The following is a 144,179-nucleotide window of genomic DNA, read 5'->3' on the forward strand; positions in this document are numbered from 1 at the left end:
AAGGCATCCCTGATGCCCCGACCTATCTTGCCACACCTGCCCCCAGGTGCTCAATGCCCTCACATTTTAATCCTCTTCTTTTTCTCCACATCAATCAATTCCCAAGAGAGAGAAAAATTAGCAATTTATTCTTCCAAGGTGATATGGTTTAGCTCTGTGTTCCCACCCAATCTCATCTCAAATTGTAATCCCCACATGTCGAGGAAGGGACCTGGTGGGAGGTGATTGGATCTTGGGGGCAGTCTTCCCCATGCTGTTCTCATGATAGTGAGGGAGTTCGCATAAGAGCTGATGGTTTTAAAAGTTTTTGGCAGTTTCCCCTTTGCACTCTCTCTTTCTTTCTTGCTGCCATATAAGATATGCCTTGCTCCCCCTTTGCCTTCCACCATGACTGTAAGTTTCCTGAGGCCTCCCTAGCCATGTGGAACTGTGAGCCAATTAAACTTCCTTCCTTTATAAATTACCCCGTCTCAGGTAGTATCTTTATAACAGTGTGAGAATGGACTAATATACAAGGGCTTTCACCCTTAGCTTAATTTTTAATAGTAGGATGAAAATCCTTGTCCTCTGAAGAAGGGATTGCCAGCATCAGAGATTGACTGGGAGCTTCCTACTGTTCATGTAGACAGCCAGTTTGGCCCTTTTAGCTTTTTTCTCGCCAAGGAAATACTCAGCGTCAAGCCAGAAATTTCCATCCCTAAAAATGCATTTCTTTTGCAGGCATCTTCAGCTGAGTAAAGATTTTTCTGAAGACATGTCTTCTCTCCTCCATCTTTTATTTATTTATCTGAGACCGAGTCTCACTCTATTGCCCGGGCTGGAGTTCAGTGTTGCGATATCGGCTCACTGCAAGCTCCAACTCCTGTGTTCACCCCATTCTCCTGCCTCAGCCTCCCAAGTAGCTGGGACTACAGGCTCCCACCACCATGTCTGGCTAATTTTTTGCATTTTTAGTAGAGACAGGGTTTCACCATGTTAACCAGGATGGTCTTGATCTCCTGACGTCGTGATCCACCTGCCTTGGCCTCCCAAAGTGCTGGGATTACAGTTTTCTCCTCCATCTTTATTGCTAGCAATACCTGCTATGTTTGTTTAACAGATTTTTGGCCTGCATGCTGGCCTCATCACCAACCATGGCAGGAGAAGCCAACAGCCAAAGCAAGCCCAGTCCCCTGCCACTTCCAAGCACTCATCCTTCTCCAAATGGCTGTCAACTCATCTCTTACCGGGTTTGATAGATCATGAAGAATGTTGAGAAATGTAAAAACACTTAAAACTCAAAGGAAATAAGAACTATTGGTGACATTCAGGGCATCATAACAGGCAAGAAAGAAAGGTATTTGGGGATAGGAAAGTCTCCCAGGTGGCCTCCAAATCATACCATATAAGCAGTGATACACTTTCCTTACACATGCTCTACTGGGCAAGAATATTGTACTTTGAGCTTTGTCTGGTTCCTACTGAAGGACAATTTGAGGGATTCACTTCTATAAAAGTTCCAAGATGCATTGCTTCTGGCCATCACCCTAGGCTGCTGCTCCTCCAGCCATAGTGTTCTCTGTGCCCTTGAGCTCTTTAAGAGTCGGATCTAATTAAGTGTAGCTTTGCATGACCCCAACACCCACGATGGGACCTGGTCCTTATGGACAAGGATTCTGAAAAGCAGCTTGGGTTTTCGAACCCCACAGTCAACTCCACAGAGCTCAGCCAGCACTAACTTAGAAACTTGAACAGTTTACTTAATCTTCCTGAGCCTTACTCTTCCCCCTGTGGAAAATGGAAATAATGCCTCCCGGGGTTGTTGGGAAAAAAATTAGGTACATATGTAAAATGCATAGCACAGTGACTACTATATATTAGGCACTCAATAAATGCACTTATTATTAATGTTATTCCTAATAATAATATTAATACAAAGTCATACTGCTAGTGTACAGGTTATAACCTAAAATCATAATCTATAGCTATCTAAGAACAAGAGTAATGACCCACGGAGCTCTCTCTTTTTATGTTTAGCTATTAAACATCTCTCAGCCCTTTGAATATGAAGCAGTATGTTTTACTTTGCTCTTCAACATCCATAAATATCTACTGAGTGCTTTTTGTGTGCAGGAACACAACAAACTCAAGAAATGAAGTTTGTCCTAAAGGGAATTACCACCTTAATCACGAGTCAAGAAACAACAGGTACAGAAAAATGTGGGTCACAGTGCTGTTTCTCAGAGCCCATTTGGTCAGAGTGCTTCCAGGATTCAGAGAAGGTTTTGGTTTTAGGAGCAGGGGACACACAAAAGTCCTCTTTGGGAAATTAACGTTAAAGGAAAGGTAGGATATGAACATATGGAGAAGAGTAGAGATGCATCCTACACCAAGAGCTTGCGAGCAAAGAGTGCTGGGGAAGGAGTGATGGGAATTTAGGTTGAGGATCCTTCCTGTATTTGTCTCCAGCTGCCTTTATGATGGGTACCAAGATAGTGCACAGGGGCCGGAAAGCTTAGTGAGCTCTGCAGTTCTGTGAATCAGCACAGTAGTGAGCTGTGTAGGAAGTTCAGCCTGCAAGCCAATTTGCCAGTTTGTGCAGAACCTGCCCCTATCAACAAGTTGGGCCCTTCTTGGCTGGCTGAGAGAAAGAATGGTCTTGGAATTTTGCTTTCTGAAATAGATTTTCTCAATTCAAATTAACTACAGTTGTGTTGTTAATCCCCTTATTATGGGATGAGAATATACTGCATTGAGATTAGAGCCTGAGAGATATGTTGAAGAACTTTGGATTCAACTCAAAGTTCCAAACAATGCGGTCTTCCCAGTAGGCTCTGTGGGCTTTGGCTGGAACAATGGCACCACCCGGTGGCCATAACAGTCTCTATTTGGAAGAATTTTCTTTGGGGCACATTTCACCAACTCCTAAAGCCCCATGTGTGCTGGGGCTGGAGATACAATGCTGAATAAAGTAGGCTAACTCCCTCAGGGGCTTGCAGGCTGATGGGCCTCACCAGTCCAGGTCCTGTGGGCTCAGTCAGCTCTGGTCCCCAGGGATTGCCCAGTGGGGAGCAGAGACAGCCCTTTTTTAACCCAGAGCTGACCTTGAGGTAGATGTCTACAGAGTGGGATTCCAGGGATTACAAAACGGCCTCTTGGATCCACCTAACCCCTAATGCCTTAAATCTCTTTCACAGTTGACAAAACCTGTTCCTGTGCTTATTCATTTATTTAGCATGTATTTATCATTTGCCTCTATGACCCAGATACTATGCTTAGGGCTGAAGACAAAAATATGTCTAAGAATTAGCCCTTACTTTCCATGCATGGCCCAAAGCTAAAGACAAGTCCTTCCATTATCCCCTGCGCAGACCATGGAGCCCCTCCAGACTAGCAGGGCCCTGTGGCATCTACCATCTCGCGTCCCTCAACATAACAGGTCCCTCAGCCCCAGTCCCCACTGTTGCTTGCACACCCCTCAGTCAGTTCTGCCACCACACTTTTTCTTGGCTGCTCCTCCTAGAAGAAATGCCTTCTCTCTCTCCTCAAGGATGGCTGTTCTGGAGGCCCCAAGCAGGGAGGGCCAAGCCAATGCTGTCAGAGAAAAATGATCTCCAACAGCAGATACTGATGTGAGTGGCTGCAAACTGCAGCAGCAACTACAGGTAGACAAGCAAGGCTGGACCTGGGGAAAAGAGAGACAGCAGCTCACAGGGCAGAGAAGAACGAGGCTTTTCATGAACAGAAGCTCTTGTTCCACCCAGGAGTTCTAAGAGAGGCTGAAAATAGCAAGAAGATTTAGATCTAGCAGCTCTTAGGCATGAGAAAATATGTTTTACCCTGAAACTCAAGAAAAAGTAGAAAATAGAGGTGAATTCTGGGGATAGTGAGAAGCAACAGGACTCTGTGGAGTACAGAGTGAGTGGAAATGTTGCTGAATGTGGTGACCAAAAGATAAAGTGTGGGAGTGACTAATTCAAACATAGACTGTCTGCATCATCAGAAGGAAACTTCTAAATCCTCAGGAAGGCTGCTACACTCACATTGACAAAACCTTAGGGTCAGAGAATTACCTAATAAAAGGAAGGTGTCTGCATGTCTGGGTCAATGCTATGCCATATGGAAAAAGCACCCACAGGCCCAAGAACCTGACCCATGACAGAACAGTGGGCACATAAGCCCCTGAGAAATTAACAATATCTACTGGAGGTCTGTGAGCTTCCACGAGGCATAGAACGGGATTCTAAGCCAGCGTGAGGTCCTAGCAGCTGGAAATCCCAGCAGATACCTGGTCCATCCATGCATGTCTACATCCTTTCTCACGATAGGCCTATTTTCTATCCATTGTCCCTGGGAACAGTGTGGTATTATGGAATAAACATAGGCCTTAGATATAAGAATATGTGAATGCCAATCCCAGTCCCTTCTTCCTCTCTGTGGGACCTTAGCAAATTGCCTTTCTCAGTCCCAATACCGCATCTAGAAGATGTACAGAAGCCATGTTTTTGAGGGTCAGCAACTTTATCAGTGAGGCTGGAGGCTCCTGGTCTGTGGCAAATATCCCCTAGTGAGGATCCAGTCTGAGGGAGAGAAAGGAAACGGCTTGGGAGGAGTGGCGACATCTCCCCCTGCCCCTCTGCCAAGACAAATCAACTGCACAAGCCCTAAGAATGTGATGGCAAGCATCTGGGATTTACATGTGGTCACAGCTCCACATAGAATCAGAAATACATGTTCTCTGTCCTGTGTAACCCCTTGTCCACCAGTAGGTCTTTATGGGCTTCATTGTCAGAATGTGAATTCCAGCATGGTAGGCATCACTAAGCTTGTTCTCTGTTGTAGAGTGGATCTGGGTCCTTGTTAGCAACGTAATGGGTGCAGCCTGGATTACATTCTTCCTACTGCTTTCCTAGGAAATGACCCTCCCTCACCCAATCTCAGGGTTGTAGCAGAAGCTCCATCGGATAATGTGACCCATGTGTGGCTATTAGAGACTGGTCCAAGGAGGGGCACTGCATTTAAGACTGAGAAGGGGGTCAGACTCTCTCTGAGTGGCTGGTTTGGTGCAGGCAAATTTGGGAGTGGTAGCAATGACCCTGTTCCACTGTGAGAACTGTGCAGCAAAGACGGTTGGACTACTGTAAGTCAGAAGGGCAGAGAAAACATGGATAAGTGAAAGAAAGTAAAGGCTCACTGGCTTGGGGTGGCACTCCATGCCACCTCTGGTCCTGCTGCCTGGCTTTATCTCTGGGATTGGATTCAGAAACTCACTCTGAGATTTTTCCCACCAAGTCCTTCTTCACTTAAAGTAGACGGAATGGAGTTGCCAGAGCTGACATCCAGAAAAGGCCCAGCTAATGTGCAAACAAGGTTTCACTTGAAGGAGAGGAAGGACAAGGATGCTGAGTGCGTGTGTCCTCAGATGAACAAATTGCCTCCAAGCTCAGCAAGTTGGGAAAACATACTCTACTATTGTACACCTACAATCCGATGCCTCCCCTGGATGGTAATTTCACTCAGACACAGCAGTAACATTTTACTATTTAATGGGATGCTTGTAGAGATTTCATTCCACGATGAAAACATTTCCTATTAAAGGAACAAAATGAAAAAAGAGTCATTCATTTCACATGAAAAACAGAGACTTTTTAAAATGGAAACACTGTCAATCAGGCTGAATCACAAGCTGTGATTAAAGCCTCCAGACTTTTTCCCATTTGTGCAAGCACATTTGAATTTTAGCCCAACACTGAGCCTGTATTATAAGAACATCTAATGTATTCTGCTTTGAACATAATGCCAAACATGTCATAAAAGTAAAATACTTATCACCTAAGTTCAAGCAAATTTTGGTCTTTTATTCAAGAAGCAGTCACAGCACCTCATTTACAACCTTAACTCAAAAGTAGATCTTCCTAATCAGAGAAATGAAGATAAAGCTGGAGTCTATTATCATCTGTGCTGCTGGTACATGAAGCATGCTTTATGGAAGAGAAGCCAGACATCTCTGGAAAAGTCAAGTTGTTCTCCCCCAGCCCACTACTGCTGTACCCAACAATGGGATTCTTTTTGCTGTTTCCATCCAAACAATGATTGAGCCCCCTGGGCTGTGGGCTGGATAAGTTAGACATGGTTCCTGCCCTCTGGAAATCCACCAGCTCATGCAGGAGGACTCTTCAGTTAAGGGACAATTATTACATGTACCAAGAGGCTGTGGATACAAGGAGGAGAGGCCTGGAGTGGGAGCAGCTGTCAGAAAGGGCTGCTGCATGATGTTGGAGTCAGTCTTCAGAGGAGGCGAAAGGCCTTCCAGGCACAGAGTACAGCATGATGGGGCAGAGGTATGAAGAGCCTAACACATTAGGGGAAGAGTGTGTCCTATGGGCAGCTCTCCCAGGGGCATGCAGTGACCTCTGCCCAGCACCTGAGAGGCCCAGGAACTGAGCAGCATCCCCTCTCAGGGAAGCAGAGGCGTACGTAGGTCTTAAGACAAGATAAGAGAAGCAGAAGATAGCCCCACGTTTCCTTGGTGATCTAAAGTGTTTCCAGAGACAGCTCTGGTCCAGGTAATGGGATAACTAAGGAAGAGACTAGAAACTGTTAACTCGATGCTCAGATGAACTAAAGAAAGTGGCATGACAGGCCTCAGCTCAAAACCTATTGGCCTTGCCCTCTCTGTGGCCAGTGCCCTTGCCGATTCCAATCTGGGGCCTCTGCTAACCTCAGAGACAGCCAGATCACTGCTTCCTAGATTAGGGCTTCTTCCTCAAGTCCATTCTCCTTTTTCCTTTCCCCAATATTCATCAGCAATTCTAATCAATTTTACCTCCAAAATATATCCCAAGCCTGCCCATGCCTGTCCCTCTTTTTTTGTCTCCACCTAGTCCTGGTCACCATCACCTCTTGTCTAGACAACTGCAACAGAGGGACATTTTATTTCATTATAAATCAGATCACAATATTCTACTCCAAACTCTCCAGACTTTCCTTCACACTTGGAATAAAATACAAGCTCTTTTCCATGGTCAGAGGCCCAGCCCAGCTCTCTGGTCTCACCTTAGACCATCCTGCCCATGCTCAGCAGGTCCAGCTCCATCATCCTCCTTTCTGTATTCATCTTTATCCTGGCTCTTCTCACTGCCTAGAATGTGATTCTCACCTAACTCAAGAAGTCAACACAATGCCTAACTGATTGTCTTCATGGAACTTATTACTATTTTCTTATTGACTAGTCTCCCATCTCTGCTATACCATAGGTCTCATAGGAGGAGGGGCTTCTGAATCTGCATTCCTCAAGACTGTATTCCTAGAACAGGATCCATCCCACAAAGGGTATTCAAGGCACACTTACTGAGTGCACAAGTCCACGCATCTGCCAATATCCTTGAAAGCTTTAGACATTATGGAAGCCATGGCCCCTGGAATTTACCAGGCCAGAGAAGTGCGGCCCTTATGGAGGCTGCAGATGCAAGGAAGGAGTTCCATGTGCCCTGAGGTCTTCCAGACTGGGATCAAAGGCCCACTTTTCTGTGTTGGTAGAGCCTTCGTGACAGAGCATTGATGCCTCCACCACTAGCTGGCCACTCTGCTTCATAACTGTGCTGTATTAGTCAGGGTTCTCAAGAGAAACAGAAGCAATAGGGTATGTGTGTGTGTGTGTGTGTGTGTGTGTGTGTGTAAGAAAGGGGCAGATGGGAGAGAGAGAGAGATTTATTACAAGGAATTAGTTCACATGATTATGGAGGCTGACAAGTCACAAGGTCTGCAGTCAGCAGGCTTGAGACCCAGGAAAGCCATTGTTTCTGCCCTAAGTAAGGAAGGAACCAATGTCCCAGCTCAGCAGTCAAGCAAGAGGACTTCCCTCTTAATCAGCCTTTTTGTTCTATTCAGGCCTTCAACTGATTGGATGGGGCCCACCACATTCATGAAAGCAATCTGCTTTAATCATTCTGTAAATTTAAATGTTAATCTCATCCAAAAACACCCTCACAGGCACACCGAGAATAATGTTTGACCCAATGTCTGGGCACCATGACCCAGTAAAACTGACACACAAAATTAACAATACACATGCCTTTTGTGTCTGTCTCCCCCACTAGGTGTGAGCAACTTGGGAAGAATTGGGTCTTATTTATACTGGATAATCTGCTTTAATACCTAAAACTTGGTAGGTGCTCAACAAATATCTGTAGAATGAATGAATGAATGAATCTCTGATTCCAAGAACTAGCCTCAGGTCTGGTCTAAGTTAAGACTCACAAACTTGGGTCACATTGAAGTGCCTATTGGCAAGGGATGGGAAGAGATCAGGATAATGTCTAAAGGTAGACCACCAGGCTGTCCAGAGGGTACAGAATATGTCATTCAGACCGTGAGAACGCACCCAGGAATCTCTGCACTGGCCAAGGCAGACAGGAGCGGTTTCAGAGCACAGACTAGGCACCTAGCTACCAGCTGTAATAGCTTTGTCAGTTACTACTTGTGACCTGGTCAAAGACAATGACTCCTTGTGGCCTTAGTCTCTTCTTCCCTAAAGTGAAGGTGATAGTAATAACTTATTCACAGATTGCTATGAAGATGAAATTAGATAATCCATGAACAGAAAGTATGAGTTCATTTCATGACCCTTGGGGAAATAAAGACTTCTTTATTTCCCAAATCAGGTAAGTTTGGCTTGGATTGCAAGAAAATCAGATAAATAAAATGAAGTTATGTATAAAGAACTCATACAACTAAACAACAACAAAAAACCTGATTTTAAGAAGGGACAAAGGACATGACCAGATGTTTCTCCAAAGAAGATATACAAATAGCCAACAAGCATATAAAATGCTTGTTGTTCAACATAACTAACCACCCAGGAAACGTAAATCAAATCCACAATGTGATACCACCTCACACCCATTAGAATGGCTACTATTAAAAAAAAGTAATAAGTGTGGGTAATGATGTAAAGAAACTGGAAACCTTGTGTATTGCTGATGGGAATATAAAATGATGCAACCATTGTGGAAAACAGTATGGCAGTTCCTCAAAAGCTTGAAAACATAACTACCACATAATCCAGCGATTTCAGTTCTGGGTATATACCCAAGAGAATTGAAAGCAGGGTCTTGAAGAGCTATTTGTATACCCATAGTCGTAGAAGTATTATTCATAATCATCACAATGTGGAAGCAGCCCAAGTGTCCATTGACAGAAGAACACATAAATAAAATGTGGTTTTGTATTTAATAGAATATTATTCATCCTCAAAAAGGAGGGAAATGCTACATGTTACAGCATGGGTGAACTTTGAGGAGCTTATGCTAAGTGAAATAAGCCAATTACAAAAAGACAAATGCTATATGATTCCACTTATGTGAGATATCTAGAGCCATAGAGACTGAAGGTAAAGGGTGTTTGCCAGGGGCTGGGGAGAGGGGGAAATGGGGAGTTGCTGTTTAAACGAGTATAGAGTTTCAGGATTGCAAGATGAAAGAAGCTCTGGAGATTGATTGCACCACTATGTGAATGTAACTGCTGAACTGTACACTTAAAATGGTGAAGATGGTAAATTTTATGTTATGTGTATTCGCAGATAAATCCACCTACACAACCAGTGAATCACGTTTATATCGCTCTTTGGGACCTTCCTATCCATGGCCATGTTCATCAACTCAGTTGATTTTCACAGCAACCCCCAGCAATCAGCAGAGTGGGTGGAATCCAGAGGGGCTCAGAAAGATCATGGATCTAGGACTAAGTTCCAGGTCTCCCAGCTCCCTTCCTATTGGTCTTTTTCTACTGATCATCTTTCTTCTTGGGGACTATAAACTAGTGTTTACAGGGACTAGCCTGTCAGTGAGCCTTTAACCAGCATGACTAAGTGCTGACCCTACCTTAAAAATCATAAAGGCTCCAAAGAGAAGCCCTGCCCACTGTCCCTGAGGAATTAATACTTAATGAAGCCATGATTGTCCCCCAACAAAGAAAAAGATTGTCACTTTACTGTATACTCATGGCTGGAAATGTACCTTTCATCTGATGGCTCAGGGCAGAGAGCTTCAGAGAGTCCTCCTTGGTCCTTGCATCCAAAGTGGCACATCACATCAAGCCAGGGACATTCAACAACTATAATCCTAACTCAGCCCCATCTCCCCAAGGAGCCCCTGTAGCTGTTAAATCCACTCCAAGAAGCTACAGATCCTACCATGCCAGGGCCATGGGATGAGATCTGCATCTTAGAGGACGAAAGTCACATCTGTTAACATATAGAGAACACTTAATACATGTAAGGTTCTACTTCTCTGTATTTTACATGTGTCCTGGGGTAAATTGTTAAGAAAGGAGGTATTGATGTCTTCTGGTTGTTTTATACAGTTGGGTTGGTTGGTTGTTTTGTTAACTGTTATTGGTTTACTTTTTATTATGGGTTTCATTTGTTCATTTGTTTTTGTTTTAGTATTAGAGAACAGAGCCTAATCAAATGTGGTTTTTCTATGACTACCTGAAGAAAATGTCCAGGACACTCTTAAAATAAAATAATTAAGCATAAATAGGTTGGCTGCCTTTGTTTTTCTGGAAAATGTAATCTTACCCTCACTGATTCTTTTTGTGATCTGAAAAGTTGCTTCATTTCTTGTGATCATTGGATCCCACCATCAACCACAGCAGAAGGCTTTGGGTAAGAGGGAGAACTGTGCATGTCAGCTATTGTTGATGCAACTCCAAGGAGACAATTAATCTCTTCCTCTAGGTTTTACCCCACCAATCCAACCCAATGCCCATCACTCAACTTTTCAATCACTCACATATCCATTCAGTGTGTATTTATTGGGCATCTACTGTGTATGAGGCACTGTGAGGGGCAAAATGGACACAATCTCTGACTTCATACAGCTTACAGTTTAGTGGGAATATTGACATTAAACAGATAAATACGTAGAGCTTTCACTGCAGTTGTGGTATCTGCTAGGAAGTGAGACATGTAGTGTGCTTCTTCATTCATCCACTAGGTATTTACTGAGCACTAAGACAGGCAAAACTCTATCTCAGGTGCTTACTGGAACACGTAACTGGACAAAGCTGGGATGTAAGAGAAGATCCCCTAAGCAACTGTCATTCAAGCTGAGACCTGAGGGATAGAGAGAAGCTGGCCTGGCAAGGAGAAGACTGGAAGTGCATGCCAGTCCAAGGAACAGCATGACAGGGTCCTAGAGCAGGATATGCCTGTGAGAATGAGAAGGGAGGCCAGTGGGCCTGGAGCACTGGGGCTTGGGCAGGGCAAAGAGAGGTTGAAGCAAGAGGAAGTGCCAGGGCTGTCCAGTTTCCGCAGGCTCCATGCTCCTCTAAGAGTTGTCACTTGATCCTAATGGCAGGGGGAAACTTCTGAGGGGTTTTCAGCTGAGAGATAATGTTTTCATCATTAAACTACAGTATATTTTACTCTCTATTTTGTCAAGATCCTAAAACAGGCCAAATTTCAGTATGTTGTCCATCAAAAATGTCATGCAAGTTCACATTTGAGGCATGACACACCCCTTCCCTTGGTACCTTTCAACTTGCTGTTCTCCTGTTTTGTTTTTTGCTCTTTTCTTCCTGATGAACTCCTATTCATACTTCAAAATTCAATCTGGCCTTGGCCTCATCTGTAAAGCAATTTGACTTCCCCTGGCCTTGACTGCAACTTATACTCACCTCCAGATAATAGTAGACTCAGAGTATGGGCCAGGGCCAGGGACAACCACCAAACTATTTGTTACCCACGCACAGAAAGTGAGGTAAGCACAGAAAGTGAACGTGTTTAAAAACATTTAGAGCAATTACACAGAACAATTTTATGACTATTGAATCTAATAATTTTGAAATGCAGGGCTTGAATTTTGTTGGCTATTTTAATCTTTTCTAATAATTCATCTTTATTGTATTTTATAAAAGTATTGATCCACAAAGAATTGAAATTTATTTTTAAATGAAGGAAGGGGGCCTTCAGCACAGACGGTCTGAGAAGCCCTGTCCAGAGTACCTCATCCTGAAGGCCTTTCTCTGCTTCCTCCTCCCTCTTCGCTATCTGCTGACCACTGCAAGTTCACTACCTCATTTCATTTACTCAACTCCTTACAAGGAAATCAATCCCTAACTTACGTCCTCTCCTCTTATTAGAAGTGAGCTAACTGAAGCTAAAAGGTAAAGCAGCTGCCTATATTGGTTTCCTATTGCTGCTATAACAACGTACCACAGACTTAGTGGCTTAAAAGTATACAGGTTCCTTATCTTATAGTTTTGGAGGTCAGAGAGCATAAATGCATTCACTGGGCTAACATCAAAGTGTCAGTGCAGGGCCACATTCCTTTGAAAGGCTCTAGGAAATAATGCATTTATTGCCTTTTCCAGTTTCTAGAGGCCTCCTGCATCCCTTGGCTTGTGTCCCCTCCCTCCTTCTTCAAAGCCAGTAGTGTAGCATCTTCCAAATCTCTCTCTCTCCCTCCCTCTCTCTCTCTCACCCCTGCTTCCATCACCACATCTCTCCTCTTCAACTCCATTCCCTCTTATAAGGATCTTTGTGATTACATTCAGCCTACCTGCAATATACAGGATAATCTCATTTCAAGATTCTTAACCACATCAGCAGAGTCCCTTTTGCCATACATGATAATATATTCAAAGGTTTCAGGAATTAGGATGTGGATATCTTCTGAAGGCCATCATTCTGTCTACTATAATGGCCAAGATCACACAACTACTAGGGCAGCTACTTCCAAGATTCAAACCCCCAGGTCTTGGCCTCAGAATCCATGCTTTTGGTTTTGTTTTATCTTTCCCAACTACTCCACTCTACCTTCTAATATATGTGCATATGTTAGTAGAAATACTTTGTCCCAGCTACTCAGGAGGCTGAGGCAGGAGAATAGCTTGAACTCGGGAGGCAGAGGTTGCAGTGAGCTGAGACCACACCATTGCACTGCAGCCTGGGCCACAGAGTAAAACTCCATCTCAAAAAAGAAAGAAAGAAAGAAAGAAGGAAGGAAAGAAAGAAAGAGAGAGAGAGAGAGAGAGAGAGAGAAAGAAAGAAAGAAAGAAAGAAAGAAAGAAAGAAAGAAAGAAAGAAAGAAAGAAAGAGAAAGAAAGAAAGAAAGAAAGAAAGAAAGAAAGAAAGAAAGAAAGAAAGAAAGAAAGAAAGAAAGAAGGGAAAGACTTTGTTTGAAAGCATTAGGAAATAGACACAGAGCTATGGTGGTGTGGATAGAAAGAGAATTTATGCCACTGCATGAGACATCTGAGGCCCCTGCAAGCAGTCATGCAAACGTGAGAGAGCTGCCGCAGGTAAGCTCCAGCTCAAAGACAGAGCGCCAGGAATGCAACAGCTGCTGTGGTCCCAGGAGGACCTTTGATAAGTCAGCTGGAGAACACATGCATACATCTCAAGAAAGACAAAATTTTCCCCAGCAAGGACAATGTTCCTTGGCAGTGTGGACTCTTTATTCTCCGGCAGATAGATAAATAGATAGGTGATTCTTATTAGCAAGAAGAATAACCTGCACAGAGTTTCTCCAGGAAGACATTAAGATAATTCAGCAGCAGCAATCCACTGTCAGCTTCAGTCAATTATTCATGGAAAACTTGTATAAATCAAACAGAATCCTTCAAGAACTTGTTCTGTGTTGTGTTGGCTGGTGCAAATGCTGGCATCATCCACTGTGTGGGGTTTGTTAAATCACAGTATTTCCCTAATCCTACTGATTCCAGCTTGTCCTCCCTGGGGGCCACAAGACCATCAGCTCGTCCTAAAGGCTGTGCTTGCCTCCCAGGGAAGTACACGAGTAGAGGAAAGCAGAGACATCCTGAAGCACAGACCTGCTGTTTCCTCTTTGCTCTGCCCAGGGGCAAGGGCTGAGGAGCTGCCCAGCCTTGACAAGTGAGAGCTGGGGATGTTGGGGCCTCAGCAGGAGTGGGCAAGTGGCACTTCCTGTCCATGGATGTGATACAAGGAGCTGAGGGACCGTGCCAGAGTCCTCAAAGAACTGCAGGGCCAGAACCAGTCTTGGAGCCCACAACCAGGGACCCACCCCAACAAAGCCAGGCAAGGTCAGGATCAAGATGCAAAGGCAGATGGGGCCAAGTAACGACCTGCTGGACAGGGGAGAGGGAGGCATCCTGATGACTTGAGAAGCTCTTCAGAAGCCCCAGGCATGGGCAATACAAGAGAATTTGAGGGAGCTTCAGGAAGCAATATTAGTGCCATCTACTGTGCCCCCTTTAGCCCTCTACTCACCTCTGTCTAAGCATATGCCATGCCGTTTATATTAATGTTTTTACTTACCTGGAGGACTCGTATTTATGGATGTTCAGATTGTACACTGTACAAGGTCACCACACCTAAAGAATGCCACTGGGCTCTCAGATACTCACTTATCTGAGAGAACACTGGAGAGTGTGTGGACTCCCAGCTAGGTGTGTCCTGGGGCAGTAGCAATGCGCTGCCACCAACAAACCCACCAGGCACAGCCAGCCTGGGCACAGTGTGCTCACTCAGGAGAGAAAGCCTCTAGGCTGTCACTGACTCATCTGTGTGTGCAGCTGTGCCTTCTCCCAATGTCACTTCTCTTGCCCATCATTGCTCCAGGAGATGCAATTCCACTCCCAGAACCCTGCTTCTGACTCTGATCCTGACTCAGTTGCGTGAGCCAAGGGCTGAGGAACAGGCAGGGATATTGGACTGTGCTCTTCAGCATCCAAATGTGCTGCCTGCCAGGACATGTGCTGCCTGCCAGGGCTCTGGAAAGCTCCCCCAGAGTGAGTCATGGTTTCTGGGCACCATTGTTCAGGTGGGACCATGTACTAACATTGATTTATTTTTTACTAGTGAAAGAAGCGCTTTTTAAATTTTTCAGAAAGGTGCCTCATGTTCTGGCCTGACCCTGCTTATCTCCCCCTCCCCATTTCAACTCACTCATTAAGCATTTGGATTAGGCACTTATTTATGCCTCCAGCAGCCAGCAGTTGATTTGTTCCAAGGCTAAGAGATGGGGAGAAGAAAGAAAAGAGGAAAGGGGAAGAAAGGAGGGAGGGAAAGAGGAAAAGATCTGTAAGTATTTGGATGGATGGATGATGGATGGATGGATGGATGGATGGATGGGTGTCTTATACCCGTTAAACACAGAAATTCATCTTGTTCTCCTGTGGTCCTTCTGTTTTGACTATTTCAGTTACCCCCAATACTGTTTCCTTCTCTCCTGTCTCTCCCACATGCTCTGGTTTATCCATTAGGCTATCCACATCTTCTAGACTGAATCATTTTTGGGGCTCACATGTTGCCTTTCCATAGCTACAGACTGCATCCCTCCCCCTCTCTCCCACCCCTGCTGAAGCAGCCCACCCTTGGGAGCCAGGCTCCTGGCCAGAAGCATCCAATGATGCTGCTGTTCACAGCAATTCACAGCATTCATGCCCAGGAAGTGAGGGTGTCTTCCTCTCCCCTCTCTCTGGGCAGGAAGGTACCCCAGGAGGATCTGGCTGCCACTGCCTCCTTCCTGGAAGATGGAACTCCCTCTTCTATCTAACACAGTTTCCCCAAGCCCTACCTGCAGATTCAGCTTTTATCCTTGGGAAGATTTTTTTCCTGCACATTCTCAATGCCTAGTGCTGTGAAGTTTCTTATATGGCCTGTTTCAGGGAACATTAAGCATTCTCAAGGCTCCAAGATGTTGACTGCAAAATGAATTTTCTTGGGGGTGGGGGGGCAGGGCAGGGGCTCTCAATAGGGACTCAAAAGGGTGAAGGTGGTGAAGGTATTTTTTTGAGCACCTGATCTCTGCTGGGCATTGTACTGTGCCCTGGGGAGCAGCAGTGAATAAGAGAGACCCCCATTTTCATGGAACATCCAGTCTAGTAGGAGAAAAGAGATAGTAAGTGAATCAATGATGGTACATGCTCCATCACGTGGGATAGGGGATGGACATGGCTCAGGGATGGTGAGTGGGAGGGGGACAGGTTGGCAGTGACGCTCTTAAACCCAGGTGGTCTCTGCAGAAAAGACTTTAGACTTATGACCTGAGCAATAAGGAGGAGCCACCGAGACACATGCAAGGGACAGGCAAGGGGAGAATGGGCAAGCCTGGAGAGTCGGGGGACAGACAGTGGCCAGGGTGGCTGGAGCCCATGAACGAGGAGGAAAGTGGGCAGAGCTGAGCTCAGGAAGGTGGACAGGAACCTTCCCGAACACAGTTACTGATACTTATATTAATGGCTACCCCATAGCGAGAGTGTGTTGTATGCCCAACACTGTGTTAAGTCCTTCACCTAAGTTATGTCATTAATCATTACAACAGCAATCTCTGAGATGGAGATTATTAGCCCACTTAACAGATACAAAAGATAATGGCATGTACTGAGTATCTATTAGGGGCCATCCATCAGGATGTATGCTGTATATGCAGTGTCTCATTGATTCCTCATAACAGCTCCATAGAAGTGCAAGTATTCTTATTTCTCCATTGTACAGGTGAGAAAACAGAGATTCAGAGCATTAAAATGACTTGTTCAAGGTCCCACCATTGCAAGTCAGATCAAACTGTGGATGAATGGATCCAACCCTTGTGTCTGTTTGCCCTTCAGGTCTGTCTTGATGTTGACTTTGGGGAATGAGGGGCATAATTTCTGCCAGAGAGAACTGCTGGGGACATGTAAGGATTTGTCCTTTTGTCTGGGCTCTTCCCAGAGCCCTGGGAGGGAAGCTGAAGGGAGGCCCAGAGGAGCTGGTGGGCGTGGGTGCATAGCACCCCTCCCAGCAGGCTGTGGGAGCTGGCCTCCCCAAAAGTGGGCTTGGATCATGCTCCTTCTCCAGAGACTCAACCCATTCCACCACTGCCTTTAAAACTGTTGCCACATTTGAGACATATTCCACCTCTAAAGCACACCTCCTGCACAGCACCGTTTTCATCCTTCTTTGTCACAGCCCAGACCAACCCCAATCGACTTTAAAGTGATTTGCCTCCCAGAATTCTCCCAGTACTCCCCAACAGCATTTGGGCTAGTGTTTGGGCCAATAGATCATTTGGAATGTTTTTATAACATAAAAATCCAATCCTTTATAGCAAGCAATCAGCAGTCTTAAAATAATTGCCCATAACTAAAGACAAACCAAAGTAACAGCAAATGAAATCTGATTAATGGGTAGTAAAAACTGATGTTCTCTAAAAAATTCCTCAAAATAAATTTCACTAGAATAATCTCTCCATGAAGATATTTCTTTAGGGGCTTAAGATAAATAGACTTCTTTTTTTCAAGGTACCTCATAACTAAATTACATAGCACATGGCGGAGGTTCTGGTTATTTTCCTAAGTAAAGAATTTTCTGTGTGCTTCTATTTTCCCTCAAGGCCATCACAGAAAGAGAATAAAATTTCATTTTCCCCCTACAATTATGTATCTGCATTAGTTTTGTAATAGGCTTACTAAGAACAAGCTCCCCAAACACAATTCTGCAACTGAGGCACACAGGGTTGAAATCAAGAGACAAATCCTCTTTGCTTCTTTCTGGGCTGTATTTCAAAAGGTCAGTGTTAATGACAATTGAGAAAACTCAACTTCTCCTCAGAGGCCAAGGTTTTTAAGATGCCTCAGGTGGCAATTTGGAACAGAGCCTAACCTGTTGCAGGAGTGAAATGGGGGACTCAGGAGACCCAATTCTCACCTCTGCCCTGGCCCCCCACTGGTTTCATGCCTTTAGCTCATGAAATCATTAAACATATAAGGTAGGACCTTAGAAATAGAGAAACTGAAAAGGAAACTTGCTGAGCTAATGAGAAGCGGAGGGGTGGAGGGTGATTAAAGGACTATTCCAAGGTGAGAAGAACGAATAGCGTTAGTCAGGTAGAGGGAACAAAATAAGCAAACTCCACGAGAGGAAAACATCCAGCTTCAGTGAGTGACCCCACACAAGAAAAGAGACCAGAAGGAAGGAGACAGAGCTGGGCAGAGATGCAGGTGGTTTTGGAAGATGGGACAAAAATCCTTTTCTGGATGAGAATCCTCTTCTGAGCATCAGTGGGAGGCCATGTCAACCTCCAGTGGAAAAAGGAGAGGTGCTGGCATAGGAGGTTGAAGAGAGGGGAGAGAGTGTAAGAGTTTTTGAGAGGATTGGGGGACACCACTGCCCAGGGCACATGTTCTTTCCAGGTAGAGTTGAACACCTGACTCAGGTATCAGACCATGAGTTTCTGGTGACTCAAACAGCAACATTGTATAATTGTGCCCAGCAGTGTTTAGCAGGTAGCCCAGGTAAGAGTAGAGATGGTGGAGGGCCAGGCTGACCCCATGTGGAAGTATAGATAGCACTGAAGGGCAGATTAGGTAAAGGGAGTGAAGCTGTTGGCAAGAGAGAGACTGAGATGACAGACCCCAAGGTCAGGACTAGATTGAGAGGGAAGTAAGCAAATACAAAGACAATCGACGGATTAAGGAATTAGAAATCTCAATGGAGACAAAGAGCAGATGCTGTGAGATGAACCCAGGCAGAGTGACAGAAAAATGCAAGGTGTGATCAAAGTATTACTGTCGTTTGAGATCCCAGAGTGGAGGAGACCCAAGTGATCACAAGGGTATGACCATGGGAATAGACAGCTGAAGTGGAGAGGAGTTGAAGGCTTCCTGAGTTAAGGAGATCAGGATTCTGAGGGGCCAGAGCATGGAACTGACCACCACAAGGATGCTGAAGTCCCTAATAATGGCAGCAGGACTCAGCATGGGGGAGAAAACTCTCCCCAATGCACTGGTGGAGTCTTGGGACAATCTACTTTGAGGAACTGGGACCCACCCTTTCCCCACCCCCAGTTCAAAGAAGCATTTTTCTAACAGGACTTTCTCCCTTTGATCAACAAGCTATATCATAAATTATCTGAAGCCTGAGGAACTTAAATTAAAAACAAGAGGACACAATTAGATAACAAGGTGGAAGCTAGACTTTGAAAGTAAGTGCTGTATTTGAGATGTTCTATCCCAAATATCTCTTTAAACCCACCAGCCTCTCTTGCTCTGAATGTCCCTTAGTCTCTGATACAAGTAACCTCATCTCCTGCTCCTCCTATGGCTTCCTAGTGATCCCACACCCCCATCCAAAGACTCTATTTCCACACCTGAGTCCCCGCAGAGCTACAGTGCACAATAGGTCATGTCTTACCACACTGGTGGCTGCCAAACACTTCCCCAGTACCCTGTGACATCTTATAGAGAATGTACTCATATAACATATGAATATGGAATTTCTTGGTTGAAAAGGGATGGGAACTCTAGAGAGCTCTGCCTATTTGGCCTCCCTCTCACTTGGCCATCTACATCCCCATGGGCCTGTATGTTTATTTCTCTGTTCACTTACATGAAACAAAAGACTTATAAGAAGAATGGCAATAAGGTTTGATACAAAACAGTAGAGCAGGCGTCATTCTATTAAGGGTACAGTATGGTACAGTCATTACAAATGGGGGTTCAAAATACAGGTGCTGGGTTTGAAATCCGGCTCATTCACCTGCTGCGTGATCCTGACAAGTTACTTATTCTTAGTTCCCCATTTTCTGCTGTAGTTAAGTGAGTATAATAAAAGTATTAATAACTGTTAATAATTTACACCTATCAACCCTTGCTGGATACGTGATTTCATTATGTGGATGTTATGAATGAGCTGTGCAACTGTTGGTGATGGATTAACACAAAAAAACAAGGAGCAAGTGGCCAAAGTTAGCCCAATCCCTGAGTCTCAAAATGTATATCTGGAAAACATGGGCTAAGGAGGCCTCGCTTGCCACTTGTCTTAGTTTATATTGCCCCAGAAGCAGACTTTGAGCCAAGTCGCTGAGGACAAGCCACCTATAGGGAGGTGCAAGGAACAGGGGTAGGAAGGAGGGCAATTGGTATGGGAGGGGAAGGCAACCATTATTCAGCCAGCTACAACAGTGGAAGATTAAAGCTTAATCCTCTGGGGGCGCTCTGGTAAATAGCACAAAATAGGGTTCAGAATTATTTTGGCCAGGGAGCTGAATATTCTTGACCAACACTCATAAACCACTTGTCAGTGGTTAAGGGTGATTAATTCTTAGGCACTTCCTGCTGGCTGTTTACAGGGACAAAGGGGTTTTCTGTACTCTGAAGGCAAACCGCAACGAAGATGAAAGTATCAGTTACCAGACATCAGGTTGGCACAGGTGGCAATGGTGAAAATACCTGAGGAGCTATGGGCAGAACACACACTGCAGCTACACTAGTCATATTTGTATAGGCTTCCCCACAATGATGAGGCAATTGTCATAAGGTGCAAATGTTGTTCTTAGCTATCAGTTCCCACCCTGCCCTTCCACTTCCGTTAAGACCTGTGTGATTTAATGCAGTCAATTTTCTCATGATAGCACTTGATCTGCCCCAGGTATGTGTACTGCTAAGAATGCTCGGCATGAACATGCCAGGGGTTTCCATCAGTGAATGGGAAGGTTTATGCAAATAACACTGCACAGCACTGAGACATTGATGCTGAACCTTGACTTTTCCCTGTCTTATGCTTTACAATGAAAGTTGCAGATGTCGGGAAAGGAGCTGAGCAGGAAGAGAAAGGGAGCCAGCACTGTGCTGGGGTCTTTACACCTCACCGAATCCACAACCAGTCCTGCAGCAGTAGAGAGTGAGTCTTCTTCCCCCTGCCTTCACCAGCCCTGGGAGCCAGCCATCACATCCTTCTGTGCCAACCTGAAGGGTGGCAATTAATTCATTTCAGTGTTATTTTTACTTGAGTTGGCTTGCTTACAAATGACGTTGAACTGCTTTTCATGTTTATTGTTCTCCAGCCTTTTAACTTCTACATCATCTCTTTCTTCGGCACGCACATACCACTCCTCGCCTGTTTATAACACTGTTCCCTGGGGAAAGTCAATTTCTTGTCCAAGATGCAGTTTTGAGGAACAAGCTGTGTTCGCAGCCTGCTTGTGCTCACAACAGAACCAGGTGCAAGGGGTGGAAAAGAGGGGTCGAGACAGCAGTTTCTCCAGAGCCTTTGGGGTTCATGTCATCTTCCACCTGACTCTGAACTTGAAGAAGATAGAAGCCTGGATTATTCTCCATTTATAGTCACCCTCCATCCATTCTCTGCTCTGCATTGCACCCAGAGGCTGACCTCCAGGGACCACAGCACAGTTCCCTTGCTTTCCAGCTTCCAGTTGGGTCCGGCCAGTGATAGGCATCATAATGAGAGAAAACAGGGGGACAGAGTTAAGAAAATTTTTTATCCTACACTAGTGTTAGTTTCCTAGAGCTGCCATAATAAATTACCACAGACTTGGATGGCTTAAAACAACAGAAATTTATTCTATCACCGTTCTGAAAGACAGAGGTTTGAAATCAAATTGTCAGCAGGGTTGGTTCCTGCTGGCGACTCTGAGGGAGCACCTGCTGCATGCCTCTCTCCTGGCTTCTGGCAGCTGCTGCCATCCACGGTGTTCCTTGGCTTGTAGGTGCATCACTGCAACCTCTGCCTCCATCTCCACATGGTGTTCTCCTCTCTGGGTCTGAGTCTGTCTCTTCTCCTATTATACGGACACCAATCATATTGGATTAAAGACCACCCTAATCTAGTATGGTCTCATCTTAATTATTATGTCCTGATTTCATCACAAGGACTCTATTTCAAAAGGAAAAAAAAAGCCACATTCACAGATACCAAAGGTTAGGACTTCAATATATCTTTGGAGCGACACAGTTCAACCCATAACACACCCCTGCCTGGCCACTGCTGTGGCTCTGGATGGCTCCTCTGAGCCACTACACCTATCCAGTGGCCTGTCTTTCACATCCAATATACTATTTCCTCTCCCAACCCTTTCAGGGCATGCTGCTAGTGTCCAGGAGCCTCACAATCTTTTGTCCTTGCCCTGCCCACACCGCCTTTACTCACAATCCCTTCACCGATCCCTCCTGAGCAGCCCTCTAAGTGCTCATCTCTTTCCTGGCCAATAAACTGGCCCATGGCCAAATTGTGAAGTCAGAAAAATGCAAGAGTATTACAAAAAACATTTGTGGAATTCGACCTGTGTCTTTGGTGTGTGACAGGCACAGAGATGGCTGCACCACCTAGGTGTAAAGGAATGCATGGGAAGCTGGCTGAAACAACCTAGGAGCAAACTGCCTTCCACCCACAGCTGGACAGAGGTGCATCCTGTGTTTTAGCCCCAGGGCTGCATTATGGAAGCCAGATGGGTCATTTTGAAAAGACCAAAACTGCCTTCTCTCTCAGGACAAGGCAACCCCAGCAGGTAAGAACTTTCCTACCCCCTTCTTCCATTCTACTCAGGAGGAGCAAGAGACAGTGTGGGGAAGAGGGTGGAGAAGGCTAGAAGAGCAATTCAGAGAAAAACAGAGGCTGACTGTCAATGCTCGCTGCATCCTCAGTGCCCCCACCCAGCAAGGTTTCACATCCAGAAGTAGACTCACAGCTGGGGAAGTTGAAACTTGAAAGCAATTCTGAATTTTTGTTACTGCTCAGAGGTGAACATTGAAACTATGAAGATGAGACTGTTCTTGTGATTGAAAGTGAACAAAGAATGTTTTTACCTAAGATTGACAAGAAAAGTTATGGTACTGTGTAGCAATTTCATTTTGGATGCAGGGAAGAGTGGTCCACAGACCAGGTCTGATGGGATAGTGGTGCAAAAGAATAAATACACATAAATACTTGTCTCCTGCTAGCACCTTGTCAGGTTCCACTCATCCTATGTGCTTGATAAAAGGAGCTAGAGCTAGATATATGAATATAAATATAGGTCCAATAAACATCAGAAACTAGTGTAAATAAAGTAGAAAGATGAATCAAGAGACAGCATACATAAATATGGGGTTCACAGGGTCAGACAAGGGTGAAAGGCTGGACTGCAAATATGGCTCTGAGATTCCTGGGAGCCAAAAGAAGACAATCAATATGAATTTGAATCTGTCCATGGAAAATCAAGCATAGCAGTTTCTTGGATGAAACAAAGCCTTTCTTGTATTCAAGCCTTCAAATTTTCATGTGGCTCTTCAAACAGGGTCCACTGATTTAGTGTCAATATCCTCACCAACAAGCTATGATAAATACTGTAGAGGAGTTTCACCGATCAGCTCCCTACATCATCTATCAAAAGAAGCTGAGAACAGGGCAGAAAATGCACACTTAGGAAAGTTAACACAATCTGATATAAGTAGGTCGCTCCTCTTGGTCTGGCTTGATGGGTTTTTACTGTTTTCATTGGAGCAGCCATTAGAAGGGTGCACACCTGATGAATTTCACAAATCAGGAGATGGGGGCAGCATGGGCAGATGGCAGGGCCCTGTGGAAAGCAAAGAGGTCACTATTTTTCATTATCCACATTCCTCAGGAAAGAAAACTCATCCATCACTGGCAGCAAACACTGGCATAAAAAGTCTAACCTGCTCAGGTGATTGAGGCAACCTCAGGCTTTCCACGGTACCCAGAGGGCACCATATATATGAAATATATTTTCTTTTTGAGGAAGATTAAATTTTTTTCTAGGTTTTGATTCACAAAACACAATTAGGAGCTTATTTGTGTTAATTCCAACTACAACTGAACACTGAAGCTGAATGGTGTCAGAAAATGAAATGATCTTCCATCAAGATTAAATATGTGTGTCCTGAAAGACTGTTTTTCAAAAGTAGACTTATTCTAACAAGAAATTGATTTGGATGTACAAGTATACTATTATTCAAATAACTTTCAAACATAACAGGACTTAGAGAAAAAATGCCATTTTCTACCTCAACAGAGCATGTAATGGTTTGTCACTGCACGTAAAGTTTAATTTGCACAAAAACTCAATATGTCTTCCTGAAGCCCTCCCTCTCTGAGACCCAGGCGGGGCTATCTGGACCTCCTTTCTCACTTCTGTTGGCCTGTGAAGTTTTAGGAATGAATGAATACGAGACAGTCTATTACCAGCTGCACTGTTTCCAACTCCACTTAAACTACAAGGAAGATTAAAGACGGTATTTGGAAGAAAATTCCCAAACCACATGGGCATCACCACAGTTAGGAACTAAGTCAGTGCTAGCCAGAGAGAGAGAGAAGCACCTGGGGCAGGTGGCCATGAGGACATCCAGACTGGGAGAGCAACATCTGCCAACGCCAGAGGCTGCAGAGCCGTGAGAGCAGGTGCATGTTAGGGAGAGGATCCTGGAAGCACCCCAGGGCCAGGAAATGAGGCTGGTGCCAGGGGCAGGGGTCAGATCTCAAAGGTCTCTCCTCACGTGTCCTGGAAAGAAGTTTGGGTTTTCTTTCTCCTGAAGGTGATGGAAGACACACCAGTGAAGGATTTTGAGCAGGGCAGTGACACTGACCATCAGAAAGCCTGGAAGAGCATATCCCCAGACAGAAGCATGGATCTAAGATACCAGCAGCATCCCGCACTCCGTTTGACTTTTGTTCACATACATTTCAGGTGTGTGACTTCCTCCATTCATGGATTGTCAGCTTCCAGAGGGCAGGAGCATGCATTCTTCCGAGTTCCCAGAGGTCCCTGACCTCACAGCTCGTGTGTCCTTGGTATAGAGTCCACCTGCTTCTTTGCACACATGGCCTTGGGTGACACAATAGCCTTGCTCTGGCATTAGACTGGTCAGTTTCCTTCTCTGATTTCACAAACCAGGAACTTTCTCAAAGATCCAGTGCCTTTGCTGTAATTAGGAAAAGGCCTCCCTCCCTCCGGTGCCCCTTCTCCAAATGCACATAGCCAGGGTGTGTGGTTGGGCAACAGAACATGGGCTGGTTCTCAGGCCCACTAAATCCTTCAGGCAGGCACTCTTGGACAGAGTGTAGCCTGCACAGTCATACCTGGCAGCCCTGTCTCTCCAGGTCAGGGACAGGAAGCACACAAATATTTGAAAACGACTGTTCGAAATCCTTCAAGCCAATACACATGGGGTGCTCTTGAAAAAAATCTGTGTGCTTTATTTGTGGTTTGGATATGTGTTTTTATATGTGCATTTTTTAAAAAAGCAGGAAGTAAACAGAGCAAACTGTCATGAGAGGTTATCTTAGAGAAGCAAGACTGGAGGGAAGGAAGGTTGATTTTATTTGTGGCTGTTTTGTATAAGGAGCATGTATAACTTTTATAATGCAATTTTTCAAGTTAAAAAAAATTCCCTCAAGGCTCAGTTCAGGCCCTGATCCTGCAGTCTTAAGACTCCAAGCCTGTTGTCTTTCCAATCTTATAACACCTAATGGGCAGAGCAGAGACCCCCAAGTCAAGTCCATTGCCATGTGTTTTCTGATGCTTTCCCTTCATCTGTGCATAGACAGAAGGGTGAATGAGATGTTCCAGCCCAGCTCAGAATCACAACCCCGTGCCTGAGGATTTTAGTGTTAAATGCCCCCAATTATAAAGAGAGTACCAAATGCTTATTTTTTTTTATATACTTTAAGTTTTAGGGAACATGTGCACAATGTGCAGGTTAGTTACATATGTATACATGTGCCATATTGGTGTGCTGCACCCATTAACTCATCATTTAACATTAGGTATATCTCCTAATGCTATCCCTCCCCCCTCCCCCTACCCCATAACAGGCCCCGGTGAAACAACCAAGTGGTCCTATAAGCCTGCCCCACTACTCCCCTCTCCTTATACACAGACTAGAAAGTCAAAGGAGGTCATTAATGAGAGAAAGAGTCCCTGGGGGAGATGGCTATGAAAGAAGTGGGGAGATGAGTGCTCCTGTCCAACCCAGGCCGGGTGAGAAGGGCTCTCAGGACAACACTCAGAGAGATGGAGGATGCTGCAGAAAGGGAGCTTGACCATCCTCCCCAGCCAGATGCTTGCCGAGCTGCAGAAATCCCTGTCCTGTCCCAGGGCTGCCCCAGTAAAGAATGTGGGGACACTCTTCTTGGGAGACTTGGACAAGAGTTGCCTGTACTTTAGGGGAGAGAAGGCATAGTCTCCTGGATCTCAGCTGGAGAATTCTGAGGGTGGGAGGCTGAGCAGAGTAGCCAATGAGGAAAGAGAGTCACAGAATTTGGAGGAGCAAGGGTGTACCTCCCATAAGCCAAGGAGCCCCAGCAGGAAGGGACTGTGTTGTGGGCAGGAGCTGGGGACAGGAGCCACAAGAGGCCAGGCAGGGAGTGCCTCACCAGGAGGCCAGGGATCTGGGTGGTAAGGCCCCCTCCTGAGAGGCTTCTGAAAAACGCACACATGTAACTGCAAGACAGCAAGCATATTCCTCCCTGGCACTAAAAACCATCCGTAGCCAGCCCCTGTGAGCAAAGAAGGAACCACAACAGCAGAGCCTATTAAGTACAGGGGCTTTGACCCCTTTCTTCAAATTCTCCCTTCTCTTGCCCACCCCCCAAAAATCCTAATGACGAAGAGAGAATGAAAGAAGACCTGAGTCACACACATGCCAGGCTGAGCTGGGGAGAGGGAGAAGCTTTAGAGGGGAGAGAGGGAGGCTGAAGTTGCAATTTGACCTCAAGGACCATTTGCTGCCTGAACATGATTCTCAGCTGTCAAAATGACCATCACTGTAGCTAACAGGACCACGTTACAAGATCTGCCTGAACTGTTGTCAAGGGGTAGGAAAAGGAAAAACAACAGAGCATGTTTGAAGCCTGTGATTGGAGAAAAATTCTTGTTTTGTGCAGTCAGTTGTAGGTAAGTATGTGTATCATCAAGAAGATATAATCTCTTCATAGGAAAGGGTTATGTAGCCTATGTCCCTGGCATCAACCTGTCCAGCACCGGGAGCCCATGCAACACCTAATAGATCTGTACTGATCCATGAATTGTGGTCTGATTCAGCAAAACTCACAACCCAGACAGCCCCCTCCATTTGGAAACTGTATTAGTCTGTTTTCACACTGCTGACAAAGACATACCTGGGACTGAGGGGGAGGGGAAAAGAGGTTTAATTGGACTTAGAGTTCCACATGGCTGGGGAGGCCTCAGAATCATGGCAGGAGGTGAAAGGCACTTCTTACATGGCAACAGCAAGAGAAAATGAGGAAGAAGCAAAAGCGAAAACCCCTGATAAACTCATCAGATCTCATGAGACTTATTCACTATCACGAGAATAGCACGGGAAAGATCAGTCCCCATGATTCAATTACCTCCCCTTGGGCCCCTCCCACAACACGTGGGAATTCTGGGAGATACAATTCAAGTTGAGATTTGGGTGGGGGCACAGCCAAACTTTATCAGAAACTGAACTCATTTAAAAAATAGAAGCCTCAAACACAAAGCAGGTGTTTTAGGCAAATGTTCACCAACCTGCCTGAAATTCAGAATCCTTTATAAAAATGCTTAGACCAAACTTTAGCCTCTCACTATGAAATGACCATTTTTATCTCTAATAATGCTCCTTGCATGATTTTAATACAGCCTATCAGTTATAAACTGGTATAACACCAATTTTCTTAGGCTTAGTATTTGCATGGTATATATTTTTCTTCCTATTCCTTCAATCTGTTGTGTCTCTGTATATCTTTTAAACAGCATAGGGATGGGTCTTGCTTTTTTATACAATTTGTCAATTGCTGCCTTTTAAACAACATGTTTAGTCTGTTTATATTTAATGTAATTCTTATTTTCTACTTATTTTTTCTGTTCTTTCTTCCTGTATTACTAACTTTACTGGGGTTAATTAAGCATTTTTTAGTTTAACATTCTGTCTTCTCTATTGGCTTTTTAGCTATAACTGCTTTTATTATGTCTTCTGTTTGCCTACTACATTAAAATATGCATTTTTGTCATAGTCTGCCTGGAATAGATATTATACCACTTCATTATAATGAAGAAACTTACAAAGTATAATTCTGTTTATACTATCTCCTTCCCTTTGTATTATTGTTGTATATTTTACTTCTACATATATTTTAAATGCCACAATCCACTGTTAGCATTTTTGCTTTCAACGGTCCATTGAATTTAAGGAACATAGAAAATAAAGAAAAATAGTATTCTCTATTTACTATTTCCATTGATCTTCTTTCCTCCCTGTAGAACTAGATTTCAATCTGGTATCATTTCCCTTCCACCTAAGAAACTTTTTTAGCACATCTTGAGTTCAGATCTGCTAGCAACAAATTCTCTCAGCTTTTATCTATCTGAAAATGTTTTATTGTACCTTTTTTTCTATTAATGTTTTCTCATTAAAGCTCTCAAACATGCAGGAAAGTTGAAATAATATTACGCTGCGTATTTACTACCTAGAATTCCATGATTGGCATTTGATTATAATTGTTTTATTACATATCTATCATCTATCCATCTCTCTACCCATCAATTCACCTTATTTTTACATAAGTTTCAGATATAAGTACATTTTACCATAAATACTTTAGCATGTGTATCATAACTATAGTTAGTATTTACATTTTTTAAATTTTGAGGTGAAATTTACATACAACAAAATGCACAAATCTTAAGTGTATCAATTGATCTGGCATATGTGTACACATGTGCAACCCAAACCTCTTTCAAAATACAGAACATTACTTCACTCCAAAAAATTCCCTCATGTCACTTCCCAGAAAAATCTCTGCCTTGCTCCTCAAGGCAACAACTGTTCTTTTTTTCCTCCATAGATTATTTTTAGTACTTTAGTAATTCATATAAATGAAATTACATAGTATGTGGTCTTTTTTGAGGTTTACAATGGATAAATCTGAGGATTCATTTATGTCATTGTATCAGTGGTTCACTCATATTTCTGAATAGTATTTAACTGTTTCTCTATGTATTTGCTGTTTGTCTCCTCTGTTTATTGTTCCTCTGCTCCTCCTTTCCTGCTTTTGTTTTGGATTAATTAAATAATTTTTAGAATTCTTCTCTGGCTTTTTGACTATGTCTGTTTGCATTGTAGTTTTTATGATTGCTATAGGAAGTATATATACATCCTTAATTTTTCACAGTCTATTTAGAGATAATATTGTACCATTTTATGTTAAATATAGAAATCTTGCAATAATATAGATGCATTTCTCTACTGTGGTAGGCAGAATTTTAAAGATGGCTCTAAGATTCCTATCCCCTAGTTATTCAGTCAAATACTAATCTAGGGACTGCTGGGAAGGGATTTTACAGATATAATTAAAGAGCAAAGCCAGTTCATATTAAGATACAGAGATTACCCAGGTGGGCTTGAACCATAAGGTAAGTCTTTTAAAAGCAGAGAGTGTTCTCTGGCTGGCAGCAAAAGAGAAAGTCAGAGATTTGAAGTACAAGAGGAATCTGAAGTTCCAGTGCTGGTTTAAGATGGAGGGGGCCATATGCCAAGAAACTTGGGAAGCTTTTAGAAATTGACAGCAGCCCTTGGCTGACAGCCAAAAAATGAACAGGCTACAACAATAAGGAATTGAATTTCACAAACAAACTGAATGAGCTTGGAAGTAGATTATTCTCTAAAGCCTCCAAATAAAAGCTCCACCTAGCCAACACCTTGATTTTGGCCTTCAGCTGAACCGTGTTGAACTTCCAGCCTACTAAACTGTGAGCGAATAGATTTATGATGTTTTAAGCCACCACATTTGTAGTAATTTGTTAAGCGGAAATAGAAAATTAACACACCCATCCCCCATTCTTTATCGTATGACTTTTACACATTATTTACACTGACACTGACATATGTTTAAAATCCCACAAGACAATGTTATAATTTTGACTTTAAACTGTCATAATTTTTTAATTAACAGGAAAGTAGTCTTTTATATTTTATTTGCCCACATATTTACCATTCTGATGTTCTTCATTCCTTTCTGCACATCTGAGTTTCTATCTGGTATCATTTCCTTTCAGCCTAAATAAATACCTTTAGCATTTTGTGTAGTGCAAGCCTGCTATCAATTAATTTTCGTGTGTATGTGTGTTTATATTCTGAAAGTGCCTTAATTTTGCTTTTATTCTTTTTTTTTTTTTTTTTTTTTGAGACGGAGTCTTGCTTTGTCGCCCAGGCTGGAGTGCAGTGGCGCGATCTCGGCTCACTGCAAGCTCCACCTCCCGGGTTCACGCCATTCTCCTGCCTCAGCCTCCCGAGTAGCTGGGACTACAGGCGCCCACTACCACGCCTGGCTAATTTTTTGTATTTTTAGTAGAGACGGGGTTTCACTGTGTTAGCCAGGATGGTCTCGATCTCCTGACCTCGTGATCCACCCGCCTCGGCCTCCCAAAGTGCTGGGATTACAGGCGTGAGCCACCGCGCCCGGCCTTTGCTTTTATTCTTAAAGGATATTTTTGAATGACATGGTATTCTGTGTTGACAGTTTGTTTGTTTTCCCAATGCTTTAAAACTTGTTCTATTGTCTTCTGAGCCCCATTTTTTTCCTGAGGGTAAGTCAATGGTCACTTGGAACACGTTATCCTGTATGTACTGCACCATCTTTCTCCTGATGTTTCCAAGATGTTTTTATCTTTGGTTTTCAGCAGTTTGACAATGATGTGTCTGGGTGTGATTTTATTTGAATTTATCTTGCTTAGAGTTTACTTAGCTTCCTAGATTTTGGGGTTGTTGTTTCTTAACAACTTTTGACATTTCCAGCCAAAATTCATCAAAATGTTTCTGTCTCATTCTCTCTCCTTTCCTCCTAGAACTGTAATTACCTGTATTTTAGACCACTTGTTGCTATATCACAGGTCACTAAGTCTCTGTTTATTTCTTTCTACCCTTTTTCACTTTGTTCTTCTGTTTGGATGGCTTTTACTGCACGTCTTCATCTTCGCTGTTCCTTTTTTCAGTTGTATGTATAATCTGCTGTTGCACACAGTGAAATGTTTTTAAGGTGTATATATATTTTTTTAATTTTAGGATTTCCAATTGGTTTTCTTTTATAGTTTTTACACCTTCTCTAAAATTTCCACATCTCTTTACTCACTATATTCATCTTTTCATGTAGCTTTTTTAATGTATTTACTATAGTTATTTCGAAGTTCCTGTCTGCTAATCTCAACCTCAGTGCTACTTACTGATTTTTCTCTTGTCTATGGTTCCCATTCTCCTGTTTCTTTACATGTGTTATAATTTTTATATATGCCAGGTATTGTTTATAAAATAATAGTAGAGGCTAAAGTATATAAATTGTGTGCTTTAGTTAGGCAGCTGGGGTAAAGATGTTTGGTTGCAGCTTTGATTAGCTTCCATTAAATTAGCTTCCATTAATTAGATTCCAGTAAATATGTCTTCAGATACTTAAATAAGTTGAGGCCTCTCCCTAAAGCACCACATGACTGCTAGACCTTAAGATTTTGAGACCACAGGCTGCTAGACCTCCAAACTGAAATCACAAAACTATTGAGAGCGCATTGCGTGATATTATGGAACCTCAGAACTGCAGGGCCAGGAAACTGCGAGACCACAAGGATGAGAGACCATGAGACTTCAAGATCCCAAGATTCTGAAACTGTAAGACTGCAGGGTCACAAACTTTCTTTCTGCTTCCCAGCTCTGCCTCAAAGCTCTGTTTATTACACAGGATTTCTATGTAAGAGAATTACTGGGCAGAGTAGATTATCTTTGCATTGAAGTCTCCTCCACATTCAAATCCAAAGGCCAGCCACAGATTTGTAAAAAAATAAAAATAAAAATAAATTGGCTGTTTCTTCTTATCCCGGCCAAGACTCTGGCAGGCTTGCTCTTTTGCCCACAATGTCCCTAACCTCGGTACAACCAGCCCCTGATATGAAAGTGTTCACCCCCAGTTTACCTAAAAAGGACTGATATCTCTGGAGTCTATTTCTTTTCTATTTCTTTGCACCTACAGCTCTTTGATGGCTGTAAAGACATGTTTGAGTCTATGGTTTGTTTATCCAGTGATTTCTTGTTAGCACTGAAGGTCATTTTTATCCTTCATTATTTGAATCAGAAGCAAACATTTTGTGTACATCCTTGCTCGTCGTCCTTTTCCACTGCCATTACCATGAAAAGCTTTCTGGAACTGGTCCTAGGACAGTGTTCTCAGATAGTGCTGATTAGGTGTGGACTATAACCCTGGAAACTGCAAGGATAAAGTCATGACAAGGAAGTTCATACCCTAAGAAGTTTGGCTACCCTCAATGATGCCAACTCCACAACCCATCACTCACCCTCAGAGATTCTCAGGGATCTGCTATACAGGAATTTTACTTATTTTAAGATTAGTTATATTATTAGCCTAAAAAACTGGTTCCTTAAATTTCTTCTACTCCATGAAGAGCTTCTCTTTAAGTTCTAAATTTATCTCCTTCAGACTTTGAGGAGAACCCTCTAATCCTAATATATTGCCTAATACATTAGGATTCAATTTCAGATTCTCAATGCATTATAGGGAAAGGGTCAATGTATGTGCAAGGCATGTATTTCAAAGCCCCATTTCATTCCCTCCCAACATTGATTGTCCTCAAGCCTGTCAAGAGCCACTTCAAAAGAAACTGCTTGGATTTCAAACCTAGCTCTGCCACTCACTAGCTGTGTGAACTCAGCTAGCTCGTTAGCCTGCCTGTATATCAGCTTTCCCATCTTCAAAATGAGGATCAATTTTCGTAATGATACTACCCCTTAGTGTCATTCTGAAAATTGAGCTGTCATTTGTAGAATGTGTTATGTGTCAGGGCTGTGCAAGTCATTTTTCATCCATTTTCTCATTTAAACTTATAGCAACCCTTTGAGGACATATTATTATAATCCATGTTTAGCTGATGAGAAGAGTGAGGTGTAGACGGGAAGTAACTTGACCAATGTAGCACAGCTAATAAGTGAAAGAGTTGGGATTCAAACCCAAGTCTGACTAGAGCCTGAGTTCTTAAGCACTCTGCAAGTATTTCCCAGACTTGCCAGAGCATGAGAATTACCTGAGCTACAGAGTGAAAATTCGGATTCCCAGGCCTAACCTCAGACCTACTGAATTGCCTCCTCTGTGATGGGGTCTAGGAATCTGCATTTTGGCAAGAGACCTCACATTACTTTTTTTTTTTTTTTTGAGACAGAGTTTCACTCTTATTGCCCAGGCTGGAGTGCAATAACACTATCTCAGCTCACCGCAACCTCCACCTCCCACGTTCAAGCAATTCTCCTGCCTCAGCCTCCCGAGTAGCTGGGATTACAGGCATGCGCCACCACGCAAGGCTAATTTTGTGTTTTTTGGTAGAGACAGGGTTTCTCCATGTTAGTCAGGCTGGTCTCAAACTCCTAACCTCAAATGATCTGCCTGCCTCAACGTCTCAAAGTGCTGAGATTATAGGCGTGAGCCACCACACCTGGCCCCCACGTTACTTTTATTAGTAAAGTCTGGAAGGTGTCACTTAAATTCTATCCATGTGCAACCTATACAACTCATGCTGAGGACAGCCCTCCCGTCTTTGTTCAAATAATGAGTACTACCTGGCAGCTCATGGAAAACCAGTCCAGTACATGTATAACTAACTCTACAAAATGTTTTAATTCCATGCATAGGGCTAAGCATGTGGCATTCTGGGAGCACAGAAGAGGGACACTGTGCTATCCTCATGGCATGGGTTTTCCTCTCAACTTGGAAACTGATGGGACTGACAGGCTGTGGCTACTTTTATTGCTCTTAAGAAGAACTCATGAAGAATCTGTGAGTTCATTCCTAGGAAGCAAACAATGCAAATGCAACATAGGAAAGGAATTTTTAATGTTGGCAAAACTCATGCAAGCAGTCCCGTCTTTGTCTGGAAAGTATGTTTGCTTGTGTTTTAGTATTTTTATCACATAATAAGAGGAGGAAAAAGATTTTCCCTGCCCAGTGTTTCAAATGAGGTAAGACAGCTGTTATTATATTCCATAACTAGAGCTCCTCAAATAAGGTAAGAGCATTTCAGTTAAATATTACCAGCGACCCAAAATTTCTGCCCCAGGAAAGCAAAACAGAGAGGGCCAACCACTCCCTGCATTGAGATGGTTACCCAGGAGTGCTAACAGAGATTTAAAGCAGAGAGCAGGCATCCGCCCTGCTGCCCACCCCGAAGACCAATAACAATAACAGAAAACCCTTACATAGCACTTACTACATGCCAGCTACTGTACTAAGTACTCCACGTATGTTAACTCATTGTTCTTTCAACAACACTATGGGGTTGGTGCTATGGTCTGAATGTTTGTGTCCTCTGAAGTTTATGTGTTGGAATCCTAACTCCCATAATAATGGTTAGGAGATAGAGACCTTGGGAGGTGATTAGATCATGAGAGCAGAGCCCTCATGAGTGGGATCTGTGCCATTATAAAGGAGGCTTTAGAGAGCTGCCTTGCTCCATCCATCATGTGAGGTACAGGGAGAAGGTGGGCCTTCACCAGACACAACATCTGTCCTAATCTTGGACTTAGCCTCCAGAACTGTGAGAATTAAATTTCTGTTGTTTAAGCTATCCAGTCAATGCTATTTTGTTATAGCAGCCCAAAAGGACTAAGACAGTAGGTATAGCTGTAAGAACCTCTATTTTGCAGATAAAGAAATGCAGACACAGAGAGTGACTTCCTGGTGTTACACACTACTAAGTGACAAAGCTAGAAGTTGAGCCCTGGCTGTCTGGGTTTGAGTCTCTACTCGAGTCCTGGACCAATTGGGCAAGTGACCATCTGGCAATATTAATGAGAGCCAGCTCTGATTTGACACTGCAGGTTTTAGGTGTCTGTCCCTCAGGTTCCTAAGACCTGTGTCTCATAGCAATTAAAACGGTCAGAATAGGTGGTGTGGCCAGAGAGAGAAGGTCCAAAGACCCCACTGAGAGGTGAATGATGCAAATATGAGGGTGGAACATTAGCTGTTTAATAAGAGTGAGATCAGGAAGCTAAAGGGATGAAAGGAATAGAGGGATTTAAAGTATGATCCAGAAAGTCTGAAAAGATTTGGAGTTGGGTGGGAGGGGGAATGAGGTCTTACCAGGCCTGCTGAAATCACTGCACATGGGCAGCCATCTTCTCGGCCCACAGGCAGCTGACAGCTGTGTTCATCACGGCTGCTTATATGGGATTCTTTGAGTTCCATTTAAGTGAATTCCATTCACATTTACTGAACATATGCTATCTATTAGAGACTGTATTATGTGTTATAAATGCCAAAATGAGTAAGGTCTGGGACATAGCCCTCATAGAGCTCAGAATCCAGTGGGGAAAGCAGAAATGCCAATCAATGGCACTTGTTTGTAGTAGCAAAATATTGGAAATAAATGAAATCTCCAAGAACAGGGGATTGGTAAAGTATGGTATTTCCATTGAGCACTAGGCAGCTGTAGAAAAGAATAAAGATGTTTATTTGTATTAGTATAGAAGGGAATCAATGATATATTAAGTAAAAACAGCAAGGTATGCTGCCTTCCACATAAAAATGGGGGGAAATTCCAAATTCCAGTATGTATTAGCACAAAAACGGTCTGAAAAGACACTAAAAACACAAACAACAGTGGTTCCTGGGGTTGGAAAACTGGGAAGGGGCTAAAGGTGGGAAAGGAGAAGTTTGACTTGTTTATTTATTTTATTTATCTTATTTTATTTTGGAATGGAATCTTAGAACTATTCAAAACATTAAATTAAAAAATAGATGTAACTGCAGCCAATAAAAACAGTCTTAGCATTGCCTCCCCATATAAATAATACCCTGTTCTTTCTCCTTTTTCCTGTCACACCCCAGTGCTGAGTTCCTGCACCATCCCTGCACTCCTCTTCACTAACCTCCTGCCCCCATCAACAGCATAAGTGGATTATTTCAAAGCAAACCCTAAGCCTACTGAACTCTCAAAGGCAATGGAGGACTCTGAAGGCCAAGCTCAGCTAAATGTTTTTGCTTCTTGCCTCTTTCCTCTTTAATTACAGTGTAATTTACATTTATGTGATTTCATTCTGCCATTGGGTTGTGGACAGCATTGATGATGATCGGCATTCCATAACTTCCCATCATAGCTGGAGAGCAGAAGGATGGCCGCCGTCTCAGATAAAATTCTATCCAATTAAACAGTTCATTGAACACGTCATGGTTTGAGGTTCTCATTATCCTCTGTGTGCATGTCTCATGGATATTTCTTTACACTCATCATCGTAATAAGGTCTTAGTGCAGAAGATGCTCCATGAATTATGCTCCCCCACTGAGCGTTATAATGACATTGACTTGAAAATGGGTCTCCTTAGACTTGCATGAGAAGCTGAGCTTTTTCATTTAATTGAATTGTTCTGAACTTTATTTTTCCAGGTCTTTTGTCTAAATGGTATCAGATGCTCCACATGATGAAACATGTCACAGACATTGACAAAATAATGTTGGCTCACTAACAGGGTACATCTACTGAGGGCAAATGTGTAAAAAGTTTTCTCTAATCAATACCCCAGCACATGCTCCCTGCTCTGGATGGTGTGGCTCACCTGGCAACTGTGGTTCACCTGGCCAGCTCCCCTGGTTGAAAATACAAGGTCAACAATTAAAAGTACATGTAGTCTGTGTAAGTGTTCACCCATCTGAGGTGATTTTAGAGACCATGGCTACCCCAAACCCATGCCCTACTCTGCTGCCAGGTACCTATCCAAAACATTGATCTGAATGTGTCACTTGCTAATTCAAACATCTCCATTTAAACCTCTGAGGAATGCAGGGTGGTTACTTGAAAATATCAAAGGTTTTGAGCAAGATGGGTCTGGGTTGGAACTCTGGCTGTACCACTTACAGGGTGTAAGAAAAGTTACTTCATCAGAGTTTCACTGTCCACATTTGTAAAATGGAAGCAATAATGTTGACCTGGTTACTTTGTCATGAAAATTAACTGGAGTAATTTCATTAATTATTGATCAATCTCAACAAATGACCATTCTAATCCTTCCCTTTTCCTTAGCAGAGCATTCAAGGCCCCTCTGGACTTTTCCAGCCTCATCTCCCAGCATCTCTCTAACCATACCCAAAATTACTTGGCACTCCACTAAAAACATTTGCTTTCAGTTCTCTTGATTTTGTTCAAATAGTTCCTTCTTGAAATGTTCTTCCTCTTCTTCCCTCTGAGAAATATTGTAACATCCATAAACCATGCTCAGAAAAAAACCCTCACACAGCACAGTCCTTCTCCGCACACACTCCACACCTGGCTCTGTGGCCTATCTGCAGCATTGACACAGCTGATCACTCTGCTGTCCCTCCTACTTCAACGTGCCTTCACTTGGCTTTCTGGACACCAGGTGGCCTTGGTGTCCTCCTATCTCACAAACTGTTTTGCTGATTCCTCATCTCCCTGACCTCTTAGCTCTGGCCCACCCCATGGTTCAGTTCTTGGACCATTTCACTTCTTTAACTGGACTGAATCCCTTAATGATCTCATCTGCTCTCATGGCTTTTCATGTCATCTACATGCAGATGATGACTCACAAAATTATGTCAACCTTGACCTCATGCCTAAACTCCAGACTCATGTGTCTAACTGCCTGCTCAGCATCTCTACTTGGAAACCTACTAGGAATCTCAAAATTTAACAGGTTCAAAATCAGCTCCTAATCTTGTCCCCAAAACCCTGCTTCTACCAAAGTATTCCCACCACAATTAGTGGTAACTCCATCTCTCCAATTGCTCAGGCCAAACATCTCGAGTCACTCTGAATTCCTCTTTCACATCCCGTATCTAGTTCATCATCAAGCCCTCCACTTCTACCTTCAAATCCAACCCTCCTCACCACCTCCAGTGCTATCACCTACATGGAGCTACCATCATCCCCTCTCCCCCTGGATTATCACAAGGACCTCCTCTCTGGTCTAGCCACTTCTTCCGCTGCCCCTCACACACCCTGTCAGCCAGAGAAATTCTAGTAAACATAAGTCAATTCATATCCTTCCTCTGTTGAAAACACTCCATGGGCTTCTCATCATCCCCAGGGTTAAAGCCAAAGTCATTTCAGCAGGTTACTTCTGCCTTGACCTAATCTCCTGCCAGTCTCCTGCACCCTCTCACACCAGGCACACTGGCCTGCTCAACACTTCTCTCACAGCTCAGGCACACTCCCATCTCAGGGCCTTTGCACCTGCTATTCCCTATTCTTCGAGATGTGCACGTGGCTTTCCACTACCTTAGGTACCCACTCAAATGTCCCCTTCTTAGTAAGACCTTCTGTAATGACCCTTTTTAAAAATGCCATTCTTTCAGACACCAAGAGCCTCTGCCTCTCCTGTACCTTATTTTCTCTCTAACACTCACATATAAAATATTATATATTTAACTTGTTTTGCTCACGTTTGTCTCCCCCCATTCTCATGAGCATGTCAGCAAGAGAAGACAAAGATTTTGTCAGCTTCATTCCTACCATATGTAATAGTGCTTAGAACAGTGTCAGGCACAGAGTAGGGCCTCATTACATATTTTTAGATAAATGAATCTAAACAATATTGAGGGGGCTGCATTTTAGTTTAGAAAAGGAAGACTTATAAAGAAATTCACCAAAATACCAGGTACGAAATTCACCTAAATACCAGTAGTAGTTACCTCTGTGTGTTCTGATTACTGGTGCATTTTTAGTTTTTTCTCAAACCTTTTTTGTGGTTTCAAAGTTTGTGTTTGATTTTTGTTGTTGCTGTTGTTTACCATTTAGCACATTTAATGTTATAATAAAATATTTTAAAATAATACTTATACCCATAAAAAGGGAAAATTAACAAATTTAAAAATGTTTATTTACAGCTGAGTCTATAGCCACTATTCTGACAAAGAGAGAGGAAAACAAGTACCAAAGATACCTTTTCCACAGTGGTCTGTTTGTGTCTCTTCCTGTGCCTTCAGAGCCCTCTAATAGGCCTGTCTACATCAGCCCCTCACCCCCACCCCATTCCACTCCACCCTAACCAATACATATAAACTTCAAGTGCACCAGTGCCAGAAACCACACAGAACCACCCCCACTTTATGCCTGAACCATTTTTGTTTTCTCCACTTTCAGCCTGACTCCTGATTTTCTATTCAGGATCCCTTTCGCACCCCTCCCCTGTGCCATGGTCTTGGTGTTGATTTTGACTTTGCCTCAGACACAGGTCTCTGGTTCTTTCTACTCCAGACCACAGTAAGAAGTCCACTCCAAGTATAGGTCCCCCCAGGTTAGCCCTCTAGGCCTTGGGGGTGAGAGGGAAATATAATCTGTTGGCGAGATTGTGCAAAGCAGTTTGAGCCATACTCTCTGGGGACCCAAACGAACAAACAAACAAAAACATGAATGCAGTTTTCTTAAACTTCCTCCTCCAAACACTCATTATGTCTCATCTTTAAACTTGAGGCCTCAAGCAAAAGGATTACCACAAGAAAGTATTGCTTTGGGAGGTACCCTGGGGAGGAAATGAAATGTTTGTGAGGGTTAGACCTGTCTTCTGCATTAGAGCCCACCAATTCTGAGGCTGCTCGCCTCCCTGGACTAAATGGTACTTCAATTATTATTTTTTTTTTTTTTTGAGATGGAGTCTCGTTCTGTTGCCCAGGCTGGAGTGCAATGGCATGATCTCGGCTCACTGTAACCTCCACCTGCTGGGTTCAAGCGATTCTCGTGCCTCAGCCTCCTGAGTAGCTGAGACTACAGGCATGTACCATCATGCCTGGCTAATGTTTTGCATTTTTAGTAGAGATGGGGTTTCACCATGCTGACCAGTCTAGTCTCAAACTCCTGACCTCATGATCCACCCACCTTGGCCTCCCAAAGTGCTGGGATTACAGGCGTGAGCCACCACACGCAGCTTCAATTATTTTTAGTTAGGATAAAATGAAAGTTTTCAAAACCTGTCAACCTAGTCTCGAGGTCTGGCCAAAGGGTTTCACATGCCTTTTAATTCTATCAGATGCAAAATCCAAGCAATATCTTGTTATAACTTGCATTCTACTCAACCATTTCCCTAAGTAGCAGAATATTTCCTGATCTAAAAACTTTTAACCAGATCTGACATTTCTCTGTCAGTGTCTAAAGCCGATGGCAAAGGCTAGCAAACTGTCCCTGGAAAAGGTGGGACTTGAATGTCATGACCCTTTGTATTACTTCGCTGGGCAAAAATTTTGGGTCCAATTTTTGAAGCAAACTCCAATTGCAACTTCTTTTTTACTTATTTGGGAGTCAAAGGAATAAATTTCTCCTTAATTTCATTAGTTTCTGTAGAGCAAAAATTGTGAGTCTTCAGTAAAAGCCAAATACAAATTCCTTTTCATATAAACTACACATATATCAAGAGATTAAATAAATGAAATTGCTAAACGAAAGGGGTTTTAAATAAGAATATGAGAATAATGTTCACTCTCCCCCAGTGAAAACCATCCAAGGTAGGGTATGTGGTTTGGGCCTACCTACTTAAGAGTAGGTGTCTCGAATTATTAATGCTATTTGTTCTTTTAAGAAAGAAAAATTACTATTTGACCATACAAGGGATTTTAGACCTCATTCAAGGACTCAACTGCAGACCCCATATGATACTAATGATAGCCGTTGGTAACTGCAGTCACCAATCACTATTTCCACTTCAGCATACATCATATTTTAGGCAAAAATTTCCTTTTTCCAAAATATCTGTCAGCAAATAGCATGCAATGGTTTGTTCCCCCAAAGTTAGAAATTTGCTCATAGATGATAAAGGAGGTCATTTCTAGTCTTTTTTTTTTTTTGTAGAAACCAAGATCCTTTTTTGTAGGTATTAGGATCCCTCTCTGTGGTACTGTATTAGTCCATTTTCACACTGCTGATAAAGATATGCCTGAGACTGGGCAATTTACAAAAGAAAGAGGCTTATTGGACTTACAGTTCCATGTGGCTGGAAAGGCCTCACAATCATGGCAGAAGGTGAAAGGAAGGAGGAGCAAGTCATGTCTTACATAGATGGCAGCTGGTGAAAAGAGAGAGCTTGTGCAGAGAAACTCCCATTTTAAAACCATCTCATGAGACCCATTCACTATAACAAGAACTGCACAGGAAAGACCCACCCCCATGAGTCAATCATCTCCCACCTGGTCCCTCCCACAACACATAGGAATTATGGGAGCTCCAAGATGAGATTTGGTTGAAGACACAGTGCTAAACCACATCATTCTACCCTTGGCCCCTCCCAAATCTCATATCTTCACATTTCAAAACCAATCATGCCTTCCCAACAGTCCCCAAAAGTCTCAACTTATTTTGGTATTAACTCAAAAGTCTACAGTCCAAAGTCCCATTCAAGAAAAGGTAAGTCCCTTCTGCCTATAAGCCTATAAAATCAAAAGCAAGTTAGTTATTTCCTAGATATAATGGGGGTACAGGTATTGGGTAAATACAGCCATTCCAAATGGGGGAAATTAGCCAAAACAAAGGGGCTACAGGTCCCATGCAAGTCCTAAGTCCAGCAGGGCAGTCAAATCTTAAAGCTCCAAAATGATTTCCTTTGACTCCATGTCTCACATCCAGGTCATGCTGATGTAAGAGGTAGGTTCCCAAAGTTTGGGCAGCTCCAGCCCTATGGCTTAGCAGGGTATAGCCTCCCTCCCAGCTGCCTTCATGAGCTGGCATTGAGTGTCTGTGGCTTCTCCAGGTGCACAGTGCAACCTGTCAGTGAATCTACCAATCTGGGGTCTGGAGGATGGTGGCCCTCTTCTCAGTAGGTGGTGTTCCACTAGGTGGTGCCCCAGTAGGAACTCTGTGGGGGGCTCCAACCACACATTTCCTTTCTGCACTGCCCTAGCAGAGGTTCTCCATGAGGGCCCCGCCCCTGCAGCAAGCTTCTGCCTGGGCGTCCAGACATTACCATTCATCCTCTGAAATCTAGGTGGAGGTTCCCAAACCTCAATTCTTGACTTCTGTGTGCCCCCATGCTCAACACCACATGAAAGATGCCAAGGCTGGGGGCTTGCACCCTCTGAAGCCACAGCTGGAACTGTATCTTGGCCCCTTTTAGTCACAGCTGGAACAGCTGGGATGCAGGGCACCAAGTCCCTAGACTGCACACAGCACCAGGACCCTGGGCCAAGCCCACGAAACCATGTTTTCCTCCTAGGCCTCCAGGCCTGTGATGGAAGGGGCCGCCATGAAGACCTGTGACATGCCTTGAAGACATTTTCCCCATTGTCTTGGGGATTAATATTTGGCTCCTCATTACTTATGCAAATTTCTGCAGCCAGCTTGAATTTCTCCTCAGAAAATGGGATTTGGTTTTCTATCGCATTGTCAGGCTGCAAATCTTCCAAAAAATGCTCTGCTTCCCTTATAAAACTAAATGCCTTTAACAGCACCCAAATCACCTCCTGAATGTTTTGCTTCTTAAAAATTTATTCTGCCATCTAGATACCCTAAATCATCTCTCTCAAGTTCAAAATTCCACAAAACTCTAGGGCAGGGGCAAAATGCCACCAGTCTCTTTAAAATATAACAAGAGTCACCTTTGCTCCAGTTCCCAACAAGTTCCTCATCTCCATCTGAGACCACCTCAACCTAGACCTTATTGTTCATATCACTGTCAGCATTTTTGTCAAAGTCATTCAACAAGTCTCTAGGAAGTTCCAAACTTTCCCACATTTTCCTGTCTTCCTCTGAGCCCTCCAAACTGTTTCAGCCTTTGCCTGTTACCCAGTTCCAAAGTCGCTTTCACATTTTTGGGTATCTTTTCAGCAGCACTCCACTCTACTGGTACCAATTTACTGTATTAGTCTGTTTTCATGCTGCTAATAAAGACATACCTGAGACCGGGCAATTTACAAAAGAAAGAGGCTTATTGGACTTACAGTTTCATGTGGCTGATGAGGCCTCACAATCATGGCAGAAGGTGAAAGGCAAGGAGGAGCAAGTCACATCTTAAATGGATGGTGGCAGGCAAATAGAGAGAGCTTGTGCAGAGAAACTCCTGTTTTAAAACCATCAGATCTCATGAGACCCATTCACTATCAAGAGAACTGCACAGGAAAGACCCATCCCCATGATTCAATCATCTCCCACCTGGTCCCTCCCACAATACGTGGGAATATGGGAGCTACAAGATGAGATTTGGGTGGGGACACAGAGCCAAACCATATCAGGTACACTCTACTCAAGATCCCACCCACCAGCATGTTCTGTTCACTAGTACAAAAACATGAATAAAAGTACTCAATTCTCAGGCAGCATACTCCAAAGTCATAGCAACATCTCTAAGAATATCATTGTTTGAAAATTCTAATGCCAGTCAAAATGAAGTAAGCCCACTTCAACTTTTTCTCCCACTGGTTACAACTAAAAACTCAGACTAAATACAAAAAGCAAATACTTGCTGACTCTAAAAAATAACAATAGTAGGTAGATTAGGGAAGGAGGCAACATAAAAAGTGATGTATTTCAAGGAATGTTTCCTAGTTTTTTTTTATTCTTTTATCCTCTGAATTTGACTCAATGGTGGACCACTGCAGAACTATGCAGCAGACAGGGATTTTTAAATACTGAGAAAATCAGTGAGTCATGGTGGCTCACACCTGTAATCCCAGCACTTCGGGATTCTGAGGCAGGCAGATTGCTTGAGTCCAGGAGTTCAAGACCAGCCTGGGCAACATGGTGCAACCCTGTCTCTACAAAAAATATAAAAAATTAGCCAGGTATGATGGTATGTACCTGTAGTCCCAGCTACCCAGGAGACTGAGTTGGGAAGATCACCTAAGCCCAGGAGGTCAAGGCTTCAATGAGCCCTGACTGCTCCACTGCACTCCAGCCTGGGAAACGGGGCAGAGGATCTGGAAAAAGGAACCCTGTGAGCTAAAGAATGTAGATAAAATCTTAGACGTAAGATAGCTGGAGAAAGGGGCCCCCTAATTCTGCCGCAAGTTCCAAGATAATTTCTAAGCTGTGCTTACACAAGATAAATCCAATGCATCATAGCAAAGCCTTTGAAATCTGAACTACAGTATCATCCACCACCCATGTCTCAGAATGTCATGTGCATGGACTACACCCAAAACAGTATAATAAAACTAGGCTAGCATCGGAACCACTGTCCACAGATGGCAAGACAGAACTTGCACTTTGAATTTAATCGATTGATTACCTGCTAAAACAATAAAATTAACATTCTCCAGAGAATTTAATGGGACAGAGATTTATTACATAATGTTCAAAATGTTCAGAATAAAATAAAAAAGTACTCAATGGTTTTTTGTTTTTTGGTTTTTTTTTCTTTTGAGATGGAGTCTCGCTCTGTTGCCTAGGCTGGAGTGCAGTGGTGCGATCTTGGCTCACTACAACTTCCACCTCCTGGGTTCAAACAATTCTCCTGCCTCAGTCTCCCAAGTAGCTGGGATTAAAGGCATGAACCACCAGGCCTTGCTAATTTTTGTATATTTAGTAGAGATGGGGTTTTGTCATGTTGGCCAGGCTGGCCTCAAAATCCTGACCTCAAGTAATTTGCCTGCCTTGGCCACCCAAAGTGCTGAAATTACAGGCCTGAGCCACCACATCCAGCCCAAAAGTACTCAATGTTTAAAGAACTAGTACAATGTGATCGACTTTCAAGGAAAAATATATTCAACGAATGCCAATTCTAAGATGAAACAGATTTTGGAATCATCAGACAAATACTTAAAAGAGCTGTTACAAACAGGCTTCATCAAGAAAGGTAAACACTGTTTAAATGGATAGAAAGGTAGACATTTTCATCCAGAGAAATTAAAAAAAAAATTTTAAGTGGACATTTCAGAACTGAAAAAGAGAATATGAACATGTGAAATAAATAATTCACTGAGTGGGCTCAATAGCCCATTGGGCTCACCCAATGGTCTCAATAGCTCAATAGAATGGAGATGACAGAGGAAAGAGACAGCAAGCTTGAAAACATATCAGTAGAAATTACCTATTTTAAACAACAACAACAGAAGATTTTAGAAAGTGAATACAGCCTCAGGAACCTATGGAATCATATCAAAAGTTCTGACATTTGTGACTGACATTGGAGTGCCAAAATTAGAAGAGAAGCTTTGTTCAGATAACGTTTTGAAGAAATAATGACCAAAAACTTACTAAATTTTCTGAAAAATGTGGAAATGAACCTCTATGAATGGACACAGAATGGAAAGGTATTTATGTTCCATATAAATGCCCACCAAAGGAAATCCATTACAGAGGATGTTCTTCATAACATAGACAAGGTAAAATGTTCTGTGGATACAAATCACCCCAATGTGTGTTCAACAGATCATGTACAAAGTGGGCATAGTGGCAGGGCATCAGTTATACATGGGCCCAACAACATAGATTTCCCCTCACCAAGGCGGACTTTACTACTGCTATTGCCAAGTATCTAACTTGCCAGCAGCAGAGCCCAACCCTGCATCCTAAAATGCCCTAAGGGGACTAGCCAGACACCTACACATAAGTTGACTATAATACATCCATTTCATCACAGAAGGGAAAACAATATGCCTTCACTTGACTAGGCATTAATTTTGGATGTGAATTTGTCTTATCTATCTATGCTTCTACCAGCATGGCATTCCATGCAATTGCAAACTGCCATGTCAACATCATGGTTTTCTACACATATTGTTTCTGATCAAGGAACTCTCTTCACAGCAAAAGAGGTGGAGCAATGGGCTCGTGCCCATGGTATTGCATGCCTCATCACTCTAAAACAGCAGAACTGATAGAATGATGAAGTGATATGCTAAAGATTTAGTTACAGAACCAGCTGGCAGATAATAGCATGAATGGATAGGGTTCTATTATGCAGGATTCAGTACACAGTTTGCATTGGTCACAAATCTATGGTGCCACTTCACTAACTACAAGAATACAGCAATCCAGGAATCAAAGGGCAGAAGTGAAAATGGTTCTTCTCACTACAATACCTAAATTACACTAGCATAACTTTTCATTCCTGTTTCCTCCACCCCTTGAGTTCTGGTGGTTTGGAGATCTTTGTTCCCCAGAACAAAGGAATGCTTTCACCAGGACACAAAATAATGACTTCTATTGGATTGGACATTGAGACAAGTCACATGGTCATTTGGGCTCCTCATGCTGCTGGAATAATTGATCCTGATTAGTGAGGGTTAGGTTACTGCCACTAAATGACAGCACAGAGGACTATGTCTAAAACAAAGAGAATTTTCTGGGCTGGCTCTTAGTAGTTCCCTGTTCAACAGTGAAAAATCAATGGAAAACTACAGAAGACCAAAAATGGCAGGACCACTAAAGACTTAGGCCCTTCAGAAATGAAGGTTTCAGTCACCCCACGTCATAAAGAACACATACTAGCTGAGGTTTTCTAAAAGCAAAGGAAACATGGATATTGGAAGAAATAAATTATACATGCCAGCTATAGACTTGTTATTAGTTATAAAAACATGGACTGTAGAGCTGTGCATACTTTTTTCCTTGCTTATTGTATATGTGTGTATATGTTTGTGTGTTCTGCCTCTCTCCTAGTTCCCCTTATTATTTTTACAAGTATTAGTGGAGATGGTTAATTATACAATATGAAGATAACAGTGTTCACATAAGATCATGATTGAATTTGATGAGATGGATACAAGAACTATCTTCCAATGTTTGTTGGAACTGTATATCTCCTTATGTTGAAAAAAGAGTGAATCTTTGTTTGTACAAAGTATAGTTGAATCCTTTTAGGTGAATATTTATAGCAACCTTACTAACAATAGTCAAAAATGAGGAACAGTCCAGGCACAGTGACTCACACCTGTAATCCCAACACTTTGGGAGGCCGAGGAGGGTGGATCACCTGAGGTCAAGAGTTCAAGACCAGCCTGACCAACATGGTGAAACCCCATCTTTACTAAAAATACAAAAAATTAGCCAAGCATGGTGGCACACACCTGTAGTCCCAGCTACTCAGGAGACTGAGGCAGGAGAATCACTGGAACCCAGGAGGCAGAGACTGCAGTCAGCCAAAATCGTGCCTCTGGACTCCAGCCTGGGAAACAGAGCAAGATTCCATCTCAAAAAAAAAAGAGAAACAACCCAAATATTCGTCAGTAAAGATAATGTGGTATGTTCATACAATAAAATACTACTTGATATGGTTTGGATCTGTGTCCCCACCAAACCTCATGTCAAATTGTAATCCTCAGTGTTGGAGGTGGGGCCTGGTGGAAGGTGATTGGATCTTGGGAGTGGAGTTCTCATGAATGGTTTAGTGCCATCCCTTTGGTGCTGTTCTCATGATAGTGAGTGAGTGAGTTATCACGAGATCTAGTTGTTTAAAAGTGTGTAGCAGCTCCTCCCTCTCTCCTCCTCTTGTTCCTGCCATGTAAGATGCCTCACTCACCCTTTGCCATCTGCCATGATTAAAAGCTCCCTGAGGCCTCCCCAGAAGCAGATGTCACTATGCTTCCTGTACAGCCTGCAGAACCATGAGCCAATTAAACCTCTTTTCTTTATAAATTACCCAGTCGCAGGTATTTATTTATAGCAGTGTGAGAACGACCTAATACTCTACCCAATAATATAAAGGAATGTCCTGGGACTTGCACTTCCAGGAGATGGAGTAGATGTACTTTTCCCTATTGCCTCCTCTAAATGCAACTAAAAACACTCTACATTTTACATAGAAGATAAAGATAAGAAGACTGAAAGTGTAAATAAGAAAGCAGACAAGCTAGGAAGCTCAGCACCCAAGGTGTCAGAGGTGATGTCAGAGAAGACTTAAGGAAGTGTCATCTGTGTTACATAAATGAGCCAAATATGACCTCTGTGTATTGGCCCCTGGCTTGTTTACTTCTTCACAGAAGGCTGAGACACTCAAAAGCCAACTAGTATCAAACTCAAGTTTTACAAATCCAGTTATTTCAAACACAGCTCAAAGAAGCAGACTGTTAGCCATTTAGAGCCTGTCTGCTTTGCATAGCCTATGAAACTACACCAAACATCTACTAATCATAGATAAGATAAATCCAGCAGTGATAACGATCCCATTCACAGCGCTCTGACCCAAAGACTCCTGATTACTTATATGTGTTAAGTTCCCTCTCTGATCCACCTCTCTCCTTCTCTGGCAAGACCCAGAGAAGATAAATCTAAAGAAATCCACACCTAGGTACTTTATACTCAAACTGTGGAAAATTAAAGACAAACAAAATGTCTTAAAAGCAGCAAGAGTGAAATAACAACTTATCTAACTTATCTATAGGTAGAAAACAATTCAAATGACAATGAATTTCTAATCAGAAACCATGAAGGCCAGAAAATAATGACGTATTTTTCAAGTGCTGAAAGACCTGTTAACCCAGAAGCCTATATGCAATGAAAATATTCTTTATGAATGAAGGGAAATTAAGAAATTTTCAGATGAAGGAAAACAAAAGAATCTGTCTCCAGCAGACTTATCCAAAAACAAAGCTTAAAGGAAGATCTTTAAACAGGAAGGAAATGATAAAAGAAGGCACTTTGAAACATCCAGCAGGAAGAAGAAACACAGTAACTGAACATAGGAGAAAATATAATACTTTTCTCTTGAGTTTTCTAAATCATATTTGAAATTTAAAGAAAAAATTATAACACTCTGTGATATAGTTCTAAATGCATGTCAAGAAAATATTTAAGAAAATTATATTATAAATGAAAGTGGATAAAGTGACACAGACGGAGGTAAGGTTTGCATACTTCACTTGAACTGGTAAAATGACACACCAAGAGACTGTGTTATGTGCATATAATGTAATACCTACAGCAGCCACCTAAAAAGCTATTTAAAAAGACATACTTAAGAATAGATACAAATAGATAATCAAAATGGAATTCTATAGAATGTTTAAGTAACCCACAAGAAGGCAGAAAAACGTAAACAGAAACAAAAAAGAGAACAAAGGAAAACAAAAAATTAAATGGCAAATTTAAGATCTAACATAATAATTACATTAAATGTAAATAGTCTAAACATGTTAAAGACATATTGACAGCATAGATTTAAAAACATGACCCCAACATATAGTATCTACATGTAACTCATGTCAAATATTACAAGGTTGTATTTGAATATAGGCAGGTGAAGGTAAAAGAAAACGGTAGATAGTAGAAAGTAAAAGAAAGTGGTAGATAGTAGATGATAGATAATCATGTAAACATTAATAAAAAGAAAGCAGAGTGGCTATATTATTAGACAGAGAAGACATCAAAGTAAAGAAAATTACTAAAGATAGAGAGAAACATTATATAATGACAAAAAGGGTCAATTTACCAAAAGACATAGTAATCCTATATGTATATGTGCCAAACAACAGGGACATAAAATAATTGAAGCAAAATCTGTTAGAAATGAAAAGATAAATAGACAAATCCACAATTTTACTGGAAAACTTTAACACCTCTCTCTCAACAATTGATAGAATAACTGGACAGAAGATTAGCAAGGATATAAAACTCAGTAGCACCACTGACCAACCATATCTAATAAAGATTTATAGGATGCTTCCCACAACAACAGCAAAATACATATTCTTTGCAAGTGCCAATGGCACAAATATAAAGAAAGATCATCTCCTGGGCAAACAAATTATACAAATCACAACAAATTTAAAATGACTGAAGTCATACCAAGTATATTATCTGAGGACAATGGAATAAAACTACAAATCAGTAGCAGAAAGATAATAGTCTCCAAACACCCAGAGCCTAAACAACATGCATTTAAATAATTTATGGGATAAAGCAGGAGCTACAAGATAAATTTTAAAAATACACTAAGCTGAATAAAAATAAAAATAAACAACTCAAACTTTGTGGAACACAGAGAAAGTATGCTGAAGTGAAAATTTTTAGCACTAAAAAAGAAAAAATCTCAAATCAATCTAATCTCGCACCTCAAGAATCTAGAAAAAGAAGAGTGAAATAAACCCAAAACAAGCAGAAGAAAGATAATAAGAAAGATGAAGACAGAAATTTATAAAATTGAAATCAGAAAAATAGTAGAGCAAATCAGTGAAACAAAGAGAAGTTTCTTAAAAAAAAATCAATAAATATCTAAAAGCCTCTAGCAAGAGTGACAAAGAAATAAAAAGAAGACACAAATTACCAGTATCAGGAATGAAACAGAAGATATTACTACAGACATCAAAAGGATAATAAGGGAATATTCTGAATAACTCCACATACAGAAATTTGACAATTTAGATATTATAGATTAATTCCTCAGAAAACTCAAACTACCACAACTCACCCAATATGAAATAGATCATTTAAATAGCCCCACAACTATTAAGGAAATTGAATTAATAATTTTTTAAACCCACCAAAAGGAACACCCCAGGACAAGAAAGGTTCAACGGGTAATTCTATCCAACATTTAAAGAAGAAATAATGTTCATTCTACATAATCTTTTTCCAGAAAATAGGAGTGAATACTTTTTTGCTCATTTTATGAAGCTACTATTACCCTGATTCTAAAACATGAAAAAAACACACAAAAAAGAAAAGCACAGATCAAAATTCCTGATGAACACAGAAACAAAAATTCTCAACAAAATATTAGCAAATAGAATCTAGCAATACATGAAAAGAATTATATGCCATGACCAAGTAGAGATTATTATAAGGATGTAAATCTGCTTTAGTATTCAAAAATCAATCAATGTAATTCACCATTTGAACAAACTGAAGAAAAAAAATCACATGCTTATATAAATTGAAGGAGAGAGATTGGTTTATACAACTCAACACCTATTAATGATATTTTTTAAATCTCCCAGCAAAGAATAGAGAAGAACATTCTTAACTTCATAGAGAGCATCTACCAAAAAACCTTACAGTTAACATTATACTTAATGATGAAAAACTGAATGTTTTCCCTTAATGTTTGGAGCAAAATAAGGATGTCCACTATCATCACTTTTATTCAACATAAAAGTTCTAGCCAGTGAAACAAGATAAGTAAAAGAAATAAAAGATGCACAGAGTAGAAAGGAAGAAATAAAAAATGTTCTTATTTTCATATTGTCAGTGTTGAAAATCCAAAATAATCTTTAAAAAGAAAAAAAAAAGAAATGAAACTAAACTGGGCAAAGTGGCTCCCACCTCTAATCCCAGCACTTTGGGAGGCCCAGGTGGCTGGATCCCTTGAGGTCAGGAGTTCAAGACCAGCCTGACCAACATGGTGAAACCCCCATCTCTACTAAAAATACAAAAATTAGCTGGGTGTGGTGGCAGGCACCTATAATCCCAGCTACTCAGGAGGCTGAAGCAGGAGAATTGCTTGAATATGGGTGGCAGAGATTACAGTGAGCCAACATCATGCCACTGCACTCCACCGTGAACAGCAGAGCAAGACTTTGTCTCAAAAAAAAAAGAAAAGAAAAAATGAAATTAATAATGAGTTCAGTAAGGTGGCAGAATATAAGATAAATACATTTAAAATAAAATATATTTTACATATTCACAATGAATACATTAATATCAAAATTACAAACACAGGCTGAGCATGGTGGCTCACACCTGTAATCCCAGCACTCTGGGAGGCTAAGGTGAGCAGATCACTTGAGGTCAGGAGTTCAAGACCAGCCTGGCCAACATGATGAAACCCCGTCTGTACTAAAAATACAAACATTAGCCAGGAGTTGTGGTGGGCGCCTGTAATCCCAGCTGCTCAGGAGGCTGAGGCAGGAAAATCGCTTGAATATGGGAGGCAGAGGTTGCAGTAAGCCGAGATAGTACCACTGCACTTCAGCCTGGGCATCAGAGCAAGACTCAATCTCAAAAAAAGAAAAAAAATTATAAATGCAATGGTATTTACAATCACTAAAAAATTTAAGTGCTTAGGTATAAATTTAATAAAACATGTACATTCCATCATCTATACATATATACTAGAGTTTCTTTATCCACTTGTTGATTGATGGGCATTTGGGTTGGTTCCATGATTTTGCTATTGTGAATTGTGCTGCTATAAATATGCATGTGCAAGTATCTTTTTTGAATAATGACTTCTTTTATTCTGGGTAGATACCCAGTAGTGGCATTGCTGGATCAAATGGTAGTTCTACTTTTAGTTCTTTAAAGAATCTCCACACTATCTTCCATAGCAGCTGTACTAGTTTACATTCCCACAAGCAGTGTAGAAGTGCTCCCTGATCACCGCATCTATGCCAACATCTACCGTTTTTCGATTCTTTGATTATGGCCATTCTTACAGGAGTAAGGTGGTATCGCATTGAATACTACTCAGCATAAAAAGGAATGAATTAACAGCATTTGCAGTGACCTGGATGAGATTAGAGACTATTATTCTAAGTGAAATAACTCAGGAATAGAAAACCAAACATCAGATGTTCTCACTGATACCTGGGAGCTAAGCTGTGAGGACACAAATGCATAAGAATGATACAATAGACTTTGGGAACTTGGGGTAAAGAGTGGGAGGGGGTTGAGAGCTAAAAGACAACAAATATGGTGCAGTGTATACTGCTCGGGTGATGGGTGCACCAAAATCTCACAAATCTCCACTAAACAACTTACGTAACTAAATACGACCTATACCCCAATAACTTATGGAAAAATAAAATTTTTTAAAAAATAATATTTCAGCTTGCAGCTCAACCACACAAATGTTTTTCCTCAAAATAACCACACTTTATGGGAATAAATTTCCTGTTTCCTCACATAGGCTATTAAAAAGTCATGTACTCAAGGGTTGAGATATAATAAAATTAATAGTTATATGGCTGCATAAAGAATATTCTCAATAAAATTGGATTTCTTTTCTGTAGGGTATAGCAGTGAAGAATATAGTACACTATTTATACAATGCAAGTACAATTGTGTCCCACAGCCTTGACTCCCGCTGAGACACCAGCAATTTTATCCACCATTGCAGATGTCAAAACAACAAAGAAGATGAGTGATATCTCAGTATTATCTTGAAAGTAGTTTTGACCTTGCAAATCCCTAAAGGGTCTGGGAGACCATCAGGCATGCAGGGATACTCCCTGAGAATTGTGGCACTTTGGCATTGTGATTTAAAATGTACTACAAGATGGGATAATAATATGTTTACAAGTGATATAAGGAAAGTAGACAGGATGGTATTCTTACAGCCATGTTCCCACCAGGGTCAAGAGAAAAGAACAAAGCCTAGTACATGTCAGGGCCATCCCTTCCAAATGGGCCCCAAATGCCCCTCTGGAGGCTGCTGACCTGGAGACCTGCAATGGACACATCTTGCCAGCTCTCCTTCCTCTTTCTCCAGAGGCCTGCCCAGCCTTGCTAGCTATATTTTACACCCAACAGAGCAGAGTGATACTGGAAAATAATCGAATGTTTCCCCTTCTAAATGTTTCCCCTTTTAAAGTGTGGTTGACAGGGACATTTTAGGATTTCTAAATGGTCATGTAAAATGTATTCATTTTAAGACAAATGATAATTTGATTCCTATGAAGCAGCTAAGGATTTCTTCCTATCTCAGATTATTATAAAAAGTATCTGCCTAGGAAAAAAGTAAACTTCTAGAGATCTTAAATGTGAAATTATTTCTAAATGGAGAAAAAAATGACTTTTTCCAGGGGGAGTAAAATATCTATGTATTTCCAAATGATACTGCTTTTCTTCACCTAAAGTTAGTCAGACTATGGCTCCTTGTAAGTGAAAATGGTTTAAAAAAACGGGGCTTAGTTCAAAACTGACATTGTCTTTTTTATTTGTTTTTTAAAACAATTTATTGAGATGAAGGTTTGATAACAATTTCTTGAAGGAAAAATTCAATTGATTCTGATATACATTTTAATTTCAGTTTTAGAAAGTCAGGTCCTCATTATACTGACCATTTTTGGGCCTTTCAAAACACAAAGTTTTAAGGCTTAATTTTAACGAAATGTCAAAACTCAGAGTAAGGCAACAGCTATCAATAAATTATCTCTTTTTATCAAAAAATATATAGGACATTCATACTGAAAATGAAAAAATAGAAGAAAGAAATCAATGATCTAAATAAGTAGAGAGATACACTGTTCTTATGAATTGAAAGATTTAACACGGTCATAAGATTAAGTTCCTCAAACTGATATACAGGATTAATTCAATTCCTATCAATATCTTGAAAGATCTTTTGTGGATATAGATGAGATAATTGGAAAATGTATATTGAAAGCCATAGAAGGTAGAATAGCTAAAACAAACTTTTTTGAAAAAAAAAAAGTGAGAGAAATCAGTCTACCTGATTTTATGACTGATTATATAGCTGTAGTAATTAAACTGTGTGGTATTGGCAGAGGAATAAACACATAGATCAATGGAACAGAATTGAAAACCCAGAAATAGAGCTACACAAAATTATCCAACTAATTTTTGACAAAATTACAATTGCAGTTGGTTGGAGGAAGTATAGTCATTTTAGCAAATGACATTGGAGCCTGTGTCTGTTTCACCATTGGTTGGATAGTCACATAACTAGCACGCAAACAGCAGTAACACAGCATCTTAAAATCTTAAAAATGATTTCTAAATTTTGATACAGATTTAAATTTTGAAAATATTATACTAAACTTTTATGCATTAAAACATAGGGGGCAGATCGCGACCGCTCACACCTGTAATCCCAGCATTTTGGGAGGCAGAGGCGGGAGGAATGCTCAAGCTCCGGAGTTCAAGATCAGCCTGGGCAACATAGCGAAACCCTGTCTCTAGTAAAATTACAAAAAAATTAGCCAGGCGTGGTGGCATGTGTCTGTGGTCCCAGCCACTCAGGAGACTGAGGTGGGAGGATTGTTTGAGCCGGGGGGTTGAGGCCACAGTGAGCCAAGACTGCACCACTGCACTCCAGCCTTGGCAACAGGGGTAGACCCCCGTCTCAAAAAAAAAAGAAGTCTCATTGACTGGACACAGTGGCTCACCTCTATAATCCCACCACTTTGGGAGGACGAGGCTGGCAGATGACTTGAGGTCAGGAGCTCGAGACCAGCCTGGCCAACATGGTGATACCCCAGCTCTACTAAAAATATAAAAATTAGCCAGGCATTGTGGTGCATACCTGTAATCCCAGCTATTCGGGAGGCTGAGGTAGGAGAATCACTTGAATCTGGGAGATGGAGGCTGCAGTGAGCTAAGATGGTGCCACTTCACTCCAGCCTGAGAGACAGCAAGACTCCATCTCAAAAATAAATAAATAATTAAATATTAAATAAAATAAAAATGTAGGATAGTTGCACCATAAATTTTGAATAACCCTTTTAAAATATACTCATAAATATTTGGGAGAAAAATGTTTAAATAATAATTAGGTTCTGAAAACTAAGTTATTATTCTCAAGTTAATTTAAAGTACAAGGAAATGTTACTAATCATGCTTTTAGAATTTTTTTTAAATGGTATTTTTTTAAATGGTAATTGAACATCCATAGGCAAAAAGAAAAAACAAAAAACAAACAAACAAAAAACCTTTACCTGGACCTCATACCTTATACAAAAGTTCATTCAAAATGTATTATAGACTTAAATATAAAACACAAAACTATAAAACTTAGAAAAAATAAACAAACAGTTCTTAGATGTAACACCAGAAAGCATAATCTACTGAAGAAAAAAAAAAACTTTTCTTTAAATCGGACTTCCTCAAAATTTAAAACTTTTGCTCTATGAAAGACCCTGTAAAGAGAATGAAAAGATAACCTATAGTCTGGGAGAAAATATTTGCAAACCAGATATCCAACAAAAGACTACCATCTAGAGTATATAAAGAACATTCAAAATTCAACAGTAAAAAATAAATCCAAATAGAAAATGGGCAAAAGACATAAAAGGACATTTCACTTAACAGGCTATAAAGATGGCAAATAAGCACATGAAAAGATGTTTGATATTGTTAGTCAATAGAAAAACACAAATTAAAACCAAGTGAGATATCACTACATACCTACCAGAATGGCTAAAAATTTTTAAATAATAACAACACCATAGACAGTCAAGGATGTGGAGAAACTGGATTACTGATACACTGCTAGTGAAAATGTAAAATGGCATACCCACTCTGGAAAACAGTTTGGCAGTTTCTTTAAAAACCAAATATACAACTGCCATACGATCCAGGAATTGCATCCCTGGGTACTCACTCCAAAAAATAAAATAAAATAAAATCTTATATTCACACAAACCTGTACATGAATGTATATGCTTCTTTTTTTGTAATATCCAAATACTGAAAACAACCAGATGTCCATTAATGGATTTACAGTTACGCAAACTATGATACAAGAGTAACATTCAAAAAATGGTCAAATAGGAAGTCTCAGGCTCCATTCTCCCCCATAGAAAGTTCAACTAGCAAACATGCACAGACGAAAACATTCTTCCAACACCTAGAAACAATGCTGAGACACTTGTGTGGTATGCAGAATTGAACAAAATCCAAATTTTGGATTTTGATTTAAGATTTTGGATTTAAGAAAATTCCACAAGATACCAGAGAATATGGGTAGACGGTTCAACAAAATCAGGGAAACAATTTATGATGTAAATGGGAAATTCAACAAAGAAATAAATAACATAAGATATAAATCCTGAGTTGAAGACTTCAGCAAATAACATAAAAGATACAATTGAGAACTTCAACAGCATATTAGATCAAGCAAAAGAAATTTATTAACTTGAAGACAGGTCTTTTGAAATAACTTAGACAGAAAAAAATATTAAAATGAGTGAAGAAAGACGAGACTTATGGGACACTATTAAGAAAACAAATTTTCACATTATGGGAATTATAGAGAAGGAAGCTCAGAGAAAGGCACATAAAGCTTATTTAATAAGCTGACAAATTGTAGGACAGATATGGATGTCCATTTCCATGAAGCTCAAAGCCCGCAATTAAATTCAATCCAAAGTAGTCCTTGCTGAGGCACGTTAAAATTCAACTATTGAAAGTCAAAGACAGAGATAATTCTAAAAGCAGCAAGAGAAAAGCATCCAGCCGAGTATAAAACAATCTCCATTAGACTATCAGTAGATTTCTCAGCAGGCCAGGAGAGAATGGAATGATATATTTAAAGTGCTGGGAAAAAAATTATTCAACCAAGAATACTATACCCAGAAAAACTATCCTTTGGAAATGAAGGGAAAATAAAGTATTTTCCAGGCAAGCAAAAGCTGATGTAATTCACTACGATTAGACCAGTCTTACAATAAATGCTGAAGAAAATGGTCCAACTGGAAGCAAAAGGAAATTAATTACTGCCATGAAAACATATGAAAGTATAAAACTCACTGGTAGAGGTAAGCCCATAAGCAAATTCAGGATAATCATTTACTGGAAGAGTAGTATATAATCTTTCAGATCTCTAATGTAAAGGTTAAAAGTCAAAATGATCAATGATAACCATAGCTGCAATAAGTTGTCAAGGAATATACAGTAAAGAAATATATAAATTAAGGCATCAAATTGTAAACTGTGGGGGAGAAAGTAGAAGTCTAAAATATTTCTGTGTTAGCAAAGTTAAGTTGTTATCAGCTTAAAAGAGTCTATAACTACAAGATTTTGCAAATGTAAGCCCCAGAGTAACAAAGAAAAAATAACACATATGCAAATTAGAAAGAGATGGGAATAAAAGCTAATGACTACAGAAAACCACCAAATCACAAAGGTAAACAACAAGAGAGAGAAAGGAACAAAATATTTACACAATATCAACACCTGTGAAAAAAAAATTTTTAATCTACAAAGTAACCAGAAAACAATTAACACAATGGCAAAAGTAAGTTCTGCCTCATCAATAGTAATCTTGAATGTAAATTGACTAAATTATCCAATAAAACATATAGGGTAGTTGAATGAATACAAGAACAAGACCCAACTATATCCTGCCTGCAAAAGACTCACTCACACATTGGGGAAAGAACAGTCTCTTTAATAAATAGTGCTGGATAAACTGGATATCTACATGCAGAAGAATGAAGCTTCCCATCTCTTCCCATAGACAAAATCAACTAAAAATGGATTAAAGACTTAGATGTAAGACCCAAAACTATAAAACTACTAGAAGAAAACCTAGGGAAAATGCTTAATGACATTGATCTGGGAACAAATTATTTTTTATAAGAACTCAAAAATACAGGCAACACAAGCAAAATGAGACAAGTGGGATGACATTAAACTAAAAACCTTCTATATGATAAAAAAATCAACAGAGTAAAGTGACAACTCACAAAATGGAAGAAAATATTTGCGAACTATGGATCTCAGAAGGGGTTAATATACAGAATATATGAGGAACTCAACACAATAGCAAAAAGACAATCTGATTTTAAAATGGGCAGAAGACCAGAATAGACATTTCTCAAAAGAAGACAAAGAGCCAACATGTATACGAAAAAATGCTCAACATCACTAATCACCAAAGAAATGCAAATCAAAACCACAGTGAGATGTTAACTCACTCCAATTAGAATGGCTGTTATCAAAAAAACACAAAACAGCAAATGGTGGTATGATTCTGGGAAAACAGGAACCCTTTTCTTATTTAATAGAAATGTAAATTAGTAGGGTCATTATGAAAAAAAACAGCATGAAGATTCCTCAAAATTTTTTTTAAAAAAAGAACTACCATATGATCTAGCAATTTCACTACCAGGTATTTACCCAAAGGAAATTAAATCAGTATATTGAAGAGATATCTGCACACCCATGCTTGTTGCAGCACTGTTCATAATAGCCAAGATATGGAATGACACAAGTGTCATCAGATAAATGGATAAAGAAAAATGTAATATATATACACAATGAGATACTATTCCACCATAAAAAAGAATGAGATTCTGTCATTTGCGGAAACATGGGTGGACCTGGAGGACGTATGTGAAGTGAAATAAGCTGGGCCCAGAAAGAAAAATAACATATGCTCTCACTCATTTGTGGAATCTAAAAAATCTGATCTCACAGAACTACAGAGTAGAATAGTGATTACAAGAGAATAGAGAAGGTAAGGGAAAATGGGGCATGAGGAAACTTTTATCAATAAGTAAGAAAATTACAGTTAGGAGGAATAAGTTCTGGCGTTCTATCTCACAGTAGGGTGACTATAGCTAACAATATTGTATTGTGTTTCTCAAAATAAGTAGAAGAGAGAATTTTGAATACTCTCACAAGAAAATAGTAAAGGTTTAGGTGATGGGTATGTTTAACACCGTGATTTGATCATTGCACAATGTATACATGTATCAAAACATCACAATGTACCTCACAAATCTGTAAAATTATTATGTGTCAAATAGAAATAGAATACTTTTAAGAAAGTAAAAAGAGAATAGAGCTTCTTCCACCCAGCAGTTTAAAATATAAGTAATATATAAATATGTATGAATAATTAAAGACCGGAGATAAAGTGTTAAAAAAATTGTGATACATTTATACTATGGAATATTATTCAGCAATAAAAGGGTATGAAGTATTGTTATAAGCAACAAGCTGGACAGATTGTCAGAGAAATACTGGGTTTAAAAAAGGCATTCCCAAAATGTTACATTCTGTTACATAAATTACTTCATTAATATGAAATAACCAAATTATAAAGATGGAGAACAGACTAGTGATTGCTAGGGGCTAAAGAGCAGGCATGAGGTTTCTGGTTTCCAGTCCAGCATATAATAAATTGGCAAGTTGCCACTCAATCTTAACAACAACTAAAAACCTGTACAAACTGGAAAATCAACAACTTTTCTTAGATTCGTTAAAGTGGTGTCACAGGGCAAACTGCTGACCCCAAAATTAGAGAGACTGACAGAGGAATAGAGAGAATCACAACTTGAAGGAGCAGAAACTGCTATGGGAACTGGTGCTGAGGTAAGAAAGCATGAGCTGCAATTGATGAATTGCTGGAGGCTCAGTGTGAACAATCCTGAGAGATTAAAAACTCCAGAGGGAACCAGTCATGACCAGTGAGGGGTCCCCAAACTTCGGTGAGTTTTACTTTCTAAACCTCTACAAGGTTCTCATGGCAATATCAGAGAAAAACCCCCTCATGTCCAGGAGGGAGACAAGAAAATGAACCATTTAAAAATATGCCAAAGCATTCTGTTCTTCTTAACAAGGTCTGCCTTCCGGAGAAACTATTTTACTACAGCCTAACCTGCTGGGGTTTTGTCAGAGCCTAAGTGACCTGGGAAAAAGGAAATACCAAATTACAGCCCACTCTAGCTATCCTCTGTCATCTAAGGCAGGGCCGGGGGGAGGGGTTAAGAATCACAGGTGAAGTTCACAGTCCCCAAGCACAAGCTCACTAAAAGACTGAGACCTAATCAGAGGACTACACAACAATTCTCTTCTCTATGCACCTTTCCACATTGCAAACGGCCTATTCAGAGCAGTTCCTTTTACCCAATAAATTGGGTCTCGCTATTAAAAAAAAATCACAAGACATACTAAAGAGTAAAAACAGTTTGAAGAGACAGAGAAAGCATCAAAAGCAGACTCAGATATGACTATGGCAGAGATGTTGGAATTAACATACAGAAAATTTACAACTTTGATTAAGATGCTAAGGGCTATCATGGATAAACTAGACTGCAGGCAAGAACAGAGAGATGGAAATTCTAAGGTAAGCAGAGAGATGGAAATTCTAAGAAATAATAAAAAAGAAATGTTAGAGATCAAAAACACTGTAAGAGAAATGCGGAATACCTTTTATGGGCTTAATGGTAGACTGAATATGGCTGAGGAAAGGATCTCCAAGTTTCAGGATATCTCAATAGAAGTCTCCCAAAGTGAAAAGCAAAGAGAAAAACAACTAAATTAAAAGAACAGAATATCCAGGAAGTACAAAAGGTGAAACATATATGTAATGGAAATGTGAGAAGGATTAAAAAAGAGAGAGAAAAAAATGAACAGAAGAAATACTTGGAAAAATGACTGAGAATTTCCCCTGAATTAATGTAAAACACCAAACCACAGATTCAGGAAGCTCAGAGAATACCAAACAAAATGAATGCCAGAAAAACAATACTTCAGCACATCATTTTCAAACTACAGAAAGTCAAAAATAAAAAAATTCTGAAAGTAACTATGGCAGGCAAAAACAAATGACCTATAGAGAAGCAAAGATTAGAATTATATGACTTGTTAAAAAAAACATGTAAGCAAGAAGACAGCAGAGTGAAAAATTTTAAGTAATCAGAGAAAAAACAATAACCTAGAATTCTATACCCTGGAAAATTATCCTTCAAAAGTAAAGAAATAAGAACTTTTTCAGAAAAAACACAATTTGAGTGAATTTGTTGCCAGTATACCTGCCTTGAGAGAAATGTTAAAAGAAATTCTTTAGGGAGATATACCTAATGCTAGATGACAAGTTAGTAGGTGCAGTGCACCAGCATGGCACATGTATACATATGTAACTAACCTGCACATTGTGCACATGTACCCTAAAACTTAAAGTATAATAATAATAAATAAAATAAAAAAAGAAATTCTTTAGGGAAAAGGAAAATTGTCTAAGTCAGAGACTAGGATTTACAAAAAGAAAGGAAAAATATCACAGAAGGTAAAATAAAAACTTTTCTTTTTCTTATTTTTAATTGATCTAACAAATAACAGTTTCTTCAAAATAATAGCAACAATAGATTATATATGCACATGTAAATATATATATGTGTTTAAATGTAAGTGAAATGAATGATTGCAACAACACAAGGAATGGAAGGAAAAATTGAGATTGTGTTGTTATTATAAGATACATTACCTATGCAGCAGTATAGTGTCATTTATTTATTTATTTTCTTTCAATACGTTTTTGGTGAATAGGTGGTGTTTGGTTATTTAGTGGTAATTTCTGAGATTTTGGTGCACTCATTGCTCGAGCAGTGTACACTGTACCCAATGTGTAGTCTTTTATCCCTTACCCCCTCCCACTCTTTCCCTCAAGTTTCCAAAGTCCATTGTATAATTCTTATGCCTTTGCATCCTCGTAGCTTAGCTCCCACTTATGAGTGAAAATATATGATGTTTGGTTTTCTATTCCTGAGTTACTTCACTTAGAATAATGATCCCCAATTTCATCCAGGTTGCTGCGCATGCCATTATTTTGTTGCTTTTTATGGCTGAGTAGTATTCCATGGTGTGTGTGTATATATATATAAATATATATCTCACAGTTTTTCATCCAATCATTGATTGATGGGCATTTGGGCTGGTTCCATATTTTTGCAATCACAAATTGTGCTGCTATAAACATGCGTGTGCAAGTGTGTTTTTCATTTAATGATTTTTTTTTTCTTATGGATAGATACCCAGTAGTGGGATTGCTGGATCAAATGGTAGTTCTACTTTTAGTTTTTTAAGCAATCTCCACATTGTTTTCCATAATGGTTGTTTTCCATAATGGTTGTTTTCCATAATGGTTTTCCATAATGGTTGTTTCCATAATGGTTTTCCATAATGGTTGTACACTAATGCTTTCCATAATGGTTGTACTCCACATTGTTTTCCATAATGGTTGTACTGATGGGAATGCACTAGTTTACATTCCCATCAGCATAGTAAAAGTGTTCCATTTTCACCACATCCGTGCCAACATGTAAAGTTTTGCTCTTGTTGCCCAGGCTGAAGTGCAATGGCACGATCTCAGCTCACTGCAACCTCCGCATCCCGGGTTCACATGATTCTCCTGCCTCAGCATCCCAAGTAGCTGGGATCACAGGCATGTGCCACCATGTCCAGATAATCCTGTATTTTTTTTTATTATACTTTAAGTTCTGGGATACAAGTGCAGAACGTGCAGGTTTGTTACATAGGTAAACACATGCCATGGTGGTTTGCTGCACCCATCAACCCATCATATTAGGTATTTTTCCTAATGCTATCCTTCCCTAGTCCCCCACCCCCTCGACAGGCCCTGGTGTGTGATGTTCTCCTACCTGTGTCCATGTGTTCTCATTGTTCAACTCTCACTTACAAGTGAGAACATGAGATGTTTGGTTTTCAGTTCCTGTGTTAGTTTGCTGAGAATGATGGTTTCCAGCTTCATCCATGTCTCTGCAAAAGACATGAACTCATCCTTTTCTATGGCCACATAGTATTCCATGATGTATATGTGCCATACTTTTTTATCCAGTCTATCATTGATGGGCATTTGGGTTGGTTCCAAGTCTTTGCTATTGTAAACAGTGCTACAATAAACATATGTGTGCAAGTGTCTTTATAGTAGAATGATTTATAATCCTTTGGGTGTGTACCCAGTAATGGGATTGCTGGGTCAAATGGTATTTCTGGTTCTAGATCCTTGAGGAATCGCCACACTGTCTTCCACAATAGTTGAACTAATTTACACTCTCACCAACAGTGTAACGGCATTCCTTTCTCTCCACATCCTCTTCAGCATCTGTTGTTTCCTGACTTTTTGATGATTGCCATTCTAATTGGTATGAGGTGGTATCTCATTGTGGTTTTGATTTGCATACCTCTAATGACCAGTGATGATGAGCTTTTCTTCATATGTTTGTTGGCTGCATAAATGTCTTCTTTTGAGAAGTGTCTGTTCATATACTTTGCCCACTTTTTGATGGGGTTGCTTTTTTCTTGTAAATTTAAGTTCCTTGTAGATTCTGGATATTAGTTTAAGTTCCTTGTAGATTCTGGATATTAGCCCTTTGTCAGATGGATAGATTGCAAAAATTTTCTCCCATTCTGTAGGTTTTCTTTTCACTCTGATGATAGTTTCTTTTGCTGTACCAAAGCTCTTTAGTTTAATTAGATCCCATTTGTCAATTTTGGCTTTTGTTGCCATTTCTTTTGGTGTTTTAGTCATGAAGTCTTTGCCCATGCCTATGTCCTGAATGGTATTGCCTAGGTTTTCTACTGAGGTTTTTATGGTTTTAGATCTCATGTTTAAATCTTTAATCCATCTTGCGTTAATTTTTGTATAAGGTATAAAGAAGGGATCCAGTTTCAGTTTTCTGCATATGGCTAGCCAGTATCCCACACACCATTTATTAAATAGGGAACCCTTTCCCCGTTGCTTGTTTTTGTTAGGTTTGTCAAAGATCAGATGGTTGTTGATGTGTGGTGTTATTTCTGAGGCCTCTGTTCTGTTCCATTGGTCTATATATCTGTTTGGTACCAGTACCATGCTGTTTTGGTTACCGTAGCCTTGTAGTATAGTTTAAAGTCACGTAGCATTAAGCCTCCAGCTTTGTACTTTTTGCTTTGTTTTTGCTTACGATTGTCTTGACTATACAGGCTCTTTTTTGGTTCCATATGAAATTTAAAGTAGTTTTTTATAATTCTGTGAAGAATGTCAGTGGTAGCTTGATGGGGATAGCATTGACTCTATAAATTACTTTGGGTGGTATGGCCATTTTCACAATATTGATTCTTCCTATCCATGAGCATGGAATGTTTATCCACTTGTTTTTGTCCTCTCTTATTTCCTTGAGCAGTGGTTTGTAGTTCTCCTTGAAGAGGTCCTTCACATCCCTTGTAAGCTGTATTCCTAGGTATTTCATTCTCTTTGTAGCAATTGTAAATGGGATTTCACTCATGACTTGGCTCTCTGTTTGTCTATTATTGGTGTATAGGAATGCTTGTGGTTTTTGCACTTGATTTTGCATCCTGAGACTTTGCTGAAGTTGCTTATCAGCTTACGGAGATTTGGGGCTGAGATGATGGGGTTTTCTAAATATACGATCATGTCGTCTGCAAACAGGGACAATTTGACTTCCTCTCTTCCTATTTGAATACACTTTATTTCTTTCTCTTGCCTGATTGCCCTGGCCAGAACTTCCAATAATATGTTGAATAGGAGTGGTGAGAGAAGGAATCCTTGTCTTATGCCAGTTTTCAAAGGGAGTGCTTCCAGCTTTTGCCTATTCAGTATGATATTGGCTGTGGGTTTGTCATATATAGCTCTTATTATTTTGAGATACATTCCATCAATACCTAGTTTATTGAGAGTTTTTAGCATGAAGGGTTCTTGAATTTTATTGAAGGCTGCTTCTGCATATATTGAGATAATCATGTGGTTTTTATTATTGGTTCTGTTTATATGATGGATTACATTTATTGATTTGCATTTGTTGAACCAGCCTTGCATCCCAGAGATGGAGCCGATTTGATCATAGTGGATAAGCTTTTTGATGTGCTGCTGGATTTGGTTTGCCAGTATTTTATTGAGGATTTTCGCATCCATGCACGTTCATTAGGGGTATTGGCTTGAAATTTTTTGTTGTTGTTGTGTCTCTGCCAGGTTTTGGTATCAGGATGATGCTGGACTCATAAAATGAGTTAGGGAGGAGTCCCTCTTTTTCTATTGTTTGGAATAGTTTCAGAAGGAATGGTACCAGCTCCTCCTTGTACCTCTGGTAGAATTCGGCTGTCAATCCGTCTTGTCCTGAGCTTTTTTTGATGGGTGGGCTATTAAGTACCACCTAATTTTCAGACCTTGTTATTGGTCTACTCAGGGATTCGACTTCTTCTTGGCTTAGTCTTGGGAGGGTGTATGTGTCCAGGAATTCATCCATTTCTTCAAGGTTTTCTAGTTTATTTGCGTAGAGATTTTTATAGGATTCTCTGACGGTGGTTTGTATTTCTGTGGGATCAGTGGTGATATCCCCTTTATCATTTTTAATTGTGTCTATTTGATGCTTCTCTCTTTTCTTCTCTAATAGTGTGGCTAGCAGTCTATCTATTTTGTTAACCTTTTCAAAAAAACCAGCTCCTGGATTCACTGATTTTTTTGAAGGGTTATTCATGTCTCTGTGTCCTTCAGTTCTGCTCTGATCTTAGTTATTTCATGTCTTCTGCTAGCTTTTGAATTTGTTTGCTCTTGCTTTTCTAGTTCTTTTAATTACAATGTTAGGGTGTTGATTTTAGATCTTTCCCACTTTCCCCTGTGGGCATTTAGTGCTATAAGTTTTTCTCTAAACTCTGCTTTAGCTGTGTCCCAGAGATTCTGGTACATTGTGTCTTTGTTCTCGTTGGTTTTAAAGAACTTACTTATTTCTGCCTCAATTTCATTATTTACCCAGTAGTCATTCAGGAGCAGGTTGTTCAGTTTCCATGCACTTGTATGGTTTTGAGTGAGTTTCTTAACCCTGAGTTCTAATTTGATTGTGCTGTGGTCTAAGAGGCTGTTTGCTATGATTTCCATTCTTTTGCATTTGCTGAGGAGTGTTTTACTTCCAATTATGTTGTCGATTTTAGAGTAAGTGCTGTCTGGTGCCAAGAAGAATGTGTATTCTGTTGATTTGGGGTAGAGTAGATGTCTACCAGGTCCACTTGGTCCAGAGCTGAGTTCAAGTCCTGAATATCCTTGTTAATTTTCTATCTCATTGATCTGTCTAATGTTGACAGTGGGGTGTTAAAGTCTCCTACTATTATTGTGTGGGAGTCTAAGCCTCTTTGTAGGTCTCTAAGAGCTTGCTTTATGAATCTGGGTGCTCCTGTATTGGGTGCATATATATTTAGGATAGTTAGCTCTTCTTGTTGCATTGATCCCTTTACCATTATGTAATGGCCTTCTTTGTCTCTTTTGATCTTTGTTGGTATAAAGTCTGTTTTATCAGCAACTAGGATTGCAACCCTTGCTTTTTTTTTTGCTTTCCATTTTCTTGGTAAATCTTCCTCCATCCCTTTATTTTGAGCCTATGTGTGTCTTTGCAAATGAGATGGGTCTCCTGAATACAGCACACCGACGGGTCTTGATTCTTTATCCAATTTGCCAGCCTGTGTCTTTTCATTGGGGCATTTAGCCCATTTACATTTAAGGGTAATATTGTTAGGTGTGAATTTGATCCTGTCATTATGATGCCAGCTGGTTATTTTGCCCATTAGTTGATGCAGTTTCTTCTTAGTGTCGATGGTCTTTACATTTTGGTATGTTTTTGCAGTGGCTGATATTGGTTTTTCCTTTCCATATTTAGTGCTTCCTTCAGAAGCTGTTGTAAGGCAGTCCTGATGGGGACAAAATCTCTCAGCATTTGGTGGTCTGTATTTCTCCTTCACTTATGAAGGAGAAGGATTGTATTTCTCCTTTGCTTATGAAGCTTAGTTTGGCTGGGTATGAAATTCTGGGTTGAAAATTCTTTTCTTTAAGACTGTTGAATATTGGCCCCCAGTCTCTTCTGGCTTGTAGGGTTTCTGCAGAGATATTTGTTGTTAGTCTGATGGGCTTCCCTTTGTGGGTAACCCAGCCTTTCTCTCTGGCTGCCCTTAACATTTTTTTCCATCATTTCAACCTTGGTGAATCTGATGATTGTATGTCTTGGGGTTGCTCTTCTCGAAGAGTATCTTTTTGGTGTTCTCGGTATTTCCTGAATTTGAATGTTGGCCTGCCTTGCTAGGTTGTGGAAGTTCTGCTGGATCATATTCTGAAGACTGTTTTCCAACTTGGTTCCATTCTCCCCCTCACTTTCAGGTACACTAATCAAATGTAGGTTTGGTCTTTTCACATAGTTCCATATTTCTTGGAGGCTTTGTTCGTTCCCTTTCATTCTTCTTTTTTTCTAATCTTGTCTTCTTGCTTTATTTTATTAAGTTGATCTTCAATCACAGACATCCTTTCTTCCTCTTGATCAATTCAGCTATTGATACTTACGTATGCTTCATGAAGTTTTCATGCTGTGTTTTTCAGCTCCATCAGGTCATTTATGTTCTTCTCTAAACTGGTTATTCTAGTTAGCCATTTTTCTAACCTTTTTATAAAGGTTCTTAGCTTCCTTGAATTGAGTTAGAACATGCTCCTTTAGCTCGGAGGAATTTGTTATTACCTACCTTCTGAAGCCTACTTCTGTCAATTTGTCAAACTCATTCTCCATCCAGTTTTGTTTCCTGCTGGCAAGGAGTTGTGATCCTTTGGAGGAGAAGAGGCATCCTAGTTTTTGGCATTTTCAGCCTTTTTGCGCTGGTTTTCCTCATCTTCATGGATTTATCTACCTTTGTTCTTTGATGTTGGTGACCTTCGGATGGAGTTTTTGTGTGGACATCCTTTTTTTGATGTTGATGCTATTGCTTTCTGTTTGTTAGTTTTCCTTCTAACAGTCAGGCCTCTCTGCTACAGGTCTGCTGGAGTTCGCTGGAGGTCCACTCCAGACCCTGTTTACCTAGGTGTCACCAGCAGAGGCTGCAGAACAGCCAAGATGGCTGCCTGTTCCTTCCTCTGGAAGCTTCATCCCAGAGGGGCACCCGCCAGATGTCAGCCAGAGCTCTCCTGTATGAGGTGTCTGTCGACCTCTGCTGTGAGGTTTCTCCCAGTCAGGAGGCACAGGGGTCAAGGACCCACTTGAAGAGGCAGTCTGTCCCTTAGCAGAGCTCAAGAGCTGTGCTGGGAGATCCACTGCTCTCTTCAGAGCCAGCAGGCAGGAACGTTGAAGTCTGCTGAAGCTGCACACACAGCCGCCACTTCTCCCAGGTGTTCTGTCCCAGGGAGACGGAAGTTTTATCTATAAGACCCTGACTGGGGCTGCTGCCTTTCTTTCAGAGATGCCCTGCCTGGAAAGAAGAATCTGGAGATGCAGTCTGGCTACAGTGACTTTCCAGAGCTGCAGTGGGCTCCACCCAGTTCAAACTTCCCGGCAGCTTTGTTTACACTGTGAGGGGAAAACCACCTACTCAAGCCTCAGTAATAGCAGCTGCCCCTCCCTCCACGAACCTCGAGCATCCCAGGTCAACTGCAAGCTGCTGTGCTGGCAGTGAAAATTTCTATCCAGTGAATCTTAGCTTGCTGGGTTCCAAGGGGGTGGGATCCACTGAGCTAGACCACTTGGCTCCCTAGCTTCAGCCCCCTTTCCAGGGAACTGAATGGTTCTGTCTCACTGGCATTCCAGGTGCCACTGGGGTATGAAAAATAACTCATGCAGCTAGCTGGGTGTCTGCCCAAACAGCCACCCAGTTTTGTGCTTGAAGCCCAGTGCCCTGGTGGTATAGGCACCTGAGGGAATCTCCTGGTCTGTGAGTTGAAAGGACCATAGGAAAAGCATAGCCTCTGGGCCAGAATGCACCGTTCCTAATGGCATAGTCCCTCACAGCTTCCCTTGGCTAGGGGAGGGAGTTCCCCAACCCCTTACACTTCCCAGGTGAGGTGATGCCACACCCTGCTTTGGCTCACCCTCTGTGGGCTGCACCCACTGTCTAACCACTCCCACTGAGATGAGCCTGGTACCTCACTTGGAAATGCAGAAATCACCCACCTTCTGTGTTGATCTCGCTGGGAGCTGCAGACTGGAGCTCTTCCTATTCAGCCATCTTCCCCGCCACTAATTTTGTATTTTTAGTAGAGACGGTGTTTCACTTTGTTGGTCAGGCTGGTCTCAAACTCCTGACCTCAGGTTATCCACTTACCTTGGCCTTCCAAAGTGCTAAGATTACTGGCATGAGCCACTGCGCCTGGCCTATTTTTTGATCATGGCCATTCTTGCAAGAGTAAAATGGTACCACATTGTGATTTTGATTTGCATGTCCCTGGTCATTAGCGATGTTGAGCATTTCTTCATATGTTTGTTAGCCATTTGTATATCTTCTTTTGAGAATTGTCTATACATGTCCTTAGCTCACTTCTTGATGGGATTGTTTGTTTTTATCTTGCTGATTTCTTTGAGTTCCTTGTAGATTCTGGATATTAGTCCTTCGTTGGATGTAGAGATTCCCAAGATATTCTCCCAGTCTGTGAGTTGTCTGTTTACTCTGCTGATTGGTCCTTTTGCTGTACAGAAGTTTTCAGTTTTATTAAGTCCCATCTATTTATCTTTTGGTTGCATTTGCTTTTGTGTTCTTGGTCATCAACTCCTTGCCTAAGCCAATGTCTAGAAGGGTTTTTCTGATGTCATTTTCTAGAATTTTTATGGTTTCAGTCTTAGATTTAAGTCTTTGATCCATCTTGGGTTGATTTTTGTATAAGGTCAGAGATGATCCAGTTTCATTCTTCTACATGTGGCTTGCCAATTATCCCAGCACCATATGTTGAATAGAATGTCCTATCCCCACTTTATGTTTTTGTTTGCTTTGTCAAAAATCAGTTAGCTGTAAGTATTTGGCTTTATTTCTGGGTTCTCTATTCTGTTCCATTGGTCTATGTGCTTATTTTTACACCAATATCATGCTGTTTTGGTGACTATGGCCTTATGGTATAGTTTGAGGTTGGGTAATGGGACGCCTCCAGATTTCTTTCTTTTTTTTTTTTTTTTTTCTCTGTCTTGCTTTGGCTATTCAGGCTCTTTTTGGGTTTCATATGAATTTTAGGATTTTTTTTCTAGTTCTCTGAAGAGTGATGATAGTATTTTGATAGAAATAGCATTGAATCTGTAGATGGCTTTTGGCAGTATGATTATTTTTACAATATTGATTCTATGCATCCATTAGCATGGGATGTGTTTCCATCTGTTTGTGACGTCTATGATTTCTTTCAGCAGTGTTTTGTAGTTTACTTTGTAGAGATCTTTCACCTCCTTTATTAGGTATATTCCTAAGTATTTTTTTTTTGCAGATGTTGTAAAAGGGATTGAGTTCTTGATTTGATTCTCAGCTTGGTCACTGTTGATGTATAGCAGAGCTACTAATTTGTGGACATTAATTTTGTATCCTGAAACTTTGCTGAATTCATTTATTTCTAGGAGCTTTATGGAGAAATCTTTAGGATTTTATAGGTATACAATCATATCATCAGCAAACAGTGACAGTTTGACTTCCTCTCTACCAATTTGGATGCACTTTATTCTTTCTCTTGTCTGATGGCTCTGGCTAGGACTTCCAGTACTATAATGAAGACAAGTGGTAGAAATGGGCATCCTCATCTTGTTCCAGTTCTCAGGGGGAATGCTTTCAGCTTATCCCCATTCAGTATTATGTTGGCTGTGGGTTTGTCATAGATGGTTTTTACTACCTTGACATAGAAGGTATGTTTCTTCTATGTCAATTTTGCTGAGCGTTTTAACTATAAAGGGATGCTGGATTTAATCATAAAGGGATGCTGGGTTTTAATCATAAAGGGATGCTAGATGCATTTATTGAGATGATCATGTGATTTTGTTTTTAATTCTGTTTATGTGGTGTATTCCATTTACTGATTTCGTATGTTGAGCCATTCCTTAATACCTGATAGGAAACCCACTTGAACATGGTGGATTATCCTTTTGATATGCTATTGGATTCAGGGTTTTTGTTTTTGTATTTTGTTGAAGATTTTGGTATCTATATTTATCAGGGATATTGTTCCCTTTTTTTCTTTTTTTGTTATATCCTTTTTTGGTTTTGGTATCAGGGCAATACTGGCTTCATAGAATGACTTAGAAAGGATTCCCTCTTTCTCTATCTTTTGGAATAGTGTCAATAGGATTGCTACCAACTCTTCTTTGAATGTCTGATAGAATTCAGCTGTGAATTCATCTGGTCCTGGACTGTTTTTTGTTGCTGGCAATTTTATATTACCATTTCAATCTCGCCGTTTGTAATTGGTCTGTCTAAGGCAGGGAAATCGGGCCTGGAGGCAGGGAACATAAGGCCAATCCACAATGAATTCCTAGAACTAAATCAAATGAAAGCACTTCAGCAATGACAGGAATATGAATGGCTTTGTAACTTCACTTCATCCTCTCCATTCATGCCATTTACACTTTGTAACTTCACATTCATCCTCTCCGTTTACATAGATCACACACACCAAATAACATCCTCTCAATTTATAATAGGACACATTCTGAGCAAATGATCTGTGACTTCACTTCATTCTCTTTGTTTATATAGAATATACACCAAGTAACCAATGGGAAACGTCTAGAGTATTGAAACCCCAGAAAATTCTGTAAGTGGGGCTCTTAGCCCCCCTACACTCAGGTCGCTCCCACACTGTGGAGTGTACTTTCATTCTCAATAAATCCCTGCTTTTGCTTTCCTCGTTTTGTTTGTGCATTTTGACCAATTCTTCATTCGAGATGCCAAGAACCTGGACACCTTCTACCAGTAACATGTTCATAGTTTCTATTTATTCTTGGTTTAATCTAGGATGGTTGTATATTTCCAGTAATTTATCCATCATTTCTAGGTTTTCTAGTTTATGCACCTAAATGCATTCATAGTAGCGTTGAATGATCTCTTGTATTTCTGTAGTATCAGTCGTAATATCTCCTGTTTTCTTTCTAATTGAGCTCATTTGGATTTTCTCTCTTCTTTTCTTGGTTAATCTCACTAATGGTCTATCAATTTTATTTATCTTTTCAAAGAACCAGCTTTTTGTTAAATTTATCTTTCGTATTTTTTTTGTTTCTGTTTCATTTAGTTCTGCTTTGATCATTGTTATTTCTTTTCTTCTGTTGGGTTTGGGTTTGGTTTTTTCTTGTTTCTCTAGTTTCTTGAGGTGTGTCCTTAGATTGTCTATTTGTACTCTTTCAGACTTTTTGATGTAGGCATTTAAGGGTTTGAACTTTCCTGTTAGCACTGGTTTTGCTGTATTTCAGAGGTTTTGTTAAGTTCTGTCACTATTTACTTTCAGTTGAAATAATTTTTTAATTTCCATCTTAATTTCATTGTTGAGCCAATGATCATTCAGAAGCAGGTTATTTAATTTCCATGTATTTGCATAGTTTTAAGCATTTCTTTTGGAGTTGACTTCCAATTTTATTCCTCTATGGTCTGAGAGAGTACTTGATATAATTCGAATTTTCTTAAATTTGTTGAGACTTGTTTTGTAGCCTATCATATGGTCTATCTTGAAGAATGTTGCATGTGTTGATGAATAGAATGTATACACCGCAGTTGTGGGGTAGAATGTTCTGAAACAAAAAATCCATTGTTTTGTTGTTGACTTTCTGTCTTGATGACCTGTCTACTGCCTCCAATGGAGCATTAAAGTCCCCCACTATTATTGTGTTTCTGTCTATCTTATTTCTTAAGTCTAGTAGTAATTGTTTTATAAATCTGGGAGCTCCAGTGTTAGGTACATATATATTTAGGATTGTGATATTTTCCTATTGGACAAGTCCTTTTATCATTATATAATGTCCCTCTTTGTGTTTTTTAACTGCTGTTGCTTTAAAGTTTGTTTTGTCTGATATATGAATAGCTACTCCTGCTCACTTCTGGCATCTACTCGCATGGAATATCTTTTTCCACCCCTTTATCTTAAGTTAAGTGAGACATTATGTGTTAGATGAGTCTCTTGAAGGCAGCAGATACTTGGTTGGTGAATTCTTATCCGTTCTGCCATTCAGTATCTTTTAAGTTGAGCATTTAGGCCATTTACATTCAATGTTACTATTCAGATGTGAATTACTATTCTATTCATCATGCTATTTGTTGCCTGAATACCTTGGTTGTGTGTGTGTGTGTGTGTGTGTGTGTGTGTGTGTGTGTGTGTGTGTGTGTTTCTTTTATTGGCCCTGTGATATTTATGCTTTAAGGAGGTTCTATTTTGCTGTATTTCAAGGATTTGTGTCAAGATTTAGAGCTCCTTTTAGCAGTTCTTATAATGCTGACTTGGTTGTGGTAAATTCTCTTAGCATTTGTTTGTCTAAAAAATACTGTATCTTTCCTTCATTTATGAAGCTTAGTTTCACTGGATACAAAAGTCTTGGCTGAAAATAGGAGGCTAAAGATAGGGCCCCAATCCCTTCTAGCTTGTAAGGTTTCTGCTGAGAAATTTGCTGTTAATCTGATGGGTTTTCCCTTATAGGTTACCTGGTGCCTTTGCCTCTAAGCTCTTAAGATTCTTTCCTTCATCTTGACTTTAGATAACCTGATGACTATGTGCCTAGGTTATCTTTTTGTGATAAATTTCCCAGGTGTTCTCTGAGCTTCTTGTATTTTGATGTCTGGATATCTAGCAAGGTCAGGGAAGTTTTCCTCAATTATTTCCTCAAATATGTTTTCCAAACTTTTAGATTTCTCTTCTTTTTCAGGAACACCAGTTATGCTTAGGTTTCATCATTTAACATATTCCCAGACTTCTTGGAGGCTTTGTTCTTTTTTTATTCTTTTTCTTCAACTTTGTTGGATTGGGTTAATTTGAAAACCTTGTCTTTGAGCTCTGAAGTTCTTTCTTCTGCTTATTTGATTCTATAAGTGAGACTTTCTAGTGTATTTTGCATTTCTCTAAGTGTGTCCTTCATTTCCAGAAGTTGTGATTGTTTTTTATTTATTCTATTTATTTCACCAAAGATTTTTCCCTTCATATCTTGTATCTTTTTTTTATTTCTTCTATTTATTTCACCGAAGATTTTTCCCTTCATATCTTGTATCTTTTTTTATTTCATTAAATCGGACTTCACCTTTCTCTGATGCTGCCTTGATTAGCTTAATCATTGACTTTCTGAATTCTTTTTCTGGTATTTAGGGATTTCTTCTTGGTTTGGATCCATTGCTGCTGACCTACTGTAATCTCTTGGGAGTGTTAAAGAACCTTGCTTTGTAATATTACCAGAATTTCTCTTCTTGTCCCTTCTCATTTGAACAGACTATTTCAGAAGGAAGATCTGGGGCTCAAGGCTGCTGTTCAGATTCTTTTGTCCCACGTGGTGCTCCCTTGATGTAGTTCTCTCTTCCTTCCCCTAGGGATGGGGCTTCCTGAGAGCCAAACTGCAGTGATTGTTATTTTTCTTCTGGATTTAGCCACCAAGCAGAGCTACTGGGCTCCAGGCTGGTACTGGGGAGTGTCTGCACAGAGTCCTGTGATGTGAACTGTCTTCAGGTCTCTCAGCCGTGGATACCAGCACCTGCTCCAGTGGAGGTGGTAGGGGACTGAAATGGAATCTGTGAGGGTCCTTAGTTGTAATTTTGTTTATTGCACTAGTTTTGCATTGGTTGGCCTCCAGCCAGGAGGTGGTGCTTTCAAGAGAGCATCAGCTGCTGTGATATAGGGAGAATCAGGTGATGGGCAGAGACCTAGAGCTCCAATGAGATTGTGTCCCTTGTTTTTGGCTACCATGGGAGATAGAGAAGGACCCTCAGGTCAGGGCAGGGTTATGAATATCTGAGCTCACTCTACTTGGGTGGAGCTTGTTGCAGCTGCTGTGGGGGATGTGGGTGTGGTCCTCAGGCCAATGTTATGTTCCCAGGGGGATTATGGCTGCCTTTGCTGTGTCATGCAGGTTGACAGGGAAATAGGGGGAGCCAGCAGTTACCAGCCTCATCTAGCTCCCACACAGCCCAAGAGGCTGGTCTCATTCCCACCATGCCCCACCAACAGCACCAAGTTTATGTCCAGGCAGCTAGTGAGCAGGGCTGAGAACTTGCCCCAGGCTACCAGCCTCCCAGCTGAGAAAGCAAGCAGGGCTGTCAGGTTTCAGGCCTCCCCTCCTGCCATGGCTTCTGTGCTATGTCTGCTCTCTTGATTCACCCTTTCCCCCAGTTTCTATCCAGGAAACTTCACATTCAATCAAAACTGTTACAAAGTTCAGCTGGAAGTTTCTCTCTATGGTCTATTCCTAGTTCTTCTGGCAGCCCTCCCCAGTGACCTCTGTGAGACAAAGTCAGAAATGGCTTCCCTGGGGATGGCTCTTCCTGCTGCTTCTTCTACCCCCATATTTCACTCGGCTCTCTAAAATTGTCTCAGCTCCAGGTAAGGTCAAATCCTTTTCTTGTGATCTGGATCTTCAGGTTCCCCAGTGAAGGTGTGAGCTCAGGGGTAGATAATCCCCCTTTCACACGTTGAGAACTCACAGTTTTCGGGCTGTCTCCCAAGGCCTGCAGGAGCAACCTGCTTCCTTCAAAGGTCTGTGGATTCTCTCAGCTTTCCTGGTATGTTCCTGGGATAGTTCTTGGAACAAAAGTTTACAATATGAGTCTCCACACATTGCTCTGTCCATCCAAGTGGGAGCTACAAGTTAGCCCTGCCTCCTGCCTGCCATTTTCCTTCTGTTTAGTATAGTGTTATTTAAAAGTGAACTTGGATTAGTTGTAAACAGATATTGTAAATTCTAGGGCAATCACTAAAAAAATGAAAAGAGAACTACACTGACATGCTAAAAAGAAAAAAATATTGGAATCATATAAGATGCTCAATTAACCCTTTTCTTGTTTAGGAAAAAAAATGTGCAGCTCACTGCCAGCTCTCACTTTATTTTATATAAACGTGCTCTTTGAGGCTGAAGCAAATATGACTGATTTCCCATGTGAAAATAAATTATAAAAACTGTTCTTGGAGTTATTTCTAAACAGAACTTACATCAGATTGTCTAAATTATCAGAATCATCTATCTCAGAAAAATAACATTTGTCAAATGAATCTTTGGCCAATAATTGTTCAAGAACAATATTAACATCATGCATAGGAATGCTACATTTTCTAGAATCTGACATTGTCAACAATAGAGAATTACTATATTTTGTAAATGGAAATACCACTACTAAAACCAAAATGCTATAAATAGAATAATGTATTTTGTTTCCAAAGTTGATATACTACAGTGATGCAAAAATAATAATAAAAGTGAGATATTTCAAGGCAAGGTATCAGGTTAAATACTGCATCCACAAGCACCACCAACAAGTATTCTCAGGGCAAATGGGAAAACGGTTAAAACCACAAAAGACAGGAAGACAGTGAAAGACAAAAATAAGAGTAAAGTAAGACACCAAATAGAAAACAGTAACAAATATGTTAGATATTAATCCAACTATATCAGTAATCACTTTGAACATCCATGGTCTAAATGCACCAATCAAAAGACAGAGATTGTCAGAGTGGATCAAAAAACAAGACCAAATTATATGTTGTCTACAAGAAACTCACTTGAAATATAAAGAAACATACAGATTAAAAGTAAATGGATGGCTGGGCACAGGGGCTCATGCCTGTAATCCCAACACTTTGGGAGGCTGAGACAGGAGAATTGCTTGAGCACAGGAATTTGAGAACAGCCTGGGAAACATGGCAAGACCTAGCCTCTACAAAAAATTAGCTGGGTGTGGTAGTGTGTGCCCGTGGTCCCAACTACTCTAAAGCCAGAGGCAGGAGGATCACCTGAACTCAGGAATTCAAGGCTGCTGTGATTGTTCTACTGTACTCCAGCTTGCATGACAGAGTGAGATGCTGTCTCAAAACAAAAAGAGAAAGAAAAAGTAAATAAATGAAGAAATATATACCATGCTAACACTAATCAGAAGAAAGCTATATTAATTTCAGACAGTGAACTTCAGAGCAAGGAAAATTATCAGGAATAAAAAGGGGCACTGCATAATGGTAAAGGGCCAATTATCCAAGAAGACACAACAATTCTTAACATGTATGACCTAACAAAAGAGCATCAAAATATGTGAGGCAAAACTGATAGAACTGCAAGAATAAAGAGATGAATCCATTATTATTAGAGATTTTAACACACCTGTATCAGGAATGGTCAGGACCAGGCACAGTGGCTCACACCTGTAATCCCAGCACTTTGGGAGGTCAAGGTGAGAAGACTGCTTGAGCCCAGGAGTTTGAGACCAGCTTAGGCAATATGGCAAGACCCCATCTCAACAAAAAATTTAAAACTTAGTTAGGCATGGTGGTGTGCACCTATAATCCCAGCTACTCAGTGGGCTGAGGTGGTGAGCTGTGATTGCACCACTGTACTCCAGTCTGGGTGACAGAGCAAGACCTTGTCACAAAAAAATTTAAAAAGGAAGTTGGGCATGGTGGCTCATGCCTGTAGTCCCAGTACTTTGGGAGACTGAGGTGGGCAGATCACAAGGTCAGGAGTTCGAGACCAGCCTGGCCAACATGGTGAAACCCTATTTCTATTAAAAATATAAAAATTAGCCGGGCATGGTGGCACACACCTGTAATCCCAGCTATTCAGGAGGCTGAGGCAGGAGAATTGCTTGAACCTGAGAGGCGGAGATTGCAGTGAGCTGAGATCACACCACTGCACTCCAGCCTGGACAACAGAGCAACACTCTGTATTGGGAAAAAAAAAAAAAACAGATTCAGCAGCTGAAAAATTAGTAAGGACATGGTTGAATTCAGCTACACCATTAGTCAGTAGGATATAATGGATATCTATAGACTATTTCATCCAACAACATCAGCAGCACATTCTTCCAAGTTCATATGGAACATTCATCAAGACAGACTATATTCTAGGTCATAACGCACACTTTAACAAATTTAAAAAAATAAAAATTATGCAATGCCTGCCCTTTGACCACAATGGAATTGAATAAGAAATCAATAACAGAAAGGTATTTTAGAATGTAAAATACTAAATACTAAAATACTTGGAGATTAAATAACACACTTCTAAATAACACGTGGGTCAAAGAAGAGATCTCAAGAGAAATTTAAAAATATTTTAACCAAATGAAAGCGAAAACATTTATCAAAATTTCTGAGATGTTGCAAAAGCAGTGCTTACAGAGAATTTATAGCATTGATTGCATATACAAAGAAGAGTAAAGATCTAAAATTAATCATTTAAGCTTCCACCTTAGGAAAGTACAAAGAAAGGTCAAATTAAATCTAAAGTAAGAGGAAGAAAAGAAATAATAAAAATTAGAGCATAAATCAATACAATTGAAAACAGGATTCCAATAGAAAAGAATCAACCAAACCAAAAGCTGTTTTTTTAAGATCAATAAAATTGATAAGCCTCTAGTCAGGCTGAGGAACTAAAAGAAAGAACAAAATTATTCATATCACAAATGAAAAAGGGACTTCACTACAGATTCTGTGGAAATTAAAAAGATATGCAAGGAATACTATGCACAATTCTATGCTCACAAATTTGATGGCCTAGATGAAATGAATCAATTCCTTGAAAAACACAATCTACCAAAACTCACACAAGAAGAAATAGACAATTCAAATAGGTCTATATCTACTAAAGAAATTGAATCAAAAATTAATAAGCTTTCAAAACAGAAAGTACCAGGCCCAGATGTATTCACTTGTGAATCCTCCCAAACATTTAAGAAATATCTTATACCAATTATCTACAATCTCTTCCAGAAGATAGAAAGAAGAGGGAATTTTCCTGACTCATTTGATAGGGCCAGTATTACCATAATATCAAAACCAGAAAAGGTATTATGAGAGAAAAAAAATATCAGACCAATATCTCTCATGAAAATAGATGCAATAATCCTCAACAAAATGTTAGTAAATTAAATCTAACAATGTATAAAAAGAATTATACACCATGACCAAGTGGTATTTATCCCAAGTACGCAAAGCTGTTTCAGCGTTCAAAAATCAATTAATGTACTCTATCACATGAATAGGCTAAAAATGAAAAGTCATATGACCATACAACTAAATGCAAAATAAAGCATTTCACAAAATCCAATATTCGTCCATGATTAAAAAAAGAAACCCTCAGTAAACTAGGAACAGAGGAGAATTTCCTCAATTGATGAGGAGTATCTACAAAAATCCACAGTCAATTTCAAACTTAATGGAGAGAAACTGGAAGCTTCCCCACTAAGATAAAAAAAACAAGGCAGGGTTGTCCCCCGTCACTACTGATTTTCAACACTATACTGGAAGTACTAGAAAATGCAATAAGACAAGAAAAGAAAGCAAAGAGTATACAGATGAGGAAAAAAGAAAACGTCCTTTGTTCACAGATGACATGATTGTCTATGCAGAATAGCCTAAAGAACCAACAACAAAAAACCCCTGGAACTATAAGTGATTATAGTAAGGTTGCAGGATATGAGGTTAATATGCAAAGTCAATCACTTTTCTACATCCCAGCAATGAACAAGTGTGATTTAAAATTTAAAACATAATATCATTTACATTAGCACCCCCAAAATTGAAATACTTAGGTATAAATCTAACAAAATATAAACAATGTCTATATGAGGGAAACTATAAATCTCTGCTGAATGAAAGTAAACAAGAACTAAATAAATGGAAATATATTTCATGTTCATGGACAGGAAGACTCCATATTGTTGTATTAGTAAATTCAGACTACTATAACAAATTATCATAGACTGGGTGGCTAAAAAAAACATATAATGCTCACAGTTCTGGAGGCTGGGAAGTCCAAGATCAAGGTGTCAGCAGACTCAGTGTCTGATGAGAGCCCACTTTCTGGTTTGCAGATTGATGTCTTCTGGTTGTGTCCTTATATGCTGGAGAGCAGAGACAGGAAGCAATCACTCATGTCTTTTCTCATAAGGGCACTAATCCCACTTCTGAAGGCTCTACCCTCAGACCTAATTACCTCTCAAAGTCTCCACCTTCTAAAACTACCACATTGGGGTTAGGATTTCAACATATGAATTCTGGGGGGCACACAACCAAACCAAAAAAATTATCAAGATGTCTGTTCTTCCCAGCTTGATCTATAAATTCAATGCAATCCCAATCAAAATCCCAGTAAGTTATTTTGTGAATCTTGACAAACTGATTCTAAAGTTTATATGCAGAGGCAAAAAAAAGAAAGAAAAGAAAAAACAGAATAGCCACACAATATTGAAGAACAAAGTTGAAGAACTGAAACTACCCAACCTCAAGACTTATTGTAAAAGCAACAGTAATCAAGACAGTGTGGAACTGGTGAAAGAATAGACAAATAGATCAATGGAACAAGATAGAGAGCCCATAAATAAGTCCACATAGTCAACTGATCTTTGACAAAGGGACAAAGGAAATAAAATAAAAAATATAATCTTTTCAACAAACTGTACTGCAACAAATGGACATCCACATGCAAAAAAAAATTAATCTAGACACAGAGCTTACGTCCTTCACAAAAGTTAACTCAAAATAGATAATAGACTTAAATGTAAAACACAAAACTATAAAACCCCTAGAGGATAATGTACAAGATCCTTCACTGAGGCATTATTTATAATACTGAAATATTCAAGGCAAACTGAATGAACATAAGGATTGATAAAATACTGTACAATAATGAAAATCATGTTAATAATATTGAATGACATATTTAAATGCTTAAAATATATTGTTAAATGGAAAATATATATTATAAAAGAATATTTATAGAATGTCCAATTTTAAAAAACAAATATCTATTATTTTTACAGACCTAGTATCTTTGATCTTTGTAGGAGTCATATTAGAGATTGCAAATGATTTTTATTTTTCTGTATTATCTAAATTTAGTAAAATATTATAAACTCTAATTATTTACATAGAAAATAATTACATAGGAGAAAATCTAGACATGACTTTGAGTTACACAGTAACTTGTTAGATACAACACCAAAAGCACAATCCATGAAAGAAAGAATTGATAAGCTGGACTTCATTAAAATTAAAAATGTTATGTGAAAGACACTGTTAAGAGAATAAGAAGACAACAGATAGGGAGAAAATATTTGCTAAACAAATACCTGATAAAGAACTATGATCCCAAATATACAAAGAACTCATAAAAATCAATAATAAGAACACAAACAACCCAATTTAAAAAATGGGCCAGAGACCTTAACAAACACCTCACCAAAGAAATATACAGATGGCAAACAAGCATGTTGAAGAGAGGATTCACATCATATGTCATCATGGAAATGCAAATTAAAGCAACAATGACATACCACTCACACCTATTAAACTGGCCAAATCCAGAACACTGACAACACCAAATGCTTATGAGGATACAAATAAACTCACTTATTGCTGGTGGGAATGCAAAATAGTACAACCACCCTGGAAGACAGTTTGGCAGTTTCTAATAAGTAAATATACTCTTACCATATGATTCAGCAATGGTGCTCCTTGGTATTACCCAAAAGAATTGAAAACTTATGTCCACACAAAAACCTGCACATGAAGGTTTATGGCAGTTTTATTCATAAATGCCACAACTTGGAAGCAACCAAGATAGCCTTCAGTAGGAGAGTGGATGAATAAACCATGGTACTTCCAGACAATAAAATGTTATTCAGCACTAAAAAGAAATGACCTATCAAGCCATGAAAAGATCTGGAGTAAACTTAAATGCATATTATTAAGTGAAAGAAGCCAATCTGAAAAGGCTACACACTGTATGATTCCAACTATATAACATTGTAGAAAAGACAAAATTATGAAGACAATAAAATGATCAGTGGTTGCCAGGGGTCGGAAGTAGGGGAGAGGGAGGGGTGAACAGGCAGAACACAGAAAATTTTTAGGGAAGTGAAACTACTCTGTATGATACTATAATGGTGAAACATGTCATTACATATTTGTCCAAACCCATAGAATATACTGATACAGGATAGGTGAGCTTCAAATTGGGGCTTAGCCTACAAGGGTTCTTGGCTTTGCCTGGGAAAGAATTCAAGGGCAAGCTGGTGATAGGGTAGAAAAAAAATGGCTTTATTGAAGCAGCAGTGTTACAGCTCTGGCAGTGTTACAGCTCTGTGACTGCTCCTGCAAGGCAGGGATATTCCATAGGCAGCTGCTACTGAGAGTAGCAGCTCGGGGCAGCTATGCAGTCATATTTACACTTACTTTTTAATTACATGTAGATTGAGAAATGCTTTATGCAAAAATTTCTAGGAAAAGGGTAATAACGTTTGGGTTGTCAGGTCATTGCCATGGAAAAGGGCAGTAACTCCCAGATGTTGCCATGGCAATGGTAAACTAATATGGCATACCAGTGGGCATGTCTTATGGAAAGCTGCTTTTGCCCAGTCCCTGTTTTAGCTAGTCCCCAATTTGGTCCAGTGTCCAATCCTCACCTCTGGAGTAAAGACCCAACTCCTATCTCAGTACAACACCAAGAATAAACCCTAATGTAAACTAAAAACTTTATGTGATAAAAATGTATCAATATGGGTCCTTCAGTTGTAGCAAACGTACCACTCTGGTGGGGGCTGTCGGTAATGGGGGAAGCTGTGCATGTCAGTGGGGGCAGGGGGCATATGGGAAATGTCTGTACCCTCTGTTCAATTTTGCTATGAACTTAAAACTGCTCTAAAAAATAAAGCCTATTTTTTAAAAAGAGGCAGCGGGTGTGATGAAAGTGGATGTGGCTAGAAAGGAGCAACTGAGAGATTTATTTCCTTGTAGTGATTGACTGTACCATTGTCCATATCCTGGTTGTAATAGTGTACTGTATTTTTGTCAGATGTACCTATTGGGGGAAACTCGGTAAAATGTACACAAGGGCCCTCTGTATTATTTCTTACAACAGTATATGAATCTAAAATTATGTCAAAATGAAAATTTTAACTTAGAAAATGGACTACTAATACTATTAATACTCTTAACAACATGAGTGAATCTCTAAATGATCATGGTGAGTGAAAGAAGCCTAGCACAAAAGAATACATACTGTAAGATACCAATTGTTGCTGCATTTCTACACATGATACTATTGTTAGAGCAGAATGATACCGTACCTAACACCTGGCATGCATTATTAATCCAACATATACTTTCAATCAAAACAAACAAAAGCAGAATCAGTTTGTTTTTGCATAGACATGCAATGTCTGCATATATATGCATGGTTTAAGTTTCTCACAGGGTAAGGCAAGTCTGCTTTCTTTCATAGTATGTTCTGGAGAGAATTTATTGTCTTGATATTATGCGGTGAATGAGAAAAAAAATGACTTTTTCTCACTAAACCTGATTTTGTTATTCTCTAATTCTGAGGTTACCAACAGAAGATATCAAATCTAAGCCCAGAGCAGAGGCAAACTTCCCCTGGATGGGGTCTACAAAACATTAGGTGGCAAGTAGATTACATTGGACCTCTTCCAACATGATCAAGATGAAGCAATTTATTCTCCAAAAAAAAAAAAGGTACATTTTAAAGATATAACTTTTCTTCTTCCACAGTTCTTCTGCTAGCATCATTTGTTGACTTAGAAAGTGACTCATTCCTTTAGTAGCCCACAGTGTCTATTATTCTCATATTGTTTCCATGTGTGCTCAGTGTTTAGCTCCCACTTAACACTGAGGTACGTGGGGGCTGGACATTGAGCACATACAGACATAATATGCTAAACTCAAGCTAAACTTGAGGTATTTGGTTTTCTGTTCCTGTGTTAATTCACTTAAGATTATGGCCGCTAGCTACATCCATGCTGCTGCAAAGTTTATGTGTGGGAGGCTGGTGGGGAGGATGAGTTAGAAAACTACCTATCAGGTGCTATGCTCACTACCTGGGTGACAAGATCCATACTCCAAACCTCGGAATCATGTAACATTCCCATATAACAAACCTGCACATGTACTCCTTGTTTCAAAAATAAAAATGAAAATAAAAACAAAATTAAAAAAATACATACCTGAAAAAAAAAGAATACATACTGAATGATTCCATTTTCGTAAAATGCAACTTGTTTTAGTTTAAGTTTCAGAAAATACAAACCATTTATAGTGACAAAAAAAAAAAAAAGACAGTGGTTGTGTGGGCCCAGAGGTAAGGTGGGATGGAATGCAAAGAGGCAAAAAAAATGATGCAAGTGGCTTTTGTCTTGATCGTGATGCTGGTTTTATAAGTGCAAATAACTGACAAAACTCATTGAATTGTATGCTTTAAATAGATGTGGTTTATCTCACAGAAATTATTTCTCAACAAAGTTGATAAGCAAAATAAGTAACTTCACGGTCCTGAAACCAAGGTCTGCAGGTAATGATATTATATAAATGTAAAGCCCTCAGCCCAGCCAGGGAGGACTTGTTATGGCACACCAGTGTTTTAAGAGCAAAGGTACTAATTGATCAACAAACTTTTTTATTTCAATTTTTATTTTTAGTTCTGGGGTGCACATGCAGGACGTGCAGGTTTGTTACATAGTTAGACATGTGCCATGGTGGTTTGCTGTACCTATCAACCCATCAGCTAGGTATTAAGACCAGCATGCATTAGTTATTTTTCCTAATGCTCTCCCTCCCCACAGCAGGCCCCAGTATGTGTTTTGTTCCCCTCCCTGTGTCTATGTATTCTCATCGTTCAGCTCCCACTTATAAGTGAGAACATGCAGTGTTTGGTTTTCTGTTCCTATATTAGTTTGCTGAGGATAATGGCTTCTAGCTTCATCCATGTCCATGCAAAGGACATGATCTCATTCGTTTTTATGGCTACATAGTATTCCATGGTATATATGTACCATATATTCTTTATCCAGTCTACCATTGATGGGCATTTGGGTTGGTTCCATGTCTTTGCTATTGTGAATAGTGCTGCAGTGAATATATGTGTGCACATATCTTTGTAATAGAATGATTTCTATTCTTTATATACTGTATTACCCAGTAATGAGATTGCTGGGTCAAATAGTACTTCTGGTTCTAGATCTTTGAGGAATCACCACACTGTCTTCCACAATGGTTGAACTAATTTACATTCCCACCGACAGTGTAAAAGCGTTCCTATTTCTCTGTGACAAACATTTTAAAATTCCCTTTACATACGAAAAACACACATGGACCTCTATACAGTAACGAATACAGCACAGTCCTTGAAGACATGGAAATCATCATCTGATTAGAGAGATGTAGCACACTTGAGGAATGGAGACTCTGCCAAGCAGGGAACAACTGTGAGCCCAGAACAACTCAGGGAGGAGAGAGAAGCGGGAGCAGGAGCCCAGAGGCAAGCCCAGGGAGGACAGGAGAAGTGAGCTAGAGGTGGTTGCCTTTGCAGAGATAGAAAAGGAAAAAGTGAAGAATCCTCCTTCCCGTTAATGTGAGTATCACCACATGTGCTATCCTCACCTATACCTAAAACATCAGTCATGTTTGCTTCCTCCTTCAGCCCCTACCCAGTCATATATGGACTCCTCGCAGATCGCCTCATTCTAATGTCTCTGGCACCTCTCTCATTCTTTCTCTTCTCACTGCCACTTCCCCAGGTCATAGCCTTATTGTGTGCCTGAACCATGGCAGAGCCTCCTACCCTGTCTCCTTAGCACTAGGTCCTCACATTTCTGTGCATAATAACTGTTTTAGGTTGGGCTTCCTAGAAGCAGAACCTATGATGGGGCTTCTTGTTCAAGTGATTTACTGGGGAATGCCTTCAAAGAAGGGAGATAAGGAAAGAAGGGGTTGGGGGGAGAGGAAAAAAACTAAGCCAAAGTGTGGTCTGAGTTTGATCCCTCAGATAAGTTCAGTGGTACTAATTGTACCAAAGCTGGTCCCACTTTGAGACCAGGTAAATTACCTCCCTGTGACTATCAGCCATTGACTGGGTGGTGGGTTGGGGGTGGGACATGGCATTTAACAGGCAGGGCAGCTCAATCTGTCCAATTACATTAAAAAAAAAAAGGGTTGGGGGGCCAGGTGTGGTGGCTCATGCCTGTAATCCCAGCACTTTGGGAGGCCAAGGCGGGAGGATCACGAGGTCAGGAGATCGAGACCATCCTGGCAAACATGGTGAAACCCCGTCTCTACCAAAAATACACACACAAAAAAATTAGCCGGGCACAGTGGCAGGCACCTGTAGTCCGAGCTACTCGGGAGGCTGAGGCAGGAGAATGGCGTGAACCCGGGAGGCGGAGCCTGCAGTGAGCCGAGATAGTGCCACTGCACTCCAGCCTGGGCGACAGAGCGAGACTCTATCTCAAAAAAAAAAAAGGAGGGGGCGGCGGACACCTCTGAGCTATTTGCAGCAAAACTTCACAGCAGCTGGGAGATGGGGACACCAACATAAAAAAGGGATTTGGGAAGGGCATCAACAACATCTGCTACAATGGCCTTCCCAACAAACATATCTGATTGCATCACATCTTTGATCAAAACTGTCAGATGATTCCAACTGCACTGAGCTGAGGTAGGAGGTGCATAGACCAAATTTTCTCCATCTAAATGTAAGACAACCACGACAATCAGATCCAAGTCAAATCAGCCTTCCTAATGTCTCTCTGCCCCTCCCACTTACTCTTCCTCTCCTTCTCATCCACAGGGATGAAGTAGGCTATTGAGTAGAAGCAATCACCCGGATAATTCCCTTTCCTAATTCATTTATTTTAGAGTGTTAGAGGTGGCATGCTCTAGATTGCCTGTTATGGATTGATCAAACAAAGCTGACAAGAGCATCCCCTCCTCTGTCACTTTGGCTCTGAAGATGCTGTCACTGAGGCCCTGTTTTCTTGCCTCCAGCTCTGAGGGGCTTAGAGAAGGTGACCTAACACGTGGGTAGACTGTCAGGCTGCCATGCGTGACATCCCAGCCCAATGCTCTTTTATCCCACATGTTTAATTGGGCTTCTTCATGATCACAGTCTTCTTAGGAGGGCAAGAGTTAATGCAGTCTGTGGAAATTAGAAGGTGCTGTCAGCTCTGTCTCTGGGGGTTTCAGGACCATGTCAACATGCTAATCTCAGACAAAGACACAGCCTTACACGGGGATGTCAGACTAGAAGCAGAGACAAGTGTCAGCCAAGCAGAGCTACCATAAAGATGACAGCATGCTACACACAAAAGTGTCTGTGCCCTGTGTCAGGATGAAAGACCTATCCCCAGGAAGTGACAGAGTCCACTGGGAGGGTGGAAGAGAAAGGGGCTTCTTTGTGCAGCTTCAGGATAGAGAGAAGGAAGGCTAGGAGGGGGCCACAGAGGACAGAATGCACCTGGTGATATATTCATAGGGTGGAAGACACCAGAGCCAAACAGGTAGGATGGCTAGCAGAAAGAAATGCCAGGAGCCACAAGGTGGTGCCAGGTGGGAAGGGGCTTTGAAGGAAAGGCAGGAGTCTTTGATGGCATCCAGAATCTTTGAAGGGGGAGATATTTACCACTGCTCTTTTTCCATCACCTAGCACAGTACCTAGTATCCAGAAGACAGTGTAAATGAATAAATTCATAGAAAGTGCTGGAAATACAGATAAAGGCGTGGCTGTCATAAGTTATCCTGCTGAGAGCCAACCCCACTTATTACACCACTTGCAGGAGAAAATTCTGCTCCAAACAAGGCAGAATCAGGCTGTCACTCTCCTAAACCATCAGGCCTGTTCTAAGTCAGAGCCTAGGACAGCTGCTGGGGGTCCTATAGGCTGACTCCTACCTCCCTTAATGAGGTGTGATTGCTAAAGGGAAGCAGCTAATTGCATAATGTTTTATTAATCCTTTCTCTATAAAATATTAATTGTGAGCCTTCACAAATACAAAGATCTGTCTGCTTTTTAATGGCATGGGTTGTGGTCTCTCCAGATAAATAGTTGAAGGTTTTCTGTTGAGGGACCAAGATGACAAGCATGATAGCAGATCCTGTGAAAGAGAGAGCAGCTGACAGCCCAAAATACACCAGCACGTCAAAAATGCCTCCCTTAGTTAGCTGCTCTGCCCAGAAGCCAAGAATATAAACATCAAATGTTTTATTTTATCCAACTATACCTGTGATTCTCAAACTTTAATGTACTTATGAATCCCTAGGGGATTCTGTTCAAATGCAGATGCTGACTCAGCAGGTCTGGGCTGAGGGCAGAGATTCTGCTTTTCTGACAAGCCAAGGCTGCTGGTTTGCAGACCGCACTTGCAGTAGCAAGAAAGGCTCCTTTGTGGGATCCCCTGTTCTCCCTTGTGGCTCGTAAACATAGTCTTTGTCCTATTCCATAACTTTCTAACACTGTCAGGTTCTACTCATTCAGGAAGTCAAAGCTTGTTCCTGTTCATTGTTGAAAAAACTTCATTCAAATTTTTGGAACAATTCTTTTTCTCCAGTGTAGGCTAGAGCTGCCTTTTAGATTAAGGAGGGAGGATGTAGTCTTGTCCTGAGATACACCCCTACCTAAAGTGCATCTCATCAGGGGTTTGGGGACAGGGAAGATAAGCACAATAGAAATAACACACTTTCCAGGATCAGCCTTTCTCAAATTGATAAAGGGAAAAAAAGTGGGTCTTAGGGAATGTTGAACTTCTCTGGGAGCCTTCCTGATGCCCAATGCTTTCATCCTGTTCCTCCCAGCAGAGGCTGTCCTGCACCAAACCCCCACAGAGCCACCAGGTGGTCACAAGGCTGTATTCTGCACAACTCTGGAGTACCATGGTCTGAATCAACATAGCAGCCCGGCTTCACCCTCCTGGAAGCCTGTGCTCTCCTAACACTCACCCTTGTAAAAACCAAAGAGCAAAATTAGTAACAGAATAAGAGCACTAAACCGTATTTCTCAGCTCAGGTTTTGCTCCCATAAAAAACAGCAGGCACTTCAGCCTCCCTTCACAGCACCCACCAACGGTGTCTCACACATGTGCATGAATAGTGTTCTCGGCCACCAGAGTCAGTCATGTTGTTCCTCTCTGTTCCTGTTCCCCATAGTGCTCCCTGTAAACACAGAACACAGCAGTTCCCCATGTTCAGTGGAACTGCATTGGAGGTTTTGACTGACACTGTAACCTGGGCACAGACCTGCCAGGAAGAGGTCAAAGGACAATCAAGATTGCAGATCTTGGGGTATTCCTCAATCACCTCAACCTGAAATTTCTTCTCAAAAGATGCATTGCTTATATCTCTATGTACCTACACAGTTGACCCGTGAACAACATCGGTTTGAACTGCATGGGTCCACTTATACCCAAAATTTTTTCAATAAAAGTTACATTTGCGTGCCTGCCTCTCCTGCCTCCCCTTCTACTTCCTCCACCTCTTCCCTGTCTGCCACCACTGAGGCAGCAAGACTAAACCCTCCCGCTACCCTTTCTCCTCCATCTACTCAGCAAGAAGACAACATGGATAACAACCTTTATGATGAGCTACTTCCACTTAAAGAATAGTAAATATTCTTCCTTATGATTTTCTTAATAACATTTTATTCTCTCAAAATTACTTTATTGTAAGAATACATGTAATACAGCATATAATACATAACATACAAAATATGTGTTAATTGACTGTTTTTTGTTTTTTGCCATTGTGTTTTTGTTTTTTGTTTTTGTTTTGAGACAGAGTCTCACTTTGTCACCCAGACTTGATCACAGTGGCACGACCTTGGCTCGCTGCAACCTCCACCTCCCAGGTTCAAGCAGTTCTTCTGCTTCAACCTCCCAAGTAGCTAGGACTACAGGTGCACACCACCACTCCCAGCTAATTTTTGTATTTTTAGTAGAGACAGGGTTTCACCATGTTGGCCAGGCTGATCTTGGACTCCTAAGCTCAAGTGATCTACCCACCTTGGCCTCCCAAAGTGCTGGGATTACAGGCATGAGCCACCATGCCCGGCTGTTAATTGACTGTTGATGTTATCAGTAAGGCTTCTGGTCAACAGTAGGCTACTAGTAGTTAAGCTTTGGGGTAGTCAAAACTTATACACAGATTTTCAACTGTGCAGGGTATTGGTACCCCTAATCTCCCCACATAGTTCAAGGGTCAACTGTATACGTATGCCCACACAGACGTATATACGTATATATTTGATTAATGTTCTTCTCCCCCACTAGATGGTAAACTCTAAAGGAGTGAGATTATTTTCCTTTGGTTCATTATTGTTATTCAGCACCAAGCACATTGCCTGACACACAGTAGGGTTTAACCAAATTCTTGAGTGAATAAACAGATAAGTGAATTTGTTGACTAAGTAACTTTCCACATTCAGCAAGTCTTATCCACTCTGAACCTCCGTTTCCTTATCTGGAAAGAGATCAGAGTTTCTATTTCAGATGGTTGCCAGGAAGCTAACCTCTGTCTATAAATGTGCCTAACATGGGACTTTGTACCGAGTAGACTTTCAAAAAATATTTGTTTTCCTGTTGTCTATATAATGATGGTAAAGTGAAATTAATTGCAAATCTTACATAGTGTTTATTAAATGCTGACTAGGACTTAAACAAGCACTTTTTTCTCTTAGTCTGCACAATTCAGCAAATGTCACCTCCTCTGTGATGCCTTCCCCAGCCAGAGCCCCATTCTCAGGCACCATTATTTTTACATCCTCAATGCTACCCGGGAGCTTGATGAACACCTCTGCTAGAGCACTTATCACATCCTCCTATACCCAGATCTTTCTGACTGTGACCTCCCTGAGGACAGGGCCTTATCCTTTTTACCTCTGCAGGCCCGATAACTTGAGCAAATGAATGAATGACTAGATGAATAAAGAGTCCCATGTCTCCTCTGCTCTCTTTTCCACTAACTTTTCAGGCTAAGAAACATGCTTACTCATTTTGAGCAAGGGCTTTGACATCCTACAGTCCTGAACTTGAACCTAGGACCAAATCATTACTATTTAAGTGACTTTAGACAGTTTCTTAACCACTCTACACCACCACTTTCTTGTATGTAATGTGGGATGAATAACACCTCTCAGAGAGGTTTGGGAAATTCAGTTTGATAATGACTAAGTGGTGAAAACCATGTTGGTCACTTATTAAAAACTCCATCGTATGTAAAAACAGTATTATTTTTACCTCAAATACTAATGTATACTAAGATGTGAATGGTAAGTGAGTTGTCATTTTGCTTTCACTCCCAGAGTATTTATAAAATTCACCTGAAATATCCTGATGTGTTTATCCTGAATTAAATGTTTCCTTAGTCTTTACAAATAAATCAAGAATAGTGAAATTAAAGATACTTAAAGTATTTTGGAACTGTGGCCTTGGTGAAATATCCATGAATATCACTAACACTTTTTATGCTGGCAATAGTGTTAATGTACTCATCAACAAGTGTTGTCAAAGCCCATACTTCACCAGGAAAGAAGGAGTTGAGGCCGGTGAGGGATGGATACAAAGATTCAGGCAATGTGATTCTCGCCTTCAAGGAGGCTTAAGGGAAGATAGAAGACCAACACCAATAGACTCATTTCACATCTCAGGCATACTGACCCAGCCATTCACCCAGCCGCTTCCTCTTCTGAGTTCCCATAGTGCTAGTATATATGTCAATTACATCATATGTTTAAAATTAATTTTAAAATTTTATTAGCCAGCCTGGCACGGTGGCTCATGCCTGTAATCCCAGCACTTTGGGAGGCTGAGACAGGCAGATCACCTGAGGTCAGGAGTTTGAGACCAGCCTGACCAACATGGTGAAACCCCCCATCTCTACTAAAAATACAAAAATTAGCCAGGTGTGGTGGTGTGCCCCTAGTCCCAGCTACTCGGGAGGTTGAGGCAGGAGAATTGCTTGAACCCAGGAGGCAGAGGTGGCAGTGAGCCAAGATCATGCCATTGCACTCCAGCCTGGGCAACAACAGCGAAACTCCATCTCAAAAAAAGAGAAAACTGTATTAGCCTACACTTATCGTAGCACTTACCAGGTGCCAACCACTATTCTAAGCCCTTCAAATGTTTTAACTCTTTAACCTTCTCACCAACCCCTCTGAAATAAATATTATTAATATACTTCATTTTACAGATGGGGAAACTGTGGCACAGAGAGCTTAAGTAGCTTCCCAAGACCACACAGCTAGCAAATAATATCGCCAGGATGCATGTGCTCACCACTGTACCATCCTGCCTTTGCCTACACAGCTGCCACTTCTGATAAATGTTGATGACAATGATGATGATGATATTAATAACACATGGCAAACTCCTCATAGGCAACAAGTCTTAATGAAGACTTTTAGATGTTCTCAGCATTGAAAAGATAATGATGTCTTCATCTCTAGCCATCATTAAAATTAAAAATTACAGTACTTAATGAAAATATATCACAAAAATTTCATGTATACTGAAATTAAAATAGCTTTTCTCCAGATGTTATGATTGCAAAATTCTGGAGGAGTTTATCCAAGCTGAATATTTTGCAACATTTTTTCCATGCTACTACCTGGCTAAGGACCTAAATACTTGTTTTGTCTAAGATGCCTCTCAACCCTGGGGACAGGAGTCCACTTTTTAGGGCCCAGTAAAGGGCCTCATATGTTCCTTCTCTACAAAGATTTGTTGAATGAATGCTTAACTATTTCTTTCTCTATTTGGCTTACCAGATAAAATTCAGACTTCCTAATTAAATTAGACTTTCAAATAAACAATGAATAATGTTTTAGTATGTGTCCTGTGTAATATTTAACTGGGTATCCTGTATTTTTATTAGCTAAATCTGGCAATCCTACCCTCTAAATATAAGAGGAATTCAGAGAAGGGAGAGAAAGTGTGGCTTGTAATAGAAAAAGAGGCTGTCATGGAAGACAGAGAAATTGAACCAACTCAAGAAGGGGACATAAAATACATGCTAATGCGCCCCCTGGAATTGTGCAACCCAGTTGCACAATTGCAGCAGATGAATGCCTAGCAGATGGAGGGCATTTATAGCAGGAAAGCCAGCATGACTAAAGGCCTAGAGGCTGAAGTGAGGTGGCAGAGTAGAAGACAGTGAGAAGGACAGCTGCCCAGACACATATAATCCAATATTTCCAAACATCTTCCAGTTCCGCAATGGCCATGCCCCTCCATGCTCTCATGACCATTGAGCCTTTCTGCATGCAGGTCCCTCTGCCTGGAACTCCTTCCCCTCCTCTCTGTCTGGCTACCTCCTAGTGCACTAGAGTTCTGGTATGTCAGCTGACTCACCTCCGCACCAAATCCTTATGTGTTGATCTTAACAAACCTTTAAATGCTTGCGTGTCTTTCCTATAACCTTCTAGCATGTCTCCACTGATAGTTAAAGGAAGTTGAAGATGAATTTGTGGTAAATACATTTGGCCATCCTTTGGGGTTCTGCTCCCCCCACCCCATGGGAAATACCCTAACTCCATGTCTGCCTTGTAGAGCTGTGGTCAGAAGTCATCTACTGGGGGGATATCTCTGTCCTCCAGACATGAAACAGGGCAATGGGCTTCAGTACCATCCTGGGAATTCTTCAAAAATGTCTCCTCCCATGTGGGTTTAATAAGCCCAACATCTGATTCACCCTGGTAAATGCTATCCTGAAGCATTCTGACTGAGCTATTTTTAAATTCATGCCCACTTCCCTCAAGAGGCCCTTCATACTACCCCACAGTCATGCCTTCCATCCAAGCTTGTCTCTCTCAATCTCCTAGACCACCTCATCCCTTCTCTCCACCCACAACTTTATCACCTCCTCCCCATCCCCATGCTCAGATGAGGACCCAGCTGCTCACTTCACTGAGAAACGTGAAGCCATCAGAGGAGAACTCCTGCACTGCACACCCCAAAGCCACCCACCCACCTGCCCTCCTGTTGCAGGAATGAGCTATTCCTACTCCTGTCCACTGACTGTGGGATTTCATGCCTCTCACCTGCTAAGGCCATCATCCCTGCAGTTGTCACTCCCTCTGGCACCATTGCTTTCCCTCTCTACTAAATCACGCCCATAAACATGTTGCTTTTCTCTCATCTGGGAAATGTCCTCCCTTGACCCCACTTTCCCTACCAACTATAGGCTCATCTCTCTGCCCCTCTTTGTGGCACAACTCCATGGAAGAGGTGACTCCATAGCCATTCTCCACTTCCCTCCTCTCATCCTCTCTGCGCCCATCCTATCAGCCTTTGGACCTATCACTCCATCAAACCTACTGCGGCAGGGTTATCAGTGACCTCTGGTCTTTGCACCATTGACCTCTCAGCAGCATTTGACAGAGGTGGTCATTTCCTCCTCTTTGAAATGCTTGCTTGGCTTCCAGGGCAGCACACACTGCTTATTTTTTCTACCTCTCTGGCTGCACCCTCCCAACCTCCTTTGCAGGATCCTTCTCATCTCCCCAACTTCTAAGCAAGGAGGCCCCCCAGCTTCATCCCTCAGCCCTTATCTATTCTATCTTTAGAGTCCCCCACTTGCTGATCAATCTGTCTCACGGCTTTAAATAACAACTCCCAAACACTCCCTTGAAATCCAGGCTTGTATAATGATCTGCCTACATGAAATCTCCACTTGAATGATAGCCAGGCATAACAAACTTAACATATTTTTGCTCCCCAAAACCTGTTCTTTTTGAAGCTTTTCCCATCTCAATTAATGACAAATCTGTTTTATCAGTGACTTAGAACAAAATCCTTTCAGTGATCATTGACCCCTTTCTTCTCTCACACCCGCATCCAAGTCATCAGCAAACCTATCCATTCTATCTTGTACGTATATCCAGAATCCTGCCACTTCCCATGCTTCCACCCTAGCAAGCCACCACCATCTCTTGCCTGAACCATTGCAATAGCCTCCTTATTGACCTCCTTCATTATTGATCTTGCCCCTCTACTGTCATATCTCGACACAGCAGCTCTTAAATGTAAACCTTGCCATGCGGACAGAAACTCCACAACCTTATCCACTTCTGCTCTCCTCCTTGAGCTCTCATCACCTGGCCTTTCTGCAGTTCCTTGAACACACCTAGCACACTTCTTCCAAGGAACCTTTGCTCTAGTTGTGCTCTTTGCCTAGAATGCTGCTCCCCTCCCCAGAAAGCCACATCGCACTCTTTCAATTCATCAGTTCTTGCTCAAATATCACCTCAGCAGAGAAACCCAGACCACCCTATTTAAAATAGTGTATACTCACACACACATACAAGAACATATATTCTATCACCTTACTCTGCTATTTTTTCCATAGCACCCAACATATTATCTATTTTTGTTTATTTATTTGTTCTCTGCCCATCCCTACTAGAATGCAAGCTCCATGACAGCAAGTGCTTTGCCTATTTGGCTTACAGCTGAATCCACACAGCCCAGAACACTATTTGAATAATAGAACTTCTCAAGAAATATTTATTGATTGAACAAATATATTAATTTCTTGTGTATGCTGGTGGTGGCAGCCAAAGTCAGCCAAGAACCTTAAAGTGCCTGGCAGCTTCCCAGAGCAAACAGAGGTACCCTCAACAGGCTTGGGAAGGATAAAGAACATCTCCACTCATACTTCTGGTCTCAGCTTGTACGTCATTTCTTTTCTGATGCCCTCCTCCCCTCAATAATTTAAAGAAACCTCTCTGTTAGAAATAGAGGATGCTATGCTCATATTTATTGTAATTTCTTCTTAATTGTCCTCCTTATAAGGCTGTATACTTTCTGAGGATGCACATGGAATTCTCAATAAATATCTGTTGAATGAATAAATGAATGAAGTTGAGTGAGCCGTGCATGGCATGAAGCTGTAACTAGGGGGGCTGAGCTTGGCATCAAGGAAGAGGATAAATTAAAAGGAGAAGGAAGGGGTCATAAGTTTATAATATTATTTTATAATAACGAAGGAGGAAGAGGAAAGGGAGGAGGAAGTTTGGTTTTATCTCCCTGCCAAATGTTGGCAAACTAACTTTGGCCCTAGAAGTATCTGCACACACAACCTAGCTGGCACAATGTAGTCAAATGACTTTATTGGTGTAGCCTATAGGACCTGCCTGTCCAGCTTTATTGCATTATTCACTTTTCACCTTCCTTGTGATGAGTTCCTATGGGAATTCTCTTCCTCTAGGCAAGGTGTCCCCAGAGGGGAATGAAATTGATATCAGATGGAGCCTGGAAGGGCGAAAAAGTACACAGCAAGAGGCTCTTGCCTGTTCTGTGGTTCTGCTAGCTACTTCCAAGCCTCTTTTCTTGTATTTATTCACTGCTTATCTAACCTCATTTTTCTCATGCAATATATACCCTACATTGGGAAATGTACCCTGTCCCACCTCGCTAAAGCCTTTCCACCAATAAGGCTCAACACAGGCCCGACTTCTATAGGGACTTTACTCCAGCCAGTACATATCTTTTCTTTCTCTAACCTTGTTGGCATTTATTTTAAAATACATTCTATGAATAATTTCTTAGTATATTCTATTGGTATGCATATAGTAAATGCTAGATAAACAATAGCTATTAGCATCAAAATCATGCTGTTAGTATTCTAACAAACAGTAAGCTCATCAAGAGTAGGAATCATAAGTTTTCTTCCTTTCATACACCCCAGAGAACTTACCCCAGGGCTGTGAAGATACTAACTGTCCAGAAAACACTTCTCTAAATATGTACTGTCTACAAAAGTTATTGTTGTAGAGCGAAACCGAGGAGCCACAGAAATGGTTTCCCTATTCTAACAGCTATCTCAAAGATGTCTTTAAAATGCTGTCCATTGCCCTGGCCCTATCTGAGGAGCACATGCTTTATTCCAGGAGAGATGCTGTAATGGATGGAAGGTATGTTTCTGCTGAGTTAAGGGTTATCATGTTCCCTGCATCGAGGCACCAGATTGATGGGATATGCCTCTATGATTTATAATACATTAATCTCACTGGAGAGTGAAGCACAATTAATCTTAGAATCTTGCAGCTTGCACTTAACAACTTTAGAACCTTCCCTATGTACTCAGCCTGCATAGCAAATGTCTGTGCCTCCCCCAGACACTAGGACAACTGGGCATTGAGAACACAAAAACACCCTTCTCTGCAGTAGGATGCTGTGGCAAATGTCTTCTTTAGACTTTCTACAATATTTACGATAAAACAAATTATATAGTAGGAACATTTTATAGTCACAATGTTACAAGTCCAATAATATCATTAAGCACATATAAAATCAAAACTAAATACACATTTGATGTCTCAAAAATGTAAGTAATCAGCTTCCTTTCCTAATCAGAGTGCTGCTGAGATCCAAGAAGCAGCAGATTCCCAAGCAACTAAAACAGATATTACAAGCTCTGAGCACTGATTATCATCCTAATTGTGGGAGACTCCCTCATGTCATGCCCAAAGTATATTTGCTTTTACTTTGTATATAATTCCAGCAATCTTTGTTGTCTAAATTCTGAGCCTTCACTAAATTCAAAGGACTACAACAAGCAAACACATTAATAGCTATAATAAAGGGTGACTAAAGAAAACCTACTCAAAAAAAAAGAGAGAAATAAAAAACTATGTATGACAAAAAAAAAGTGATGCTTTAGAGCCTCTTCATATGAAAGTCAACACCCTCCATTCCTTCAATGGAATAACCATATTTTAGTACAATGTAGTCATAATAATCCCTATTCTCCAACTCCAACCGTCCACACATGGTTTGTTCTTTTTTTTTTTTTTTTTTTTTTTTTGAGATGGAATCTTACTCTGTCACCCAGGCTGAAGTGCAATGGTGCAATCTCGACTCACTGCAACCTCCGCCTCCTAGATTCAAGCAATTCTCCTGCCTCAGCCTCCCGAGTAGCTGGGACTACAGTCACGTGCCACCATACCTGGCTAATTTTTTGTATTTTTAGTAGAGATGGGGTTTCACCATGTTAGCCAGGATGGTCTTGATCTCCTGACCTCACGATCCACCCTCCTCAGCCTCCCAAAGTGATTGAGCCACCATGCCCAGCCGGTTCATTCTTTAAGCACCAAGAAAGCAAGAAGTATGTTAATATTTAGGATTTTCTTCTAAAATGGTTCAAATGGAAAGGTCTGGTGCTTAAAGTTTTAACTCAGAGCTAGCTAAAATAACTCTTTAACTTTCTGCATAGCCGAAGTCATGTGCGGTTTGTTTGTTTTTGTAATCTGTAATCTATTTTATTATTAAGTGGGGGAAGAACTCTTCTAAGGACTCTCAAACCCCAATTCTTCACTGTTTCACAACAGTAAAAACCCAATATGATAGATAACCCTAAAATCCTCTTTGGGGCTTCTGGTATGTACATGGCTGCACATATCAGCTTATTTATCCATTTTCTCTATAAAAAACACATAAAAGGAGTAAGAAGAAATGAAAAAAAATCCAGAAACTGCATTTTCAGTGAAACAAGAAGAAAAATATAGTCTGCAGCCTCCAAAATATGCTTAAGAGTTGATTAAAAAAAAAAAGCAACTGAAATCAGACAGAAACCACATAGGAAGAAAAAGAAAGGAAGTAAGACTGAGTTGCAAGAGAACTTAGTGATGGCAGAGCTGAAAAGCCAGGTTGGGCAGGGAACTCCTGAAGGCAAGTGGCTCACCCTGAAGTGTGTAAATGACATATCCTATTTGCAACAAAGTGCAGGAGCTGAAGGAAACAATTCACAGGTGAAGCCCCTGAAGTTCAGAAAAACAGAGGAGGAAGAGCAACACAAAGAATGATACAGATGGGCCGGGTGCGGTGGCTCACGCCAATAATCCCAACACTTTGGGAGACCGAGGCAGGCGGATCAAGAGGTCAGGAGATCCAGACCATCCTGGCTAACACGGTGAAACCCCATCTCTACTAAAAATACAAAAAATTAGCCGGGCGTGGTGGCTGGCGCCTGTAGTCCCAGCTACTCAGGAGGGTGAGGCAGGAGAATGGTGTGAACCCAGGAGGCGGAGGTTGCAGTGAGCCGAGATCGTGCCACTGCCCTCCAACCTGGGCGACAGAGTGATACTCCGTCTCAAAAAAAAAAAAAAGAATGATACAGATGAACCGTATTTCCAGCAACTAGTCTTTTTCATAAACAGCAGAGGAACAGAATGCTTTGAGTTGAGATGCACTCCATCAGAGACCATATTTAAATAGCTGGAACTAAAAACTTTAAGTTAATAACAAGTGATTTTTTAATGAACTAACATAGCATATATACAAAGTAACTGTTAGTTGAAAATTCAAAAAGAGTTACAAAATTTACCAAAATACGAACAACATTCATCCAAAAAAAAAATGCTGCTAAAAGCAAAAAAAAAAAAAAAAATTACACATTAACATTTCACCATGAATTTTTAAATGCCAGAATTCAGGGAATTTGTAGCAAGAAGATATGAGGAAATGAACTGTGAGCCAGCAGAACTCTAGCAAAAAGTAGAAAACCATCAGAGAAATAAAGACAAAATTGGAAAGTATATAAGGTAGACTAAACATTGTAGAAAGACAGTAATATTGAGGACAGATAAAGAAATACAATCAAAAGGAACTGAAATAAAGATAGAATTAAAGTGAGTTAGAGAGAAAATGACAGCTACAATAGCAAATGAGATCAAACATACTTATAATTAGAGAAGAAAACAGAAACCTTTTTTTTTCTTTTTGTTTTGTTTGTTTTGAGACAGGCTCCCTCTGTCACCCAAGCTGGAGTCCAGTGGCATGAGCTCACCTCACTGCAACCTCCACTTCTCGGGCTCAAGCAATTCTCCCACCTCAGCTGAGTAGCTGGGGCTATAGGCACGTGCCACAACACCCAGCTAATTTTTGTATTTTTTGATAGAGACAGGGTTTTGCCATGTTGCCCAGGCTGTTCTCAAACTCCTGGGCTCAACTGATCTGCCCTCCTTGACCTCCCAAAGTGCTGGGATTATAGGTGTGAGTCACCATGTCTAGTCAGCTCTACATATTAAAAGGGCACAACATGGGCCAGAGAAAATTGAGTCAGAATAGTCAACGAGACACATCCTGTGAAGTTGGAGACAAACAAAGACAGAGAAAGCACAGGGAAGAGACAGAGTGAGTGTGCAAGGGATGAAAGAAGGGAGGGAGAGAAAGAATTCTCTCTGGAAATGGAAACCAGTGCAGTGGTGGCACATGCCTGTAATCCCAGCTAATTAGATGGATGAGGTGGGAGGATTGCCTGAGCCCAGGAGTTTGAGGCTCACGTGAACTGTGATGGTACCACTGCACTCCAGCCTGGGCAACAGAGCAAGACCCTGTCTCAGGAAAAGAAAGAAAGAGAGAGATAGAGAGAAAGAGAAAGAGAGAGAGAAAAAAAGAGAAAGAGAGAGAGAGAAAGAGAGAGGGAAAGGGAAAAGGAAGGAAAGGGAAGGAAAGGAAAGAAGGAAGGAAGGAAGGAAAGAAGGAAGGAAGGAAGGGAGGAAGGAAGGAAGGAAGGAAAGAATTTTCTCTGAACATCCAAACAAAGAAATAAGCCATTAAATAAGGAAAAGATTCAAACACGTCTTATATTTTTCCAAAGCAACATTCAAAATAAGAAGATTATGTAATTTACATCTACAAGATAGCCAAAAAAAAGGAGACTTGTGAGGCAAGGATTTTATAGCCAGCAAAAAAAATTCATCTCAAAAGCAAACTAACAATTGTGAAATGTTTGAGCTTAAGTAATATGGTCCCATGATCCTTTCCTGAAGAATCTATAAGAGGTCAAACAATAGCCAACCAGGAGATAATAGTGGAAACAAACTGTAGCAAAAAAAGAGGTGGTGAGCACTGTATACCGCAACTGCAAGATTAAGATTAAACAAAGCTGGAGATTGGGACAACAGATAGAATGTAAAGGTTATATGCTCTGACAATGTATAAATGATACAACTAATGAAAAATGGAAGGGAGAAAAGGTAGGGAAGATGAAAAGTCGAGTAGGTTTGCAGATTATTGAATTTGTAATAGTGGAAGCAAAAGAAAAGATTTGATTGAAAGCTGTCAAACCAAGTAAGAACTATATGTAAACATCTTTAAAAAGACAGTGGTAAACATTGAGGTAACTAGAATTGGGTGGTGGAAGAGAGAGGGGAGGTTAGCAAAATGAGGCACATTCATTGTACAATTATTCATACAAAAGAATTAGCCAATACCATCTAGAAAAATAGAACACTAGCAATATTGCACAAAGTTATATTGTCATGAGAACAAAAATATAAAACTTTCTAAATATCAGAAGTGCAATTGTTTTAAAAGGCAAAGAAAACTCATTATGTAAATAAAGACTCGCTAAAACACAGTAAAAGAGAAAACATTAAATATTATGCCATACTGCGATCAAATATATCTGTTATATTAATAAATGTAAATGGGCTTTACCTACGTATTATAAATATATTTCAGGTTAAATTACAAAGCAAAACTAAACCCTCAGTTATATAGAAGAGAAATGCAAAACACAAAGTGATTCAGAAAAGTTGTAAATAAAAGTATGGGCAAAGATAACAGGAAAATACAAACAAATAGCAAAAAAATAAATAAGCAGAGGGCATTATCTAAATATCAGACAGGGTTACATTCAGGACATACAGCATTAAACAATACAAAGGGTAATTTTTACAAGGCTAAAAGGTGCAACTCTCAATGACTAGGAATAGTGCTAAATATCTATGCAATAAGACGTAGAAGCAACAGTCAAAAAACAGTGATTATAGCAGTTATAAGGAAAAATAGGCTTTAATAAAAACAGACTGGCAGTAGGGAGATTTTAATTCCTCTCTCCCAAACTATGACAGATAAAGTAGATAAAATTATTAAGTCAGGGTATAGATTATCTAAATAACATAGATATGCAGCAGATCTTACTGATATCTGTTAAGCGCTGTACCCTGAAATGCTTTTGGAATACACATAAAAACAATAATTTAAGTCACAAAAGAAATTGCACCAGATTTTAACACATAGAAATGAACAAACAATATTCTCTGGTCACAATATGATAGAACTAGAAATAACAAAATCAGAAAACAAGAGATTGAGATTTTTTTTAATTAACTCTTAATCCCTAATTCAAAGAAAGAATTAATGTTCTGAATGTTCTGAATTTCTAAAAACAAAATGTAAAAAATCTTTACCCATCAGCACCTATGGGGCAGAACTAAAACAGTACTCAGAAGAATATACAAATATTTAAATCCAATAAATATTAAAATATATATATTTGTATTTATAAAATATATGTATAATATATAAAATAAATATAAAAAGCAAAAAGGTGAGATTAATAGAAATAAGCTAAAATTAAATTTATAAAGACAGCCGGGCACGGTGGCTTATGCGTGTAATCCAAGCATTTGGAAGGCCAAGGCAGGAGGATTGCTTGAGTCTTGGAGTTCAAAACCAGCCTGGGCAATATAGTAAGACTCTATTTCTATAAAAAATAAAATAATTTTTTTAAAAAATTAAAAAGAGAAAATCAGATCTAAGAAATGAATTCAAAAGCTATATATGTTGACACCTACTCACATTATATATTAAAACTCACTCAAAATGTGTTAAAGACTTACATGCAAGGGCTAAAACTATTAAAGTATTTGAAGAAAACAAAGGAATAAATATTTGTGATCTTGAATGATTTATTCATTATGACACCAAAAGCACAAGCAACAAAGAAAAGATAGATAAGTCAGACATCACCAAAATTTAAAACTTTTGTACTTTAAAGAGCACTGTCAAGAAAGTGAAAAGACAGCTCATCGAATGGGAGAAAAGCTTTGCAAATCATATATCTGATAAGAGACTTGTATATAGAACACGTATATTCATATATATACTTAAAACTCAACAACAAAAATAAAAATAACCCAATTTTAAAATGGGCAAAGGATATGAACAGACAGTTCTCTAAAGAAGATGTACTAATGGCCAATAAGCACAAGAAAATACACTCAACATCATTAGCCATCAGAGAAAGTCAAATCAGAACCACAATGAGATAACCACTTCATACTCACTAAAATGGCTAAAATCAAAAGACAAATGATTACAAAGTGCTGATAAAGATATGGAGAAATTGGCTGGGCACGGTGACTCACACCTGTAATCCCAGCACTTTGGGAGGCCTAGGCGGGCAGATGACAAGGTCAGGAGATCCAGACCATCCTGGCAAACACAGTGAAATCCCGTCTGTACTAAAAATACACAAAATTAGCCAAGCGTGGTGGCGGGCACCTGTAGTCCCAGCTACTCGGGAGGCTGAGGCAGGAGAATGGCGTGAAACCGGGAGGCAGAGCTTGCAGTGAGCCGAGATCGCGCCACTGCACTCCAGCCTGGGCGACAGAGCGAGACTCCATCTCAAAAAAAAAAAAAGATACGGAGAAATTAGAACCTCCTGACGTGGCTGGTGCAAATGTGAAATGATGCAACTACTTTGAAAAACAGTTAAAAGATAAAGTTAAAGGTTTAGTCAGTTAAAAAGATTAAAGCCACCACATGATCAGCAATTCCATTCCTAGGTATATAAGTACAAGAGAATAAAAAACATATGTTTGTATAAAAGCTTGTACACAAATATTCATTGCAGCTTTATTCATAATGGCCAAAAAGTGGAAATAACCAAACGTTTGTCAACTGATAAATGGATAAACAGAATGTGGTATAGCCATATAATGCGATAGTATTGGGCAATAAAAGGAAACTAATTCCAGTACTGATATATACTGATACACGGATGAACCTTGAAAACATTAAGCTAAAGTGAAAAAGCTAGTCGTGAAAGACCACATATTATGTGAGTCCCTTCATATGAAATGTCCAGAATAGACAAATCCATAGAGACAGAATGTAGATTTGTGGTTGCCTGGGGATGAGGGGCTTGGAGGGAAATGGGAAGTTTCTGCTAATGGGAATGAGTTTGTTTTTGTGTGTCTGTGTGGTAAGAAATATGTTCTAAAATGGATTATCATGACAGTTGCACAACTCTGTGAATATACTGAAAACCCCGAGTTGTATACTTTGAACGAGTGAATTATTTGGTATATGAATTAAATCTCAATGAAGCTGCCACTAAAAATAACAATAGTATGGAGCCTGGAAGTGGGGATGCTGTAGCAGTATTTTCCAGCTCAATGAGACTACTTTTTTTTTTCTTTTCTTTGAGACAGAGTCTCACTCTGTTGCCCAGGCTGGAGTGATGTGGTGCAATCTCAGCTCACTGCAAGCTCCACCTCCTGGGTTCAAGCAATGCTTGTGCCTCAGCCTCCCGAGTAGCTAGGACTACAGGCATGCGCCACCACCACCGCCTAATTTTTTTGTATTTTAGTAGAGACAGGGTTTCACCATGTTGCCCAGGCTGGTCTTGAACTCCTGAGCTCAGGCAATCCTCCCGCCTCATACTCCCAAAGTGCTAGGATTACAGGCATGAGCCACCATGCCCAGCCTTCAATGAGACTACTTTTAGATGCTTTGTAAATTGTTTGAAGTCATCAAAACATTACAAAAATAGTGGAATCACTAACATTGGCTCACAAATCAACCAGAATAGAGGTTTAATAAAGAAATGTGAGAAGTCAGGGGAATGGGAACAACCTATTTTTAGCCTGATGCTGAACATGGGATATTGTTTTACTCTTACATTCTCAGTTACTTGACTCAAACTAATATTAAAATAATTTTGGTGCCCCATCACAGCAACTGGCCCAATGAGCGAGCTTAGATTTGACACTGTCTGGAGATAATCCTTAGACAATGTAATTGGAAATTCACTCAACAATCAAGTTAAAATCACTGGAGGATAAAGATGGAGTTTATTGACCAGTCAGGGGGTCTGGATGAGCCCACATCACGTATCGTTTTCAACAAATGACCTCCTTCGTGGAAAAGTTTTGTTAATCAAAGTTGGGAGAAAGAGGAAAAAAGAGAGAGGGAGAAGTGTAGAGAAAACCATCTGATCCAGAGATGTAGGTGTTCCAGCAAGACGGATGTAGGTATTCCAGCAAGACGGGCAACATGGTGTGTTTTCCTGTCTCTGACCTCCCCACTGTGCCCTACCCCAGCCCCAGCCCCTCTTCACTGCTCCCTTTCCCCTGCTTCTTCTGAATACTCACCTACTGGTTGGTGGCTGGAAAAAATAAAATAATGTCCCATCCTACACCATTTGTATTTTCCCAGATGTCTTTGAAAGACACCAAAGTTCTGGAGAGCCAGAGTAATGAATTCCCAATGTACATTTCCTAACCCCTTGGCCAGCAGTTGGCAAAAGAGGGTTCCTAAGCCTGTGTCTCATGCCCATAGAGATCACTCAGAGGCCCCATGCCCTCTGCCTTCTCCCTGGGCTGAGCGTAACAAATTCACAAAATATTTGCCCAGTGCTGTTTTCATGTCTGTTACCTGTTCCCTGAGGAAGAGGAACACATCTTTCATCTCTATATTCCTAGTGCCAAGAAAACAGGTCTTAACAATTGCCTTATAAATGTATGTGTTAGTTAACGCATGCAAGTTTTAGATCATTTGGGGGTTTTTTGTGCTTCATGCTCAAGAGACATCTACTGGATCTCAGGGAAGTATGGTAGGAAAAGTGCAGGGCTGCTATTCAGGCAGTGCACTGCAGGCTATCCAGCCTGTTGATGAGATGGAGAAAGGCCTGGAGCCCAGCTCTCCTGATGTCCAGTGTAAAGCTTTTCTCATTTCACTATGCTGCTTGCCCAGATGACAAAGCTCAAATGAACTGTAGGAACAGGACACAGTGCAACAGGTCAGAGGGGGCCAAGAGATTCCTCCATGAGCCAACAACCTACGTAGGGAGCCAATGAGCACCTGCTTGAGCCCTGACCCCAGCCCTTTTTGAGGAACTCTCCCTTATGCAAGTCGCATCCCCTCCCTAAACCTCAGTTTCTCCATCTGTACAATGTGTGTATAGGACCAGAGGATCTCAGAGATTTCTGTCTGCTCTAATTGTTTCCAATACAGTGACTGACTAGAAAAAAGCAATTATAATCAACAGGACAACCTCTCATTAGCCCCTGTAGATAATCCAAAATGCTTGGTGCAAGTGGTTGGCTGGGTAAAATACTAGAGGGAACCTCCTTAGCAAAGAGAAGAGAGAAATGTGTCACTAGTTGGCACTGCCTGATGCCATGTCATTTTTGTCTCAAATGGAAAAGAAAAGGGAAAAAAGTTGCATTCAGTTACAGGATAGACTGCCCATCTATCCATCCCTGGGAGGTTTGCTGCAGAGGAGTTCACACCAGCACAGCAGACCAGGACCTTGGTGGTAATACAAATTCAGGGATTAATTCTGATCAGGGGTTCTTTGAGCACACATCACCTGTCAAAACTGAGAAGCTGCCCTGTGGTCAGAAAAAGTAAAAAGGCCCTGAAAGCCTACTTGACTAACTCCTGGAGATACCATGGTCCACTAGAATCAGGAATTCCTCCATGATTTTTAGTGGAAATGGGCCACCAGACACTGAGTCATTCTACAGATCTCCTCCTAGCTCTGCCCAGGATCTCCACAGACAATTAAAGATGTTCCAGGCACAAGAACCCCAAATCCTTTGAGCCTATGGAGACAGATGGGGCCACATAAACAGGAATGCCTCAAAGTTCACTGGCTCCTGTTACCCCCAGCCTACTCACGCAGAAACTCCAAACCCCTGCAAAGTTACCCTTGAGTGGGTCTGGTGCTCTCAGGGGCTGTGTTCTATGTGTTCCCCAACACCAGGTAGCCGACTGTAGGCACATGTCACTGCTGCCCTGCAGACATCCACCAGACACATGCCAGCTCTCCACCAGCTAGCACAGCACAAGCAGGGAAACAAGGGTCCAGCTCATGCCTGGCTGCTTCTTTTCTTAGATAAATTCCTTCCAGCTAATTTCTCCATTATCCACGTGGTCAAAGGCTAACAAAGTGCAACCTGCAACAAATGGATCTCAACTAGATACTCTTCTCAAGCTCACATGTCATGGGATTCCACAGTCAGTCCTCTTCTAGTGCCAAGTCTGTCCAACCAGGGCTTTCATGATTTTGCTGTCCCTTCCTATGTCTTATCCATTGGGAAATGGCAGAAGGGAAACAATAGGACAATGAGATGTAGACATCATGGATATGGCACTACGCAGGACTCCTGAGGCTTGCAGGACTTCAGGAGTATGTTCCTGGTGCTGACCCTCACATCCATTGACCTAGTGCCTCGCACCTCTCTGAACCTCTGCTTCCTTGTTGGTAAGTGATAAATGATATCACATTGCATCTGCCCATTGTGAGGATGACATGAGATAATATATGTTAAGTCATCAGAAGACAGATTATGGAAAACCTCATGTCCTAGATGTGTGCTGACAATGGTAATATAATGTAAGCCACATATGTAATTCTAGATTTTCTTTTTTTTTTTTTTTTTTTGAGACAGAGTCTCACTCTGTCACCCAGGAGTGCAATGGCACAATCTCAGCTCACTGCAACCTCTGCCTCCCGCGTTCAAGCAATTCCCCTGCCTTAGCCTCCCAAGTAGCTGGGACTACAGGCACATGCCACCACACCCAGCTAATTTTTTGTATTTTTAGTAGAGACAGGGTTTCACTGTGTTAGCCAAGATGGTCTCGATCTCCTGACTTCGTGATCCGCCCACCTCGGCCTCGCATAGTGCTGGGTTACAGGCGTGAGCCACCACACCCAGCCAGTAATTCTAGATTTTCTGATAGCCATGTGTGGTGGTTAATTTTATGTGTCATCTTGGCTGGGTTAAGGGATAACCAGATAGCTGCTGAAACATTATTTCTGGGAATGTCTGTGAGAGTGTTTCCAGAAGAGATTAGCAGTTGAATCAGTAGACTGAGTAAAAAGGATACATCCTCACCAACGTAGGCAGGCATCACCAATTCACCGAGGGCCCAGAGAGAACAAAAGAGGCAAAGGAAGAATTCACTCTCTCTTCTGGGGCTGGGACATCCACCTTCTCCTGCCCTCAGACATCAGAACTCCAGGCTAAGAGGCCTTCAGATACTGGAACTTACAACAGCAGCCCCCCAGTTTCTTAGGCCTTTGCCCTCGGATTGAGAGTTGCACTATCAACTCTCCTGCTTCTCAGGCCTTCAGATTCGGACCGAATTACCCCACCAGCTTCCCTGGTGCTTCAGCTTGCAGATGGCATGTCATGAGACTTCTTAGCCCCCATAATCATGTGAGACAATTCAAAAATAAATCCTCTAATATATCTATATCTATCTATCGATCCTACTGATTCTGTTTCTCTGGAAAACCTTTATATACCATGTTAAATTTTTAAGTAAAAAAAGTATTAATTTTAACAATATTTTCTTTAACCCAATATATAAATCATGATTTTGACATGCAATTAAATAAAATTAATGAGTTTTTTTATTTTGTGCTAGCTCTTAGAAATCCTGTATTTATTGTACACTTATCACACATCTTAATTTAGACTGGCCACATTTCAAACACTCAATAGCCACATGCGACCAGGGGCTGTGGTATTGGACAGCTTTAGACTGAAGTTAGACTTCATTCCATGAATAATGGAGAGCCATGATGGATTTTTCCCAGAGGAGTGAAATGCACAGCAAGCCAGTTTAAGGAGCATTCATCTGGCCTTGGGCTCCGGGCAGAGCTGTTCTGCCTCAGTGGTCCAGTCACTAGACCGAGAGACAGCAGCTCTATTTTCTGTCTCCCTGGCACCTACACAGGGTCTGACAGAGAGTCCTTGGTAATTTGATTGGATGAAACAATCAATCAACAAAACAGCAGGCACTGCCTGGATCTGTAAGGCAAGTTAAAGTGAAGGGTCAAGATAAGTCTGAAGGTCGGAGCCTGGGATAGAGGAAGAAAGACAGGGCAGGAGGATGAGAAATAAACAGGCTGAATGAGGAACTGAGAGGAGAGGGCTGGATGACTTTCAATTTAGACCTGTAGTGCTAAACATGGCAGGTGGCCACTGAGACTTAATGACTGGTTTAGGGAGAATGCAGAACTGGAGCTCAGAAGACGCAAGTCACTCAGCAATCTCCGGGTAGCTTGGAGGCACCAGGCATGCTCTGAGCCACAGAGAATGAAGCTGACATAGTGAAGAAATGAGATGACAGTGGTTTAAATGGATGTGACAGCTAGAGAAAAAAAATTCAAATTTACATGGACACTCCAGGTCTCAGACACTTGGACTGGCTGGGAGGGTGCAGCTGGAGATGGGGAAGACCATTTGGAGAAGCTGTGAGGAGCCAGGCTTTAAATGGCCCCATATTTGCTGAAGCAGGCAGGGCATCCTCGACCAGCAGAGCCCTGGTCAAAGATTCTGCACTTCATTATCCAATTGCATTCTCGGGGGATCTGAGGGTGCGACTGCTCTGCAAAAGCAGCTGCTTTCACTTTAAACAGTTTTAGCTCAAAGCCTGAGGCATACAAGCTCTCTGTGTGACACTGTTAATGAAGAAGAAAGTCTCCCAGGAGCTCAAGAAAATAAAAATAATGAAAATAAAAGGCTTTGACACTCATCCAAAAAAAGCTTCGCTCCTCAATATTTGCAACATCTATGAGAAGAAGTGTCAAGGACAGGAAAGGTCGGGGTAATGAGTGAAAGGAGCACACATTCCAGGATTTGAGCATGCTCAGAGAACCACCCATGACAGGCACCATGGCCTTCCAACCCAAACTAACAATTTCCTAAATTATGCAGCCCAGTTGCTCATGCTAACTCCAGAAATCCTCCTTGGGGAAAAGCAGAAGTAAACTGCATATTGCTGACTAAGAGATAAAAGGTGCACATTGTCATGATCACAAAGATGGACCTCAAAGAAGTTCTGTGGACATTCCCTCCTTCGAGTCTCATAAGAACACCTTAAATCACACAGGTTAAACATCACTAACCAGATTGGACAGATGAGAAAATTGAGGCTCAGAGGGAGTTAAATAACTTGCTCAAAGACAATATATTTGTTCTGCTGCAAGTGAAGTAAACCAAGCCCCCCAAAAGAAGAAATAGATTAACAGGCATAATCAGGAAGGGAAGGGAAAACTGGGCTTAAGAGCAACTGAACCCAGGGATTCTACCACCATCAGCACTCCCTCATTCTCTGCCTCTTGTTTCTGCTTTTCTGGCTTTGTTATCTCAGGCCAGCTGCCTCAGAAGCTCCAAGCCAAAACCCTTTGTATTAGTCTGTTTTCACATGGCTATAAAGAAATACCCTAGAATGGGTAATTTATAAAGAAAGAAGGTTTAATTGATTTGCAGTTCTGCATGGCTAGGGAAGCCTCAGGAAACTTAAAACCATGGTAGAAGGGGAAGCAGGCACCTCTTACATGGTGGCAGGTGACAGAGAGAAGCCCAGGGGAAACTGCCATTTATAAAACCATCAGATCTCCTGAGAACTCACTCACTAGCATGAGAACATCATGGGGGAAACTGCCCCCATAATCCAATCACCTCCCTCCCTTGACATGTGGGGATTACAATTTAAGATGAGATTTGGGTGAAGACACAGAACCAAACCCTATCACCCTTATAGCCTCACAAATAACAAGAAAAGAAAGTCTTTCTGCCAGCTCCAAGTAGCAGAACCTTGGAGAGCATTCTAGTTGACCAGACTGGGCCACCACTGTGGCTATAGGCATGGGAAACTATCACTGGCCCTGGATGTGTTTCTAGACCAAGTAAGGGGGATGGGGACCAGGCAACCAAAAACAGTAGCCTCTATAGTCACAGTTAGGAAGGCCACAACAAACAGACCAGGAGGCACACCTTCCAACCTGGACCTCATCCATTGTTACTGACTCAATGAGTGCATGTATATTGCAGTAGATACCTAGCAAGGACCAAAACAGATGTGGTCCCTGCCCTTATGTCACAAAATCTAATGAGAGAGGAAGAAGATAAACAGGTAAAGAGACAGAACAGTAACTGCTAACTGTAACAAGTGCCATGAAGGAAGGCAACAGGGTGAAGTGAAAAAATTAGGCAGCTGTTCAAATGAGATGTTTAGAAAAGCTCAGAAGGGGGGCCATTTGAGTTGTGATCTAAGACTTAAAAGAAGCCAGCCAAAGAGAGTGAGGGGAAAACTGTTCCAGCCTCAGTGAAGGAGCTCTGTGTGCAGAGGCCTTGAAACAGGAAAGACCCTGGCCCCACGCTGGGAAATAAATAGAAAAACAGGATGCAACATACCTGTGAGAGGAGAGTGGAAAGATCTGCACCTGGGGAGCAGGCAAGATCCAATCACACAGTGCATGGCATGCCCCGGAAAGGAGTTGATATTTTACTCCAAGGCAATGCAAAGCCACTTGAAGATCTTTAAGCCTCAGAGTACAATGAAATTATTTGTACTTTTAAAAATTTATATGTGAAGAATAATTTGGAGGGGAGCAAGGGTGGAAAGAGAGGGACTGGATAAGAGGCTGTGATTGCTGTAATCCAGCAAGAGTTGATGTGGCTGAAACTACAGTAGTGGCTGTGGAAGTGGAAAGACTGAGAAGATGAGAAGTACATTTAGCAGGAGCAAAGAGACAGGGCTTGTAGAATCAGATGCTTGGTTTGAGGGAGAAAAAAGAATAAGAGAGGACTCTCTGTACTGAGCAGGTGGCTGAATGGTGAGGTCATTTCCTGAGAGAGAGAAAACTGAAGTTAAACAGTTTGAATAGGGAAGAGATGGAGATCTCAGCCTGCGATAACTAATTTTGAGTTGAATGTGAGATATGAAAGTGGTGAGGAGGCATTTACATATTTAAGTTTGGAGTTCATCCGAAACTTGAGCTGGAGATGGAAATTTAGAAGATATCAAAATATAAATGATAATCCAAGCTGAAGGCATCAATGAGATTACTTATGGAGTGACTATGGAGAGAAATAAGAGTAAGACCTAAGACTGAATTATAAGAAACTGCAAAACACAAAGGTAAAAGAGGAGAGCCAATAGAAGAGACTGAAGATGATCAGAGAGATAGGAGGGAAAGTGAGAATGATTCCACGGAGATCAAAGAGGAGCGTGTCTCACTGAAGAGGAAATAGCTGTGTCAAAGTTTCTGAGAGGTCAAGAACAATGAGAACAGAAGAGCGTCATTGAACTTGTCAACACAGAGGTCCTTGAGAGCAGTTTTGATGGAGGATAGGAATGACACCCAGACAGAAGTGGGTTGGAGAAGGAGCGAGGAGTGTAGAGAATAAAGACAGCATGTGACACGCCCTTCGCAGTTTTGTGAGAGAAGTAGAGAAGTGAAAGGGTAGCTGGAAAAAGATTGGGGATTTTGTAAAATTTTGTAAAGAACTGGAGGTAGTTACAAAGAAGCCGTTACTGTGTCTGCTATATAAATTGGATGACTGTTAAACAGTTCTCAGTTAAAAGCTCTCAGTTAAACAGTGTTCCCAGGCTTTAAAATGTTCATTCTGTGGAACCAGATGTTCCCCAAGGTTCCTTCCATATCTGTCCTTCTAAAATTCTACAAGTACTCCTTTTTCAAAAGTCATAAAGAAAATATCCAGCACTGATATTCAAGCAGCTCCTCCTCATTTTCTTCTCAATTCATTTGATCATTAATTTATTCATTCATTTCCCTAGAAGGTGAGTGCCACAAGGGCAGGATTTTTGTTGTTTGCAGATGGGCACGTAATAGGTGGTCAATAAATATTTGCTTAATGAATTAACAAATGCATAGATTCAATCAGTAGGCAGAGAGTACCTACACATGTGGAGCTCACTCAAATCCACTCAAGAAATATTCAGCACCCAACAAATGCCAGGCTCTATGCTAAACACAACTCAGTCAGCCCCTCCTTAAAGTGGAAAAAATTAGAATCTGTTCTACCTGTTTCACAAGGCCATTATGAGAATCAAATGGGAAATACAGGCTCTGAAGAAAACTTTGCAATAAACAGGGGGTGTAAAAAAGACTTTGCAAATACCATAGTACCTTAGAAAGATCAAATGTTATTAATAAACATGGCTCTGCCCTCAAGAAGTTTGTAGTGAAATTAAAGAAATGAGAAAGAAACATATGAGAGGGATGGAATCACTGCTTTGTGGGTACCTAAGTGTGCCTCAGGCAGTAGAATGCTTTACATGCCTTCTCTCACCCCACCATTGTACCCACACCTGAGATGGGTATCAATACCTTCAGCATGTAGATGCAGAGACCAACGTCTGACAGGTTAAATCACTCAGCTAGTAGGAAACAAAATGGATGAAAAGCTAGGTCTGTTTCTTTTTCTAAAATATTTTCTTTCACACAAAAGTAAATCTTAGGAAGCATTTAAAGCCATTGTCCCTAAATACTAGCAATGAGTAGGTGAGGGAGGCAGGAACTATCATTTACTGCATGCTTACTGGACGCTGAACTCTCTATATAGATATCATTTAACTCTTATTTGTGACATAAGGCTTATATCCATTTGGTACATGAACACAAATTTCAACTGAGGTCTCCAATTCACTGATAATAACTAAAGTAGGCTTAAGCAGCACCTGTTATTTTGTGGAAAACCCAATGCTATTTTCAAGGTTTGGGAAAATTCCCAGGGATTTCATGTCTTGAGGTAAATTCTAGTTCCAAACACACTTACCTCAACACTTGCTGTGCCCACAGCTGATCTCCCCCTTCTGCTGGGCAGCAGTGCAGACCTGAGATGCAGAGCCTTTGATTTCACGCAGATATCACTCTCGCAAGGCATTAAAAAGCATATGGTAGTCTTTGCGTTATGTTTTGGGAGACAGAACAGCTTTACATCCTAGCAAAGTAAACAGCGTAAGATTGACTAGCAGACAACCTTGCCCATCATATCCTTTGTTCAGGTGACTCTAGGAGTTTCTCACTGTTAATTTTTCTGCGGACACTCCAGCCTTCCCCTGAAAACACTCCTCACATGTGATTCCCCTTGTGAACACTTACGGAATTGCCTATGTAGAAGCACTTATTTTAAATCCTGCCCCTTACCCATCTGTAATAATCCTGGGGGTTTACAGGGTTCTTACACTACCCCAGTGACTGTTCAAGTTGTGGCCATCTATTCCATGTTCAGCCAATGAGGCCCCTCCCTGGGCATTTTGGAATCGGGACCAGAGAAGCAATTGGGTCAGCCCCTCTCTGACGGCATCCAGCACCTCTAGTGATTGATAAATTTCAGCATCAGCTTAAGCCAATGTAAGCTGCTGCTTAAGCATCAGCTGAAATGTATCAGTCTCTAGAGGTGCTGAATGCCATGTTTCAGCAGAAAAAGAAAGCCAGTTTTCAGGGAGAGAATGAAGCATGTTTACAAAAAGGAGCCAAGAGGAGAAAAAACAAGATATGAAAAGAGAGATAGTCATGACAGTACCCAAGACACTCATTTTGGAGTTCCCAGAGCCCAGACACATCCCTGTTCTTCAGCTCCATCTCTTGGGCTGTCACCTTCTAGCAACAGGAACTGCTGGTGAATTTGAAATGTGATCCTCCTTTTCTCCTCCACCAATCTTTGTATATAAATGAAAGCAGTAGAGAATTATCTCCCTCCACCATATGAATTATGCCAATCATGTTAGAAGATACAATCAGTTTACTCTGAGTGAAGAACTCAGCTAACACAGACAACCCCTGCCAGCTCTGACAGAAGCAAGGACACCCTATAATGCTTTCTACCAGGCATCCTACCCAGCCCCAGCAAGAGTCAGATGTCAGGGTTCTTCCCATCACCCTCATGCCCAGGTAGGATATGGCTTACACTGCTGACTTAGCTGGTGGGGTGGACACTGTCATCTCACAATGCACAAAAGGGAATGGAGTATCAAGGAATTTAAAGAACTTGCTAAAGTCAGAACAAGTAAGAAGAGGTAGAATTTGAAACTGGGTATGCTTGTGTGTCATTAACATGATGGTGGGACAGAAGTGCAGGCCCAAGTGCAGACCCAAGAAAGCAGGGCTGGGGGATGAGGATCGGAGAAACCCATCTACCAGGGGTCTATAGAGCTTTGCCTTTTCCATATTGTTATTTCTTTTCTCCTTCTTCCTTTATTCTTCTCCTACAATCGCTTCCTTCCTCTACCTTCTCCTCCAACCCTTCTGAGCCCCAGAACTCCAACTGGCATGGAGGAACACAAGTGGCTCCACTCTGACTACTGACCATCCCCCTGAGGCCAGTCAAGAGACCTTGAGCCCTCACCCTAGAAAACAAGACAATCTTGTGCAGAGGACACTGTGATCCACTAAGGACAAGGCACAGCAAAGAGAATTCCAAGTGAAAAAAAAAAGGAGGCTGAAGAGAGGGCTACACATTGCTCACCACAGTCCTTGAATAGCCTTCCTTGGCTTTCTCTGGATCCCCTCTGTTCTCATTCTCTGAAAAGGGAAGGCTAAGAAGGTATATCACAGTCTTCTATCTATCAAAGCAAAAGGGTTGTTCTTAGTCCTAAACAAGTTAATCCCAGCTTCTGTCCTGACTTCCACAGGAGCAATCTATGTGACCTTTGGAAAGTCATTTAAAAAAAAAAAGTCAAATCACTCTATGGAATATGATCCAAATCTCATAAAGGATGTGTATATAAATGGCTGCTTGCACAAAGGAAAAAAAGCAGAATGAAACACATCAAAATGTACTGTGGGGGAATTTTAAGAAATTTCTTCTTTATGCTCTTCTCTATTTACACTGTTTGTACAGTGAATATGTATTACTTTTATAATTATAAAATTCCTCACTGAATATCTCTGGGCTGTAGTTTCCAAGGGTATCGAATATTAAGTGTGGATTGCACCTGCTTTGCTTCTGTCATAGTGCTATTTTGGGAATAAATAATATAATGCCAAAAACTGCATGATCCGTATCACCAGCTGAGGTTACCAACATGAGCATGTTTCTTTCATATTTTCCCATTAGTCACTTGAGCAGCTGCAAGCAGTTTAGTATCTACCACCTTGAGGTCTCACCCTTATAGCACTATAGAATGAGTTCCCCTGTAAACAACAGAAAACCCGATTCATAGTAGCTTACACAAATGGGCATGTGTTTCCCTTCCATAACAGGAAATCCAGAATTAGGCAGCCCAGGGATGGAATGCTGCACAAGGATGCCATTAAAAATCCAGGCTCCTGTCTCACCATCCTTAGTATGTGATTCATTCTTGTGGTCACAGGAAGGCTGCTGCACCTCTAGACAGGAAGAAGAGGGAAAAGCAAAGGGCAAAGAGATTTTGCCTTTTAATTTGGCATGTGAATTCTGCCTACATCTATTGGCCAGAACCAGATCACATGACCAGCTCTGGTTGCAAGGGAAGCTGGGAAGTTGAGTAAGTTCATTTTCCACCCCCTATCACAGAGAAGCCAAGGAGGGAAGAACCTGTGAATGACTTTTGATTAACCAAGCACTTAGTCTACCACACCACTGGAGCTTATTTAACCTGAAGGGTTCAGTTCCACCTGAAGGCCAGGTGGAGTGTGAATTGGAAAGTCTGTTCTGTCCACAGGAAGACTCAGTTTTCATCTGTCATTGAATGTTTTGCTGCCTTCCAGGATTGCTGTTAACAACTAGTGCCAAACAATCAGCTGATTCCTTGTCCCCAGCAGAGGTGGTGCTCTTATTGCTCCCCTGTCCGTGTACAGGCCATAAGACTCTCACGGTTGGTTCATGTTGCAGTCATTTAAGTTACACTGTCATGCACAGCCATTATTCCTCAACCATAAATTTAGTGGAAAGGTGGGTGGCCCCTTTCCACTTGCAGCACTTGAGCAGCTGCAAGCAGTTTAGTATCTACCACCTTGAGGTCTCACCCTTATAGCACTATAGAATGAGTTCCCATGTAAACATCTATTGGTTTTCACTCCTTGGCCCCTGTGAAAATTTGTATACCTTTTCTCCCAGACCATCTCAGATCACAAAAAGCATTGCTAGGACTTGTCTCCATCAGGCCACACAAGGCCCTATTATGCTCTTTCACCACTGGGGAAATTACACTTAAATAACCAAAAGGGCCCACTCCAACAGCTCTCCCTGAACATAAATGTACCCCAACGTAATTTGTTCTGAACACCTAGATGGAGAAACAACTATTCTAAAAATATGTTGTATTCCATAAGATGAGCCACCCGCTTTATGCATTTAAGATGCATTAAGATTTAAGATGGAAGAAAACCAAGGACTTCCAGGTCTGCAGCACGGCAGACTCTTGTGAGCTATCTTCAAGGAATGGGCAAGGAATGTGGGCAATCAAATCAAAAATTTTCTTTTACATCCTCAGCTGAACTCACAAAAAAGAATGGGAAATCTCCAGGGTCCAGAAATACAGAGGAACTAAAAACCAGAAAGGCAACTATGTCAACCATCTTATGGCTGCTCTGGTTTTTGTTTGTTTATTCATTTACTTTGAGGTATAATTAGTATATAGTAAAATCCACAACAGTTAATGAATTTTTATATATACATACAACCATGTAACTGCCACCCAGCTCAGGATATAGAATATTTCCAGAACTGCACAAGGCTCCCTCATGCCACCCTTCAGTCAATAACTTCCCTCAAGAGTGACAACATTCCTGACTCAACATCAAAGATTAGTTTTGCCTATTTTAGAACTCCATAGAAATGGAATCACACAGTGGATATTCTTTTTGATGGATTATTTTACTATCTGTGACATTCAACATGTTATTACATGTATTTGCAATTTGTTCTTTTTCATCACTGTGTAGTATTCCGTTGTAAAATATATACCACTATTTATTTATCAGCTCCACTATTCAGGGGCATTTGGGTTGTTTCCAGTTTGGAACTATTATGAATAAAGCAGCTATGAACATTTCATATATGTTTTCTGGTGGATATATGAAAGGCATGGGTTTTCATGCTCAACTAGGGACATTGAGATGAGACCAGCCTAAGCAAAGCAGAGAAATGAAGCTTAAAATAATCCCACATGAAACCAGACCATCAAAGGACTGTACTCTTGGTAATAGTGTAGACTAGGAAAGAAATCCATAAGTACAGGGAGAAAAAGAAGACACCTATCCATCTCTGTCTGAGATCTGAGTGGGAAGAAAATTCTCCCTTGGAAATTTATAATCATAACTTCATACCTCACAGCTCTGGAGTTAAAATTTACACAATCAGCATGGTCCAGAAAACCCAAAGTGGATTAACACAGAAACTTGCTACAAACCAAATGACAACCCGAGGCCCCTGACAGAAACAAATAAAAAACCATTGCAGAAGGACACGATTTCATCCCCCATTGTGTATGAGCCCAACACATAAATGTCCACTGAAGCAAATGAGGAACCAATCCACCTTGAGTGAGAAGCAGAAAAATGAACAATTTAAACAGAAAAAAAAGGATGCTTACACTCACAAAAGTTTCAGATAATAGGACAACACAATAGGAATTGTGAATAACTATATTTAAAATAGTAACCCAAACTAAAGGAATTGAGACTTTAAGAGAAGGACAAGGCACTATGGGGGGGAAGCAGACATTTTTAAAAAATTTAAAATTTAGCCATTTATGCCAAACACCATTAAATTGCACACTTTAAGGAGATAAACTATGGTATGTAATTACATCTCAATAAAGCTTATTTGAAAAATTCTGACATTCAAATAATATTTTAAAACTTAAAAGGTTTAGCAAAATAGTACTACACAAAGCAGAAAAGTGAATAATGCCGCAATAAACATACGTGTGCATGTGTCTTTATAGCAGCATGATTTATAGTCATTTGGGTATATACCCAGTAATGGGATGGCTGGGTCAAATGGTATTTCTAGTTCCAGATCCCTGAGGAATTGCCACACTGACTTCCACAATGGTTGAACTAGTTTACAGTCCCACCAACAGTGTAAAAGTGTTCCTATTTCTCCACATCCTCTCCAGCACCTGTTGTTTCCTGACTTTTTAATGATTGCCATTCTAACTGGTGTGAGATGGTATCTCATAGTGGTTTTGATTTGCATTTCTCTGATGGCCAGTGATGATGAGCATTTTTTCATGTGTTTTTTGGCTGCATAAATGTCTTCTTTTGAGAAGTGTCTGTTCATGGTCTTCGCCCACTTTTTGATGGGGTTGTTTGTTTTTTTCTTGTAAATTTGTTTGAGTTCATTGTAGATTCTGGATATTAGCCCTTTGTCAGATGAGTAGGTTGCGAAAATTTTCTCCCATTTTGTAGGTTGCCTGTTCACTCCGATGGTAGTTTCTTTTGCTGTGCAGAAGCTCTTTAGTTTAATTAGGTCCCATTTGTCAATTTTGTCTTTTGTTGCCATTGCTTTTGGTGTTTTGGACATGAAGTCCTTGCCCATGCCTATGTCCTGAATGGTAATGCCTAGGTTTTCTTCTAGGGTTTTTATGGTTTTAGGTCTAACGTTTAAATCTTTAATCCATTATTCACAATAGCAAAGACTTGGAACCAACCCAAATGTCCAACAATGATAGACTGGATTAAGAAAATGTGGCACATATACACCATGGAATACTATGCAGCCATAAAAAATGATGAGTTCATGTCCTTTGTAGGGACATGGATGAAATTGGAAATCATCATTCTCAGTAAACTATCGCAAGAACAAAAAACCAAACACCGCATATTCTCACTCATAGGTGGGAATTGAACAATGAGATCACATGGACACAGGAAGGGGAATATCACACTCTGGGGACTGTGGTGGGGTGGGGGGAGGGGGGAGGGGTAGCATTGGGAGATATACCTAAAGCTAGATGATGAGTTAGTGGGTGCAGTGCACCAGCATGGCACATGTATACATAGGTAACTAACCTGCACAATGTGCACATGTACCCTAAAACTTAAAGTATAATAAAAAAAAAAATAAAAAAATAAAATAAAATCTGATATTATACACTAAAAAAAAAAAAAAAGAAAAGTGATTAACTGGAAGATGGACTTGAGAAAATTCCAGAGATTCAACACAAAGAAAGAACGAGATGTGAAAATATGAAAGAACATTTATGAGAGCTGAGGATTAAATGCTAATGTCCACCTGTATGTAGTAGAATTTCCAGAGACAAGACAAATGAAGGAGGCAATATTTGAAGAAATAATAGCTGGTAATTTTCCAAACCTCATGAGAACATGGCTCTCAGGTTTAAAAAGAAAAATTTAAAAGAATGGATTTAAAAGAATTAGTTGTATTCCAATGAATACAAAGAAAATAAATCTAAGCCTAGACACATCATAGAGAAAAACTGCAGCACACCCAAGACATAGAGAAGATCTTATAAGCAACTAGAGATAAAGGACAAATTTCCAACAAAATAATAACAATTACGCTGGTGCAAACTGCACAATAACAGATTTTTTTACAAAATAGCAATTAGACTGTTATAAACTTCTCAACAGCATCAATGGTGGTCAGAAGACTATGGGAAAATATCTTCAGAATGCTGAGAGAATATGATTGTCAACTTATAACATTATAGTCAGCTAAGCTTGTATTTCACAGTGAGGTTATCTCAAGCAAATAAGGACTAAGGTTACTACTTCAGACCCAACTTGAAAAATTTTGAAAAACTACTACAGATGAAGGAAATTAAGCAAAGAATGAAGACACAAAAAGTAATTATGCTTATTATATTTTTCCCACATATTTACAATGTTTTATATTTAAGGTTAAGAGTGTGTGTGTGTGTGTGTGTGTGTGTGTGTGTACAGGAAGAGAAACAGAGAGTCTGTGTAACAGGGTTCTATACATGAAATATACAATGATTAATTAATACCCATTTGGGAAACCTGTCCCCTTCCAGGCCAGGCTCTGATGATTAGATGCATAATGGTAAAAGGGTGTGGATTTGGAGACAACAAGAAGACACATGGGTGTGGTAGGGAAGAATCAGCATCAAGCTGAGTAATTCACGATGTGGAGAAACAAAAACAGGTAAGAATAGGGAAGAGCCAAGTACCCCTAAGAAGGAGCTGGGACATAGGGCAAAGGGGACAGGACCCAGGCAGACTGAGGCATAATTCATAATTCTCCCCTCTCACAGGATGAAGGTAACAAAGAAACCTACTACACCCAAGAGATAACAGGATGTGTCAGGGACAGAAATCGGGGATGAAGTTGATTGCTTGATGTTCTCACTGAGGCATCAAAATCAGCTGATGTTGTTACTGAGGCATCTGAGACTCTAACTGTTGGCTGAAAACCAGCCAAATCCTTGATAATGCCAACCTGGTATCCTTTCCCAGATTCCAAAAGAGGTAAGGCAGCATACTGGAAGTTAAGAGCTTGCACTAGCGTGCTGGGATGAAACTAGGACAAGACAGATTCAAAAGACCAGAACTTATATCTCCATCTAATAAGAAAATCATGTCTAACTAAGAGAAAACTATGGAACCATCTCCTAGGATCCAGAAGCACTTTAAAAATTAAGACGCTATCTATAGAAGGACACTGAATGTTCAAGTTGTTTATACAGAGAGGTTTTGGTTGGCTGATTGGTTAACAGAGGTGAAGGTGTAAGTACCTAATGGTTCATTTTGCCCACTGTCCAGATAGAGCCAATTTATCAAGACAGGTGAATTGCTATAGAAAAAGAGTTTAACTCTCACAGACATGGCTAAACAAGAGACTGGAGTTTTATCACTAAAATCAATCTCCCCAAAAATTCAGAGACTGGGATTTCTTAAGGATAATTTGGCAGGTAGGGGGCCAGGGAGTGGGAAGTATTGATTGGTTGGGATGAAATCACAGGTGGTCAAAGTGGTTCTTCTTGCTGTCTTCTGTTCCTGGGTGAGATTGCAGAACTGGCTGAGCCAGATTGTCAGTCTGGGTGATGTCAGCTGGTGCACCAGAATGCAGGGTCTGAAAAATATCTCCAGCACCAGTCATAGATTTTACAATAGTAATGTTATCCCTAGGAGTAACAGGGGAGGTTCGGAATCTTGTGACCTCTAGCTGCATGATTCCTAACCCATAATTTTTAATTTTGTGTCTAATTTGTTAGTCTTAAAAAGACAGTCTGGTCCCCAGGCAAGAAAGGGCTTTCTTTCAGGAAAGGGCTGTTATCATCTTTGTTTCAAAGTTAAACTATAAGCTAAATTCCTCCCAAAGTTATTCTGGCCTACATGCAGGAATGAATAAGGGCAGTTTGGAGGTTAGAAGCAAGATGGAGTCAGGTCAGATCCCTTTCATTGTCATAATTTTCTCACTGTTACAATTTTTGCAAAGGTGGTTTCAAAGGTCCTAAGTAAGACCAGAGATAACCATGCTTTTCTGTGTATTTTGGAGCAAAATTTTTTGTGTTTGTTATTTTCATGTGTTACAGAGTTTGTCCTTACACATCTAAATGATAGCCATTTATTTATAGAGATGTCTAAGTGTGAAAAAAAAATTTAATGGTGGAATATCATATACTTGATAAGATTACGAGATACTCATAGTTTATTAATTGTATTTATGAGTCATCATAAATTGAGCTGTTGAGATATTAACTCAAAATGAACTTTTTAAAATTATTTACCTGCCTCTCTGTGTTTTCCATAACATAAAATCCCTGTAGTCTTTCATTTGTGATTTTCCTTATACATTTCAATAAAATTAAAAGTGTTTTTATTATTTTCTAGATCTAGACACAATTGGAGCTTTTAAAAATATTTCTGTTATGGTTTGGCTGTGTCCCCACCCAAATCTCATCTTAAATTTTAGCTCCCATAATTCCCACTTGTCACGGGAGGGACCCAGTGGGAGGTAGTTAAATCGTGGATGCGGGTTTGCCCGTGCTGTTCTTGTAGTAGTGAATAAGTCTCACAAGATCTGATGGTTTTATAAAGGACAGTTCTCCTACACAAGCTCTCTTTGCCTGCCACCATGTAAGACATGGTTTTGATTCTCCTTGCCTCCTGCTATGATTGTGAGGCCTCCCCAGCCATGTGGAACTGTGATTCAATTAAACGTTTTTCCTTTATAAATTACCCAGTTTCAGCTATATCTTTATTAGCAGCATGAGAACAAACTAATACAATTTCATTCTTTTTACTATTATATTATCTGAATCAGGCTAGATTTGAATTTGTTAGCATAGCACTAGATCAAGCAACGTTAATGATCACTTCTTGTATAGCTACTCCATCTTGTGTGATGGGGCAAAGGTCATCAGTGGAAGGGAGTCCTCTAAGCATCTGGGTCAACTTTGTGTGAAGGTGGAAGCGGCAGAGAAGTTGCCAGGGTGAGAAGCTTCTGCAGATACCCTTCAAACCTCTCCAAGTAACCTCTCTCCCACTGTTGATGGCTTCCTCTACACCAGGACATAAGTCTTTCCTTCTGCAATTAGAGAAGGCAGGTTACTTAAATTCATATGTTAAATTATTCATTGAGAGCAAGTTGTGATGGAAGCGTGGGAGGAAAAATTGAGTACTCCATTTGTACAGTCTCCAAATAAGGTACATGCATTCATTGCCTTTTTTCAGTCTCACAAGCCTATGAGGTAGGAGTGTTGATATTCCCATTTTACAGACAAAGAACCTAGAGCTTAGAAGTGCTGAGTGACTCCCTCTAGTTGCCATGGCTAGTAGAGTAGGGATGTGAAGCCAAGCAGCATGAATCCAGTTGTAATGCTCTTAGCCACTGTGCTAGGAACTTGATAAATGGATTGGAAACCATGCCCTACTCAAATAGTAAATGCAATTCGGTCCAGTCCAGGCTGGGAGTGCATGTGCTGAAAAGGTGCAAGATAAGCATGCTGAGGCTGATTGATAGGGCTTTCTCAATTGCCTATTCCTACATTCTGTGTCTGCTTCCACACCGGTGACCCCCAACCCTGGGAAATGCTTTTCACACCTATTCATTAGAATATCATTCAAATTTACAACTACTGAGGTCACCTAGCAATTTACAATTGCTTTGTCTGCCTAGCTTGAGCCTGCTCAGAAACAGCTCTTCCTCATCCTACTCAGATGCCCTCTAAGGCCTCCTCCCTGCCCTACAGAGCAGAAAGTAATGAGGTTAGTGTATGCGTTCTCCAAAATTCATATTTTTTGCTAACTCCCAAGGTGATGGTATTAGGAGATAGGGTGTCTTAGTTCATTTGGGGCTGCTATCACAGAATGCCTGAAACTGGATAATTGATAAAGAACAGAAATTTATCTCTCACAATTCTGGAGACTGAGATGTCCAAAACCCAGGGGACAGCAGATACTATGTCTGGTAAGGGCTTGCTCTTTGCTCCAAAGATGGCACCTTGTCACTGTACCCCCTCATGGCAGAAGGATGAACACTATACTCTCACAAGGCAGAAGGAATGAAATGGCTAGGCAGCTCTCTGAAATCTTTACAAGGACATTAATTCCATTCACAAGGAAAGAGCCCTCATGACTTAATCACTTCCCCCAAAGGCCCCACCTCTCAATACCATCATCTTGGGGTTTAAGTTCCAATATATAAATTTTGGAGGGACACATACAATTCAACTCATAGCAACTGGTATTATCCACTTCACATCCACTAGGATAATTGTAATAAGAACATCATATAATAACAAGTGTTGGATGTCGAGAAATCAGAATCTTCATTTGTTGCTAGTGGAAACATAAAAATGACACAGCCACTTTGGAAAACAGTGTGGCAGTTTGCCAAAAGTTAAACATAGAGTTATCATTTGATTCAAAAATTCCCCTTCTAGGTATATTATATCCTAAAGAAATAAAAACATACATGTCCACAAAAAAGCTTGAATGCATATGTTCAGGGCATTATTCATAATAGCTAAAAAGTGGGAACAATCCAAATGCCCATCAAGTGATGAGTGCATAAATGTGGTATATTCATAGGATGGAAATTTATTTTGTCATAAGAAAAGAATGAAATACTCATGCTACAACATGCATGAATCTTCAAAACATTATGCAAAGTGAAAGAAGACAGTCATACTTATGATTTCATTTACGTGAAATGTCCAGAATAGGTAAATCTATAAAGATAGAAAGCAGAATAGTGCTTGCCAAGGGCTAGAGAGATTGGAAAGTGACAGCTACAGGGTACAGTGTTTCTTTGGGAAATGATTAGAATGTTGCAAAATTTATTGTGATGATGGTTGCATACTTCTGTGAATATACTAAAAACCACTGACTTGTACACTTTAAATGAATGAATTTTATGGTATGTAAATTATATTTCAATCAAGCCACTAATGAAAAAAAAGGTGACATAATGGAAGACAACATCCAGGCAAAAACAAAAATGATTTCAGTGGATGGATTGATCTGGCCTGGAGCAGTGGTTCTCATTCAGGGGTGTACCTGTTCCTGAGCACCATGAGATGGCCCCTGGGAGGTCCCAGTGCAGAGGATCCTGACCACACCTGGAGAACACAGCCTTGCAGGTAGGCTGCTTTCAAGATCGGGGGACTGGACTCAGAGACTAAGAGGCAGGAGAATGTGAGGGAAGGAAGCTGAGCTTTAGCACCAGATGCACCCAGGCCTGATAGCTGGTGTGCATGGCAAGTCAGTTTCTTCTTTTGAGCTCCAGTTCTACTGTCTACACCCCTGTCACTTAAACCGTGCTCCTGACCAACAAGTTCAAGCTGTTAGACATGCAGAATCTTAGGCCACACCCCAGAACTACAGAATCAGAATCTGTGTTTTGTTGAAGTTTAGCAAGCACTGACTTACACAGTGGAAATAACAATACTTTTTTCAAAAGGACTTTGTGAAGATTCTTAACAGTAATTACTGCCATTTACTTGATACTCACTATGTGCTAGATACTAGGATAATCTAGAGGAGGGGCCTAGCTTAGTGCCTGCACATAGTAAGTTCTGTGTCTGAATGTTTGTGTTCCTCCAAAATTCACCTGTTGAAACCTAAACCCCAAGGTGATGGAGGTGGGGCCTTGGAAGGTAATTAAGTCATAAGATTGAAGCCTTATAAATGGGATTAGTGTCCCTATAAAACAGGCCCCAGAGAGCTGCCCATGCCTATCCACTATGTGAGGTCACAGCAAGCAGGCACCAACTATAAACCAACAAACAGGCACTCACTAGATATCAAGTCCAGCAGTGCCTTGATCTTGGACTTCCCAGCCTCCAGAACTACAAGAAATGAATTTCTGTGATGTTTATTTTTTATTTTTATTTTTTGTAGAGATAGGGGCTTGCTTTGTCGCCCAGGCTGGTCTTGAACTCCTGGCTTCAAGTTATCCTCCCACCTCAGCCTCCCAAAGTGCTGAGATTACAGGAATAAGGTACCATGCCTAACCTAAACTTGTTATTTATAAGCTATCTAACCTATGGAATTTTTTTATAGCAGCACAAATGGACTAAGACAATAAATCTTCAATATGTGGCAGCTACTGTTTAAAAGAGCCTGACTCAGGAGGAGGAAGGAGCCTGAATGTTGGAATCTGACACCACCAACCCTCACACTGTCTCTGCCGCTCTGAGACAATGAGACCTTGGGTAAGTTATTTAACCCCTCTGAGCCTTGACTCGCTGATCTGTAAACTGGGCTTACCTCACAGGGTGGTTGTGAAACTTAAGTGAGAAATCGTGTGTTCAGTGGCTGCCCTGCACCTGGCAACACAAAGGAGTCCAGCAGATATCTGGTCATTTTCTCTTCTCCCTACAACTAGACCTAGCAAGACTTTGTTGTGGAAGAGACCCAGACATCTTGAATCATTCTCAATCTTGCACCTAGCCCTACCTCTCTATATTATTCATTCACGTATCTACTGAGAAAATTCTTTCTGAGCATCTACTATGGGCCAAGCACAATGCTATGTGGACAGGCACTGCAGCTGTGGTCCCTGACTCATGAAACCCAACCTGGCCTGGTAGAGAGAATAAAATAGGCCTGTTTACCCACCTGCTTTGAGAGCTGTAAAAACAAAGCACATTGTCTCTCGGCAGCCATCTGAAACAATTAGTCTCAATTCTCAGCCCTAATGTGCTTCCATACTGTGAAAAAGTACTTTTTCAAGGGGGGAAGAAGACATAAATTAGTATAATAATGCAATTAAAATGCATTTTCCTTCCACTTATTTAAATTACTCTTTTTTACATCTTAAGAAAGTGCATCCTTTCTTGGAAGTATTTAAAAAGATTCAAAGAGATTGTTAAGGTGAAGCAAGAAACGCCCCAAACACAAAACACAAACACCGTGCCCTGCAAGCCAAGGAAAGCCACCCTCCTCGCAATGATGACTGCCCATGTCTACAAAAGACTCTGGACTTTGGGGCTCCACAAAGGCCCTTGGATGGAATTTCCCAGGGCCAGGTCACTAGCCCTCTCGGTAAACACTTGTTTGTGTATTTGTTCATTCTCTCAAAATTTTCTTCTGTGCTGGCACTAGGAATCTCTGGGCCTGGCACTAGGAACACTGAGATGGATAGTGATATTGTTTGAATATTTGTGCTTCTCCAAATCTCATGTTGAAATGTAATCCCCAGTATTGGAGGTGGGGTCTAGTGGAGGTGTTTGGGTCATGAGGGCATATCCCTCATGAATGGCTTGGCATCATTCCCTTGATGATGAGTGAGTTCATGCAAGATCTGGTTGTTTAAAAGTGTATGGCACCTCCTGCTGTCTTGCTCCTGCTCTGGCCATGTGAGACACCTGTTCCCCCTTTGCCTTCCACCATGATCGCAAGCTTCCTGAGGCCTTAAGCAGGTATCCGTGCCACGCTTTCTGTACAGCCTGCAGAACTGTCAGTCAATTAAAACTGCTTTTCTTTATAAATTACCAAGCCTCTTCAATGAAATTCAACGTCCATTCCTGTTAAAAACTGTCAATAAATTAGGTATTGAAGGAACATACCTCAAAATAATAATAGTCATCTATGACAAACCTACAGCCAACATCATAATAAATGGGCAAATGCTGGAAACACTCCCCTTGAAAACTAGCACAAGACAAGGATGCCCTCTCTCACCAGTCCTATTGAACACAGTATTGGAAGTTCTGGCTAGGGCAATCAGGCAAGAGAAAGAAATAAAGAACATTCAAATAGGAAGAGAGGAAGTCAAACTATCCCTGTTTGCAGATGACATGATCCTATATCTAGAAAACCCCATCATCTCACCCAAAAGCTTCTTCAGCGATAAGCAACTTCAGCAAAGTCTCAGGATACAAAATCAATGTGTAAAAATCGCTAGCATTCCTAAACACCAAAAGACATCAAGCAGAGAGCCAAATCATGAATGAACTCCCATTCACAATTGCCACAAAAAGAATGAAATACCTAGGAATACAGCTAATGAGGGAGGTGAAAGAGCTATACAAGAATAACTACAAACCACTGCTCATAGAAATCAGACATGATACAAACAAATGAAAAAACATATCATGCTCATGGATAGGAAGAATTAACATCATTACAATGGCCATACTGCCCAAAGCAATTTATAGATTCAGTGCTATTCCCATTAAACTACCATTGACATTATTCACAGACCTAGAGAAAACTATTTTAAAATTAATATAGAACCAAAAAAGAACCCAAATAGCCAAGGCAATCCTAAGCAAAAAGAACAAAGCTGGAAGTATCACGCTCTCTGATTTCAAACTATACTACAAGGCTATGGTAACCAAAACAACCTGGTACTGGAACAAGAACTAGACCAGTGGAATAGAATAGAGAACCCAGAAATAAACCTGTATACCTACAGCCATCTGATCTTCAACCAACCCGACGAAAGCAAGCAATGGGAAAAGGATTCCCTGTTCAATAAATAGTGCTGGGATAAATGGCTAGCCATATGCAGAAAATTGAAATTGAACCCTTTGCTTATACCATATGCAAAAATTAACTCAAGATGGGTTAAAGACTTAAATGTAAAACCCAAAACTATAAAAACCCTGGAAGGCAACCTAGGCAATATCGTTCAGGACATAGGCACGGGCAAAGATCTTATGATAAAGACGCCAAAAGCAAACACAACGAAAGCAAAAGTTGACAAATGGGATCTAATTAAACTTAAGAGCTCCTGCACAGCAAAAGAAACTATCAACAGAGTAAACAGACAATCTACAGAATGGGAGAAAAATTTTGCAAACTATGCATCTGACAAACATCTAATATCCAGCATCTATAAGGAATTTAAACAAATTTACAAGAAAGAAAAACCACTAAAAAATGGGCAAAGGACATGAACAGACACATTTCAAAAAAAGACATACATGAGGCCAACAAGCATATGAAAAAAAACTTAACATCTCTGATCATTAGAGAAATGCAAATCAAAACCACAATGAGATACCATCTCACGCCAATCAGAATGGCTATTATTAAAAAGTCAAAAAATAACAGATTCTTGCAAGGTTTTGGAGAAAAAGGAACACTTATACACTGTTCATGGGAGTGTAAATTAGTTCAAACATTGTGGAAGACAGGGTGGCGATTCTTCAAAGACCTAAAGACAGAAATATCATTCGACCCAACAATGCCATTACTGGGTATATACCCAAAGGAATATAAATCATTCTATTATAAAGACACATGCATGTGTATGTTCGTTGCAGGACTATTCACAATAACAAAGACATGTAATCAACCTAAATGCCCATCAATGACAGACTGGATAAAGAAAATCTGGTATATACACACCATGGAATACTATGCAGCCATAAAAGAGAATGAGATCATGTCCTTTGCAGGGACATGGATGGAGCTGGAGGCCATTATCCTAAGAAAACTAACACAGGAACAGAAAACAAAATACCACATGTTCTCACTTATAAGTGGGAGCTAAATGATGAGAAAACTTGGACACGTAGAAGAGAACAACACACACTGGGACCTATTGGAAGGTGGAAGGTGGGAGGAGGGAGAAAATCAGGAAAAATAACTAATGGGTATTAGGCTGAATACATGGGTGATAAAATAATCTGTACAACAAACCCCCATGACACCCACTTACGTATGTAACATGTACCCCTGAACTTAAAAGAAAAGTTAAAAATTAATTAATTAATTAATTAATTACCAAGCCTCAGGCATTTCTTTATAGTAATGCAAAAATGGCCTAACACAGATAGGACACAGTCACTGCCCTCAAGGGGAATGTCTAGTAGGAAGGCAGTCAAGCAAAAAAGAGTAGGACCCCAGGACCACCAGTGCTCTAACAGTGACACACACAGAGAAAGAGCCCCACACAGCCTGCCAGGGGGGCAGTGGCAGGGTGGGCTCCTCATAGGTGACCTTTTAGCTGAGTCCCCAAGGATGAAAAAGAATAGCCAGATGGGGGAGTGGATAAGGGGTTGTCCAGGCAGAGGGGCCAGCAGGGACAAAGCAATGGGTGTGTGGGAGAGTGTGGAGAGGAGAGGGGAATTAAGTCACCTGAGAAGATTAGTGGCAGGAAGTGAGACAGGGCTAGGGTGTAGGGACTTTGTCCTGAGGACTTTAAGAAACCGGAATGAGCCCCCAGGGAGCAGAAGTGGAGGGCCTAGTAGCCCAGAAATCACAAAATGAAGCCAGACACCCAACCTGCGAAGGACACAGTGGCAAGTCCAATTCCGTCCTCTGGAAAGCGCCGAGATTGGTATCCTGAATTATTGGTTTTGTGTCGCCACCTGCTGGCAAATTTTAAATTTGGTTCAATCAAATATTCAAAGAGAGAAACTTAAAAAAAAAAACAGAATAATTGCAGGCAACTTCCTTGAAGTTACAAAAGACCAAGTTAGAGTAAAACTTATTATAAAAAGAATATTATTTGAATTTAATTCAATAACAGGAGAGGAGAGCCTCACCTGAGACTACTGGGTTCAAAACCAAGCTCTACTACTTACCTGGTAAAATCACTTCACTTATCTTACCTTGACGTCCATAAAGTGAGATAATATTTTCTCAACTCACAGTTGTTGAGGGGAATAAAAGACATCAAGTGTGTAAAGAGCCTGGCACGTGGTGGAAATCCAACAGGATTTGGGGTTAGGGTGGTGGAAAACCAGCTTTGCACATGACCTATGGCCACCTCCTGCAACTCCTCCACTTCCTATACTGGAAAGCTTCACTTAATCCTTTAGGTCTGAGACCTCAGGGAATGACATAGCCCCACACATGAACCACAGGCCAGGACAACTCCCTGCTCCATTTTCCACTTTCTTACAGACCCCAGGAACTGAGGTGTCCCTTTCTGTGTTTCATGACCTGAACACTTGACCTGGCTGCCTTATGGGCAAAGGTTTTTCCGTCATGCCTCTTCCCAAACCCCCTGTGAAGCATGCTGATACCTGACTAGTTGATAATCCTAGAAAAACAGACAGGGAGCAGCAGAAAAGACAGATGGGGGAATGAATAACCAAGCTGAAGAAATCTTTTGTGTGTGTGTGGGTTCATACTACAGGTATATGTGTGTATGTATGTATCTCATGGGTTACATGAGATATTTTGATATAGGCAAATAATACAGGCATTTATTTTTTGTGTTACAATCTAATTATATTCTTTTAGTTATTTTTACATGTCCAATAAATGATTGTTGACTGTAGTCACTCTGTCGTGCTATTAAATACTATATCTTACTCATTCTAGCTATATTTTTGCACTCATTAACCATCCCCATTACCCTTCCCACTAGCCTTCTCAACCTCTTGTAACCAACCTTTTACTCTCTATTTCCATGAGTTCAATTGCTTTAATTTTTAGCTTCCACAAATAAATGAGAACATGCAAAGTTTGTCTTTCTTGGCCTGGTTTGTATCACTTAACATAATGACCTTAGTTCCATCCATGTTGTTGCTAATGACAGGATCTTATTCTTTTTTATGGCTGAATAGTACTCCATTGTGTGTATGTACCACTTTTTCTTTAGTCATTCATCTGTTGATAGACACTTAGGATGCCTCCAAATCTTGGCTATTGTGAATAGTGCTGCAACAAAATGAGAATGCAGATATCCCTTTGATACACTGATTTCCTTTCCTTTGGGTATATACCTAGCAGTGGGATTGCTGGATCATATGGTAGCTCTATTTTTAGTTTTCTGAGGAATCTCCAAACTGTTCTCCCTAGTGGCTGCACTAATTTACATTCCCACCATCAGTTTATAAGGGTTCCCTTTTCTCCACATCTTCACCAGCAATTGTTATTGCCTGTCTTTTGGAAAAAGGCCATTTTAACTGGGGTAAGATGATATCTCATTGTAGTTTTGATTTGCATTTCTCTGATCATTAGTGATGTTGAGCAACTTTACATATACCTCTTTGCCATTTGAATGCCTTGTTTTGAGAAACGTCTATTCATATATTTTGCCTATTTTTAATTTGATTATTATATTTTTTCCTATAGTGTTGTTCGAGCTCCTTATATATTCTGGTTATCAATCCATTGTTAGATGAGTAGTTTGCAAATATTTTCTTCCGTTCTGTGGGTTGCCTCTTCATTTTGTTGATTGTTTGCTGTGCAGAAGCTTTTTAACTTGAAGAGATCTCATTTGTCCATTTGTTGCTTTGGTTGTCTATGATTGTGGGTATTACACAAGCAATCTTTGCCCAGTCCAGTGCTAGAGAGTTTCTGTAATGTTTTCTTTCCATGGTGTCATAATTTCAGGTCTTATATTTAAGTCTTTAGTACATTTTGATTTGATTTTTGTATATGGTGAGAGATAGAAGTCTAGTTTCATTCTTATGTATATGGATATCTGGCTTTCCCAGCACCATTTATTGAAGACACCATCCTTTCCCCCAGTGTATGTTCTTGGCAACTGTGTTGAAAATGAGTCGATTGTAGATGTATGGATTTGTTTCTGGGTTATCTATTCTGTTCCATTGGTCTATGTGTCTATCTTTATGCCAATACCATGCTGTTTTGGTTACTACAGCTCTGTAGTATAATTTGAAGTCAGGTAATACGATTCCTACAGTTTTGTTCTTTTTGCTCAAGCTAGCTTTGGCTATTCTGGGTCTTTTGTGATTCCATATAAATTTTAAGATTATTTTTTCTATTTCGGTGAAGAATGTTACTGGTAGTTTGATCAGGATTGCAATGAATCTGTAGATTGCTTTGGGTAGTGTGGATATTTTAACAATATTGATTCTCCAAATCCATAAACATGGAATATCTTTCCATTTTTTTGTATCCTCTTTGATTTCTTCAATCAATATTTTACAGTTTTCATTGTAGAGATCTTTCACTTCTTTGGTTAATTCCTAGGCATTTTACAGTATTTGTAGGTATTGTGAATGGGATTACTTTCTTAATTTCTTTTTCAGCTTGCTTGGTGTTGACATATAGAACTGCTACTCATTTTTATATGTAGATTTTGTATCCTGCAACTTTACTGAATTTATCAGTGCTGAGTTTTCTTGTGGAGTCTTTGGGTTTTTCCAAATATAAGATTATATTATCTACAAACAAGGATAATTTGACTTCTTCCTTTCCAATTTGAATGTTCTTTATTTCTTTCTCTTGTCTAATTGCACCAGCTAGGACGTCCAGTGCAATGTTGAATAACAGAGGTGGAAGTGAGCGTTCTTGTTTTCCTCCAGATCTTAGAAGAAAGTCTTTCAGTTTTTCCCCATTCAGTATGATACTAGTTGTGGGTCTGTTTTATATGACTTTTATTGTGTTGAGATATGTTTCTTCTCTACCCAGATTTTTTAGGATTTTTATCATGAAAGGATGCTGAATATTATCAAATGCTTTTTCAGCATCAATTGAAGTGACTATATGATTTTTGTCCTTCATTCTGTTGATATGATGTGTCACATTGATTGATTTGTGTATGTTGAAGCATCTTTGCATCCATGGAATAAATTCTACTTGGCCATGATGAGTGACCTTTCTGATGTGTTGTTGGTTTTGGTTTGCTAGTATTTTGCTAAGGATTTTTGCATTAATGTTCATCAGATATATTGGCCTGTACTTTTCTCTGATGTGTCTTAATCTGGTTTTGGTATCACAGTAATACTGGCCTGGTAGAATGAGTTAGGAAGTATTCCTTCAAAATCTCTGATTTTAATTATTTGGGTTGTCTCTCTTTTTCTTTTAGTTTGCTTCCTCTGACTGTATATTGTCAAATAGGCTATCGCCGAGCTCACTAATTCTTTCAAGATTAAGTCTCTTGTTAAGAGACCCTGATGCATTCTTCCGTATGTCAGTTGCATTTTTCAACTCCAGAATTTCTGCTTGATTCATTTTAATTATTTCAATCTCTTTGATAATTTTATCTGAGAGAACCTTCAATTCCTTCTCTGTGTTATCTTGAATTTCATTGAGTTTCCTCAAAACAGCTATTTTGAATTCTCTGTCTAAAATGTTACATATCTCTGTCTCTGCAGGATTGGTCCCTGGTGCTTCATTTAGTTCATTAGGCGAGGTCATGTTTTCCTGGATGGTCTTGATGCTTGTGGATGTTCATCAGTGTCTGGACATTGAAGAGTTAGGTATTTATTGTAGTCTTCATTGTCTGGACTTGTTTGTACCCATCCTTCTTGTGAAGACTTCCCAGGTATTCGAAGAGACTTGAGTGTTTTAATTGGTTTTTGGTCACTGCAGCCATATCTGCATTAGGGTGCACCCCAAGACCAGTAACGCTGTGCCTCTTGAAGACTCATAGAGGTACTGCCTTGATGATCTTGGATAAGATCCACTGGATTACCAAACAGGGACTCTTATTCTTTTTCCTTACTTTCTCCCAAGCAAATGAAGTCTCTCTCTCTCTGTGCTGGGCTGCCTGGAGCTGGGAGAGGGGTAACACATGTACCCCTCTGGCTACCACCACTGAGACTGTTCTGGGTCAGACCTGAAGCCCACATATCACTGGGTCTTGCCCAAGGCCTGTGGTAACCACTGCCTTGTTACTGCCTATGTTCATGTTCATTTAAGGCCATAGGGCACAAAAAATCAGCATGTGGCAAAGCCAGCCAAGCTTGTGTCCTTCCCTTAAGGGTGACAAGTTCCCCTGGCCCTAAGCAGGTCCAAAGATGCCATCCAGGATCCAGCGTCTGGCATCAGAAACCTTAGGAATTTACCTGGTGCTCTATTCTATTGTAGTTGAGCTGGCACCCAAGCCATAATACAAAGTCCTTCCCATTCTTCCCTCCCCTTTCCATAAGCAGAGGATTCTCTCCCCGTGGCCACCACTGCCCCAGGCACATGAAGAGTACTGCCTGGCTAATGCCAATGTTCACTCAAGGCCTCAAAGGCTCTCCACTCAGCTTGTGGTAAATGCTGCCAGGCTTGGGACTCTCTCTTCAAGGCAGTGGGCTTCCCTCTGTTCCAGGACAGGTCTAGAAATGCCATCCAAGAGCCAAGGCCTGGAATCAGGGCCCCCCAAAGCCTGCTTATTGCTCTACCCCCACTGTGGCCGAGTTGGTATCTAAGCTGAAAGATAAAGTCCCCTTTACTCTTCCCTTTTCTTTTATGAAGCAGAAGGAGTCTCCCTGTATCCAGTACAGCTAGGAATGAACAGGTCACACCTGAAGCCAGCATATCTCTGAGTGTCACCCAAGGCCCATGGTAAGTAGTGCCTGGCTACCACTGCTGATTATTCAGGGCCCAAGGGCTCTTTAATCTGTAGGTGATGAATCCTGCCAGGACTGAGTCCTTCCCTTTAAGACAGTAGGTTCCATTCTGGCCCAGAGTGTGTCTAGAAATGTCACCTGGGAGCTAGGGGCTGGAATGGGATCCTCAGAACTGCCTAGTGCCCATGTTACTGTGGCTGAATTGGTATCCAAGTTGCAAGACAAAGTCCTCTTTACTCTTCCCTCTCCTCTCCCAAAGCAGAAGGAAAGAGTTCTTCCTGGAGCTACAAGCTACACCACCTGGGGTTGGGAGGAGGGGTGACACAAGCACTCCCTTGGCTGCCTCAGCTGGTGTGTCATTAGGTTATGTGCTCTCCAAGTCCAGTGGTTCTGAGCCTAGCACAGTGTCAGGAGTTGCCCAGGAATGGTGGTCCCCATGACCTAGACTGCCTTTCAAGTTCATTTAGGACTCAATGTATTTTAGCCCACAGTGGCTAGGCCTGCCAGAACTCAGATTCCAACCACTGGGATGGGCGATTCTCCTTTCTCTAGGGTTTATCTAAATACTCTTTCCATCGGCACTGGCTGAGTTCTCCCATTGCTTTCTGCAAGAGGGCAGCACTGAGTTCCAATGCAAAGTCTCTGCACTCTCCCTCCCCCAAGCACATAGATTATCTCTCCATGCCGCACAGCCACTGCTGGGGGAAGAGGGAAGGGTGCTGTAGGTGATTTAAGACTGTATTCTCTACCCTTTTCAGTACCTTTTCCTTAATATGATGTCAAAACCAGGTACTGTGATCACTTATCTGATTTTTGGTTCTTATGAAGGTGATTTTTTGTGTGTATAGTTGTTCATTTGGTATTTTTACAGGAGGACAAAGGGTGGAGGCTTCTACTCAGGCATCTTGCTTGTGATTGAATAAATCTTTAATATTTTATCGAGGTGTTAATAAAAGACCATCTTCACTTCACTGAACCCCAATTTCCCCCTCCATGAAAAGGGAACAACATATGGCTCATGAGACAAGTCATGTGAAGTTGCCTGGCACAGTCCTAGCATGCAAAAGACCTGCATATATGGAAGTTACTATAGGAATTATGATAGATAACCTACCTTATTGCAAAACAGCTTCAAGCTTTGGATTAGGGGAGGGGGGCATTATATACCATTTTGGTCTCTTCCAGCCTAAGACGCGATTCCATTATTTTAAGTCATCTTGAAGATTTGGGAGTGGAGCACAAGACAGGTAAGGCTTTATATTGACAAGAAAAGAGTCAAATGTGGGTGGCCTTGCTAGGAGGGCCCATATAGAGATCTATAGCACTGGGGCCTCTGGAGAAAGAGGGGGAAGGGAAGAGAATCCTGAAAGGAGATGTAGAATGAAAGATGCTCCTATCAATCAACATCATTTCACTGAAACACACCAGCCACAGCCTCAATAATGGTACAACTACCATCTGCCTTCCTTATGTTTATCCCTGTGCTAAACACACTCTGCTTAATAAACCATTCTAATTTAATGTTCTCAACCACCTCATGAGTAGTTACTATTACTCCCATTTTACAGATGAGAAACTGGGTTTGGAGAGGTGAAGTTGCTGGTCACCCTGCCTAGTAAGATATGGAGTCAGGATTTCAACCCCACCTACCTCCAGAGCCTGTGTACTATCTACCATTTCACTCTGCTACAAAATTCCATTTATTCTTTCTTCAAAATGCCCCGAAGAGTTGTCTTCCCTCTGCACCTTCCGATGTTCTGAGCTCATCATGTAACAGTTGTATTTCAGCCTCCTGACTTATGATCCCGCCCCATAAATCCATACCACACCACCACACTGCTTTCTGCCTGCCACTGCCACTGCAGACTCCAGGTCAGCACTGTCGAATAGAACTTTCTGCAATTATGGAAATGTCCTAAATCTGTTCTGTCCAATATGCTAGCCACTAGACACAAGAGGCTACTGAGCACTTGAAATGTGGCTATCGTGACTGAGTAACTGAATTTTTAATCCCATTCCTTTTAACTAATTTAAATTGAAATAGACACATGTAGAAAGTGGCTGCCATATTGGATAGTGTGGATGATGATAGACTACTGTAAACTTAACTACAGGGCAACCACATTTGTAGCTGCTGTGCCAGAGATGATATCTTTATTAGAACAGACGAACATAGCCTCTGGTACTTCAAATGCAACAATTGATCTATCCCCAGTAACAAAAATAATTAAATAACTTTACATTCACCTGGAGTGGATAGCAGTGCATATTCATAATCTTGCCCTTGGGCTAAAGAAATGTTCCTTCTATGTTACAATATTTGGAAGGAATCTTGACTTTCCAAATGTCAGGAATCCTGATACTCAAAGGTTAGTCCATAACATTGATGACATCACATTAATTAGACATACAGACTAGGAAGTAGCAAGTACTTTGGACATGTTGGAAAGATGTATTCTTACCAGAGAGTGGGAAATAAACTCTAATAAATGTTCAGAGAACTGCCATGTTGGTTCTTAGGAACTGTCATCCAAGTTTCTAGGAGTCCATGGTCTGGGGTATGCCAAGATAATTTCTCCAGAGTAAAGAACAAGTTATTGTACCTTGTGCCACCTACCACTAACAAGAAATACAATGCTTGCTTCAGGTTTGGGAGAGGGCATATACTGCACTAGAAAATACTTCTCTGACCCACTTCCAGATAACAAGGAAGGCCAAGAGAGAGCTTTGCAGCACATTCAGGCTGCAGTAGGAGGCCCTACCGTTTGGGCCATATAGTTTGGCAGATCCAATGATGTTAGAGGCAAATGTGGTCATTAAGGACACTCTATTGTGTCTCTGGTAATCCCTTATAGGAGAGTTGCAGCCCAGACCCCTAAGGTTCTAAAGCAAGGCCAGGTTGCCTACAGCAGAGAACTATCTGCCACTTAAAAAAGCAGCTCTGGCACACTACTGGACCCTGGAAGAAACTGAGCATGACCATTGAATATCATAAGCTGGTATAATTCTCAGACCCACCAAATCATAAGCTCAGGCAGGCATAGTTGCAATCTGTTATGCAATAAAAATGGTACATTTGGGATCAGCCTCAAGCAAGTAGGAGAAAAGTTAAATTGTATGAACAGGTGGCCCAGACTCGTAGGTACTCTGCCTCTCTAGCACTGATGTCTCACCATCAGCTCATACTGAGAGGTGAAGCTGGCTGGGCTTCTGGGTTGGGTAGGGACTTGGAGAACTTTTCTGTCTAGCTAAAGGATTGTAAATGCACCAATCAGTGCTCTGTGTCTAGCTAAAGGTTTGTAAACACACCAATCAGCACTCTGTGTCTAGCTAATTGGGTGGGGACTTGGAGAACTTTTCTGTCTAGCTAAAGGATTGTAAATGCACCAATCAGCACTCTGTGTCTAGCTGAAGGTTTGTAATCACACCAATCAGCACTCTGTAAAAATGCACCCATCAGTGCTCTGTGTCTAGCTAAATGTTTGTAAATGCACCAATCAGCATTCTATAAAAACGGACCAATCAGCACTCTGTAAAATGGGCCAATCAGCAACCTGTAAAATGGATCAGCAGGATGAGGGTGGGGCCAAATAAGGGAATAAAAGCTGGCCACCCGAGCCAGCTGTGGCAGCCTGCTCAGGTCCCCTTCCATGCTGTGGATGCTTTGTTCTTTCACTCAATAAATCTTGCTGCTGCTCACTCTTTGGGTCCGCACTACCTTTATGAGCTGTAACACTCGCCGCCAAGGTCTGCAGCTTCACTCCTGAAGCCAGCGAGACCATGAACCCACTGGGAGGAACAAACAACTCCAGACGTGCCACCTTTAAGAGCTGTAACACTCACTGGGAAGGTCTGTGGCTTCACTCCTGAAGTCAGCGAGACCACGAACCCACCGGAAGGAAGAAACTCCGGACACATCTGAACATCTGAAGGAAGAAACTCTGGACACACCATCTTTAAGAACTGTAACACTCACCACAAGGGTCCGCGGCTTCATTCTTAAAGTCAGCAAGACCAGGAACCCACTGGAAGGAACCAATTCCGGACACATTTTGGTGACCCCGAAGGGACTATCGCCTATCACCAAGTAGTGAGTACCATCAGACCCCTTTCACTTGCTATTCTATCCTATTTTTCCTTCAAATTCGGGGGCTAAATACCGGGCACCTGTCGGCCAGTTAAAAGTGATTAGCGCGGCTGCCGGACTAAAGACATGGGTGTCAGGCTTTCTGGGAAAGGGTTCTCTAACAACCCCCGACTCTTTGGAGTTGGGAGCATTGGTTTGCCTGGAACCAGCTTCCACTTTTCCTGTACTTCTGGGCTGAGCCAAGGGTTGACAGAGAGGAAAGCCATTCAGCTCTGGGGTCCCGACAACAAGTTGGTTGACCCTGCGGCCATGAGCAGAACTCTTAAAGTCATGTCACCCAAGCGAGACTAACCCATCTATCCTGACCCTTGCCTCCTGGGTCCTAATGCCCGTCAGACAAACTTCCTCTCACCTCTCTTCTCTGAGGCTAGTCCTGCTTCTAAAAACCACTCCCTATCTCTGGTGCTTTTCTAGTTTCTCCTGTAAGAATGATTTCTAGTATAAACTTCAGGACTCTGTTACCTTCTTTAGGCACCTTGGCTTACCAATCAGAAAGACATAATTTTTGTCCAAAGCCCTGTCAGGACAGGGGACTATCTTATCTGGAATTTTAGGATCCCTCCTCAGACAAGCAGGTCTAACAAAAGCTATTCCAGAAGCTAGGATATGGGAAGCTTCAGAAATGATATCCTTCCTATTCATGTAAGTGAGGACAAAAAGGCATCACTCTTCCAACTCTAGAGATTCCTCCCCTCCCTCAGGGTATGGCCCTCCACTTGATTTTCGGGGCATAACATCTTTATAGGACGGCGTAAAGTCCCAGTACTAACAGGAGAATGCTTAGGACTCTAACAGGTTTTCGAGAATGCATCAGTAAGGGCCTCTAAATCTGATTTTCCTTGGTCCTCTTTGTGGTCTAGGAGGACAGGCAAGGGTGCAGGTTTTTGAGAATGCATGAGTAAGGGCTACTAAATCTGACATTCCTCAGTCCTTCTTGTGGTCTAGGAGGAAAACTAGTGTTTCTGCTGCTGCATCAGTGAGCGCAACTATTCCAATCAGCAAGGTCCAGGGACTGTTGCGGGTTCTTGGGCAGGGGGAGAAATAAACAAAGCAAAACCAAGGGTGGTTTTGTCTTTCAGATGGGAAACACTCAAGCATCAACAGGCTCACCCTTGAAATGCATCCTAAGCCATTGGGACCAATTTGACCTGCAAACCCTGAAAAAGAGACAGCTCATTTTTTTCTGCACTATAGCTTGGCCCCAGTATGCTCTCTCTTATGGGGAAAAATGGCCACCTGAGGGAAGTATAAATTACAATACTATCCTGCAGCTTGACCTTTTCTGTAAGAGGGAAGGCAAATGGAGTGAAATATCTTATGTCCAAGCTTTCTTTTCATTGAAGGAGAATCCACAACTATGCAAAGCTTGCAATTTACAACTCACAGGAGGACCTCTCAGCTTACCTCCACATCCTAGCCTCCCTATAGTTCCCCTTCCTATTAATGATAAGCCTCCTCTAATCTCCCCTGCCCAGAAGGAAACAAGCAAAGAAATCTCCAAAGGACCACAAAAACCCCCAGGCTATCAGTTATGTCCCCTTCAAGCTGTAGGGGGAGGGGAATTTGGCCCAACCTGGGTACATGTCCCTTTCCCCCTCTCTGATTTAAAGCAGATCAAGATAGGTCTGGGGAAGTTTTCAGATGATCCTGATAGGTGCATAGATGTCCTACAGGGTCTAGGGCAAACCTTCTATCTCACTTGGAGAGATGTCATGCTATTGCTACATCAAACTCTGGCCTTTAATGCAAAGAATGCAGCTTTAGCTGCAGTCTGAGAGTTTGGAGATACCTGGTATCATAGTCAAGTAAATGATAGGATAACAGCTGAAGAAAGGGACAAATTCCCTACCAGTCAGCAAGCCATCCCCAGTATGGATCCCTACTGGGAACTCAACTCAGATCATGGGGACTGGAGTCATAAATATCTGCTGACTTGTGTTCTAGAAGGATTAAGGAGAATTAGGAAAAAACCCACGAATTATTTAATGATATCCACCTTTACTCAGGGAAAGGAAGAAAATCCTTCTGCCTTCCTTGATTGGCTATGGGAGGCCTTAAGAAAATATACTCCCTTATCATCTGACTCACCTGAGGGTCAATTGATCCTAAAAGATAAGTTTATTACCCAATCAGCTGTGGATATCAGGAGAAAGCTCCAAAAGCAACCCCTGGGCCCTGAACAAAATCTGTAGGCATTATTAAACCTGGCAACCTCGGTGTTCTATTATAGGGACCAAGAGGAACAGGCCCAAAAGGAAAAGTGAGATCAGAGAAAGGCCACAGCCTTAGTCATGGTCCTCAGACAAACAAACTTTGGTGGTTCAGAGAGGACAGAAAATGGAGCAGGCCAATCACCTGGTAGGGCTTGTTATCAGTGTGGTTTGCAAGGACACCTTAAAAAATATTGTCCTATGAGAAACAAGCTTCCCCCTCGTCCATGTCCACTATGCTAAGGCAATCATTGGAAGGCACACTGCCCCAGAGGACAAAGGACAGAAGCCCCCAACCAGATGATCCAACAACAGGACTGAGGGTGCCCGGGGCAAGCGCCAGCTCATGTCATCACTCTCACTGAGCCCCAGGTATGTATAACCATAAAGGGCCAGGAAATTGACTTCCTCCTGGACACTGGCGCAGCTTTCTCAGTGTTAATCTCCTGTCCTGGACAGCTGTCCTCAAGGTCCGTTACCATCAGAGGAATCCCGGAACAGCCTGTAACCAGGTAGTTCTCCCACCTCCTCAGTTGTAATTGGGAGAGTTTGCTCTTTTCACATGCCTTTCTTGTTATGCCTGAAAGTCCCACACCCTTATTAGGGAGGGATATATTAGCCAAAGCTGGAGCTATTATCTACATGAATATGGGGAACAAGTTACCCATTTGTTGTCCCCTGCTTGAGGAGGCAATCAACCCTGAAGGCTGGGCATTGGAAGGAACAAACTCAAGCTCCAGTCTTAAGCCTTCCCACAGGAAAAAACTTTTCTTTATACATCACAGAGAGAGCAGGAATAGCTCTTGGGGTCCTTACTCAGACTCGTGGGACAATCCCACAACCAGTGGCATACATAAGTATGTAGATAAGGAAATTGAAGTAGTAGCAAAAGACTGGCCTCACTGTTTACGGGTAGTTGTGGCAGTGGCTCTCTTAGTGTCAGAGGCTATCAAAATAATACAAGGAAAGAATCTCACTGTCTGGACTACTCATGATGTAAATGGCATACTAGGTGCCAAAGGAAGTTTATGGCTATCAGACAACTGCCTGCTTAGATACCAGGCACTACTCCTTGAGGGACCAGTGCTCAAGTGCATACATGTGTGGCCCTCAGCCCTGCCGCTTTTCTCCCAGAGGACGGGGAGCCGGTCGAGCATGACTGCCAACAGGTTGTAGTCCGGACTTATGCCACCCAAGATGATCTCTTAGAAGTCCCCTTAGCTAATCCTGACCTTAACTTATATACTGATGGAAGTTCATTTGTGGAAAATGGGATACGAAGGGCAGGTTATGCTATAGTTAGTGATGTAACCATACTTGAAAGTAAGCCTCTTCCCCCAGGGACCAGCACCCAGTTAGGAGAACTAGTGGCACTTACCTGAGCCTTAGAACTGGGAAAGGGAAAAAGAATAAATGTGTATACAGATAGCAAGTATGATTATCTAATCCTACATGCCCATGCAGTATGGAAAGAAAGGGAGTTCCTAACCTCTGGGGGAACCCCCATTAAATACCACAAGGAAACCACGGAGTTAGCATGCACTGCAAAAACCCAAGGAGGTGGCAGTCTTACACTGCCAACCCATCAAAAGGAGAAGGAGAGGGGAGAACAGCAGCATAAGAGGCTGGCAGAGGCAGGGAAAAACCAGCAGAAAGGAGTCAAAGAGAGAGAAAGAGACAGAAAATCAGAGAGAGAGACAGAGAGAGGAAGAGACAGACAGAAAGTCAAAGAGAGAAGGAAAGAGAGGAAGAGACAAAGGATCAAAGATAGAGAAAGAGATAGAAGTAATAAAGAAAAAACAGTGTACCCTATTCCTTTAAAAGCCAGGGTAAATTTAAAACCTATAATTGATAATTGAAGGTCTTCTCTGTAACCCTATAACACTCCAATACCACCTTGTTGTCTGTGTAAACAAAGGCATAGCCCAAAAGCACTGAGGCCACTGTCAACCCGTAGCCTTCCTATCAAAAATCCTTAACCCAGCAGGTTTCCTAACATGGGATCTAAATCTGAAGGTCCGACCAGACATAGGAGGAACTCCCTTCAGGACAGGACAATAGATGGTTCCTCCCAGGCGACTAAGGAAAAAGACACAATGGGTATTCAGTAAGTGATAAGGAAACTCTTATAGAAGCAGAGTTAGGAAAATTGCCTAATAATTTGTCTGCTCAAATGTGCGAGCTGTTTGCACTCAGCCAAATCTTAAAGTACTTACAGAATCAGGAAGAAGCCATCTATACCAATTCTAAGTTAATATGGACTGAACGAGGTCTTATTAATAGCAAAGAATAATTGAAATCCCAAACTTACAAGGTTTTCAACAAAAGTAAAGTTTGCTAAAAGTTAACAGTGTAAACATATATTATCCTAACTTCTAATCTTGCGGAAATCAGACCCTATCAGTACCCCTCAAAGTTCAAGTCTGTCAGCACAGAGCCATACAACTAATACCCCTACTTATAGGGTTAGGAATGGCTACTGCTACAGGAACTGGAATAGCCAGTTTATTCCTTCATTATCCTACTACTACACACTCTCAAAGGATTTCTTGGACAGTTTGCAAGAAATAAAAAAATCTATCCTTACCCTACAATCCCAAATAGACTCTTTGGCAGCAGTGACTCTCCAAAAC

The sequence above is a fragment of the Gorilla gorilla genome, chromosome 2 (assembly GCF_029281585.2).
Source record: "Gorilla gorilla gorilla isolate KB3781 chromosome 2, NHGRI_mGorGor1-v2.1_pri, whole genome shotgun sequence".
NCBI lineage: Eukaryota > Metazoa > Chordata > Mammalia > Primates > Hominidae > Gorilla > Gorilla gorilla.